The following is a 144,179-nucleotide window of genomic DNA, read 5'->3' on the forward strand; positions in this document are numbered from 1 at the left end:
TCATGGCCCCACAATGTGCTGTGGTCGCCCAAAGACTGCATGCGGACGAGTGGGTATTTTTCAAGCGACTTGCTCTCCACAATTCCCCCCTTTCCGGTGTCATGCTCACACTGCTTGGTGAACCATCTGAATTAGTGAATCAGCACCTTGGTCTACTTTATGCAGCACTGTGGTCTTCTGGGTAATGTAGTTTTCGCTGAAGATTTCTTGTCTCAGCCTGATTATGAGTGCTGGATATGATACACTGTTGTAACATGTGTGGTGGGCTGAAGATGACAAGTAATACAGCTCCATCTACCCTTTAGGGAGCCCTTCAGTTAGTTTCCGGACTGTCCCAGTACCCTGAAGATCCACCCCCTCACACAAAAAGGATGGGGAGTTGCTCCAACTCATGCACAACTCTGTGCTTTCTGTTTGGCTTTTCCTTTTCAGAAGAGCATTATCTGATTATCTGAAATTAAATCTTGTGTTCATTATCTTCTTGTGTTTACACTGTGTGCCAACTCAGGTATGTCTTCACTGTAGCTGAAATGACAATTTTCTAAAATGTCTTTTGTCAAACAAGTTTTCAAAATCCTCATCCGGGATAAATGAGAGAGACCAGTAACCAGTACCACATCCACAGTAACCCAGACATCGTCACTGCCTATATAATGGTAGTTCCTCCCTGGACCTATAGATGTACTCAAGCTTTAGGATAGTTGTCAAAATCCCTACGAACCAGGTGATAGTTACGTTTTGCCTTTTGGATAATTCTTCAGTCTGGATGCTGTTACTCCTAATAGCAGTTTGCCTGCTACCTGTGTCCAGCAGAGCAAGAATCGATTTTGACTGATTAATAACGATGGGTATCTGGAACATAGGAGAAATGGTTTAGTGCTTCATGAGACAGTATTCATCTAAGCCATTCTCCTCAGGTGTTTCCCTCACTCTTGATTAGACCGTGCACTAAAGGGTTGCAACCAGCTAATGTTCTTTTGTACCTCTTTCTGACTTTCTGGGGACTGGCTTTATATGTGTCTGGATTTGCTGCAGAAATTGATGAAACTGGTGGGAAACCACCCCATGGTTTGTGGTGCCAATTCAGAGTTTTTTTTTGGGGGGTGGAAGGATTCATGTTTCTCAAGATTTATATTCCCTTGAGTGGCTCGACTTTAGGTCTGGGATTAACTAGTGGTGTGTCTCATCATATGAACTCTAACGGTTCACTACGGGGCGGATTACCCATGCCATGTTTATGACCTTCTAGGGTGGATAACTTTGAGCATGTGCTCAGCTGATGCCTGATTGCTGTTTGGAAGACTTTCTCTAGGGTTCGAGAATAAAGCTGCCCCATTGGTCATTGGAGATATGGGGACAGGGTAAGGAGTTCACAAATTGCTTTCGGGTCAAATTTAATTGTTTGTTCCAGATTTTAAAGTGTGGTCTTTGATTCAGAAGGCCATTTGCGTAGGTGACTCATTGGGTTTCAATTATACTTCCTGCACATTTTAGTAGTAGCAGTCATTGTTTTTCGTTGCTTTTGTAATCTGGCAATGAGATGCTTTGCCATTGGCGTTTAACACTTGATAGGCCTCCTGCTGGATGTCTATCACTAAATGTCGCAAATCACAAGCCTGTCACTTAGTAGACCATTCAGAAATGTCTGCTACCTTTTCAACATTGGAGAAGAATGCTAAGAGGGTCCTCCTTCTGTCTACATGGTTGTGGTAGATTTCATGATTACTTCAAGATGATGGCATACTATCTTGCAAAAAGTAGTGTTTTGAAGGAGTGCGACACTGCAATATGGGAAGAGTTTGAGAAAGGAAACCGGTTGTGAGGAAAATGTATATTCCATTCTGCGCTCTTGAAGCAGATGAAGTGCGTGAGCACCAACACAGAGCTCTTAAGGCTACTGGAGTTTTAGTAGACATAATACATAGAGCACTTGTACAATATTTTTTAACAGCATCTGTATTTGGCCATATTTGTTAACAGATATTAAGTATGGCAGCATTACAAAAAACATCTTCTTGACTCTAAAAAGGAGTAAAGAGGGAGGACATTGCAAAAAGAAAATTGTTTATTGACCTTAAACACATAAGAAATCAATTTTCATAAGATGGGCATGAACTAGTTAACACTGCAACTAAGGCATTCTTTAATGAGAGTATTAGACAAGTTGTTGGTCAGCTCCAAGCTCCTGGTATTGGATTGTATTATGGGTTCAAAAGACAGAGTAGCTCATTTTGCTCGTGGACAGTATTTGATGGCAGTGAGCCGTTACGTGTAGACATACATGTAGGTGTCTCCCTGCTGCAAAATGTTGGTCATTTGCACGGCAGAGTAAACATGTGCACTGAAAAAGGTGGTGTATACATGTGTACGCTACCTTTTGTCCTGCATATTTGCACTCAACCATGCAAATCAGTAGACACTGCCTACCATGCTTGCATGGCTCGCAGCGTTTACAATTACAATTAAATGCTGCGTGGCAGGCAGTATTTAATTGTAATTATAAATGATGCCTGTCATGCAGGCATGGTAGGCAGCCTTTAATTGTACATAACAGGCAGAATTTAAAATGGACGAAAATGTGGCTTTTACACCTTTCATTCACATTACGCCATGGAGAAAAATGAGCTCCTGAGACTCATTGCTGAAACTAGAACCATGAATCGATGGGATCATATAAAGACGAACAAGTGGCTGGTATTGTTACAGATCACTATTTGTGTGACTTCTGATTGTAAGCAAATCAAAGCTTTTAGATCTACGCGACATTAGGGATCTATGAAATCTCTGCTCTACCACAGTCACAATTTAATGATGATGCAACTATGCTTCTCTGCCAGAAAGAAATCGAACTGATTAAAATCTTGAAGCCGATCCCACCACCAACCCAAAGGGGCAGCACAAACACAACCTAACAACTCCAACAACAGCAATTGACGAAAGGATAATGAAAGGATAATCTGATCCAAATGTTGATGGCATGGCAGGAGAGAGGTACAAGCTTTGGATAAATCAAAGGGCCTTCAAACATGGCATGAAAAGATCTGATTGAAGTGTTCATCAACAAAATTCAAAAGAATTAATGGGAGTATAATGAACCATACTTTGTGTTTTACACAAATAAAGGAAACCATATCAAGAGTATGACAAGGCCAGAGAGGCTCCAGATAATTGTGTCAACCCACTAAAAAATCATGGACAGCATACTCATAGCTAATCTTTTACAAAGGAGCTTCTTTCACCCATTAACACCAAAGATCAAGTAAATGCTTACCTTGCTAAAAATGCTTCAGCATGCAGGAGTGAGCAATGAACATTTTGTAGTGGCATGACACCACTACATGGTGACACCACCAGGATACCGGCAACCTCGTAATTAGACCTTTTGACAGGTTGTCAGGAATAGGTAAAATTGCATACTGAAAAACATTCACTACAATGACTGTAAACACCCTTTTAGCATTTATTCACTATGAACACAAAACACAATTCCTAATCTGATAAACAGTAAATATGAATTTGCCAAGTTTATTGCCCCAGAACTAGTATAAGTAAACTTGCAGAGGCACGCTGAAACAAAGAAGATGGGAAAAGTTACTGCCTATAAGAATTTCTTTCCTACGTGCAATAAAGAAATGTACTATCATGTCATGATCCGGAACCAAGGTAACCAATCACGGCCAACAATTACATCTCGTGGTGGACATGGAATGGAGAAATGACTTCATTGTGCTGTAGACATTCTGCAGTTGATAAGATGTTCATGCGTGAAGATCAGATGCAGTCCACAGTGAAAATGTTTAGCAAACAACATACCGTGTTCAGACATATTTGAGTTTTGAGGAAACAATTAACCATGTGATAACGGTTCTCATACTTCACTGAACATAGCAGACTCACAAAGTGAATATGAATTCAAAGAAATATGATGTTGATGACAGTTTTTAACGCACTAAAGGATTCTATGTAGTCATGTTATCGTAAGGTTAATAATTTCAACAGTTCAGTCCAAGAATGTAATTATATTTACTGAGTTAAAATTAAGCAGCTATTGCCTATCATATCAGTAGGTTTTATTTCCTGTGAAACATCCAATCAAATGTTCAAATGAAGTTTTAGAATTTGAGTATGGATATTTTTAAGACACAATTTACTTCAAATTAGCACCCCGGTCGGAGGAGCCAGCCAATCAGGTGGCTACAAACGTGAGCTTGAACTGTCGGTACAAGCCTGCGTTTAAAGCTGCCTGACGGCCGCTCTCCCCAGCACCATGTTCCTCCCGCCCTCCAGCCCCGTTTAAAAATAAAAAACCTGCCCACTTTTTACCTCATTTTGGCAGCGGCAGCCCTCGCCGCCGCAGCCGCACCTTCCTCTCAGCTTCCCGAGGCCTCCATGGAAAGGGGAGAGGGGCTCCCTATGCAGGAACGCCTTCCCTTTCCATGGCGGCCATGTTAGTAAAGGATTTTCCTTCCTACAACGGGACGCGTGTTGCGTCCAGTTGTAGGAAGGGAAATCCATTTTTTTAGCACCTTGGTTTGCCGCTTTGTTAACCCAGGGTGCTAATGGCCTTATGTAAATGACCTTCTGTACCCGTTCGCTCTGGCCATTAACTGTTGCCACGGGCCTTTATCCTGCGGTATTGCCCGGGGAGTGGGTAAATAATGCCACAGTATAAGTTGTTAAGACTACTTCTTTAGGTCTATAAATATCTTCAAATGGGAGCTTCGAAATTAAAATAACTAGAGAGATTGAAGATTTTATTAACTTCCTTGTCGGTCATCTTGATGATGTCATCAATCCTGCACGCCATGCACTATTGAGTAACACCATGGAAATGATTAATCTATTCGTACTTTCTGAGAACACAAGAGCAGTGCCAGCTTTTCCTCACTAAAACTCCGGGAAATACTCCCCTATTAACACCATATTCTAAATGCATCTATTCCTTGTGGTTGAAAGGAATAAGGGCAATAGGGTTAAGTAAGTCTGTGGTGTTGGGTGTATTGTAAATCTGTTGTATGCTTTAGTATAGTTACTTATGTTTTTCTCACTCTGGGTTTATTTTGCATGGGTGCCCAAGTAGCATAAACTTGCTGCCACAGTTCGATGATCAATTTTCCCGGATAAAACTGGTTGATAAAGGTCCAATGCAAACTTTTAAAAGGTCTCACTTGGTAGGAGGACAATAAAAAAGAATTAAAGAGAAGGAGAAGCCAGATATGGAAAAAAGCGAAGCAGTGAGAAACATTTTGAAATTGTGTCAACAAATGTTTCAACTCTGGGTGGCAGAAAAGGTATTGTTTGTTATCTGCCTTCTGATAAGATCTAAATTATGCAAAATCCTTGCATCAAATAAATGGACTTGGTGCTATAAAAATTCGAGCCAAGTTTGAAAGAAAATTACAATGCATGGATGTCGCCCCCAAGGTGTTTCTTTGTGCACATAATTGCTTCCCCACGATGACTGCGTGGCGTTCGAGCTGCATGTGGTAGAGGGCAGCTCCTTCCCCACCTCCTTTCCAGAGAACGTTCAAACACACAATGGCGTATGCAAACGAAGCCGGAACAGTGGGACGGTTTATCAAAGCCTGCATGATTAAAAAATTAAGTATGCTCCATAATTGCTATAATTCCATTCCACGCGAACGTTAAGATTATTACCATGGAAATTAACTGCTCGTTTTGCTTAAAAGTTCAAGTTCACATTGTTTTCGTTAATATTTCTGCATAGGCATTTAAAATAAGCATGCAAATGCAAATCCTACCACTGTCTCGTATCAAAGCAAACGCAAAATGCAACTGAAAGATTTGGCAGCAGGCGCCAGTATACAATCTGATTTCTTGCATGCAATCCAGTAGGCTAACACGTTATGGAGCTTCCAACATTCGCCAAGGCATGCACGGCACGGAGGCTTCCCATCATGCACCTTCTTTTCCTTATTATTTTACAAAGCAACAAGAAACTTTTTTAGCAAAAGCGACTCCTCAAAGAATGCGCTGTTCTAGTCCTTCCTTAGTGTCCATCACCAATCCGGTGCTACCTTCACTCCTAAATCACTTAAGTATCTGCCCTCTGTTTTGTTAATCCAACAGAAAACAGGTATTTCTTACCTTATTGTCCAATCTTCTTTGTCCCACTCCCAAAGAAGTGAGGGGTGCCAGACAGCAGACAGACAACTGCTAACAAGCGGCTATTTTACATCTCTTGATTTTATAGCTCTGCCCGCTTTGGGGGCGGGTTCAATAAGAATTGTCCTCCCACGCCACCTTCTGTTTTTTTGTCTGTCTCAATAGTCCTTCTTGGTAGTAAGCAGGGCCCTCCCCTTGGAGCAGGAGTTCTGCAGAGCAAACCCAGGAGGGTGGTTAAGATCGCTGCCGGCAAGGCAGATGTGCCATAAGCTAAGGCACATTAATGTTTCCCCTCCTAAATGATAGCGGAACACAGTGTCTGGTAGAAAAGGGCTGTACGGGAAGATTCCTGCATTGTCAGAGGATGACGAATAGAGGGATTGGCTCAAATCTGGGGGGCTGCGGATTCTGGTTATTCTTCCTTACAGGTTCTGTTGGTGGGATTAGCTGTTACAGAACCTTAGGGGATTTGCTGTCATATGGATAATCCTGCACTGTGAGTTAAGGAGAGCAACTCTGAAAGGCAGTACTACGTCCAGTTAGTGTTGCCTTAACGCCATAGACAATTTGGGTCAAGAATGCAAGCGTACAAATTGGTAGCATAGGCCAACTTCAAGATTTATCACTGACAGATGTGCCGGGATTAAGGACTCACACGTACAAGGCAATTAAGCAATAATACAATATGTGAATATGTAAATAGGATTAATGAGTTAAACAGGTGGAATACCTTCTCTTACCTGTATGAAGGATGGATTCTGGGATTGACTTATCCAGGGATATATAACATGTCGGTCAGAGGAACAACCTGTTCTATTTCTATGACTAAGGACAGATAACATGCCACATGTATTAAGCATAGGTTTTAGTGAGTCCCTCAGGGATATAAAACTGGTCAACTGTAGCAAAAGTGGATTCTCTGGGTTCATACATATGGAGACCCTGTTGACCATAGAAAAGATGTGTTCTCTCCAGAGACAGGGTCCTTTGACTGTAGGAAAGATGGGTGTCTGAGGATTTGTTGGGGTGGGGGAATAGAGCTGTTCACATGCAAAAAGGATATTTTCTGGTGATTAAGCCTATGAGATAGCTTGGTGAGTTAAGTGCGTGCTTCAGATATCTGTATTTTTGGTTTAAAGGACACAGGGTAAAAGTCTGGCAAGGCCAACTCATCTCTTCTCCAGTCTGAGGTAAATACATTTAGCACCATTGCAGTGGCTAACAACAGCACCTACAATTACAGGGTTTAGAGGTGGAAGCAAACAAACAGGAAGTGTTACATAAAAGCATTAGATATAATTATGAGTTTGGCGGTAATTTGGTGGTATTTCTACCGAATTACCACCAGAATCCTTTACCATTACTGCCACTTGGTCCAGTCGGGCTACCATGGGATTACAAGTGGTGGTATGGCGGTGTCATTCCAGATTGTTGGAGTCCATAGGACTTCCTGGGGGATTGTGGCAGTATTACAGCGAGTGGTGATTCCGCCACAGTAATTCTGCCAATTTTTGGAGGAAGAGTGAAGGATTTGTCTCAAGCATAATGCTAGAGCCAAGCCTCCACTTTTCCTCATGCTAGATTACCTCTGGCATTTTTCTTCAAACTTGGAACTTGCCAGTGCGGTAAAAACCGTGGTAATTCCATTATCACCCAAAAAAGTGGCAGTAATGCAATTACTACCCTTTTTTTCACCACACTGACAAACTTGTAATGAGTCCCATTATATTTAATCTCGTGGCAAAGACTTTGTCAACCAGTATAGACCACTGGAATTAGAACATGGATACAGAGCTTCTCATCCATCAGGCTGGATGGTTCAGAGTACTGTCATACGGATAAACACCGCCAGGCCTCCACTAAGACAGGATGGGCTCAAGTGGTTATCCCATGGATGCAGAGCCTTTCACCTACAGTGCAGGATGGGCTCAGTGGATCAGAACATGTATGCAAAGGTGCTCACCATCTATATTGGATAGGTACAATAAGTCTGGAAGGGGAAAAAGCGTTATTAAGAAACATAAATGCTTGTATCTCAGATCTATTGGACTCAGAGCTGTTCTCAGGAACACATTGTATTTCATTTTTTTATTTTGTGTTTGATTTAAAATAAACTTTTCACAATCGAACAAAAAAAGAAATGTATACAATAAATAATCAATTATACAATTAATTCTTAAAATAACCTTGTTTAAAATAATAAAATCAATCAAATTACATTCTCTGTTTTCATGTTAAATAGAAGGAAAAAAGTAAATAATCATTTATCATACAAATTAATCATTTGCAATTTCCCTAAAAATCTAATGACCGCAAGCACTTACCAAGTAAAAGCCTGTACCAAGATTGATCAGTCCCAACACGTCCAGCATTATGTACAAATCTTTTAAAGTGCAGTGTACTTTGTCATGCAAGGAAGGGCAAATGATAACCAAATGTTCTACACTCTCTACTTCTTGGGGGGAGTTACGAAGTCGGCACAGAGACAGCACCTTGGGTGGTCTATTTCGAATGCATATGATTTAATGTATAGGTAGATTGAGATCGTCAACGTGTGTTGGGAAATTTTATCAATTAGGGAGCCGCTGTTCCCACAGTTTTATGCTCCGACAATAGATGTGAAAATAATCTATATTTTGTGATCAAGGAACATTTATCAATTCAATCCTTATGTACTAATGCTGTTTTGACACAATTCGGATTATGAACGAGGCTGTCTCTGGGACTTCTATCTCCATGAGCATTGTAAAGCATTTTTTTGAAAAAGAATTTACAATGCTGTCAGAGTTTGCCACTGATCCAGCTCGTATATTTGTAAAAAGGTAATTAGGAGGAGGACCAAGAAATTTACAATAGAAAAACAATTGTTTCCACAAGGCCCTCCCCTTCAATGACTGCAGGCCCAACTCAAAATGCAGGACCACTACTGGAACACAGTTAGGAAGAAGCAAGGTTCTGCCCCACAAAGTCCGCCAATTTGTCCAAAATGTCAAGGTCCTAGCTATCCGAAGTCCGTAAATCAGTTTGGGAACCACTTTTGGGATAACATTTTTCAATGGGCAACAAAGAAAATCTTCAGAATTTCATTATTTTTTTCATTTGCACAGTTAATATCCTCACTTTCTTACCCATGAATTGACTATGAGATATTTGGCCTGTGAAGTAATAGGAAAGGCCAGATATGTACTCATGCCCATTCATTCCTCATATACTCTCTACACAAATCTCATCCAAGGTTGAGGTGTACACCCTATTTCCTCAAATATCTCCTTGTGTCACCATCTGTGGGACACCTCCTTCCCCACTCCACTCACTACAACAATTTCCCATCCCTGCTTTTTGCTACCCCCTTTCCCATGGCACCCTTCCATGATTCACCAGAATCACTTGCTTTAGACTGAACAGAATCAATCTTGCTTAGTGGTTAGGGTCTAATAACTGCAGCACTTTATCTGAACATTCTTGCTTCATGAGCGTACGATGACTGTGAATACTATACAAGCCATGGCTATAGGGAGACCCTGGGAGATACACATGAGAAGTTGAAGCAAATAAAATCATATTTCAGAGAATAACATGTTCCCATGAGCAGCCCTAAAGCATTTCCCCATTGTTTCACTGAATGCTTAACAAGTGGAAGGGGTGTTCAACTCAGGCACTGTTTTTAGAGTTTGGAATTTGGGACCCATTTCTTTCAAATCAATGATGAGTTGATGTTGGCCGAGCTGGGGTGGGACTGCAGATGGATGGGCTCTCTTCTGCCTCAATCTAGTGTCTAACACTGCCTTTCTCTCTGGCATAGTGACCTGACAATGTGGTCATGGGCACATGGGCCAGAAGCTCCAGAAGCTCACACCTGCATGCATGAGCCCACTCAACTTAGAATCATTATTATCAATTTTACCTAGGCTGGGCTGGTTCGAGAGCAATCCCCTGCACATTGTGCTATATGGTGAGGTTTTAAGTTACAGTCAGCTGCAGCAGACTAGGCCCAAGAAAATAAAACATTCACCATGAGTCAAATATCGGCAGCAACCTGTCAAAAGCCAAATGATCAGATTTTGACACTCTCATTATCCTAGCCATGTTATTGCAAGGCCAGAACAGGATTCTAATTAAGATTAAAGTCTGTCAGTGGCAAAATATGAGAGGGACCCCTGTGAGCCCTGCTAAGGGACTCCCCAAGCACCTCAAAGACGTACATGCCACACCACAGACTTCCAGGCCAGCCTGGGCCATCAAGCATGTGCAATGCACATGATGATCATTCTGCCACTGGACACACTCCTTGCTGCACTAGGTGAAGGGTCTGCGAACACCTTTTTTAGTCGAATCTTACATCTTTCACCTAGCTTAGAAACAAGGGAGGATGCTCCTGGCCTCTTGCACCCAAACATTCCAGTTGATGCTGTGCCCTGCTAGTAACATTATTAAGTAACATTATTAAGTACATGCCGGTGGCAGAGAGCTTTTGGTGAGGGCCGTTTGGCTCCTGAGGGGCACTGGTATTGTAAATGAGTCAAGATCACTGTTGGGAGTGAATATTTTTTAGTTGGGGGAGGGGGGCATTAATATCTCCCTTGAATTAGGATAGATAATGAGCCTAGAACTGAGCCTAGCAAATTCACCTAGCATAATACAGCGAGGTTCAGCTGGGGATTTAGGTCTACTTGATCGAAACTATTTGACCTTTTCCAATTTGATCCAATTTTCTTTGGTCATTTTTTTGGTCAAAAATGTGGGGTGAGACCGCCCGCACCCCCCTCCTCTTTCTTCCCCCCACCTTAACCAATTCCCTTACCCCTCCACATACACTTATTTAATTTGACCGAAAAAACAATCAAAACAATTCAGTCAAATTGAAAAGGTGAAATGTTTTTCGATGAAGTATGCTAATACAAAGCTGGGTTCTGTGATGAATCCAGAGATGTCATCTCTCCTTCTCTGGGGAAACTCTCTTCCTACATGGCCAGGGAAGGGCCGCTGCTACCTGATCCCAACCCTGGGGGTGATTGCCGGAGGGAGGGCCATGTGGGGAGAGAGAATTCTTAGAGGAGGGAGTGAGACCCGTTGGAAGGAACATTGTACCCCCCTTTGCACTCAGGGTATGACATCCCCCTTAGTGCACACACTGTGATGGACTATTGTAATGTTGAGCCAGTTCAAGCCCCTCATACTGACAGCAGGAGGAGCAGCGGAGTAATGTAGAGCGCTAAAGTCCTGGAATCAAGCACTATCTAGTGGTTGGAAACATCCAATTAGTGCCGGGACATTTAAAATCCTGGCACTGCAAGAAAGATAGAGTCCTACTTTTCCCGATGCAGGTCAGGAGAAAAAAAGCAGAGCAGCTGCAGTGGGAAGCAGAAGCACTTTTACTGGCGCCGTCTTGAGAGAACCAAAGGGAGAGAGTTTGCTGCATGCAGACCGACAGCAAGGAATGCTGGTGAATGGAGGTCTCGACACATGAACACCGGAGGACAGAGGAGACAGCGACCAAATGAAATACTGCCCCACTGGAGAGAGGGAGCCGTGTGGAGAACGCTGAAGCAGCCAATCAATACCGGTGCACATTTTCTTAGGTTTAGCTTGTAAGGGTCAGGATAGGATTTCAGACACAAGACATCAGAACTCTTTATTTCTTTTGGCATTCTAACACTGACATCCTTTAGTTTCATTGAGGCAGGGAAATACCTCATAATGTTAGGGTGAGATATGTATTTCTCCAATGTTATTTTTACATTAATAAAAGTCTAAAGCAATCATCACAATGCCTCTGTGTCCGAGACTTATGCCTGATTCATTACAGTTCCTTCCCCAGGAAAATGTTTAAAACAATATGTTGAAAGAGTGCATTTTACAGCATTGCTTTAAAATAGGGTTGTACCGAAATTCGGCTTTGAGTAAGTATTCGGCCGAATTCCGGCTGAAAAAGAGGTATTCGTCGTCGTCTGAATACCTAATTAATTTTCACTCGAAGCCGAATAGTTTCCCCTGCAACATACATTAAGTACTGCTTTGACGGCATGCCTGGAATCATTCAGGCATGTCATGTTTATAATTTAAAGGGATCATTAAACAAATGCTGCAGTCACTTTTTGTCATTGAGTACTGGTAGAAAAGCTGTCTGAAAGTGCAAAACCCCTGCCCTTCATGTGCTTGACAGACTTTCATCTGGTGGTTTGCTGGGAGGGGTGAACAATTAAACCTGGAGGTGGCCTTGCTACCCTTCAGAAGAGTATGGTATGGGAGGACATACCCTCCACCAAACACTGAGGATTCCCATATAGTGCCTTGCTCTATCCTCTCCGGTTTATTTGCTTTACAATCTTGCTGGGACTTTCCTATTTAGCATGAAGTAATAGCAATACCAACAATTGGAAAGAATTCAAGCACTGACTAAGCCAATGGTTTTGACTTTTGTATAGAAAGTATGTGGGCATTTTCTTCTAAGCATTCACCATTTGCCAACTATTGCCAATATATTCTCACATGCTACCACCATTTACTCTGCTGCCCACATCACATACCAGAAATGCCAGCATATAAGAGTGTTTTCCATAAACAGCACAGCATTGCCACATCAATAGTCTATGTAATGACAACAGTACCTGGGACCATGCTTTCACTCAATTGCCAGAGATTGACATGAAATACCCAGATACTTACATCATCCCAGTCCCAGTGCCAGTTAACATGAAGGTGGTTTGCATGTGGAAAGCTATACATGTAGCATAGGGCCATCTGGTCACACTACTGACATCTAGCATGTGATAACTAACATGTTGAAAGCTCTTCACATATGCATGCAGTAGTAGCTGTCAGAGCGAGTCCAACCCGTGAGAGAATACAATTTCAACATAAATCACAAACTGTCGATGCCCTGCACGAGTAGCTCCCATGTTTGCCTTCGTATTAGGGGACTTGTGGTCCTGCAGTTATAAAGGGAACTTCAAATCCCACAAGTACAAGAATGCAATAAATAAAACCTGGACTTGAGGAGTCTGCCCACTACTGTAAGAACATTATCACTATGACCTCCAACCATATAGCAAGAAAACCGATTTGAATTTTGACAATGGCATCATAGTAGCTCTTAATGCTGCTGTTGAATTGTTTTTAGATTTTATGTTAGACTTTACCGTCCTGCATTGGGTTACCATGGGAACTCGTTAGGTGTAAGCATTACCTTGCACTAGCTCATAATGGCCCTTTCCAGTAGACCTTCAATGTGAGAATGGCGTAATCCCAGCCCGTCGCCTTCATATAGTGCACACTAGAAGCCACGCCTGGTGGAAAGGCTTATGCATAAACAGCGCTTTTCTTTCATGTCCCTTGTGGCGCACACAGGCATTCTTTGCACCTTGTAATTAAAAGACCTGCTGAGTGCTATGTTTCGGGGTGCTTCCTGTAGGCTGTCATTGCCCAATGGAGCACGAGGCAAAGGGAAGGCAGAGTATGCCAACCCTCGCTTGTAATTAAAAGACCTGCTGAGTGCTATGTTTTGGGGTGCTTCCTGTAGGCTGTCATTGCCCAATGGAACATGAGGCAAAGGGAAGGCAGAGTATGCCACTCCTCACTGCGCCTTTGAGAAATCTTCATGATCAATCTACACTAACCGCTTAGCCATTCCCAAAAGCCTAAGGGTCCGTGCAGGTGGCTCAAGCTTCCCAGTCATCGCAGCCACGAACTGGAACATGCTCCCCCCCCCACACTTAGAAGCATTGAGTCCCACGCAGCCTTCAGAAAAGCAATCAAAACAATGCTGTTTGTGCAAACTCTGTGGTGCCATTCTACCAGCACTTCATCTGCACTGTGTATGTCTAATGTATCACTGTACAGTGCAATAATCCAAGTATCTCCTGTATGTTTTGCATGATTGCACTTCTACCTTGTAAGGCACATTCCACTTGTAACCTATGCATTGCCTCTCATTTCATGTAACTAAGACAACTTCTTGAAACAGCGCCTTGATGCCTCCGGGCTGTTAGGTACTTTACAAATACAAAAATAAAAAATAAAAAATTCTCTTGGTCAGATGTTTAGGGAATATTCCATAAAGGAATTGTGTCTGAAGAGGGAAGCACCTTGTCTCAAGCTTTGGCAGCTGGTAAATGAGGGAAACGTGGCGGCAGTGCATTTTTCTTGCAAGCCCTCGTGAGAGCAAGCCATGTCCCCATTCTGCATGTGTGCGTGCCATTGCACATCAGTAGTACTTCAGCCATCAGTAGGGTGCTAATTGATGTAGTCAATCCTTTTGTGTTTCAGTGCCTTGCTGGAGCCAGAAGGGTAAAGATGGGCAGGCTCAAAAGGAACATTTGAAAGTACAAGTACACCCCAGCCTCCCCTCACAATATTTGCATATATGCATTCTATATCTTTTGGCTAGTTTTAGCTACCTGGGCCCTGCCCAACAAGCAACATCTATGAATGCACAAAAATAGAATCTGTGCTGTTATTGAACAATTTATTTTCTGATACTTTTTTTCCTTTCAAGGTTTACACAAACATCTTCCATAGAAAACAAAGAAAAGAAATACAATAGGGAATGGATATACATATTTTAAAGCATATTTTTAATTTACAAAGTGTTTTTCTTGTCTACATAACTTTATTTATTAAAAAGGCAAATATTCGTCTCTGTATTCGGCTCTGGCCGAATACCTGTCCAACTATTCGGTATTCGGCCGAATACTTAAATCTACTGTTTGGTACACCGCTACTTTAAAAATAATTGGGTGAAAGGCCCTAGTTATCAATTAGTTCTTTAGGATAAGAGTAAAAATCCAGTACATGCAAAAGTAGAGGGCGATGGGGGGGCTCCAACTAAAGGGGATGGTTGAAAGAGTGATGAGCTTTGCCTAAAGGAAGGGGGTGGTGCATGCACCAAACATACATCATGAGACCATGCACACATGTATTTTGGGTCACGCAGCCTGGTCTGAGTTGGTCTTGTTTGCATCCAGTCTCTGTATTGTAAATCATCTCTCTAGGTCAACAATACACACAATATAAAATAAGACTTCCCTTAGTCTGGCCCTACTGCAATCCAGCCTTATCCAAGCTGTGATAATCAGCAATACATTATCAAAACTACCTCCACAAATTGTGAAGTTTTTTGAAGCCATCTGTATCAACAGAAACAGAATGTTTCAGCATACAAGATCACCTTTAGATTTTGAAAGTGAGAAGAGAGAAATCCTTCTTAAGGCAACTAAAGGCTGCCCCTTTTATAAATCATTGAGCGGCAGCTTGCTAGCATGAGAGGCAGTCTGTAATAATCTAGCTGGGATGCCAGACATTATTTTACACACACACTGCACAGAACACCCTGTGGGTAACTGATGGGAATGCATGTACCATCAAACAGCAGTAGAAGGCTTGAAAAATCCCAGGCAAGTGCCTCATTATGATCTTACAACAACACTGCAGAGCACTGTGCCGAGGTTAGTCCTATTTTCTCTCTTGCCATGGTACTGTTCACCTGGAGTTACTGGTGTGCCAGTGGGCATTTCCTCCTCAGCTCCAGATGTGGGAACTTCACTCGAGGCAATGCACACATTGTGTCACAAGTCTCTCCCCTTCGCACCTGTTTCTGTTGTGTACTTGCGACCTTCTGGGATTTCTTCTTCTTTACGGTCCGGGATTTGTATAGTCCCGAACGCCAGTCTTCGGCGTCCAGCGTGAGAGTAGTGGTTCAGTTTCCAGGAGCGTTCTACAAGTCCAGGGTAATTCCAGGAAGTAATCAAGGTACGCTCGGAGGCACGGAAGACCGTGAATCGAGCGTGGAAGGTTTTCCAGGAGATTGGGGAGGAAAGGGAACAGGAGGGAATTCAAGGGACTGGGAACAAGGAATCAAGCGAGAGCCTCGATTAAACTCCGGCTAAGCACGTCCGACTACAGGTAGTGGTAGCGTTGAGACGCGCAGAGCCGTGGGGGTGTGACTCTTTTGTAGGATGAGCCGCGTGGAACGCATAGACTGATCCGGAGTATTCTGTTCCGGGCGGCCATGTTGGAAGGATAACTGCATGCAATCCCCTTCGAGTCAGGGACCAGGAGGTCCAGAAAGGACGTAGACGACGGTTCATGACACATTGGTCCTTGAAGTAACTCATCACCAGTTTTGTATTTAGGGAGTTCACAGGATGCAGGTGATGTGACGTGAGCCAGGCATTACTTCATGCGTTCTGTAAGTCGGTTATGCCTTTCGTTAGCATAATCACGAGGAGACATCCAGAAGCCATCCACACTCATTCCAGCCCATTCCACAACTAAAATGCACATAGAACATTCATTCAAGCAGTCTGCCAACATTCTCTAAGGTGCTCTTGAGCACAGCATTCATTAACATTACTTTAATTCTCCATGGCCAGCAGGGCAATTAAATAGGATACACCTACCACTACTACTACTACCACAACTACTACTACTACTATTAATCCTGCTGCCTTACCCTAACATCCAATTCTCTTCTTAGTCTCTCATACATGTCCCTCATTCTAATCTCTCATCCTAGTCGCTTGACCTGTCCCTTATCCTAGTCTCTTATCCTAGTTCCTCATCCTAACCCTAGTGCCCCATCCCTTGTCATAGTCACTCATCCTAATCCTAGACCCTCAACCTAATCCTAGACCCTCATACAAGACCCTACTACTAATACAATAGCTGATCCTCCTTCTCATCATGCTCCTTTGTCCTAGTCCCTCATCCTAAACCTAGTCCCTAATGCTAGACCAAATACTAATTCCTACTCCAAGACCCTAGTGCTAATAAAATCTGTCATCCTCCTTCAAATGACACTACCTCATCCTAGTCCCTCTTCTAATGCATCTCCCTAGGGCCTCATCCTAGTCCTTTGCCTTTGTTCACACCCATCGGTCTTCATCCTAGTCCCTATTTCTAGTTCCTTTTCTCAGCCATAGCTTCATATTCTATTCTCTCTTCATATTCTTAGTCCCTCTCCGTACTGATGCCTTGCCCATTGTACTAGCCCGACATCCTAAACCGTTGTCGTAGTCCTAATCTCTCATTCGTTCATTCTTATCGTTATTAGCTACAATGGATTTCCGGTTTGCATATTGGTTTGTTATGTAATGTTTTCTTCCTTGCTCTAAGTTACATTTGACACTAATTTGAATATGCATTGGATTGATTTTTTAATGCTGTTTTATTAATGGCGTGTTGTTTTATTTGGTTGTTTGAATGGGTTCATTTGATGTGATGATGGAGTTGTTTTTATTATGATGAACTGTTGTTTTTGAATGTATTTAGTGAGAACCTGTGGGTATCCTTGCTCCATCTCCATTGGATTCTCTTCTCAGGTGGCCAGGGAAAGGCCATCGTTTTTGGATCCTATCCCTGGGGATGGAGAAGCGAGGGAGGATCACCTGGGTAGAGAGGGTCCTTGGGGATTGAGGAGAGGATGGATATCCTGTGGATACAGGCAAGACACAATATCCCTCTTCCTCTTATGAGGACCAACCTAATCAATGAGAACCTGGACATACTTGCCATAACTGAGACCTGGCTTCATGAGGCTGCAGGACCATCCCTTATGGTGGCAGTACCTGATAACTATCAGATACTTAGAACAGACAGGCCCAACGCTAGAGGCGGCGGCTTAGCTATTATTTCTAAAAATAATCTACCTATTAGACCTGCCACCTCACCATCTTGCTCATCATGCGAGATACTCACAGCTAAACTTCCCCTATCTAATAACCGTACGCTAACTATCTACTTGGTGTACAGACCCCCGGGTCCACTGGGAACATTCGAGGCGGACTTAACTAACCTTATAGCCAACAACACAAAAGACTACTCACTTTAATCTTGGTTTCAACGACATCAACAATAAAGATGCCCAATCAATAGCAGCGCTACTTAAAGATCACAGACTCATACAAAAAGTCCTATACCCTACCCACATCAAAGGAAGGGCCCTGAACTGTAATATTGACATTACCGATATTGCCCCGCAATCGTGGACTGACCACCATCTAATCACTTTCTCTGCCACGTTAGCTCTCCTCAGCCCTAAAACTATCGACATGTCACCCCCACTCCCAACTAGAAGAAAAAGGGACATTACAGCGGAAAAACTACTCCCATACCTCCTTCTATCCATTAACAACCTCGATACCAACTCAGACCCTAATCTACTAGTGGAGGTTTTCAATAACACCATGACTAAGGCTCTGGACACTATTGCCCCTATCAAATTGTGCAAAGGCATAAACCATTTTAACGCTTGGTTTATGCCTCAACTCAAAGAATTAAGATTACAGAAAAGAAAGCTTCAATCCATCTGGCTTCACTCCCCTAACAACGATAATAAGGCCAAGCTAACGGACAATTCCAAATTTTGCAAAAAAGAAATAATTAATACAAAAAAGAATATATTCAACGAGAGAATCGCTACAGCTAAATCTAACACTAAGGAACTTTTCACCATTCTTCGTGAAATGAAATCCCCAATCCTGCCGACAGACAATGCCCCTAAGGACAAGCTATGGTGCACTGCCATACAAAATGTGCTGTCCAATAAAATCACATCTCTCCAACTCAAAATAGCTAACAAGAAGGCCTCGGTGCCCTTATCGGAGCAGCAACCTCCCCAAGACACTGGGAACAAAATGACCCTACTGTTTCGCTTCAAAACGATTTCCATTCCCGAGACAGAGAAAATCATACTTTCTTTAAAACCTTCGAACTATAAGGGCGATAGTTGCCCCCCCCAAATCATATAGGATGCAGCTAGACACCTGGCCCCTTTCATCTCTAAGCTTATCAATGCTTCCTTCAAAACCAACACAGTGCCCAATAATCTTAAAGAATCATGGGTCCTCCCCCTGCTTTAAAAACAAACCTTAGACCCTTCCATCCGAACTAACTATAGACCGATTACTACTGTCCCTTTTGTACTTAAAATTATTGATAGAGTAGCCTACATTCAAATTCAGGAATATTTGGAAGCTAATCAGCTACTAGGATTGCGGCAATCTGGCTTCCGCCCTCTTCACGGTATGGAAACAGCCTTGCTAGACCTTAAGACCCAAATTGATGAGCTAAAGGACAAAGTAAAAAACGCTATGCTACTTCTCCTGGACCTATCGGCAGCCTTTGACCTCGTGGATCATGCAGTCTTATGTGACCACCCAAGGTCGGCAGCCCATTTCTCAGGGGAGGCAATAGCCTGGGTCCAATCCTTTCTGGCTAACCGCACAATGAGAGACTTTTCCCCATCAGTCTCCGCCGACCCAATTCAAACATCGTGCGGAGTACCACAGGGATTGTGTGTCTCACCTACCATGTATAACATTTTTACTAAGCCTTTGTTCGTTAAGTTGGATAGACTGGTTGTCACCTACACCAATTATGCAGATGAAACTCAGATACTCATCCCCCTTTCGGGCAACTTCCTTGAGGACACGGCCTTAGTAAATAAGATATACCTCCTCATTCAGGCATGGATGGCATCTCACGGCCTCGGCCTGAATGACGATAAAACTGAGATACTGATCTTAGGTTCTGAAACTAATATCAAAAAACGTAGTCCTAGTTACGCCTCCTTCAACATTGACAACAACCTCATTAAGGTGATGCCTGCTGTTAAGACCTTAGGATTTTACCTTGAATCCTCACTCACATTCCAGAAACAAGTTAATTCACTTGCCTCTACAACAGCCTACAGGTGTAAGCTCATCCGAGCCTGCAGACCATTCCTCTCTACCACGAGTTGCTTCACCCTAGCCAATGCTCTTATAATGTCTAGGCTAGATTATTGCAACGCCTTGTACTCAGGCGCTAATAAATATGTCACGGACAAAATCCAAAGACTGCAGAATAATGCCCTAAGAGCAGCTTTGAACATCCCCTTCAGAGAACATATTTCCAATTCTAGAAGAGAGGTCCACTGGTTAAACATAACTGATAGGATCTTCCTTAAAACAGTCTCACTCACCTCCAAATGTTTGAACAACTTAGCACCCCCATACCTCGCTGAAAGGATAAACAGGAGAACTACCACCCGACCGATGAGAGCTACCAATGCCCACGTTTTAGAGACCCCTAGATTTAAACGGACCACAGCTGGTGGAACTAGTTTCCCAGTTAAAGCAGTACAATCCTGGAACGTCCTTCCACTAGAACTCAGAATGGAACAACCGTACCCTCAATTCAGATGTAATGTACTCAAAAAGCTACAAACTAATGACTCTTAACCTACTCAGTCTGCAGCTTGCTCTATCACCATTTTGTATTTTCCACTGATCTTACCTATTGATTGCAATATGTATTACATAATATGTGAGCCACTCTACTGTAACCGGAAGTGGCAGTAATCTATATATTTCTTGTATGTACGGTATATTCTTGTCATGCTTCTGTAACCAAGCTCTAGGTTATCTTGTCCGTGTCCTATTGCGCCCAGCTACCTAAAGGTTTGGTGCGCACTACCAAATAAACAAACAAACAAACAATCTCACCCTCCGTCGGACTTTATGGGCTGTTGCACAACATCTCTCCTTATTTCCCCACATTCAACCTACTGTAGTACTGAGACAAGGAAGAGGCGACTAAAAGTAGTGAACACTAGTAAGCCATTTCACCACTGAGACGAGGACGAGACCTACCGAGCATTGTGAAGGTCAGGCATGTCTCACTGTATGCCGTCAGGCAATTGCAATTTGGGACTCACGTCTGCAACCTGTCAAGTGGTTGCAGGTGTATAAGAAGGGAGGGGATCGACAGCAAGTAGACCAGCCGAGAACCCTGCATGCAAGGAGGCAGCCAGGTTGGGTCCTGTGGGAGACCCAGGTTGCCTGCAAAAGATCCCAGGAAGCTATAAAGCCAAGGGCTATGCAGGCCATGAGAGGGCCACAGGTGTGGGAGCCTCATCAGTCGGAGATCTGCTGTCGGAGCTGCGGATGCAGAAAACCGAGGCAGAGTGACCGACAGCATCTGCAGAGAGGAAGCAGAGCGCCGACGAGGGATGGAGAGAAACTGGAGTGCGAGCAGGGCTGGTGGTTGAAGAAACACGTGTCAGCTGGAGCCTAAATCGAAAGTGCAGCTGCCCGGAGGAGACGCTAGGGACCAGTGAGTGAAAAAGGAAGATCACTCCAACTAGGGAGCTCCTGGTGGTTTTGGGGAAACCAAAGTGAGTGACCAAACAAATGCAGAATAATGTGCAGATTGAATTAAACCCAAGGCAACGTGTTTGGAGGTACATAAGAATTCTATAGCGTACAAGTGGCAGAGTAACAGGCCACAGATATTGAATACCAAACTGAATGAAAGCTGTTGGGCAAAACTATGAACTGATAACAAGTGTGTGTGTGAAACTTATATATTGCTGATCTGAAAAGTAAACACGAGTCATATGAGATGCAGAAGTAATGCCAGTCTGGAAAATTAAACAAAAGCATGAAAACAAGGTGGTGAAGGACCAAAAACCACCAGGAAGTGAACTATATACAAAATCACATTGTGGCAAGGCCAAAGATTGGCAAATGAAGCAGTACATCATGTTGAAGCCAAGAGGCTGACAAGGAGAAGTCAAGTGAGAGGGAATCATCAGACAGGTACAGAAATAGAAGAAGCTGTGTAGGCTAAAGAGAGCCTAGGGTTCCTGGTTGCCTGACCTGTGATGGGTGGACCGTGTGATCTGACAACTGCGCCTAGACCAAGGGAAACCCAAGTGTCAAATCCAAAGAGTTTGCTAAAGTGAAACAAAGGAAAGCAATTTGATTGAACTGTTGAAGCCAGGAGTATAAAGTTGGTTTGAACTTGGGGGAGGGAACCCAGAGGCTTTGCAGATCTGTTCTGAACTTGGGGAAGGGAACCCCAAGCTTTTGTGGAACTGTCTTGAACTTGAAGAAGGAGAGCTGAAAAGTAAGCCAGGAGCTAGGAAGAAGTTCAGAATTTTATTTGGAACACTATTTCTTTTATTGCTGTCATCCCTACACATTTTATAGCTTTAGTTGTGAGGGCAAGTATAGGTTTTGGACACAGACAGACTTTTAAGTTGAACTTCTGACTCAGACTTTCCTTCGTTTCTTTAGGTAGGGAAGTCCCACCTTAGCATAGGGCAAGTTAGGCCTTCAAACATTCTGACATTTAAATTAATAAAACAATTATATTAGAACTTTGAATTTGTTGTCTCTGTTTTGCTTCGTGATGCCTTCACAATCTACAATAAATATTGTTAAGACAACTAATAGACATAACCAGAACTATGTAACGCTACACAGTAGGCCCAAATGCACTCCTAGGGGGACAATTGTCCCAATGTAGTTCACTCAATCACAAAATTGATTGCCTCACCTGCAGTGAAGGCAATTGTTTGCTTCAATTTCAACACGGATTTAGAATTCAAAAGTTAGATCCGGAACATATTTCAATGACATTTCTATTGGCATTTCATAAAAAGTAATCACAATGGTATTTATTGTTATTCCAAAAAATCCTCAGCGTCGATATCCTTAAGACTACTAATAGTACTGCTATTAATACTACTACTACTAATGCTCCCATTCCCTCATCCTTATCCCTATTCATTGACGTAGTCTCACATCCACACCTGTCGCCCTAGTCCTAGACCCTCACTTTAGTCCCTCTTTTCAGTCGCTTGTCCTAGTCCCTCGAACTAGTACTAATCCAAGTCCCTCATCCTAGCTCCACCTCCTACTCGTAGTCCTTTGTACTAATCCCTTATTTTAGCCCCTTGTCCTAATCCTGTTATCTAGTCCTAGTCATAATACTAGTCTCTCATATATATATATATATATCCCTAGTTAGATGCTATTACCTCATCCTAGTCTGAATCCCACTCCATCATCCTAATCCATCATACTAACCCCTTTTCCAATCTATCACCTTTTCCCCATTTTGATCTTTGGTCCTCATTTTTATGCATCAACCCTCATCCTAGTCCCAGTCCTAAATTTCCCATCCTAGTTGCTCATGCTACTCCTGAGCCTCATCCTAATCACTCATCCTAGTCCTTCATCTTAATTCTAGTCCCTAATCCTAGTCTTAATCCTTGTCCCTCATCCAACCTCCTAGTCCTTCTAAAAACTCCCACCCTCCTTTGAATCTATCTCCCTCTTTCTAGTCCCATATCCTCATCCCTCAACCCAACACCATTCTAACCCATGCCCCTCGTACCTCATCCTACTACCTTGTTATCATTCTTATCCTAGTTGCTTGCCCTAGTGCTAGTCCCTCATCCTAGTCTGTGAAGACATCATAAAGTAAGACTGTCATGCGTTCCCCTTCATGGTGTTTATGGAACATGTGGAAACTAGGACGCCTTTGAATGTTCCACTGTTCTGCTTTCACTTCCTGGTGTGTGGGTCTAGTTTATTTTCCTTACGGCAGCTTTCTCCTTAAAGCCACACCGCCACGCTTCCTTCGGTGCGTTGCAACCCTTCGCTTACCCTGGGTTTCCACGCTGTACTTCGCTTACCTTTCCACTGTCTGTTGCTACCCACTCTGCGGCTCGCTATCCTTTCGGCAGCTTCCGTGTGGGCTGTCCGCTCTCCAGCGACCGCTGACCTCTCTGTTTGATCTTTGGGCTCTGTAGGCTTTTCGGTGCCTTCTTTTTTCCTCCTTCAGTGACTTCCGGTTTTCTGGCTTCCCTACTCCAGCGTTTTCCTCGTCTATTTTCCCGGGTCTCCGCCTGTCTCGTTTAACTGTATTCCTGCTATTTCTTAGCTCCTCTGCCTTTTCCTTACTTCCCTTCTTTTATCTGTTGTTCTTTTGCTTTCTATTCTTTTATTTTTGATCCTTATTATCTCTCTGGGATCACTAGTTTCTGAAGGTTTTTTCATTCCACCATTGCTCTCCGGACGCTTTTGGGAAAGCAGTGTGACCTCTTGGAAATCATTGTACTTCCCTTGTCACACAACCCTGTGACAGACAAACTTTCAGCTTTTTGTTCACTACGCTTGGATACCCATCTACTACTTACCACGCCATTTGACTTCTTCAACCAGCCACAATTCTACAACACCTCTGAGAGGTTCTTTCTGCCTTGGGATTTTTCCTCTCATTTAGCTCTGGAGGAAAGGGATCTCTTGTCGGTCTGTTTTATAGAGACGGCAGGGTGGCGTCTACCCGAGGGAGACCATACCTCTACAAGAAAAAATATCTGGTACGAAGGATGAAGGGGAAACAATACACACCGGAGGGAGGGGGGGAGAACGGAGTGTGTGATAATCCGGAATCTGCAAGACCAGCTGGGAACACATAATACTGGGCAGTGCTGGGGCTTAGGTCCACTCGTGGCTCTCTTTCTCTCTTGTACTCACCGGAGCTGCACTTATCTGTCGGGTGTCCTCGCGCTGGTCTTCTTTCCTCTCTTTCCTCTTGGGTAAGCGTCAGGAGTCACATAGAACAACGCTCGCTCTTGGAGACGCTTCAGGCTGTGTCCCTCAGCAAATCAGAGTTCTCTGTGTTCCCCAGCTCCAGCTGGAAACACATAATACCAGGCAGTGCTGGGCCTTAGGTCCACTCGTGGCTCTCTCAGGTCACGGCGCTGTCTTTTTCCCCTGGGCACACAGAGCTTCCTCTTTGCCGGTCCGGTTCACATCTGCTCCTTGCCACATGCCAGCCACCTTCCCCCCAGGCAGGTTCTGCCTGCAGTGCAGTGCGGCTCTGGTTTGAAACACCTGTGGCCTCTTAATAGGCTGAAGGTGCAGGTAGTTTTCCTGACCCTCAATTTGACAATTAGAAGGACATGCCTGACCCTTCACATACCTCTTCCCTATCGCAGTACTAAACTGGTGAAACTGACTAGAAGTGTATATTGCTCCTAGTCGCTGCTTCCTCATCGCAGTTTTAAAGAGGCACATTTCAAAGTTAGAGTGTGCTTTGCCATAACTTGCATTCAGCGTGGTCTTCTGAACTCAACAACTTGTTTCTCACAATTGCTTTCAGTTAGCTCAAAAATAGTTAATACCAACTTTCACTGCTTGCAACTATTTTCACTTCTTTCAACATAGCACGTTATTCATTTTCTATATTGTTTTTTTTTAATTCGGTATTCAATATTGGTTATTGTAGTTTCTGCAATACTGGGCCTCTTTTCCATGCCTTATTACTTCTTCACAGTTATTGGGTCATTAGCTCCCAACTCTTTTGGCTTCAGCTGGGTTCCGAACCCTCTTGTTACATGCCTCTTGCTTATGCAGTAACATCAACTTTCCTGCATTCACCTCAGAGCACCCCAGTACGAGTACCTTCTCTCTCATACTCACCAGAGCAGCTCTGATCCATCGGGGGTCCTCGTGCTGGTCTTCATTCCTCTCTCTCCTCCCGGGTAGGCGTCAGGAATCACAATGAGCTGCGATCGCTCTCAGAGAACCTTCAGGCTTCGTCCTGCAGCAATCCAGAGATCTCTGTGTTCCGCAGCTCCAGCTGGGAACACATAATACCGGGCAGTGCTGAGCTTAGGTCCTCTCATGGCTCTCTCAGTTCGCAGCACCTTCTTCTTCCCCTGCGCACACACTGTGTCCTCTTTACCGGTCCGGTTCATGTCTGCTCCTCACCGCATGCCAGGGTTGGTCTCTTTTTAGTCTTTCTATAACAAGGGTGGTTCCATTTGTTATCCTGTGGGGGGGGGGGGTACTGGAGTCTGATAACATGACCCTATGAAAGCTTCAGAGATGAAAGGTTCATCATGAAAAGGAAAGGGGGAATGCCATGTCTCACCCATCCTCTCACCACTCCCCTCTGTCCCTCCACCCATGTGATTCTCCCTCACATACCCACCGCAGGATAGGGATCTGAAACAGATGACGCTTCCCTGGCCACCTGAGAGGATGAAGGGGACAGAAAGACGTGAGAATGCCCTCAGGTTTCTCACAAGTCCCTCTTCTTAGTCCTTATCTTAACCATAACCCCTCATCCTAATCTCTTGTCCTATTCCTACACCCTCTTCCTACCCTTTTATTAGTTCCTTGTCCTAGACCCTTGTGATAATCCCACAGTTTAATCCCTTGTTCTAATCGCATCTCTCATTCATCTTGACCAGAACAATTTCTTTGATTATTCAGCCTTAAAACTGTCTAAATCTTTAGAAAACACTGCAGTTCGAGTCACGACAATGGCCTAGCAGTCCAAAATCCAATGTCTTGCAGTTTCTAACACATCAGTTGATATACAAAAACGTCATAGCAGAGAAGACTCATCAGGTGAGAAGGGCGTCCCATTTGTAGTCCTTTATCTTGTATGAATCTGATTTAGTTTAAAATGCAGATACATAAGCGCGACTTGCTACATGAAAATCATTTCAATTACAACATCAATTGATCTTTTTTATGAAGTAACCTAGCATATTCAGAGAAGGTGGAAAAAGACGGGAGAACCTCTAAGGTAGATCTCCAATATTCCCTGACTAGCTTGGTTTTAACCTTGTCGGGACAGGTCTGGAGTTTCTCTTCCGATGAACCAATCCACTCCAACAAAATATGCATCAGATTTTTATATGTTTTAGCAAAATTGACAGATGATACACACAGCATCTGATGTAAATCAGTATAGATAGAATTACTAGTAAACACAAACGTATGATAATTTTACAGCTGCCTCCAATGGTAGCGGGCCTGAAGAGATGTTAAATCCAATTCATGTTGAATAATGGGTTATGTATAGAAAGTGAAAGCCCCAAAACAGTCTTCCATATCTGACCCTGAACGGAGTAAACATATGGCCCCAGCTCTACATAGGACATGTCTAAATTGTACAGTTAGGTTAGCTCAACTTTACCCAAATAGTACATCAAAACGGAGAATAGAAAATCTGCACAATTTCACAAACAATAGCTTCATGTGGGACAGCAAAGATGATAACTTGTCTTTCAATGATGACGTACACGATTCCAGAGAGGTGGAATTCGAAAGATTGTAGCCCAAGTAGCGTTAAGACTCTACCAACTCTACTCTTTTCTCCCCAAGGAACCAAAGTATCTTTTTGATTTTCCTACTATTAGAAAGGATTACCACCTTGGATTCTGTGCCATTAGCCACAGGATTGTTCCTTAAGGCATAAGAATAAAAAATATTCAGCTTCTGTTGGAGAACCCCCCCGAGTTCTATCAAATACTATGATTTCATCCGTGAAGGCTAACCAATGAATCCTTAGGTGGCCTAATTTTACCAGCACCACCTCATTGACCCACCACAACTCCTCAATATCACTAAAATAGATATTGAAGAGTCTAGGGGCCAAGATACACCCTTCTCTTAAGCCAAGATTGTCAGAGATGGATAGAGAGACCGCCCCTTCCTGGTTTAAATGGATTCTTAAAGTCAAATTCTGATGCAGGAGAGCAATCAATTGAACCAATTTGGAGGGTATATTGTAGTTTACTGATTTGGCCCACAGGTACTCTCGGAAGACACAATCAAACACTCAGGACAAATCTACCATAGTGGTTATGTTTAACATTCTACAACAGATGGGTAAAAAGAGTCGCATTTAAGGGGTACCCACATTTTGCGTAAAGCCCACCGGAAAACGTGAAAGAATAGTAGATTGGTTCAGAATGCTATTTAGATCTCTTAGCAGGAGAATCGCAAAAACCTTGCTCTCAGAGTCAGTCAAGTCTATTGGCCTATAGTTACCTGGAGCTGACGGGTCCCCTTCTTTATAGATTGGAATGATGATTGACTGGGACCATAAGCAAGGCGCAATATGTGTTTTTTATAGATGTTATCAAAATAAGATTTAAAAAATAGTACCCATACACACAGATCTTTTTTTTATCAAAAACAGGGAGGGAGTCCGTCAGGACCAGGGGCCTTGCATGGATTCAGTTTGTTAATGGCTCATACACTTTCCTCAGTTTGACAAGGGCAGTGACCAGAAATACTCCGGCCCCTTGTAGAATCAGGAAAATTCTAAAATGATGTGGGCATACTGTATTTCTTAGTAAAAAAAACTAGTCCAAGTAGATTACTGGATAACACCTCCCATTTTATGTGTGGAAGGGGCTGAGATATTATTAATTCAAGCCCAGAATTGTCTGTGGTCAGATTTTATAAGAAGTCCCAACATGCTCCAATTATCTTACAAGTACAAATCGTATTTTAGAAATTTAACAATGTTCTTATGGTTTTGACAAATATGTTTTTTTGCAGATAGATATTCGGATAGAGGAAGACCTCTACCCTACAATACCTTAATGTTTTTGCGCTTTTCACGCTTAGAAGCAGTAATTCTCGAATCAAAATAATGTGGACACATTTTTTTATTAGAAACCTCCACTTCATAAGATACTCTCCTAATACAATTGATTATACATGCGTCCAAAGGTTCAAAACCTGTCACTTGCAAATTACCTCATAAACCCACCGACTCATTTGTATCACAGGGGGCAGAAAAAGATCTTGCACACTTAGAGTCTTAACCAACTTTTTGTAAATACTGTTATCCCATCGGCACCTTAGCCCTCTCCCATCACAGACTACAGTGCCCATTGCAAGATGACATTTATAATCCGATGATCCCGAATACAAGGATCATAAAAGTACAATTTGCCACATTTAGACTTCAAAGTAGATGAAACAGAAAAATGGTCAAGTCAAGAATTGTTAATGCCCCTATGCCAAGTAAAAGTTTGACCTGTGTTTTTTGGCAAAGATACTTCAATTTGTTGCAAATCCCAGTGAGACATGAAAGAGTCTCAAGCAATAGCCCACATAAGATTGTTATGGGGGGCAAAAGGTGTACAGGAAATATTATTGTATCTAAGTCCACCAGCACAGTTGGCATTGAAGTCCCCTCCCATTATTATAGCATGATGGTTACCCTCCATTAGCCACATCGCAAATTGCTGTGTCAAAATAAAATGGTAAAAATGTATAGAATGTTTCATAGGGTTCCAGTATATATTAACCAACAAACAAAGTTTGCAATTAATTTGAGGAAAACTAGAACACACCGACAAAACTCCCTCTGGAACAAACCATATGTCAGTTATAGCATTTAAGTTGATATCAATAGCAATTGCCGGAGCCCCACTAGGAATTGTTCGAGCGGTTGGCAGGGTATCGGTCAACACCCCTTCAAATCAAGGTTGGTGGTCGACAAGTTTTCTGAATAAATAGAGCATTACAATTTCATAAAAACATGGAACCATACCACAATTTGTTAAAATTTGTATAGCCACAAGCATTCCATGACAGAATATTAATACGCTTCAGTTTAGTATTGATTCGGGCACTGGCTTAAGGTTGTAAAGTTTTAAAGGCAGACTCTAACTAAGACCAATTCTTTACTTCTTTAAACATAGAGATGAGAGGAGCATTGTAGAGAGGGGAAGGTGACGATCGAGAAGCAACATTATTAGACATGTCAGTATGATTTGGTTTTGTAATTGAAAACAGCAGAAATGATTTGGCAGCATCCTGTGAACTAACTTCAGATAATTTGTATCCCAAAGGGAGTAAATTACCACTCTGAACCAATTTGCCACAATCTCAGAATGAAAATATGACACTATGCGATCATTATTCTCCAGGACAAGTGAGATCAAATCTATATCCTCTGAGTGCAAAGATCTTAAAGTCGGTATCAATTTGAATATTTCTAGAACCTTGAATCTATTTAATCTTATTGAAATGTGTACCTGAGGATTAACCTCCCAACCTATGATTTTAGAGGGGCATGGATCACTTAGGTCTATGGTTGAAGACTTTGGATCAGTCAATGGATGGGGCACTAAAGAGGTACTAAGACTGGAGGTAGAGCAGTGGAAACACCTTAAGTATTGGTCAAAACACCAGCACTTGCCAAGTTGGAAGAGCCCAAGCCATGACTATGTGCATCTGAAACAGAAGCTGTCAATGACATAGCAGAAGTGCCTTTCCCGCTAGTCAGTTTAAAAAAAGAAGTAGTTTGTGACTGTTGTCCTCTTACAACTACATTGATAGATTTAAGTTACATAGGGGGGACTTCAGGGAGAGAGGACACTTGAATCCTGTTGGAGTTTGGATCCCGAACTTGACCATCAATGGGTAAATGATCCATACCCATATGCCAGCGCCACTGCATCGGGATGGTCGATTATCAACCTCCTCTATAGCAGTATCAGCAGAAATAAATAATTGTGCTACTAGACTTTTGATTCCTATGCCTTATCACCCATTCCTCTGTCTGTTGTGGTTAACTGAACCAGAATCACTCAAAACTATTGGTTGTGAATTCTGGTCAATAATAGTGTCCAATAAAGGCATTTGTCTAAGATGTTTCATAGAGAATTTGCAAGACTTGCGTTTGGGAGCGGGTTGATTTTTTTATTTCTTTCTCTTGTTATTGTTCTTCTTCCTATGATTCTTAGACAGAAAGTTATTAAATGGAGGTTGCAAGGGCTCCTCAGCAACCGCGCTAATCTCCTCATTTCTTACTGGGGCCTGCGGGGAATCAAAAAGCACAGCAGACACACCAAGCCATGTAATACAATGTAGAAGGGGTGTTGGAGTATTGGTAAAAAATGTATTAGAAATCTGGCAACATCTATCTGTTCACAACTGTGTATCTCAAAAGATTGGCCTCTTGTATCTCACTGGTAGATTTAATATTATTTCCGATGGCAGACACATGATTAACAGAAGCAATTTGAAAATAAGCCCCTATGCTAACCCCATGAACAAGAGACTGAACACTTTTCTCCAATAATATGAGTTTAGTGGCATTATCAGTCACAATGTCCTTCACATTGTTATAAAGCCTCAATAGGGACTCTAAAATTAGATGCAGACAAGAGATAGACACTGACCCAAGCGAATCTGCTTGGACCGGAGAAGGCATCTGAATTTTAGAAGGAATATTTTTAGAGGCGTGGCAGTCTACAGTTTGTGGCAACACCTCATACGTATTCGGTCCTTCAAATCTCGGTTAGTCTTCAAAGATGCAATATTGGACTCCTCTGTATGAGAAGTTGTGATGACTCTCCTGACTGTAAAGCCTTCATGTCTTTACACAGTCTAAGGAATGACTCATTCAAAAATGCAGAGTCTTCTAGACAGGGAGCCGAAGAGAAGACAGTATGAGCCGTAGTTTTTGCCTTTTCAACAATTTTGGGGATCAAAGCCTCTAATTGCGCTTCTTTAGCGGATGAATTGATGATGTTAGTACCACCTACATCAGATCTTTCTGAACGAAGCACTTGGGCGTAAGTGTTTATCGTTTCCAAAGGTACACACACAGTTCCAGAAGAAGCGGAGAGGGCCACTGTTGGCTCTGATGATGGATCCTGTTGTATGGTAGTATGATGATTATTGAGCATGGCTTCCTCTGAAGGCAAATGAACTGCAAGGAGGGCAGCAGAGAATGTTGGAGTGATAGAGCTGGCTCCACACGAGCCGACACAAAAGAAGTGTCAGAAATGTCCCAAGTAGTACGTCGAGCTGCCCAGGGCTTGCTGCGCAAAGTCGTTGCCAGAAAGTAAACCAGGGTTTACGACGTACGGGCAGCTCAAAGCAATATGTACACACCTCCACTAGAAACACCACACAGTGCATAGGTAAAACAGTCACTCTGGCCACAAGGAAGATAAAAAAATAATACAGTTATGGGATCAGAAATGTGGTGTGCCTACTCACTGACTCCCAAACCGTTATAACTGTCAAAAGTACTTTTACAATCACGAAAAGTATCTATGGACAGTGAGTTAATGCACATAAGGGCTATGGGTGCAAGGTAGCAGCCACACTCCCAAGTGCACATTTAAAAATGCCTTTATTCCAGTACACAGGAGCCACAATAAAATCTGTTTTTCGTAAAAGTTAGAAATGCTGCACAGTATACAATAAAAGATATGCGTTCTCATCGTATCACCGGCTCTGCCCGAGCCCCAGAATGCTACAAGAGCTAAACACTTAAAACACACAGTAAGCCGATCATGTCAGCATTTGAACGCCTGGACGGAAATGTCAAAACAGCCCTTTAAAGCTATAAGCCTACCAGCCTGTGGTCCCTTGATGCTCACGGCACCCGACCATCCAGTGGTCGAGAGTTACCTCCACCAAGCTGCTGTACCGACAAGAGTGGCAATGGCCATTACTCCAACTAGACCGCTTCGTCGTCCGCTCACAATCCGGGACGTGGAACAGCTTACTCCCAGCAGCGGCAGAGGCAAACCCGACAGCAACCACCAGCCACGGTCTGCGGATTGGAAAAATCTACCTAGGAACGTGAATACACGTGATCGTCAAGCAGGACCAGAGAACATCAAGCGCATCAAGTGCACTGGCCACTTCTAACAATCCATCACCATACGCGTACATACATTTGAGTATGTATTAAAAGGGCTTCATAAAGTTGTTTTGTTAATTTTCTGTTTGTTTTATTTTTTTATATTATTGTGTTCCTTTTGATCTGATGATAGGAATTGCTTTTATTATGAAGACATGTTGTTTTTTGGATGGATCTTCAATAAACACTTACTCCTTCTACTACGACTACTACTTCTACTACTAGTCGCACTGCTACTGCTACTATTAAACCCATGTCCTCACCATTATGCCTAATTCTCATTCTAGTCTTTTGTCCTTGAACTAGTCTCTCATCTTTGACCTAACATGTCTCATCCTAGTCCTTCATTTTAGTCTCTCATCCTTGTCCCTCAACCTAGTCCCAATCCTAGACTCTCGCCCTAGTTCCACCTCCTACTCGTAGTCTCTCCTCCTGATCTCTTGTCCTGGTCCCTAATCCTAATCCTAGTCCCCATTCCTAGTCCTAATCCTGGCATCTCATCTAAATGCCTAGTTGTAATGTGAATCCTTCATCCTAGTATGGCTCCTAATCCACTGTCCTAGTCCCTCATCCTAACTCCTCTTCTAATCTGTCACCCTAGTGCATCATCCTAATGTCGTGTCCTCATTCTCATCCATCAGTCCTCATCCTAGTCCCTTGACGTAGCCCTGCACCTTCATCCCAGTCCATAGCCTTTCGTTCTAATCCCTTGTCCTATCCTTGCCTCATTGTCTTTATCCATTGTGCTATTGCTAACATCTCTTTCTAGTGCCTCAGCCTTCTCCCTCATACTAGTCCCACATCCTAATTGCTTGGCCTCTTCCTAATCACTCAGTCTACTCCCTCATTTCTAATCCTTCATCCTCAAACGATTCGATAACTGAGGTCGAAAGCAGTTCGAGTGTACACGCAATATATTGGGAACCAGATTTCATACCAGTTGGACCCCTCAAATAACTGGGTAGACCCCTCAATCAACTGGGCACTATGTTTCAATCCTTTCCACCAATGTTATGTTAACATCGTATACAGGAATCACTTCTGAGTGTACTGTATTTTGCATGTATTTATAATGTATTATTGTTTTTTTGTATAATTAACAGTTTCATTACCTTACACATTAGAGGTTTGAAATTCAAGGAAAGCATACACGTATGTTTTAAATGGTGACGTAAATGCCTCGACATGTTTTTTAACTAAATGTCTTTATGGTGCACTCATTCCAGTGAATTCGTACACTATGCAGTATATTTAACGCCCGACCACATAATGTTTTGGCAAACATTGTTTTGTATTCATAATGTTCCATTCCGTTTATTGTGTATAGAAAATGTGCATACAGTTTACAAAACATGAACTGTTGAGCTGGGCAAAGCATCAGTAATTGAGGGGATCTTGCTCTGACCTACTGTCACTTGCTGTGAAAGATACAATATAGATTGCTGTAGAGCCTGTTCTAAAAACTGTGCTGATCTATGCAGTGAAAATGCCTTTATAATCCCCTATTCTCAGTGTAATGTACAGGTGAATTCAGGGCACAGCTCCCAAGAATCGGGGACAAAAGTTGAACACCCCTCGACCCCGCGCCCCGCCTCCGCCTTCGAGAGCGTCTTTCTCTGTGAACTCCTTCCCCACGCCCCATTTATCAGCATCACTCATAAAGAGCCAGGCAGACAGAATTGTCATTTCGCCTCCTATCAAATAGCATGTGCTTCACCTGAGACTATCAATGAAAAAAGAAATACATTCCCCGGCGGTTTCTTGGCAAGACCAAGGATCTCTTACTGTGGTAAAGGGTGCATTTTGTGTTGAGCGATGTTACAAATGTCGATTATGAGTAGTGTGCACACAGCAGACGCATTGTGCACATTTCTGAAGAGCATGCTCCTTTAATGTGCATAAGATACGCTACCAGGGAAGAGATCATAGAATAAACAGTGCTGTAATTGTGGGCCCAATGCAAGATGTTTGGGTCAGCTTGGGTGAGCTTTTGATTCACAAGGCATGCCATGTTTGGCATTTTAGAACTGGAGTCTCACCGTGCCTCTTAGAGCTTGCACAGAAGAATTGTTTCTTCTTAAAAGAAGCTCTTCCCACACAGATGGACAACCGCAGCAGCTTCTTAGAATGTCTGCTCATACACAGCGTCCCTCTTCTACCCGCCCATTCACAGACTCAGTGCAATTGATTCAAATAATAGAAATTAAATCATTCTTCACCATGAGCAGCATTGCACCCAGGAAAAAGGGGCTCCAACCCGTGGCCCTCTGATACATAGATGAACTACCTTCATTTAAACAAAGTCACTGCACAGGGAGTGGCAGATCTCCCTGGGTACCAGGCCATGAGGAAAACTGCTGCCCCAAGAGTACATCGGCCTCCACCCCATAATGTTCATCTATGGTTTGTGCATGGGAAAGCAAAAGCAACAAAGGTCGATTAAAAACAAGGCACTGGAGGAGGTGAGAGTGAAACCCAGATCCTTTGGCAGCTCCCCTTTCAGAGGTGAGACAGCATACAGTGCCACCTCACTACCAATGCCATGCTTGTGAAGCCCATACAAGGATAGATAAGCCTGAACGCATGATGGTACATCACCAGTGTGAGGGATTCGACCATACACACGGGGAGTGTGCACTCGCCTGGCCTTTTTTTGATAATTTTTTAGGGAATGGAGTGATGGGAGATCAACCTCCGAAAATGTGTGTGGCTAATCCGCACACATCTTCTAATGCTTGCCGCACAACAAACAAATAGTCCAATGTATTCTGTTACAGTTGGCCTGAGAAATGGGCCCTTTTCTCACTCATGCTTTCCCGCCCTTTTTGATAGACTTTCTCGTTCCCTTATGTATCTTATCTACTCCTAGTCTTTCCCTATAGATCTATTTCAAAGGAGATGAATTTCCCTCTTAGTCTCAGCAATTCAGATTCTTTCTTTCTCAATACAGTTCCTCTCCTCCATCCATCTCCTGGTGGTATGCATTACTTTCCTCCTCTCTACAATCCTCCCCCCTCAATGTCTCAACTCCTACATGTCCCTTCACTGGTCTAATTCTCCTATGTCTCACATTCCTCTCCCTCTTATTGGCATATCTTCTTCTTCTCCCAGGTGGTACCCTTTGCCCACTCTCCAAGGTGGTACCACTCTTGTGTTCCTAAACAAATTCTTCAAGTCACTCTAGGGATTTTAGAGTTTCCTCCAACTTCACCTTCTCTCTCTCTTCCTACATGGTAACGTTGGCTCCACTCCACAAGGTCAAACACCTCTGCTTCACATTGTCCCTACTCTCTCCTCTATGCTCTAGCTCCATTTCTAAAAGAATAAATCCATTCTCTCTCTTCCATGCTTCGCCCGAACACCACACACTAGGGCCTGCTCCTTCCAGCACTCTGCCTTGGTGTTCCACTCTTCATGGGACCCCCTTTGGTCTAGATCTCCCAGAACCTGCTGCTCTCCTTCAGCCAGCTCTCCTTGTCTAATGCCAAATCTCCCCACATGGGCTCCTTCAGGATTTGCCTTCCTCCAAGCTCTTCCCAGGACTGATGAGGGCTGCTCTGGCTGTGTGCCTTTATTAGTGTTTGCTCCTTCTTTGGGCTGGGCTTCAAATGCATAGGATGCACCTATGTAATGGGACTGGTGCTATTCTCTGATTTGGTGATGTGATCCTGGTCACATAGGTTTTCAGGGGGTTGGCCTAAAGATATATAAAGGTCATCTGCCAATTTGGATTTCATATTGGCTCTTGTGCACATGATATTCCCAACCATGTCTCCTGGTATTTCTTCTGAAGCTGCCTCTTACCCTCTGTTTGTATTGCCGAGTCCAGTATGTGGTTTCCTTCTCTGGAAACTGTCCTGCAAGCCTAGGTGAATCCTTACTACATTTGATTCTGTCAGTGAGGGTTGAGGACATGGAAATTGTAGTTATTTTTATCTCCCACAACATTTATCAAAGCAGGAGAAGAATAGTTGAGACATGTTTTCCTTTGGCAGTAGACACGGGAGAAACAGATGCAATGTACTAACCTCGAAAGACTTGGGCATTCATGTTGTTTCTCTTTCATTGAGCTTCTAGGAAAGGCAAAACAAAAGACTGCCAATTGTCTGGGTTTATATCCTGTGTTCCCTTTGGTGATTTAAAGGGACGTGGGGCCTCATGACAAGTTTGCCGGAAAGCTTACCAGCACTGTTGTTTCCAGACCGGCAAACTATGAGTCTGCCTGCCAGAGCAGCTGTGACTGACAGGTCGGACCCTGCTGGACACAACGGCCATGGTAGGCAGACCATCACAGAAGCACCGGCACAGTTAACAACGATGCCGGTGCTTCCGTGGTCCCAATTCCCATGGCGTCCCATGGCATTCCACGGGAATGGGGAAGAACATTTTACCGGCACCTAGCTCCCGGTCCGCCGGGACTTGTAATGTCCCGGTGTTACTGGGAAGCTAGGTGCTGGTAAATAATTACAAGTCTGGCGGCAACCCACCAGTAGCACCGGCAGGGTTACCGCTGGACACGTAATGAGCCCCATCGTCTCTTTGTAATGCCCAGAGATTGGCAGTGTGTTTTCTGGCCCCTTGGACTCTGGGATCCAGATTCTCAAAACGTTTTGTGGTGCAAGGGAGGATATGCACTAGCAGCCCAAATTCACAAAAGGCATCTGAATGAGAGCATCTTAGATGTGCTCATTCAGATACCCTCCTTTCCCCCTCATTTGTGCAAATAAGGAAGCGTGTCTGGGCATTTTAAAGGACATCCCAAAATCACAAACGGGGTGAGCTTTAAAATGGCCAGAAACAAGAGCTATTCCTTGCACCTTTTGAAACAGGCACAGGGAGAAGCACCAATCATGACAGGGTTACTTCTGACCCTGCCATGATTTATTTTTTGAGTATCACAGCCGTGGGTTCAACTCTAGCTGTCACATTAGTATCTCCATCCCCATACAGGGATGGAAATGCTTGTTTTCTATCATTTCAAAGAGAGGGGCCCTTTAATGGCCCATCTCGGTGAAATGCACTCCCAGCAACCATGTGGTTGCTTGGAGCCTGTCTGACATTAGTATCTGACAGTATTCATTGTCCATTCCAGCCCCTGTGGAAATGCTCTTAAGTATGCCAGAGGAACTGGGGGTTTGCAATAACAATGTCCAAGATCAGCAGAGTAATTTAGGCCCATCAAAACTCCCCATTGCAAAAACAGAAGACTCAATCATGGGGCAAAGTTCACTGTCTTTATTTCTCCAATAGACAGGGATCTTACAGGAAAATAAAATGCCCCAACAATCTCAGCTCCCGGACCTGTGTCAAAGGGTTTTATGCCCCAGTGACATTACAAGAATCAAGTCCACCATGTAAACCTACGAGGTATCCCTATTGGTTAGCTCGGGTTTACTACCTGTGGAAATGTCCTATATTAATTGTCTCATTGGTTCACGATGTCAGGTGGCTCCACCTGAGACTACCCCCAAAGGTTGCCTGCTACATTGTTGCAGGGTCACAGGAAGACCAATGGCCCATGCAACAGTATATATCACATTAGAAATGGAGCCTCCCCAACCTGGGACCCTTTTCTCATCACAGAGCTCACAGTACCTTTTCAAGGTAATGGGAATGGCTATGGAGGGCTGTGCGTTCCATATTGTTGCTACTTGTCTGATCACCTAGCCTGGGAGAATGCCTGCAGGTTGCGGTTTTGGTGGGCAACACATGTATCATTTCACTCTGCTTTGCTCGGAACAGCTTCCCTTCTCACCTTGAGTCAATGGACATTGTCTTGCTCTGCTGGGTCCCATGTGAAGAGACCACAAAACTGAGCTATTCTGTCTGGAATTATGAGGATTTTATTCTGAATTCTTGCAGGTGGCTCGCTGCCTCGGGAACCAGGAATCTTCCAACCGCCCTTGTCCTTGGCTGTGAACACCAGATCTGCGCCTCGTGCTGCAGGACCTGTGTCTCCCCTTCCATGGATCTGAGACCTGTGTTTCCAGCCTCAATCACTTTAATCATCCTACAGGTTCCTTATATGTTTCTCCTTTGGGATAGTTGCAATAAAGCATATGCAAGCTTGGTCCACGTATACTTTGCTCTCTTTCGTTTCTGATTTGGCGAAAGAAAGAATATGTTCTTGGCATTATGTAAGTGTATCTGTCCTCTCTCTACAGGAGTTATAAGCATGTTTTTCATGTCTGCGAACAATAAACTAGTGTATATGTGCGTAACTTCATGCATGAGTGCAAATTTACTTCATGACTAGCGCTGCTATGTCATGATGTCTCTAGTGACGTCATTGATGCTTGTTTTTCTGTCCGTTGACCTGGTCCATTGATGAAACCCCTGTCTCCTCAATCACTTCAACTGGATACAGTTTAAATGGCTGTCTGAGAGAATATCTACTTTCATATTGTTGATGCATTGGTGCATTTGGTGGTTGGCCAAACAATGAGTTACACCTTTCATTCTGCATTCTGCGGATGAACAGTCACACATGGGACATGGGGGCCATTCCAGGGACCCTCTCTTCAGCTCAGATTTTCTTTGTGGGTAAGGTGACCTGAGCATTTCTGAAAGCACTGCAAATGAAAGGAGCACAACTCCTGCTCTCTAACCTTGTCTCTAACTTTCCCTCTGTCTTCATCCTCCTTGACCTTTCTTCTGTGTTTAACACAGTGAGCCACAACATTCTGATCACCCATCTCCAAGATACACTGGATATCACGGATCAGGCTCTGGCGTGGCTATACTCTTTCCTCTTGGCCCGACCTTCCCAGGTTAAACTTGGGTCCTTCCTCTCCGCCATCACACTCTCTACATGTGGTGTTCCCCAGGGATCTATCCTCTCGCCCTGGTTTTTCAATGTCTATCTGGCTCCCTTAGCCAAACTGACTGCTACTTTTTCCTCTAACTTTCAGTGTTATGCAGATGACACGCAGCTCTCTTTCAGGCTACCCTCCGCCTCCTCCGGCCTCCTCGCTCAACCCTGACTGTCTTTCTGCTATTCAGGCATGGTGCGCCTCTAATGATCTCCACCTCAATGCCAGTAAGACAGAGATCCTGCTCATCGGGACCCCTGCTCCTACTTTTCCCCTTCAACTCTGGCGGCCTCCCTTGGCCCTGCCCCCTCACCCTCTTGTGAGGCAAAAAAACCTCAGGGTCATCTTCATCTCCGCTCTCTCCTTCTCTCCATACATCACAGACATCTGTAAAAATTCCCATTTTTAACTCCTCAGACGTAGTCTACCATTTCTCACCTTCCCCCAGAAGCTCACTGTCTCCAGAGCCCTGGTTCTCTCAAGGCTTGGCTATCGCAACAACCTCTTTCTCAATCTACCTAACTCTACCCTCTGCCCTCTGCAACTCATCCAAAACAGGACCACAAGACTTATCCTTGGCCTCAAGCCCAGGGACCGCATCGCTCTGGCTCTGAAATCCCTACACTGGCTCCCGGTGGCTGCAAGGATCAAGTTCAAGACCCTCTGCATTGTCCACAACGCCTTCTAGGGCTGGGGTCTGCACAATCTCCAACTCCTTCTTCCTAAGTACCTTCCTTCCAGAGCCCTGTGGTCATCTATGGTCTCTACAGGTGAGTAACTTCTCCAAGCAGAGACTGGGTGCTAGATTTCTTTCCTCTGCAGGTGCCTCCTTCTGGAATGGCCTCCCTGCCACTCTCTGCCTTGAGCCGGACCTCCTTAAGTTTGCCTTGTTCTCCTCTGTTTTCTCCCTCCCTTGCCTGGTTGCGCCTTGAAACACTTGTGTATACTCGCAAAATAAATAATCAATCAATCACATTCACTGTGCTCCTTTCATTTGTGCTGCTTTTTGGGAATCTGGCCCTCACAGTCCGCAGTTGGGACTCGAAAAGGCACCCTTTAACAAGCACCCAACGCCCGAAAGGCTAGCATGTCACAATACCCTCACTTCTGAATCAAAGGGTGTCTTGAAAACTCTACCCCTTGCCTCTTATGATGTGATAAAAACAGAGGCCTGAGCTAGCCTAGGTAAACACAAATAGGATCTGTCCTTTGCAAGCATTCATGAAGATGCCTGTCCCCAGTTGTTCCTCTCTTAGCGAGCGAAGGGTTGTTTACATTTTAAAGGCAATGAAGGTCTTCAGTGATTAGGTTTGTATTTCTTGCACTAAACATTACACAGAATAAAACCTTTGTTTGACCTCTATCATGCATTGGATGTGTAAAACGCCATACAACAAATGTTCTTTGAGAAGATCTACCTTTCGCGTCCTCATTTTCTGACAGACAATAATAGAGGCGTTTTTTAAGTATAATAAAACTGCAGCGGAAGTGCAGCACCACAAGAGATTATCTTCTCCTATCCTTTCATGTCGCTGAAACCATGGAAACATATTTCCTAAGTCATGCAGCCAAAAAATAGCCCGTCACACGCACCCTTCGAAACGAAGGGACATTAGCCTGTAAAGTGATTTTACAAATGGATCTATTGAAAGGGAACACAAGATCACCTCTTTTAAATCCATTCGTATGAATGGTGTCTTACTCCTGGGTTTAGTTGACACGGAAATGTAGTTTGCCTTTTATCAACTAAACGCTAGAGAAGAGGGCAAGGACACAGTGAATGATGACTTCCAACAAAGCGCTTCCCCTCCATTTCAGCATATTTCATGATTTTTTAATTTGGGATTGTAACCACAGGTCAAAATGATCGTCATTGGAGCACTGATAGAATGGGCATGGGATGGGAGGAGTGCAACACAGCCTGCAATTACTGTTTGGCTTTTTACCCATTATCACCAAGGTGAGAGTGATCAATGTTCCAGCCAAGCTGGAATTGCAGTTTAAACAACTTTCCTTCCTTTAGCGATTGTAGTTGTAGGTGGCCAAAACAAAGAACTGGGATTGTACTCCTAAACCAGATGACACTGAATGAATCTTCTCCTATGCTGGGGTCAACAGAAGGGCAGCTTAAAGGGCCCCTGCACAAGTTATGCCCCTTCTGCGTAGTGCCTTCTCAAAGGCCTCAATCCTGGGCATTAAGTGTTCCTGCACCATTGCGTCACAGCTTAAAACGTTTACCTCCCCCAGCCCCCTGGCCCACCCCACGAGATGTCCATATAGTTACGCAGGGAAGCATATCACGTTGCTGCCCCTTTTATGTCTGCCCTTTTATATCTTGACTTGGAAGTAGGGTAAGGTTTGTCGTTGGTCTCTAGGGTTATCCCCTTCAAGGAAATACTGAGGCCACACCATGTTCTGTGCATTCTGTCTGAACAGCCTCTCATATATTTTTCTAAGGATGATACATTTCAAATGTTTGCCCCTTTGAACCATCCATTAAACTAGAGTTACTCAGTCCCAAATATTGATTCTTTAGGTAAACCCAGGTGGAAAGCCATTTCTACTTCATACATCTGACTTTTACTGTGAATTGTAGGCAGCTCTTGGGGTAAACCTCTCTGTCCTAATGAACAGAGGTGAGTGGTTTAGTCAGGACCATTCCGACTGGACCGCAGTCTTGTGACTCCCTGAGTCCAGCAAAACCTTGACCCATTGCCCTTCTATATGGATTGGAAGTTAGTAGCTTTGTCCTTGCTTCCCCTGGTGACGCCTCCTCTGCTTTTTAACGATATTGGTACTGAGAGTCTAACCACCAGGGCTACCCTGCTTCTTCCATCTCCTCCAGGACACAATAGGGTTCTATGGAGGACTGGTCTGACAATAGCGAGTTCCTTCAGGATGGCCATAGGATAGTTCTCCTCGGTTCACAGTCTCTGGTTAAGGGTCTCCAATACCCCTTTTCTCTGGTCTTCTTTGGGCCTCTTCCTTGCTTCGCAGTCGTGCATTTAAGTGCATCCTGCATCCTTCCTACATAGTCTTCCCCAGGCTTCTCAAACCTCTCCTCTCTTTGGTTACAATCCAGGGCTTACGGGGTTCCATTAACCTTTTTGTTCAAGTCATGTCAGGGTTCTCTTCCCCTTTACTCTTCAACTTCTCTACTGAGGGAAGCATCTTTGCTTTACTTGGACTCTCCCAGAGGCAAGCCCTTAAGAGGTACTTCATCATCTCCCCCCTTACTTTGAACTTCTTCACTCCTTCTCTTGTCCCTCTCCTTTTCAATGTCATGCCATGTGCTAATTAATTTCTCCTACCAAAGTGGACTTGGTCCCTTATGAACTGGGTCTTACCTTTACCTGCATTCTGCAAAGCAGGTCCTCTCAAATGTCTTGGTCCAGCTAGCGATGGCATCACTGGCCTACAGCACTTACTCTTGCTGTTCTCCTCCAGCTTGCGATGCCTCCAAACAACTTCCTCCTCGTGTCTCCACCCAACCTCATCCCGATTACTCAAAGATATCTCCTTCTGCCTCATCCCAGTTTCCTCCAGTTTGCTCCAACCAACACTCTTCTGTCTCAACCCAACATCCTCAGATGACCTATCTCCCTCTCAACTCCACCTTCCTCATCCTCTCCACTGTTCATCTTAATTACTTCCTTGCTCTTCAACTTGCTTCACAATCTTTCCTCGCTCTCCATCTCGTGCAATCTCCTGTTACTGGCTTCTACTCTAAGATCAAGCTTTTATTACATTAAAGATATAAGGCCTGACTTTCCCTATACTTATGGTTGGCCCCTACCTATATTACTAACTAAGGTGCCCGTTTGTCAATCGTGAATGTCCAAAGAAATAAGTATGCTGTCCAAAAACGACCCTAACTGACCCTATCACTATAGGTCAGGAGAATTGTGCCCTTCTCCTGAGGTCATAGAGGTATTTACAACCAGGCCAACTAGGCCCCGGTCTAGAGCAACGTGGTCTTTTATTTTCAATTTAGTGGGTGTAATTATTTTAATATAAAGCCAATGTTATTTCTACAAGTCCGGTTGATCAACAACACTGCAAGTAATTTTGAGCAGTTAACAGCCATTCCACTCTGACAGCTAAAGTTCCTGATGGCCAAACTTATATATTTGCTTGATTTCTGCAAAAGTTTTATTGTTAGAGTGATTATATTAATTTAAAAAAAGGGAAGAGTGTACCAAACCCAGCATGCTTTCAGTATTTAGTGATTCAGTCTTACAACTCCCCCAGACATATATGACTGATATAAAGCTCTTTGGTGATTCTTATCTTCCCAAAAGGCTCTTTAATATGCAAAACAGCCAAAACCTCATTGGTTTTATTGGTGCCATGTCACATTATCTATGAAAGTCTTTCTAATCAATACACACATACACTTTTTGAGCAATCACCTTTTTGTTCAAATACACGACATGCATTTTGTAAACGGTTGCAAAATTATGCATTATGGTTATCCCATCAGAAAAGTAAGGGTTAACAATGATGCATCATTTAAAAGTATTAAACGCATGCCTATGCTTAAGTCAAGAACAGAGTTCCCACAGGCGTCACTAAAATTATGTTTAGAAGGAAGCACTAATTACCCTCCCCGGGCCCACATTTCAGTGGTCTTTGGCCACCGAAAAGGTGCAAGCATAAAATAGATCATAGAGAAGTTAAAATGGCAAAGAGTAAATCTGAATTCACAAATACATCAAGAAACCTGTGAAATGATACCCAAGGCCATAGAAGGGTGAGAACAAAAACGGTGTGCCAAATGTACACACTGTTTCACCCCTGTAAAGGTGTCCCATTAAGATATCCATTCAGCCATCTTTACAGAAGCTGCCCACTGTTAAAGGCAAGTGGCATCCCTGCTGGGTTTATCATGTGTCTTTGAGGGCATTCTGTTGCATTAACGGTACTACCAAGAGAACCAATGGCAAAGTATGTCACACAATGCATAACTGTGAGGCTTATAAGTAGTCTTTACATTAATTATATTTTATATACAAGGTAGGAATTTTACTGTTAAACAGTACTTAAAATGACAGCAGGACATCTATATCTATACCCACACATCTCAAAATGTTCCTATGTATTGTACAATACAACCAACTCTATAGAGTTATAAAACATTTCAAATTACCTTAAACGCAAGCAGGCACGCCCCAATCTATTGCTCAATTTTACTCTTGGAGTGTTGGGCGTTTTGAACAATTGCACAAAAAGCAATGATGTAAATATATTATGTTCCGCTTCATTTGTTATAAAAGGTCCCCGCGTTGTGCAGCTATGAGGAATGCTGTTGCTTCCGTGAGGGGCCAGAAATCTGAGGCAGACAACTTTGTGAAGATTCTTTCAAAAGATGCCATTTCATTAACTCAAAAGGTTGGATAAATGCCTCACTATCCTTACTCTGACAAGGATTTCCCTGCCTAAAATAAACTAAAGGAAACACTCTAACAAAAGGTTTCTGTCCCTCACACTTGTACATATAACAACTCGACAAGGTAATATGGCAGTTAGAAACCAACAAATATAACAATTAAGTTTGCATCATAATAACTATCTCTCCTAGAAATGTTCTCGAACCACAAACCTCATGGTTCTCCATACATCGGAAGCTTCCAGTGAGTTTCCCATTTCCTGGTGCGGCTTGACATGTTGGACATTCAGGGTGTGGAGGTCCTTACCTCAAATCCTTTCCTCGATTGGCCCGGGTTGGAGCTGCACTGTCCGCTGTGCTGTGCCGTGCATGCCGTTCGATCCGGACAAGAAGCTGAAACAGTTGAGACATCCATTGGGGTGTGACCGTGTTTCTAAACTGGGGTAGCACTTGGAGTCAGTGGGTGGCAAGTGGTGAGTGACACGGAGAGACTAGGCTCTCCCCCTCCTCTCCTTCCCCCTTCCTTCCCCCTCTCTGACTCTCTAACTCTCTCTCCTCTTGCAGGACTCATTAGCCTCCATTTTCCTCCATTAGCTTGCAAGAAGGTGAGAAGGCGAGAGGAGACACTCCTGGGGTTAGGGGAGAGGTGCATGAGGTTCGCGTGGGCCTGCAGAGTTTGCTTTTTATGACTGGTTGTGTCCCAGCATTAATAGTTCTCCCTCCTCCGCCTAGCAGTCCTTGTCCCCTTGTCTCCCTGTGGCATTGCACTCACGCTGATATAATCGCTTCATGCAACTTTATGCAACTCTATGCAACTTAATGTTACTCGCATTGAGGAGTGGTTAAGTGGGGTTAAATGAAGCTATTGGAAAGTTCCTGACTATACAGCTTTTTGGCATTTTGGTCTATTGGGCTCTATTCAATAAATTGTGACAGAGAGTGACCCCTTTTCAGTCCTGCCCCACATCCCTAACTAGTGGATACACCGTCAAGTCAAGCAAGCTGTTAGGATGGGCAAAGTAAGTGTTGTCACATCCAGGAGAGCTTTAATATCTGACAGAAGCAAAAAGTGTGCATTAGCAATGTTGTAAACAAGAAAAGCAAATGTAATGAATCTCTAAAGCAGTCTACAATTAAGTGGGCTTCACAAAGTAAGTCAACTTCCAGAGTTCCTGGGTGGGCCGAATCTGCCCAGCATTCAAGTATCTCCACTGTCCTTGTTGCCCCCATGTGGTAAAGGAGACTTGCATTGTGCAGGAGAGTGCATGGGGTGCTCCTTGAGTGAGGATGTTCTTCCAAATTATGTTAATGTTTCAATCCCCACAGCGCCGCCTTCTCAACCCTCTCTGCAACCTAACTCTGAGTGTTTGGATAGGGCCACTGTTGAGGCCCTGGAGGCCTCAATCGATCGACATTACGTCCAGGGCCTCAATCGATCGACATTACGATCGACATTATGAGAACTGTGTCCGCAGGCAAACTAATGTCTGCATTATTGATAATGCATCCAGAGTTGTATTAGATCATGAAGATCAGGAGGGACATGGTCTGGCAATGGCCTACAGTTGTGTATCAATACAGACAATATTGCAGCAATTAGAGGCTCATCCTTTTGTGATCCAGATACCGGCACACCCAAAACATTTTTTTCCACCTATCCCTATTATCTCCAGTGTCATCATGGATCATTTACCGGAATTACCAATGGGGTTTCTGATGATGTCGTTGCACCTTCTGCCCCTAAGCGTATGCTACAGCCTCAGATTTTAATGCCAACTGGCCCATCTGGTGATAGTACGCGGGGGGCACCTTTGACACACCTGAACCATCAGGATATGTGTATGGATAATTCTGAAACACAGTTTATGCCAACCGTACAGGAGGCCCAAAACGAGCTGATGGACTCCCCAAGCGATAGTGGCCCAGAAAGAATCTTGTGCAATTCTAACTTTTTGGTTGATTGTGTGAATCTCTTAACAAATGCCTACCATGAGACCAGTCTCGCTTTAAGATCATTGATGGAGCAAAGGTCAAAAGATATGGCTTATATGGACAAATGTCTAGACATAATTGGCTCATTGACCAACATGATGGAGGATTCCAAAAAGTGGCCTGTCGCCAATTATTTGCCTGCGTTAGATGATAGCACAGGGCAGGATATTCTCATGACTAACCCAAGGAAAAATGCATCTGTGAAGGTGCTGCCTTCCCAACATTGTGTCCATATTTTGGTCACATTACTGCCTCTCGGGAAGGTGGGGTTTATGCTTTGCTTGTGCAGCCTAAAGGCAACCTATGGCAAGCTCTTTGTTGATGCTTATAACGTGCTAAATTTGAGTTGTGGCTGCAGAATATAAGTGCTCATACACTGAGGCTGCCCACTTAACTGTAAACGTGCTGACGTAATGAAGAGACACTTTTGATTATCTGCGCATTTCAACTATTGATGCAATTAATGTTCCAAAAATAGTCATGCACTCACTTGTCATCAAATCAACTCACTTGTCATCAAATCATAAGTTGTTTATTTGACTAGTATAAGTTCTTAGTTCATAATTGTTCATCTCTGATTGTTTAATTCACATCAGAGATAGATGATAACTTGAATTTGATGCAAAATAGTTTAAAAGTAAGTACCCCCGACACATGTTTCTCCAATAGCAATCTTATTGGTTCCTCAGGAGGGTGAGTCTAACATTTAGACATTTTGATTCTGTAAATAAAATGAAAATCAAATGCATGTGTAAGCTTATTTCCCTGCTCCTAAAGTAGTACTACTTCTGAATAGATATGCAATTGACAATCGGAAGAGAAAAACAGTTGATGCTAACGTATGAATTCTTTGTTTGGTCATTATTCACCTCTAACATGTATTGCATATCAAGCACAAATGGTATCTTATGATTGAAACATGATAATTTAAAATGGAAAAGCCTTCTTAGTGTTAGTGCGCCAAGTAGATATAATGTTACTTACAGATTGTAGATTCGAGATGTTGTTCTGCTTGTAAAATAATGTCTTAAAGAGTTGGCAATGAATCTCAATTTAAACTTGTTCTGGTATCTGTCATTTAATGGCTGTGCCTTGGGATTCTAAATGCGTTTGGCCTTATGTCCTGTATGTAGGTCAAAACATAATAAGATTGTTGCATTTAGTAAGTCATTATCTAAACGGCACTGATTTTTGATTGCCCGCATTTCGAATTAATCCTTACCTTGATCTTTAAATATAGAATGCTTGATTTAGTTGGTCAAATTCACTTCTGGCATTATAACCGCGGTTGTGAACGCAGTAAAAGCAAGATGGCCGTGATTATATAACAACGTGATGACGCAACACCGGGAATGAAGCTGCATCCAAGAATACTCCCCTTCGTCCCCCTGCTGGCTTTCAGCTGTCGGCAGCTTCTGGGTCTGAAATAGAGCAGAAGTACGCACAATTTGGGACACATCCAGCAATTCCTCAGCATGCATAGAAATCTGGCAGCTTGCATCTAACCACTGATCCATTGATCGGTTGGAGGGAGAATAATCTAATATTGTGTTTCAAGGGTCTAATGCACGGAAACAAGAACTCCTACAAGAGAATGTTGATCAACGCTTTGAGTGAAGTGCTTGGAGTGAATGATCTTTCTTTTAAATTGTTTCCCTGCATACATATTCTTTCCGATTGCATGTACTGTAAGGGCTGTAATGGCCTTTTTTCTTCTGCAAACACTCATCTTCGTTCATGTATTTTAAACTGTTGTGAGGTGCTGGCGGACAAAGGTATTGAGTTTTATGCAATGGCATCACGTTGTCACCTCCATGACTCTTGGTATGTCAGCAATGATTTGACAAAATTGTATGCTGGCTCTATCTTCGTAAGGTCAGACACTTCTGTTCATTCCAGCTATGCGGACGGTCTTATCATAGACGTGACCAGAGAAGAATTGGAGTTAAGACTGACTCAGCCTCCTTTTTCAGTGGCGAATATCTCGAGTCGGCTAAGGAGTCAGTATACAGTTTTGTACCAGGTACCATGCCTACAGGGCCTCTTTAGCAGGGGGCTAACACGCTCATAGACTTAGCAGCCCAGGCATTTACAATTCAACCGAGTCTAGTACTAGTATAAGCAGTTTAGGTTGTTGTAAAGAGTTTTTCACGGTGGAGAGATTTGCCCAATTTTCAATTACTTGATGTTCATCTGTAAAGCTGGAATGTGGAAGGGGTGGCTACTAAATTAGAAGACTGCGACTGGGTACATTGGCTATGAAATGTCAACATATTATGTTCTCAAGAGACATGCCTGGATGATGACTCTCTGTTGGTGAAAAACTTTCCGGACTACTGGATAACAATTTGTCCGGCAACTCGGGTGGGTGCTGGTAGGTTGTGAAAAGGCCTTGCCACGTTGGTAAATTGTACCGGGGAGTGGGGCACCATAAATATTTCCACTCATTCGGACCACATTTTGTTGATATCTATTATATATGGGAACAAGGTGGATTTGAGGCTCCTTATAGGGAGTGGCTACATTCACCCGAAGGAGGATTTGAGAAATAGTCTATCTCCTAACGGATGGCTGGTAGATTTTTTATTATGTGAATGTGAGTGATGCATGGTCATAGTAGGTGACTTTAATGCCAAACTGTCAGAACTGGGGATACCTACTGAGAGGCTGCTTTTGGAAGCTACTACAGGGATCCCCAGGAGGAACACAAATCTGACACCTGGTGATCCACGTGGCATTTTATTGGACTCCTTAAATGCTACTGCTTTGGTTGAACTAAATGAGAGGTCTGTGGGTGATGATCCCCCTAAGTTTACTTTTACTCGAGCTGGCAGCAACTTTCTAATTGACTATTGTCTTGTCGACTTTTACTCTGTTTAGAGGGTGGAGCATTTTGAGGTATGTCCCTGCCCGGAAAGTGACCATAATTCTTGGGTGGAATATGGAATATGCAGTTGTCACTCTCTGTTCTAAAGCCTACCTTGATAGGTGATCATTTGTTCTCAGATCGCCATTCTAGAAAACTGTCTAAAGAAAAGGTGTCAGAGATTCTGGATAATGCACAGCTTGCAAAAGGTACATTTTTGTCACATAGATCTGTAGAGGATCCGAAGGCTAATGTATAAGAAGGTAAGAATTTGGTGAATTTTACCTCCGAAAGGTGCAGGCATTCTGGCAACTCTGTGTTTGCTGATCAATCAAAGAGGTAGGTTGGGTAACGTAATGATGCTCCATGGTTTGACATGGAGTGTCGTAGAGCTAGGTTTGCCCTGTGGTTAGCATCCAGAACAAATAATAGCACAGCTTGGACTAGGTACATGGCTAAGTGTGATTATAAAAAAACATCTAAGGCTAAGGACAAAATAGGTTTATGAATCTCAGTGGGAAAGATTGGAAGTATCTATACGGCACAGAGAGGCAAAGGGTTTTTGGAATGTGGTATCTTGTGGATTCCGGGATGATATTCAGTATATGGTTTGCTCAATATCAGACCGTGAATGGGCCCAGTATTTTGGGGCCATCGTGTTTGAAGATGGTATAATAGCTACTTTTCTGGCAAAAGTGGGTATAGGTCTTATTTTCTCACTTGAAGAAGTGGAGCATGCTATTACTGGGACCAAACCCAGCAAGGCACCAGGTCCGGATGGTATTAGACCAGAAGTATACAAGTAGTTCACAGAATGGTGGTCACTGGTTCTATTAGTACTTTTTTTTTTTTTTTTTTTTATTTTTATTGGTTGGTTGATAATCAACCTTTCAATTTAATATATAACGTAATTGATCACAAATTAAAACAAGATAGAATCAAGCTCAAAATCAGCATTCAACAAAACCCTACAACCTCACTACTTCAACCTTCAATTGTTTCTCATTAACAGCAAAAAAAATAATAAAATCGCAATTCATATATATACATCATCTGAGTTTTCATCTAAAATCAATCCAAATAGATTCAAATTCCACATCATTGGAACCACTAGTAATCCACCAGCAAGGAGGTATTAGTTGCAAAACACATGTCATCTATTTAGGGGCTCATCTCAAGATTTAGGGCTAGCAGGAATAGGACTGTGGCTATACGAACAGCTTGGAGAGGTGAGGAGAATATTCTAGACCACAGTACATCTTTAGTTAGACAGTTATAGTTTTCGTACAGTTTTTTAAAATATTTACAACGTAAATCCTTTAGTAAGGGGCAACCTACTATCAAATGTTTTAAAGTTTCCTCGCTCTCTGGTAATTGACAAAACCGACATTTATTTTCTTGTTTTGTTATTTGACCTCTTCGAGCTAAAATTTCTCTAGTGGGCCACAAATTAAATCTAAATCGAAGATAGTTGTTTCTAAAACGGTGCGAGGGAAATTTAAGTAAATAGGAGGCTGCAACTCTCATTCTTTTCGTACCAAAAGGCAGGTTGCAATAATCTTTGTACTGCGAGCAAAGCTCTAAAGTACAGATCCAGTCATGCTGATGTAGTTTTCTCTGGGCACGATTGGGATTAGTTAGGAGCAGTTCAATGGTTATATCGGCCTCTACTAACAGATTGGTAACAAAATTTCTCCACTTATTGGGAAAAAAGTGTGTGGATTTCAACATATATGTGGCCAATATATAAGACAAATCCGAACAATTAGTGCACAGCAGAAATTTCCTCATTAGCGAACACAGTTTCCATGCATAAAATACAGACATTGAAAGAGCACCCAACTCATATCGTATCAAAGGCCCTGGTGTTGAATTCGGTAACTTAAGCACTGACCGCCAGAATTTTGCCTCCAGTCGATCCCAAAACATACGGTCTCTTGGTAATTTACATTCTGAGCCGTATGTTATTATTGGTAAAACTTTTTGCGTATAATATAACAATATCTGTGAACATGTAAATTTGCCAAATTTTTGCAAAAGGACTTTAGCTTGACTTGTTAATGTTTGCAATTTTTGTTTTATATCCTGCACATAGGGGGTGTCACACTTCAGATTATTAATAATCACTCCTAAGTATTTGTATTGCGGGGTGATAGAGATAAGCTCTTCCTGAAAAGTCCAGACGGACGATTTTAGGGGGCGACATTTTTTTTTATTATTATAACATTGCATGATCTGTGTTTTGCTTAAATTAATAGCCATATGATTTCTTTGAACATACAATGAAAGCCCTTGTAGTAGCCGCTGTAGACCAGCCGGCGTTTTAGAGATTAGAATGAGATCATCCGCATATAATAGCCATGCAATTTGATGAGGCCCAAGTTTTGGGGCATCTGAGTTGATATCAATAAAATTCTTACCCATGTCCAATATAAATAGGTTAAAAATAGTAGCTGCCAGAATACAGCCCTGTTTCAGACCTCTTGCTGTCGCAATTTTAGTAGTTAGATGCCCAGCTAAAGTGGTTCTTATCTGAATTGCGGTATTTGTATGAAGAAGCGCAATCAATTTAACCACTGAACTAGGGCAGCCCATTTTGATCAATTTGTTAATTAGTAGGTGTCTATCGATTGAATCAAAAGCCTCTTTAAAATCTACAAAAGCTAAAAACAAGGGCTGGTTGAGATATTCACATTTAGCTTTAATCGCATTGATTGCTGTAATGTTTATTGCCGTGCCTTTTCCCGCAACAAATCCGGTTTGAAATACATCAGCTTTACCAGCAGTTTCAATCCATGCTCGCAAGTCCCTAAGAATCAACCGGGCGAAGATCTTGCCCGGTGTATCAAGAAGGGCAATCGGTCTATAATTTGACGGATCTTGTCTATTACCCTTCTTGAACACCGGGACAATAATTGAGAGAGACCATGATTTAGGCAATTGTTGAGTGCGTATGATTGTAGTGTAAAGTTGATACAAAATCCTTGCCCATAGGTTCGGATCATGTTTCATCATATAATTAGATATCCCATCTGGACCAGGAGCACGTGAGCTACTAGATTTGGTAATGTAAAATAAGATGTCTGCTACTGAGAATTGCAAGGTAAAAGCTCCTGGATCACACTGACTAAGTAGTGAATTTGTAGTCTCAGGACAGGCATACAAATTTGCATAATGTTCAACCCATTGGGCCTCTGCCACATCATTGATTTGTAATGAAATCTGCGTATTAGGGTTAGTCTTATTAATTAGAGCCCATATTTGCGCAGAGTTTTTTGAACCCATCTTTTGGAGCATGCATTCTCCGTCAATTTGATAAAGAGTAGCTCGATGAGCCTTCATCCAATTTTTATGTTTTGTTTTCAATGATTTAAGGGCTTGCCATTTAATTTGGGAGGGCAAAGCTAAAACTACCCTTTTTTCTCTTCTAAACCAGGACTTTTGTTGCTGTACTTCCTTGTTAAAAGAATGCAAAGGGAAGTACTTTGTCTTCACCTTATTTGTTGTAGCAAATGTATGCAATAAGTCACTATACTCTAGTGACTTGTTGGTTCCTAGTGTCTTTTCATACACAATTGATTGTTCGAAGACTTTGGCAAATTTTGTTAGATTCGATTCAGTCCAGTGAAGTCTATTCATACCTCTATTCACTAGTAGAGGATGGTATGTATTATATATCTCCTCTTTTCCCTGTGGAGCCGTACAGTGCCATTTCGCATTCAATATGTTGTGATCACTGTCCTCAGTAGAGATCACACAAAACAACTTAATATCAAAGAATAGTTCACGATTAACATAAATATAGTCAATAATTGCACCGGAGTGGCCTCTTTTCCACGTATAATGTGGTGGACTATCGGCCGAGCATGAACCATTTAACATAACCAAGTTTTTTGACTCGATAAAGGTGTTCCATAAGACCAGTCTGCTATCTCTGCGATTATGGAGAACATCCAGGCAGTGTAAATTTAAGTCGCCTGCCAGAATAATATGCGGGTATATAGGGAGTTTAATAATCTCTGACCATAACTCTTCCAGATCTTTAAAAAATGTTTTAGTGGATATTGCAACTGGATTCCAATATATATTTACAATCGCATATTTTTGTTCTCTTATTGTGATGATTACCAGTTGAATGTATCGATTTGGCGCAGACTGGTGTTCTAGAACAACTTCGGAGGACTTATTTAGGGCAACAAGGAGACCGGACATGGGCCGACCTTTCATAGAACGTATTGCCGGATTAAAGACTATTTCGAAGTTATCCCACACTGGTCGCTCCGTAAGCCAAGTTTCTTGAAATAAGATAATATCATGCTGCGATAACTCATTAGAACTATTCCTCAGTAAATGCCCATGTCCTCGAGTATTCCAACTTATCATAGACAAAAATGGTGGGAGGTGTTGCAAGGTTAGTTATGACTGCTTTGATATAGATTGTAGCATTGGGTGATAATTTTGATTACTCGACTGAGCACATAAGCCCTGTCTCTGATTAGAAATATAAGGCTGCATTGCTAGATGTTGCACCGCAGGAAAAGGAACTTGGTTTGACACATCGGTGAGAAGCTCAAAACCTAGTTCATATATTTCGTGTTTAGCAAGCCACAATGTGTTTAACACCACTCGTGAGGACACCCAAAACCGTGCAACAGAAAGATCATTATCGCAGATAAATTCCACCAAATCAATATCGGAGGATTGTAGATCATCTAACGCAGGGATTTCAGCTAAAATTGCAAGTATACTAGAGCGATTTAAGTCATACTTCGCATAAGGTAAATCTCGGCACCGAATGATCAATGGATATAGCGGTTGTTTGGCTGATATTTTCAAATTTTTTGATGGTAAAGACGAAAACTTGTCAGAGTACGGCCAGCTTGTACCCAATGAGTGATTTTGTTGTTGAGGATGTATATTAACCTTTGCAACAGGGCCAGCTGGATAACGACTCAGATCTTTTGATTGTGAATGTAAGGTATGCTGGACAACCTCTGACTTCGTAAGTAATGTAGTATTTTTGTTTAGATTGGTCATGTATTCTTGTACTGCGGTTTTAATTACTTGTTGTATTGATATTTCGGATACATCAATTATGGGCTGTTTGGGAGAAGCTGTATCAGCGGAGTTAGTAGTAATTTTGAGGGGAGCAGACATTTTTTTTAAAGAAGGGGACCCAGAGATCAAGGGCATAATAAGTGGTTGTGCCACATGGTTCTTTTCTGTATGATCTGTTATATGGGATCTCTCTCGAATGTTAGGGTCTTTCAGTATCTCTACTTGGACATGCGAGGGTCGTTGTTTGGTCATATAGTGATCAATCTCCTTTCTAATTTCGTTCCGTCTGGCTTCAGCATTCTTATCTATGATCAGCTCAGGAGAACAAGATGATGGAGCTACAAGGATATCACACTCTTTTACTTGTACCGCAGGGCATAAGGGTACTAGGGGAAGTGAAGCTTGTGAGTTTACCACCTTATCATGTTCAGCAGCCTCGACCAATGCGTCTAATGGGCCATAGGCTACTATCTGGGCTGGGCATGCCGTTGGCTGTGTACTATTTTTCTTACCATTAGCCAAGGTGTTATATTTTTTTTGTACTGCTTCCTCAGCCATGATGGTATGTTTCCTAGGCAAGGATAGGGCTTTAATAAAGGCTTTACTTGCTGAGGTGGTCGTTTTAGTTATATCTTTAACATTTTTTGTTTTTTTACTACTCGGGTTCTTTTTTGGTTTAGATGTAATTTCGGATGGTTTAGGTCCGTTGGATGTGAATATATTAAACACTTGTTTGTCTCCGGGCACTATCAAGTCTAAGAGCGGTTTATCTTTTGGTGGTTCAATTTTTTGGAGCAATGAGAAATCGTCGTGAATTACATTAGAAAAGGCAGGTAAGGGCGTGAACTTCCTAGGTAGTGTTTGTGTAATAGGCTCGGTAGGGGATTTATCAAGGATCAGTGATTTCTCAGAATTTAATTTTAGTTTTTTTCGGGTATTCATTTCAATACTGTATTTAAGCGTTGCCTGCCAATGTAATAATTTCTCAATCTGTTTATCGTGTGTCTGCAGTTTTTGATCGAGTGTTTCAAACAACTTAAAAAGAGAGGAAATGGCCAAATTCATGGCATGCAACGTGGACTCAATCAAAATAGACGGGGAAATAGCTGGAGGCAAAATAGGGCCATCAGATGGTAGGACCGGAACATCCGGAATACGTCTAGGAGTGGGAGCAGCAAATGAAGCGACTAAACTATGTGCTGCGTCTGAGTATATGAAAGAAACTTCAGGTAGCTCTAGTGAGTTCCGACAATCATCTCCTTCCAAAAAAGAAGAGTTTGAGCTCAGTTCAATTACTGCAGGTTGAGAATCAGCTAAACCGGCACCGCTTGTAATCAGGGGGAGGGGTGGGGGAGCATGACAATCGTGTGGTAATATACTCACACCTCGGACCCCCCCGGTAGGTCCTAAAGGGTTCAAACGTGGAATTTGAGGTTCTTGATTTCTATTGGGATCGATGTTAGAGCCTGGGGATCCTGGTGCTTCACATATTATAGGCATTGAATGAGGCTCTTTTAAAAGGGGGATGTCGCCCTCTTTAATAAGGGTGTTATCAGAAACTCCCAAAGAATTTTTTGTATTAGAGCCTTGGGCGTTTGTGGTAAACTTAAAGCAAGAATCAATTGATTTCCCAGTGAAGTCACAGGATAGGGGTTTTGTCTCAAAGAAGTAGCGTTTTATATCACCTGAAGATGTATGCCTATTAAGGTTAGAGGCACTAACAGGGTGATGCCTTCGGGGCGTACTACCCATTAATTGTTGTTTCTGTACTATTAGTACTTTTAAACTCAATTGCTGTGTCAATGACTATTCCCCACTCTTCATCTATGAGTCTAATAAAACGTATCTTCAAAAAGGGTTCTAGGCTGGATCTGCACTGCTATCCCTGCATATCATTACTAGAGAGTATTTCAAAAATCTACATTAACTGTCTGTTGGTCAGATTAGAGACTTGGGCTGAGGAAAATAATATACTTCCCATTTATCAGGCCAGATTCAAAAAGGGTATGTCGACATCTGACCATGTTTATGTGCTCTTAACCATACGGGAAGATTAGTAGGGGCGTGGTATATGCAGGTTTTTTTTAATCTAGCTAAAGCATTTGACTCTATTGATCGCTTGCTTCCCTGGAATAAACTCAAGAAATTGGGAGTTCCTGTCTCTTTATTACAATTGATTGTTCTTCTGTACTCTGACACAAGCGCCTCTGTAAGAGATGATCGCAGAGGTGGCCCTACTACTGTATTTTCCACCAATAAAGGTGTGTATTATGGTTGCCCACTGCCTTGCTTTTGTTTATTATCTTTTTATCCGATTTTATGTCAGTCCGATTTTTGCCAGCGGTTTTTCTCCCGCTCTGAATGGGGTATTGTACCCTACTCTTCTCTATGCAGATGACACTTTACTATTAGATCTGACCCCAATGGGACTTGCTAGTAGCCTTAAATATGCATCAGATTATTTTAAAGACAACGGTCTAAAATTAAATCTGAAGAAAACTAAAATCGTTGTTTTTGGGTCGAAAAAGGACAACACCTATAACTGGTGCATTGATAATGTGAAGTTATCCGTGGCCGAGTTGGAAGTCATGTTCTCTAGCAGTTAGTTGTGGTCTGAACACCTAGCATCCGAAGAAAATCATCTAAGGTGAATTCTGGGAGGGATCAGGAAATTCTATCAAAAATTCAGGGTTTTTGATTTGATAAATGTATTCAGGTGCTGGAGGCTAAGATTTATTTTGCTGTATTGCACGGCAGCGAGATCTGGGGAAGTGTGAGTTGCACTTCTTTGGATCACATATTATACATTTGCGTGAGGACACTGCTGGGTGTGTTGACCAGCACCCCGGGATCCCCCCTTGCCTTAGAGTCCGGGGTTCCAAATATTGGTGTTCAGGCTGAATATGTAGGTTTTTGGACTATTTTTGGAAATTCCATCCTGTCCGGGTCGTGAACCCTAATATTGTGAATGTGAGGGAAGAATTAGCAAATGCAATTGCTCATGAAAGCCAGAAGGAGGGGATTTGATGTGGCATTTAACAGTATGGAAAATGTATGTTCATTTGGACACTTGATGAGGGCTTGTCCCGTTTATTGTGAGAATTTTCTCTCTGGTGCGAAAATGTATCATCGCAATGGTGCGTTTGAATGTCTTACCAGTGAGGGCCTGGGTGACGTGAATGTATAATACTAAGCTTTGTACCTGCGGGAGTGGATGAGTATCTGATTTATTTTGTATTTATCTGTCAAACATTTTTAGATCTTAGACGCCTATGTCTGAGGAGATATTTTAGCATCAATGATATTAGGCATGTCACTGATGCTATGAATGTTGTTCTATCCTGTGCGATATTTGCTTCAATAATGATTTATCAAAGTACATTATTGAGGCTTTTAAACGCACGGATAGAAAATGTTAAGTTTAACAAATTTCTTTGTATATTTTAAAATGTCATTTTTGTACTCTGAATTGTGTTATATTTATTTGTGGTCAATGATGACTTTTGTTTTATTTTGAACTGAACTGTATTTTATCTGATGTAAATGGGGAGAACCAAAATCAAGTATTTATCTATCTATCTCTCCTTCTACTCTAGGTGAATTCCCCTTCTCCAGATTCAAGCAGGTTTATGTTCAACAGTTCCAAAAGAATAAGGAAATCCTGTCTTAAAAGAGAGTTCCAATACAGTTCTTTTGATTTCAACTTTACAACAAAAGGTTCCAGTAACTCAAAATTGTTCAACAAGGTTTTTCCTCTTTTCACTTGTCCCACAAATAACTCAAAACAATCTTCTTCTGATGAACCAAGAACACTTCCTTAGTTCATCAGGATCAACAGAAATTATATTTGTCAGGATTATTCTACAACAAAACACTTGCTCTGACAATATTAGATAATTCTGCAGCAGTTTACACAACACTTGCTTCAGCAATGTAAGTTTGTCAGGATGATTCTATAATAATTCACAAAAACATCTCAGTGGTTCTACCACTTCTTCTTTATGACCTTTCACCACCACATCACAGTACTTTATCAACTTACACCTCGTGCACTCACCTGCCAGGCCCACTAATACAAAGTTCTCTGCCCTGGTGTACTCTCCTGCCAGAACAGAATAAAGTGCTACAAAGCAATCTGACCTGGTGCACTCCCCTGCCAGAATAAAATACTAACTACAAGTACTTATATGGTGAAGGTTAGCTTCCAACAAATTAGCATTGTCTCTTGCTTCACAACATCAAGTTTAAGAATTTCTTCAGGGAAAACAAGAATCACACTGGTGCTGTTTGCTACACACTTTTGAGTGCCACACACTATGCAGCTTGTGCTACACTCCTTCCAAATACCTTCTAGAAGAAGGGCAGCCGTCTTGCCACTCTTGTTTCCCACTTCCTCATTAATCAAATGCTGACAATGGTTCTTTCTTATTCTGACACCCCTTTAGCTATGGCAATGTGGGGTTACACCAGTTCCTCTTATGAGGTTCTCAAATATGGGCAATAGATTTTACAAGCATTTGAATTCTCATTGTCCCCCTCTTGGCTTTGGTAATGGTTGTTCTTCTTAACTTGTCTTGTTATAGTTCTTTTCTGGCTTTGGCAATAGTTATTTGTATTGGTTTCTTGATGTGTTGCCCCCTCTTGTTGGTGGCCTTCAATCTGACCCACATAAATATAATCACACCCTCTTGGTCTGGTGATTAAATTCTTATTCTTCCACTTGCTTGTTTTTAAGTCAGCTTGTTTTACAAAATAATGATTTGTCTGCTTTATGTCAGTTCGATATTCAAAAACACATTTTTTTTTTTATTTCTCTCTGCTTGGATTGTCTCTAATGTTAAGACACCCAGACGTGGCAAGCGAGCGGTTACGGAGCGCTCCGGAGTCGCAATCTCATAGTAAACTCACTGGGTCTGCCATGCACACCCATTTACCTCACTGCCTCCAGGACCTCTGCTTTTGCTGATTCTCACAGTCCAGCAACCTGCTTCCTTCAGTCTCCTGCACCTGCCACCGGAAACAGCCTTAATTTGGGGAAAGATTTTAAAGTTTACGCTTCCCGCTGCACAACCTCTGCAATGCCGATTCCCAGAAGGAAAGCTTCCATCTCTGATGCTTTCCGCTGCGCGACCTCTGTAATTAAGGGCTCTGGAGGAAAAGGCCCTCTGAGGACCAGCAACTGCTCGACACTCAACAGTGATCCCGTTGTCTCCTTTCGGCAGATTCTGCTTCTGCTGCAACATGGAGAGTTCATAACTACTCCACCTCCTACTGCTGCTCTTTTCCTTCTCCTTCCCCATGGCCTGCATCTGAGGGGGTCTTTTAAGCCTCCCAGTTTTCCTCAAGTGTGAGTCATTTCCACTAATAAGCTGCATTTTTCAGTTGTGTGCCTCTGCAGCCCTCTTCTTCGTCCTAGTACTTTGGGGATTGTGGGACTTGGAGTCCACAATGTAAACATCAGCCTTTCCCATGGGAATATTAATGTCATGCTAATTTCCTTCCTTAATTATATTCCCCAAAGAAATATCATAAGGATTAAATGAAAGATTTGGCTTTAAAGAGAAATAAACATCTTCAGGGTCTAAACTGGTGTTATCTAAAGACTCATCTTTACTATTCCTCTGGGAGTAATAAGAGCTTTTTTCACCTCTATGAATGTCCATTGTTTTAAAAGGGGTTTCATTTCTTCCAATGCATAAGTGGTTATGAATGTTTTCACCCGCATTAAGATAATCAACTTGGGAAGTTAAAAGCTCTCTCTGACAGCAAGCCTTTACATATTTTGGCATCACTGCTTTTTCTTCCCTAGAAGAAGACAAATACTGTGTCTCACCAAACAGAGTCCTCCTGTTCCCATGCACCCCTTCTGGTGCCAGGTGATCCTCCCAGCTAATTCTACTCCCATGGTCAGGATAAGGAAGCGTCTGCCTTTCCCTGGACACCTGGGAGGAGACGTTGGGCAGGGTCTTTGAGAAGACTCTTCAGGATTCATTGCACTTGCCACACATGACTGTTCAGGGTCACCCTTATCCATTACTCCACCATGAGAGTGCACAGCCAAAGATTCCAAGAACCTTCTCCAACTGTCTTTACTCTACTGAGGTGTTTATGCTCAGGCTGAGTTTACAAATTTCACTTGTGATTTTGCCATATTTTAATGGCGGTCTAGCCCAAGGGATTGAAGGTACATCGGCTCAGCAAATAACTTGCCTTATTTCCATTTTGCCACTGCTAACACCAGAGCTATACCAAGAGAAGGGCACTGAGTTCTTTGTATTCAATATTTTTTCATAAGATATGCCTGTACCACTTGCATATATTTCATATGTAAACTTTACCATTTGACAAGACTGGATGTAGAAATGTTATGTTGCATTAATATTACAGACCAGTCTAGGTGCTTCTCATAGAGCAACAGCAGGCAATTTGTGAGAGAAACCAGGTATTAGCATTGAAACCAAAATTCCTCATTCCAACCTTCTCTCACTTGTGTCCAGTTGGCAGACAGCTTATGTTCTTATCAGTTCCTCTAAAGATTGTTATCGGGCTTAACCAAAAGTGGAAAATTAGGCGTAACAATTCCCTCTAGTGCACTCAACTGTAGAACACACTGTCTTCTCCAAATCCTGGGCAGCAGAGATCTGAAAACACTCTTTCGACTAACATAACATAGAAGATGGCAGATATTAACAGAGAGAAAGCAATAATGTTCTAATTCCTGCAACCTTAAAAACGTCTTTATAATGTTATGGAGCCAAAAGGAGGGACACAATGGGGATGAAGGGCTGTAGTTGAGACAACACAGACAGATTTTGTTGAAGGGTTGTAATCTAGTGAAGGTGCAGTGGTCGCAGAGGTGGAGTAAAGTTGGGAGGGGAGGGTTTTGGCCTAACGCAGCAGAAAGCCTAAATATGTCACTACCTGAGGGTACTTCGAATACCAGTCATTAACATACACTCAATAAATAGCTGTTTGTGTCTTCTTGTATCAGTCTCTTTAGTTCCCCAATTGGTGTCTTGAGTTTTCTCTCTTCACCTTGAATCTCTTTTGGCTGCCTCTTATTAGCTTTATGATTTGGGGGATGCACCTCAGCATGTCATTTTAAGCAGATATTGTTTTTTGGGGGGTTTCACTCTTATGTTATAACAGTTCCACTTATCCTAGATCACTTGCTTTTGTATCTGACTTAAAAAGTTAGGTTCAGGGCCATGTATTTCAACCTCTTTAGTACCATGTTGTTCTTGTACTGGATAGTGAGTTATTTTCCACCTGACCCGAGTAGTTTCCTCCACTTCTTCCCTCTCTCATTGACGAGCTTTTAAACCACGTTTTCTCTTGAGTCCCAATCTTTGCATATACTTGTTTTCAAGATTAACTCTTTTTCATACTTTTTACTGTGATAAGTTAACTGTGTCATATAATGATTCCATTGAATCTTCCTTTACTTCCTGTGCTTTTTCCCGTTTCCCAGGGTACTTTCATCTACTGGTTCTCTTTCTCATTAACCAGCTTTTCACCAACCTTGCCTCTTTAGTCACAATCTTTGCAGCTACTGGATCTCCAGGTTAACACAATTTCACAACTTTTACTGTGATGAGTTAACTGTGCGATATAATGATTCCCTTGAGTCTTCCTGTACTTCCCGTTACCTTTGTTCTTGAAAGAGAACATTTTTGGAAGGCTTCTTTCTCAGGGACTCGCTCTCGGGTCGTGTACCACAGATGCCATCTCCTCTCAGCATCTGTCTCTTCGCTTTGTCTCGTTCTCTACCGGTGTCCCGATGCTCGACTGCACGCCTGGTCACAGTGTGCTCTTCTGTTGCCTGGGGGGGTATCAGTGAAGTTCTGCGGATTGGCTGTCCACCACAGATTCGCCTTTGTGGTCTTACCACCACCTTCTCTTGGGCTCCTGTCCTGCCACTGTCTCGATATTTTTGGGTTCCCTTTACTTCTGGCATCCTGTGTAGCAATTGCGAACGAGTTGGAAACCCACAAGTTTCCTGGTTCTTGAACTTCCTAGGTGTTATGCAGCTTGGAGCCTCTCCTGGCTTGCGTAAGTGATCCTCTCTCTCTCCGGTTTCTCCTTCGTCTCTCTCTCTCTCTCTCTCTCTCTCTCTCTCTGCTGCATCTCGTTCATCTCTCTATGAATGCACGCTCTTTAACATACCCATCCCAGTAGTTTGGGTATTCTGATTTAAAAGGACATAGGGCCTCATTACGAGGTCGACGGTTACCGGCTAGAGCGATCGGCGGGTTGCTGCTGACCCCGAAAAACTGAATCCACCTTACAAGACCCGGTGGAGCAGGAAGTCAGGCGGCAGATCCGCTAACTCCCCATTCCTGTGGAGTCCCATAGGACTCCATGGGAGTGGGTAGACGGAAGCACTGGCACCATTGCTAACGGTGCCAGTGTTTCTGTGACAACTCTGCCTACTGGGGCCGATGAGACCTGTCGGGCGCTATCGCCCCTGCAGGCAGACTCACAGTGTGGCAGTCGAAAACAAGAGTGCTGGTAAGCTTACCGGCACACTTGTTTCGAGACCGGTACACTCAGAATGAGGCCCATAGTCTTTTCTCATGAGATAACGGTATCCATTAAGAGTTTCTTCATCCCAGTCTTGACACTTCAGGGTTTCTGGTATTTTAAAACATCCCATATAGGCCACAGTATGGCCAGCTTGAGGGAGTTTCTCATGGGGATGGGGGTGCTTGTCCCCAAACGGGGAGTCTCTCCCGGTGAGTTCCCACTTGCCTCTACCCCCAGGGAGGATATTGCAGTGGGGACTCAAATCACTAGCCTCAAAGTAAGGGGTTCCCCCTTGGGAATAAGGGACGACTTCCTTTGATTTGTCACAGCACTGACCCTATATGAGTGGGCATCTGAGTCCCTATAGTTGTGTGACCCCTCTTCCGGAATTGTGGGATTGGGTTTACTGTGAATGTCTGCAACTGTGGATGTGAACGAGTGACGTGCTGTGCGTGACTATGCCTACTTGATTCATCTGTGTGTTTTGGGGAATTCAGGAGTGGACCAAACCTCTAAAAAGAAGCTTGATTTTTGCTTGCTCCCTCTGTGCAGACCCAGGCTCCACATGTTGTTTTTTTTGTGTAACAAGTTTTAGGAGTGAATGCTTGTGCTCTGTGGGTGTTCCCCATGAAGGTGAGCAAAATTAAAGTTTTTTCAAATGTTGTGGCATTCCCTGCTCGCGCTTTTTGACTTGAAACTGCTTGTTAACAGACACAGATTCAATGTGTAAGGAGGACTTGCTGCAAGTAGACGATAGGAAAATCCGATATGCCTGTGATCTCTATGTGGGTGTGCTGCGCAAGTGCCGTGGAAAAGTCTGGTGGGCCTCAAATGTTCATGCAGGCTTACTCTGCAAGCACCATAAGACAATCTAATGTGCCTCATGGGCCCCTGATGTTTGAGCAAATCTGTGGAACAAGTACAACAGGAAAATGTAACGTGCCTTTGATGTCTGAGTACCCACCCGTTCGACACCCAGGAACTCAATTCCTTTGCTTTATGAATTCCTTAGTGATTTTATGGCCCTTGGAACATGCATCTGTCACTGGATGGGATTACAGCAGAATAATCTCAGTCCAAATATCCGGACAAACACAAGAAGATTGCAAGTTACTGTTTTATTAACAATGATCTAAAACAGGGAGGTTACAACGAACATCCACGGACGTACGCTCAGTCTCTCAATGATTTCCACAAAAAATACAATTTACATACTTCATTATGCATTCGAGTGACGTCATACTACATGGCAAGAATGAAAAACCTATCAAGGGTCGGGATTGGTTAAGGCAGACATCTAGATATACAATCATATAGGAGCTAGGATTGTTATTGGCTGTCCAATATCAGGTGGACAAAGTATGCCTACTTATTCATACGTGTCATTTAAGAAAAACTAGTTACGCTGTGTTTCATTGGTGTCTCAAGGTATAAAGTCCTTCATTACATGGACTAATACAATTGCTTGGCATGCTTGTGCCATGTCTGGAACATTTGGTTCAATTCCCAGCACGTAAAACAAGGTCCAGGTGCAGGGGGATAGGACATGAAGCTACCTCACCAACCAATTAGCCCAGCATCTCTCATCACCCAGGATTTCTGCCATGAAATTGTCTTTGTACTTGGCCTTGCAGAGTATTCTCGCCCTGAGAATGGACAGGAGTGAGGGCACTCGCTATTGTATCTGGAACTCCAAGTTCAAACTCTATTTTCATCCTTGACTTACGCGACAAGGGACCACGATTTGGTTCATTCTGCAGTTCTTAAATGTTTTAAATGAATTAAAACTGGGCATCCTTTGTGTTCTTTCTCGCACCTTAACGTGAGAGGATTCATCCTCTACACACTCGTTCTTATTCAGATTAGATAGCTGACCTCGATTTCTAGGATCTTGACTTCAGACCAGACAGCCTTGCCATGCAGCTTCAGCAGCCTGTTATTCGACTGCGACACAGCTTTTCATTCCTTTTTCATGGGTTTTGGTTTATTTATTTCATGATACCAATATCCAGTTTCTATACTATGGCAGCTTCGTCTGCATTCTATTAACTAATTATAGCTAGCCTATATGATGACTTGATCTATCTTGTGTTTCAGCGTCTGTACATTCTTCATGCTTTTGATTTCTGCAGAGCTTTTTATCGTGTAAACTTCTTTTATACCTTGAGGTTCATGTGATTCTTTACTTCGTCTTTTCTCTTCTAGAATCCATGCATCATCTTCATTCAGTAACTCGGGACGTCATGCAGACTTTCTTGTGACATCATCAGTCTGCCTTCTTCATTCATTCTCTTATTTATTCAGTGATTTCTTCCTGCTTGCCGTCATCACCTCGTGGGTACATTCAATACGGTTATCTCAATGGATATATCCTGCCAAATGCTCCCTGCGGTATAGGTACGATAACTGGTGTCAGACAAGGCACAGTCTCATGTCTCCAACACAAAGGAGGTAGGGGGCAGGATCTCCTGCGGATGTATACATCTGCTCCTGTACATTAGCATGCATGGTTCAGTTCTCTTAAATGGACAGCATTGTTTGCCCAGGAATACATAAAATATGTGTCTATGGAAATGGGGAGAGCTTTCCATTACTGAAGTAACACTGTTTCACGTTCATTGGGCTAGGAGCTTTCTCCCTTAAAGGGACAGGATCCATACATTTGCTCATGTAACAGTCCTCTGTCTCACGGCGGGGACTAAGTGTGGATGGCCAATGCACCCTCCCCCAACCCCGTTAGCACATCATCCAGTAGCTCACAGTGGCCCACTTGATGTCCCCAGAGTTAGGACTTTGTCACACCATCCATTGGCCACAAATTGTCACGCTAAACCCTATAGTCACGACGATAGCTCAGGGGCAAGGTATTTGTCTTGGAAGCAAGACAACGCAGAGCAATACAGCTTAAAATTCTGGTCTCTGTTAGTAAGCGCATTATAAATGATTAATTAATTTACTTATATTCATTCCCACCAACTATACACACATCTCCTCCCAAAACACATGCCTTGGCATCTCCTTGAGCTACCTCTGTCATACAGTAACATCAAACTATGGGCTGTCATTTCTAATTTCAAGCAGTCTTCTGAAAGGTAATGGCTTAATTCTAGCTGTAAATGAGCCCCTGAAGGAAGAAAAATATTCTTAAGCAAGTATGCTGACATATAGCCGAGTTGAAAACACATAATCTTTGGGTTACAATAGTCTTTATTTCATCAAGAAATAGAGTGCATGATCAGTAGTTTCTTCTTTTCGACCAATATTCACACCTGTGGCATAGCTCAGTCCTTCAGGTCCCTTCTATCCATTTGAGCTTCTTGTGGAAGGCTTTCCACAGGTTGTACGTACCCTGCTTTGCTGTGCTTTTTGTCATATTCTGTTCTTCTACCATTGCTCTTGTATAATGACGTAAGATGTCTTTAATTCTCTTCCATCAGCTGTGGTTCTCAGTTACGCTTAGGATCTACCTCATGTAAGGGCCCTCTCTTGAATTCCCAGAAGTATACAACAAGTCTTTGTACCTTCCATCAATCATGGTGTAGACCTCAGTCTTCGGTTTTAGCTGTCCAGAGCTGCCTTCTTTACACCCTTCTGCAGCTTATATGCTCCTCTGAGTTCCACGTCCTCCCTCCCATTCACACTCCTAGTCCCTTCACTTTCCTCTTACCTGTGGGCTTCTAATTCAATCCTTTGAACCCCAGTCTTCAATCTTCAAGATTAAACCTTTCAAAGTCTTCTGCATTTTTTTTGCTCTAAGGGCACTTTCTTCCCTCCTCTGGGAATAACCATTCCTTAAATAGTTCTCTTGCCAGCTCTTCCTGTCACTTCCCTTTTACCTCCTCCAGCTGATTTCTATTGCCTCCTACTCGTTACTTTTCACTTCCATATCGTCCACCCAAGGTTCTCTTGCCACCACCTTCTGACACTTCACTTCCAACTCTGCCCCAGATGCTCTCTTGCCACCTCCTTTTCCACCTATCACCACCAAACTCCTCTTTTCGCTAGCCTACATCCTCCTCCAAGCTTCTTCCGCACCAACTCATTACTCCTCCAGCTCATTCCAGTCACCTACCACAGCCTGCTACAAACACCCGCACTGCTAGACTGAGGCTTTTGGGCTTTTAAAGGGATGTGAACTGGCTCCCTGACATGGGCTCCCTGTAAGGGCCCGAATCTGTGCCCTAGAACTAGTGGGGCATTCAGGTTGATTAGCTATAATGAGTTCAGTTGGAAGTACCGAATAGTAAGGAGATTGAGTCAACGTTATAAAAGTGTTTGCCGCCATATTGGTATTTACAAGCTGTCCGTGAGCATATCTATTATCACCCCCACCTATGCCCTTGATGTTTTTGTGTCTTTGACTGTGTATTCTTTCATGTGAGAAGCTTGTATTATGGGTACGCGTGACAGGATAATTTGCACACCTGTTGTAGCTTCCCTGCTGGTGTTCGGCCTGGATGTTTGCACATGCAGCATGTTCTGATCTGCCAGACTTTAAACTGGCTTGCCGTCACACTGATTTGTATCTTACTTTTTACAAATGTCCTATCCGAGCTCTCTGTAGAAGTTGCATGCAGAAATTCAATAACTGCGAATTTCTTTCTGTATGGACACTCTGCAGAGCTCACACAGACAACCTCAGAAAGTCTGCAATGTATTGGGCAGTCTCAACAAACCAGGTGGGAGACATTACTGCCATCTGTGAGAGCAAGCTTGTTTCCTTAAAGGGGCCACTCAGCTTATAAGGAGCTGAGATCCAGTTACCCGAATCCTTCACTCATTCATCATTGGATAAGAGCTGTGTAAATCTACCTTTAATATGGTGATTACATGTGGGGTTGCTAAATGTAATCAGAGTGCATGGTTACAAAGGAAAGTATTGATTGATGGAAACTGATGTTCATGTATTGCTAGTTTCCTAGTCTTCCTGTTTATATTTTTAACTCAGCAAGGTATTTATTTTATTTAATTTAATTGTGTTTTTATATCGCTCCTAATATCGGACCTGAGTTTGTTTTCTAAGTGGTATCCGGGATTCGAACCGCTGTTGCTCTGAGTGTTCTTGCTTCCAAAACTAGTGTGCTGCCCCTGTGCTATCCTCCGTTCACATTTACCTACAAAAATCTGTCATTTCACGAGTTGATGTGACATATGTGTACGCATTAAGAACAGATGTATTTGTTATGTATTATATATGTGTTTTGCCTTTATGACTCATGTCGAATAAAGCTGATTGATGATCATGATGATGTTAAAAGGTAATACTGGAAACAGTGTTATTCACCAGATGGAATGGAATGCTCAATGGAGGTCTGCAAGGATCAATATAGTCACTGATAGGAAGGTTCTGTCCCCTCAAAACCAGGGTCTTTACTTTTTAAATGGCAGTGTCATGCTTGTCCCACAGATGTTTATTTTTGCAACTGTCCCATGCCTCATAGAGAGGGTTAAATGAGGATGGCCTTAAGATCTCCCATACACCTCTTCCGGACACATCATCTTCTGGCTTGTAAAGGTATCTGTCCCCTTTAGTAACAACATTAGAAGTCCCTGAAACAAGGCAGGGTGCTTTGTCACTTATCTACTCCTTGCCTGCAAGGTCCTCCTGTGGATCTTCCACAGGATACAAGCTGAGGTAATCCACATGTCATTATAAACTCCCTTTTGGTTGTGTAACTGAGAAGGAGTAGGGATGGAGGCCATGACCCATCATGTGATTATAGGGTTGGTTTCCTTGTTCCTGGCAAGCCAGGTAAAAGGTACACAATTGGTGGATAAGTTGACTTAGTTGTCCAGCACATAATATTGTAATACCTCAATAGCTCAATTATTAACTAAACATTCAAAATCTTTTGTGGCATAGTTCGTCTCACAAGGTTTTAGCTTTCTGCTTATAAACAAGATAGGTTGTTCTACCAGATTCCTTACTTGAGGTTGTTCTACCAGATTCCTTACTTGAGACAATACCACCCCAATTTTAGTGGTGATGCATCCATTTGGAAAATGAAAGGGTAATTGAAAGTGGGAACGATGAAAAGCGGGATATGACAGAGTGCTTTGATAGTCTGAAGGTTTCCTCATTATTGTCAGTCCTTTGGATGTGATTGAACTTTGAGCCTACTCTGTGAGTGAACTGGCAATGATGGAAAAATTAAGGCTAAAATGTTAGCAAAATCCCACCAATCTAAAGAAGTCTTACAGTTCACTCTTCATCTTAGAGGTCAGAGTATTTTTAATAGTCGTGTCCTTAGCTTCATGACGCTTCATCATTCCCCTCCCATCTTTGAAACCCAAATATCTGAAATCTAGAAGGGCTACGTGGAAGGCTTGGCTTCCTGAAACATTTGGCTACCCATAAAGGTGCCTTACGTGATCGGCCCAGCTTCAACTACAGACAGCTATGGACAACAGTGTCATTTATGTCGGCCCCACAAATGGTTGGTGTAGCTGCAGTATTGTATCCTTTGCCCTTTGAAAGGTGGCCAGTGCTCCATGCAAGGCAAATGGGAGGTCTGTAAACTGGAATTATCCCAGTGTTGTTACAAATGTCGTCCTCTGCTGATCTCTGGAACCAATCAGATATGCCAGTATCCTTTTATTAAGTTCAGTGTAGATATGTTTCTTAATCCTCTCATAAATCCATGGCATTGTATGAGTGTTGAAATGGGAGAATGTATTTGTATTCACGAAGATTATACAGAATCTCCAGGTCCCATCAGGCATGGGAATCAGGGAAATTGAGGATGACCAGTAACTCCGGGAATGTTTCATCAGTCCGAGGACTAGCATTTTTTGTTTTCCTCTTCCTCAAAGTTTTTCGATGATACTAGAGTAGTCTATATGCATGCAACCAGACTCAATTCCTAGGTGCAGTTTCAATGTAACGCACAAACCATGCATTTGGTCGACAAAGACATCGAAAATATTGCTACAAATAGGATTGTATGCTTTGAACTTGTATTTTGCGTGTATTTTGTATTTGGGTTTATATAGCACAAACCTAGCTAGGAAGAAACAGAGCACTGTACAAGTAATGTGGGGTTAACCGATGGTACATGAAGTTGAAATTACAGGTTATAGTAGCTTGGAGATCCCATACATGAGGAGAAGTTTATACTGAGGAGTAGCTAACTAGTAGAAAAACTTGGTCTGGTTTTAAACGTTTCAGTATCAAATCTTCCAGGGTATGACATGTGCTCTCACTTCCTTGTTTGTTTATTTATTAGAATTCTAATACAGTCTGCCACACGCCCTCAGACTTCAGGGCGCACACAAACAACACAAAACAAAACAGGAAGAGACAACATTGCTATCAAGTCAGAAGGGGTCAGAATGAAGGGGGAATGGCAGGGGGCAACTAATCAGGAGACTGATTGAACAACATTGTCTTAAGTCCATTTTTAAAATCCAGAGTCGAAGAAATGGATTGAAGAGTCAGCGGAAGAGAATCCCAGGCAGTTGGGCCGCGCACTTGAAAGCTCAGTCCACCTGCAGACACCAGTCTGAACCGAGGCTGTACAAGTTTGAGCTGATTTTCGGATCTTAGGAAGCGTGCTGGAATATAATGCTTGAGTCGGACTCAAACATATGGGTGCTATCTCCATAAAACAATTGTGTGTCAAAGTGACAGCACCATTTTGACGGATTTGGAGAGAAGAAAAGACAGACTGGGAGCAACCACTCAAAAGGCTGTTGCAGTAATCCAGTCGTGAATTTATGAGGGCCGTAGCCAGAATGGCGACATTCTTGGTTGACACAAAAGGTCAGATATTGCTGAGCAACCTATTGACAAGTCAAGGGTTTCTCCTGGTTATCTTGTGATTAGCTTGATAATTCAAAAAAGTGGTTTTGCCACACACTTTCTTTTGAAAGTCCATTTTAAGTGCAATTTTTATTTAATTATCAATTGTTTCATGTGGACTCACAGCCCCAATTGTGATCAGTCAACACGTGTTTCGACCGTGTGAGTCTTTATCACCACCCTACCCCAATAGGGGCACATTTCATCTTTTTTCATACCACAAGCCTTGATAAAGACCCACGCAGTCGAAACACGTGTCGGTTGACCACAATTGGAGCTATGAATACAAATTGCACTTAAAAATGACTTTCAAAAGAAAGTGTGTGGCAAATCCACTTTGACCGTACAACGAAGGAGGTGTGGGCTTCACCTCAACCCTATCCTGCGACCTGTGGAAAAACTAATTAGGACACCTCATTAATCATCGGAGCTTAGCAAGAACAGTTCTACACCTAGGGGCCAACTACGAATAACCTATTGACAAGGCCACAGGAGCTACGTATCTGAGCCACATGATGCTTCATGGTCATTTCAGAATCGAAGGTGATACCCAGAGTCTTCACTTTCTTAATCACCAGAATAACAGCATTAAGAATGGTAAAGCTAAAACACTCCGAGGCAAAGGTTTTCAGTTTGGGTGCCAAGGCCACAATGAGAAACTCAGTTTTGGTGGCATTAAGAGCCAACGAGTTCGCGGCCATCCACTCATGGATGGTGTCATAGATCTTATTAAGATTAGCTGAATCTGTGGCATATTGTCCAGAGAGTTTCATGACAACCTGAGTGTCATCAGCATAATTAGTATACTGGACACCCAGGTTGTCCAGCATTGCCAGAAATGGAAAATATAAACATTAAAAATAGATGGGGAAATACAAGAACCCGGAGGCACCCCACAGGTGATAGGAGAAGGCACGGAGTGGGCATCCCCACTAACAACTATGGCCTGTTGTGGCCCCAGGAAAGATGAGATCCACGAGGTTGCTGAACTAGAGCAGCCAACTACAGATTGAAGTCATTCAACTAGAAGGGCATGGTCCACAAGATCAAAAGCCGAAGAAAGATCTAAAAGCATCAGAATGGCAGTGTGGCCTTGATCCACGATATTAAGGCGGTTGGCTTTAAGATCCAGTAGAGCCGTCTCCGTACAGTGGCGGGCTCTGAAGCCGGACTGATGGGTCCTCTTATTTTGCTCGAGAAAGCACTGAAGTTGTGTGTATGCCGCCTTATCCAAAATCTTTAAGATAAATGGAACATTAGTGATAGGGCGGTAGCTATCTGTCCCAAAAGAGTCACGATTGTTTTAAATGGACCTTGAAGATTGTTCCTCCAGGTTTCTTCCAGGCCTTAAACCAATGTACGCGATAGACCTGAGTTGTCCTCCAACGACCATACTGTTGGATCTGTTAGTTAAGATCTTTGGGTCCTTGGATAATTTTGCATGGCCTATGCCTCTTGAGAGTCATACAATTCTCAGAAATGGATAGCAGCACTAAAAACAAGTTGCCCACATGAACCTCTGCAGTCTTGCCTCTTTTCCCAGGTTGTTCTGTAGATATGGATGGGTCAGGTTGTGAATCAGGTATGGCCATTCTTTGGTGTTTCGCACAAACTAATGCTTCATCCTCACCTCCCTCGCCTCCTTTCAGGATATCCAATGCATTTTGGGACTCTCGTAAGTAGACCAGGATTTAATACAAGAAAGTGCAAACTTAAATGAAAGTGGCTTCTCCCAAATCAAATAAACAGCCAGGATGGTTCGTCCCAAAATGGAATTGGTCCCTTTCTCCAAAGAGATCCTCTGCATGCTACCTCTTCTGTCACTTTCAGGTTCCTGGGCATTTTTGGTCTCTTGTTTAATTTTCCCAATTTCTATCATTCTAAAGGCATTATGTCACCTCTTCCTGACATTGTGGACTTTAAGGGGATTCAAACCCTTCCCCTGTCTTTGAACTAGATGCAGACTTTCTGGGGTCCCATACTTGAAGACTAACTCAAATTGCAAAGTCTTGCAAGTCGACAGGTCAATGGATGGACCTGGCAGGGAGAGCTAGGGTGCGAGCCCAGGGTATGTGCCTTGCCTGGGCTTCCACCTAGTACGTCGCCTCTCATCTCTCTGGTCTCACAATAATATCTGACCCCATTTCATTCCTCCTCCCACTGACTGGTTCTGCCTAGGGCTGACTGGTTCTGCCAGGACCTTCCTGCTCTAGATGGGTATGAGATTTCCCTTTTCCCTCACCTTAGTCCTAAAAAACTTGTGTTAAGGATCTGATAACGCAATGTGATCATGTTGTTGCATAAAAGGTTTTGATATACAGTGATAATAACGAATTTGGAATAACTAACAACTTTTTAAATGACCCTAAAATAATAAAAAATACTATTTTTTGATTTAAAATATATATATGGGTGGGATAAGGGAATAAAATGGGTTGGGGGATTGGGGTGGGATTATGGACCCAGGGAAACAGGAGGATTGGGGTTTGGGTAGACCCGCCCCAAATAAAAAAAATAATAAAACTGTCTTTTTTGTTATTTTCAGGTTGTGACATTTTTTTTAATTATTCCAGTTTTCATTGTAATCACATGGAACCAAGGTTTTAAACATATTCTTGTAAGGAACACCCTTTTCTAACAACCCAAGTCCAAAGGTCATGTTCAGGCTAATCCTAAACTACAAGAGATCTCCACATTCAGTCAAAAAAGGTGTTTATAAACATAGGCGTTTAATGTCAATCCCTACTCTAGAAAGCAAAGATATAACATATGCTTTCCTAGACATCCCCCTCCTGTGGTTATTCATGGTCCTGCCTTCTGCAGAATATCTGGACAGCACGCATTCTTTGGACCTTCCCATAAGCTCTATTTCCTTCAACACATTAAACCTTTTAGGTCCCTAAATGACCTCTGCTTCTCTCAAGCCTCTCTAAGGTCTCTACATGACCTATTTTCTCTCACGCTTCTCTAAGGTTCCTTGATGAACTTGGATTCTCTCACATACTACTCGGGTTTTGCCACGACCTGGGATCCACTCAATTGTCTCTCAGATCTCACCATAACCTTGGCTTCTATCTGGTTTCCCTCATGCTACTCCACAACCTAGAATTCCCCCAGGCCTCTCTCAGTAATGGGTATTGCTGCCCCCATCATTCGGGGTCCCTTCAGGCAGAAAATATTCTCACAGGTTCTTCTTCTCATCGTGTTCTTGGAAATGCCCCACCTTCAAGCCTCTCTGCTCTCCAGTTGGCAAGCAGGACTTGTCCCTGTGTCCCCTCTTCAATACAGCATCAGCTCTTCGAGTAGATCCTTTGAGCGACCCTTGACAGAGCAACTGTGATACAGATGTTAGTAAATGCACCATATCCTCAGAGGCAGTGGCATCCCAGTGAACACGGAGTGGATGAAATTATATCTGCTTCCTCCCAGTCTTCACCCTTCACTAAATGATATCACCTTCTTTTATAGGGCTGTGCCAACAGTTGATTGCAAAAGCCGGCACAGGATTGTTTCTCTCATGGAGTGACATTTTTTAGAGATTCTGGTTGGTTTGTTCCATCATGATGCTTAATTTGAATTTTGGAATTACTATTACTTCTAATATGGCATTGGTTGTGTAATACCTAGTAACCAAATTGTATACCAGTTGGTGCTAAGCCTTTAAGGCAGGGTCAGGCTTTGGGTATTAGTTTGATTGAGTAATTGGGTGTCTACGCACTATTATGGTGTTCTGCAGTGTTCAGCACTCTTGTTGTGAGCAGAGCCCACTACTTCAGCTGACTGTGAGTGTTCCTACTCTTGCTCAGAAGGTACAGTACTTGTTTTGATTCCTCACAGTATTGTTTCTGTCTACGTTGTGAGGGGTCAGCAATGGGAGGCAGACTCAAAGCTGCAACTTTCTCAACAGCAGCCATGTTTATTAGTAGTAGATGTGTGTGGAAAAAGGCCTATCTTGCCTAACCAAAAGGAAATGTCCCTACCTATAAGACTAAAATTAAATAAATGTGACCATACCTTTGACGCTCAAATGAACATACAAAATCAGAAAGTACAATATAATTCCTGTTGTCATCTCAACCAACGTGTGCAAAATCATAGATATATACGATTTCAGCATAACAATACTTGTCTCCAGGGTTTAACTTCCCTTCCCCTGAACTGTTTCAGGGAAAGACATATGAAATACTCTGTATCTGTATCACCAAAGTTCAATTTAAAGATGACAAGGCTAATGTTCTCTCTACAATACAGGTTGAAATAGATTAGAGGACAGTTTTATAGTCTTTAGGAAGGCAAATAAAAATGTTAAATTTCAACAAAGGCTTGATATTATTAACGTTCCTTCAAAACTGGCTGGAATTTAGCAGGAAATAGGGCCTCATTACACGGAATGCAGTAAGGGTTTACCGGTACCGGTAAGGGCACCGGTACCGGTAAACCCATACCGCCTTACTACGAGGTCCCTTTGCGGGACCCGACCAGCCGTTGAGGAACGGGCCCGCAAAGGGACCTTGGTGCTAATTACGGTACCGCAAATTGCGGTACCATAATTAGCTCCTTCCCCATTCCCATTGAGCCCTATGGGGGCAAAAATGGGAATGGGGAAGTGCCTTGGTGAATGGGGAATTACCACCCCCGCTCACCTTGGAGTAGGGCGGTAATTCCGCCATCCACCAAGGCGGACACGGCAAAATACCGGCGGCAACCATGGCGCTAATAGCGCCATGGTTACCGCATACCGTGTAATGAGGCCCATAGTCTTTTTCATAATTTGGCAGGATGAAAAAGCAAAATGTTCACTTTCAACAGAAGACTTGATATAAGAAAGTGTCTTTTCAATAGAGCATTGGATTTCCTGGTGTACTCCCCTGCAAGAAACTCCTTTACTGAAATATTCAACTTCAACCAAAAAAAACATGATAGAACAAAAACTCTTTTCAACACAACGCTGAATTTCTTGGTATACTCCCTTGCCAGGAATAACCTCCTTTTGGCTCACACATATCCACTGGTGTACTCTCCTGCCAGGTATATTTTCACAGAAAAGGTTCAAGTGAAAAACTCTGTATATCCTGGTTTACTCTTGTGGGGTGCATTTAAAAGGGCCCAAACCAAAGTCCCTTTCACATGAATAGCAAGATTTTAAACACTGAAACAAAAACAGCCTGGCTTTTGCTTTTTGTTTTTCAAGTAAAGTTAAAGAGCCATGTGTCATTACCAATGGACACGCAGCATTTTAATTGAAAACATCACTGTCATATGGAAAACAGGATGTTTTTAAACATTGAAAACAAAAACGGCCTGCAAATGTGTGTGTAAATAAAAACGGTTTGAAAAAAATAAAAAAATAAAAATATTACTACTCACAGAAAATTGTCAGGAAAACAAAACATGATGTGTGGGTTGACAAAGAGCAATGTGTATTATGTTTCACCCACATAACTCCAGTGACATTTGAAGAGCCACTTTGTCTCCATGAAAAAATGTCAGCCCAAGGCAAATGCTTTTTGCAGGCTGAGGTCAAAACATCACTAAGAAAACTCCCACTTCCAGCCTGGATGTCACATCTCGCATCTAATGACTCCCACAATAAAATGTGCTGCTGAAGGTGTCGAAATCCCAGTGTTCTCCAGACTTGCTCGCTCTGAAAGCAGGGACTTCAAGGGAAGTGATCCTTGGCTGGAGCATGACTAAAAGTTGTGAAGAATGGGGGCTTCAACTTCAAAGAGCAAACTCCCAACTTCAGAGAGACTCATAAAAAAAAACCTCTAGTCACAGGCTGGTCCAGGGAGACAAATGGCCAGAAGGCAGAAACTGCCATTTGTCCCACATGAACATTCACAATTAATTTAAAAGGACTATTATCATTTAGGCCTTTTTCTCAGAAACCATGTGTATTGATTTCATTTTTTAATAATTTTTTATGTAAGTTCCAGGTGATTTTGGGCATATAAAATGCATCTACCTGCAACTCTGGGAACTATAATGGCCAGTTAGACTAGGTTTCTGGCTGATCTGAACATGTTCCAAATGTGAGAGTGGGTGAGTGGGTGGAAAATGAAATTACTGATATGCTTAATAACTTACATATTCATAACTGTTGTACTTTTTATGGAAACAGCAGAAATGTGCCACATGACCATGCAACATCGTACGGATTTGGTGGTCAATTTATCTAATTCTCCATGATCAGCTAAAGCAGAAAATATGTTTAGTATGGCAGTTGCTAGTAAAATTATGAAGTTGTAATAAATAACTGTTTTTTCCAAAAAGTTGAAAGGAGAACAAAAGGGTGATTACAAATGGGAATTATCATATGGTGGTCCAGACCTCTAAACCAATCCTGACTTGGAGGCGGGGTTGTGAGGAGAGAGAGGGTGACTGCCCAATCCTAGTGGCAGGAATTATTCCAGGGTACCTCCCCAAGATTGTAAAATTGGTGATGTAATTGCTGCTATATAAGGGGAACTGCACTAGGGCAGAGGACACACAAAAATACCGGGGAGACAAAAAAAGAGAAAGACAGGAAGGCTGCTGAAACTTACCATCTGACAGCTGTAAGGAGACTTCAAAAACACCAAGGGCAAGGGTATAATCCTAGTTCACTTCTATTGCATTCCTCCTGTTAAGGCCAACATATTCTAACACAAAAGAACGGGCAATGGAGTATATACCTATGGTAATGGAGTATATACCTATGGTAGTGGATAACTACACATTACTGTCAAAAACACATAAAGACTGTCCCTTTTCGGAAGCACACCCTAATCCAGTCAGGGCAAGCTCTCCCTAGGTGGCTGGTGGTGCGCCGCTTTTCTAATAGGGATAGCAAGAGATCTTTCCCTCATCAACAAATCCACAATAACATTGATCACATTCAGTTAAAAAACCAGAGCAGGTATTAGTTGAGACATAAAGCACCACAAAAGATCAGGGTACCTCTAGAGGCAGGGCGCCTACCTAGGGAAAGTTGTTACCCTGACGTGTTCGATTTTGCTACTAGGAACATCATCATGGTCATGAGAAAACTCATGAACCTAAGGTCGACCAGTTTCAATGACCATTCCAGTTGGGGTCATCTTCTTCAGGACCAGGTTGTTTTTATCAGGGGCATCACTCTGTAAATGATCCCCTGGAGAGAGACAAAAGAAAATAGTGGGAGACTGGGAATTATTCCCAGCTGCTACATACTCTCACTGTGATAGAGTTTTTAATGAGAACTCATGTGCTTGTTTAATCTATGCCTCAATGGCAGTGTCTACTGCGTAGGACCTGATTAATGTCCCAAAGTAGAAGAGACGGGAGAGGGAGTGAGGTAAAGGGGGAGTGTGGAGTGAAGGGCATTCCCAAGAATCCAGAATGCCTTAATAAATGGGCCACCTCATTAGTGTCTGATGGTGAGACACGGATGTATCTATCAGTTGAAATGCCACCTATCAGTGCTATAATGTTGCTTGCGGCTCTGGGAGGTGGCCTTTATGCACAGTGCGATTCGAGCAAGCTACTCTGCTCGATTTGTGTCCCTGCTGCTGCGCAGGAAAAAAGGAATCTAGTTCAGTGTACTGAATTGCTATAGCAAAATCTTATTGTGCAGAGGCTGAGAACATATGCTCCTCTTACCTATGATCTTTTGTGGTGCTTTATGTTTTGACTTTCCAGAAGGTCTTATGGTTGGTAGGTCTCTATTTAGCTGGTGAATAAATATATATAGAAATTCCTGAAAGAAGTAACCTCCCATACTACACAGAAGAGACATGATCTAATGCTAACAGTCTCAACTAATACCTGCTCTGGTTTTTTAAATGAATGTGATCAATGTTATTGTGGTTTTGTTGATGAGGGAAAGATCTCTTGCTATCTATATTAGATATGCAGTACACCACCGGCCACCTAGGGAGAGCTTGTCCTAACAGGGGTGCTTCCGAATAGGGACAGTCTGTATGTGTTTTTGACAGTAATGTGTAGTTATCCACTACCATTGATATATACTTCATGCCCAAAGCTCTCAGGAGACACTAGAGGAGGTTGCTGAGAGTGCATCTGGCCGGAGCTGTCTATCTCTAGGAAGGCCTCAAAGCTGACTGGGTCCTGTGGTGGAGAGCGGGAGGCGATCTTTGAGAGTGGAGTGACCAGACCGCTGCCCTATCTTTCCAGAGTGTCCTGAGATGCAGCTGGCTTTCCTGAACCTTAAACAGAGGCTTGCTATGTTAGTAGAGGAAAACCAAAAGGTGGGGGGAGTCTGCTTGCCTTGAATCCTTTCCCTTGATAGTGGGTGGGTGTGGGGGAGCAAAACTATGTAGATCCTTATACTATGTAACCAGAAATATTAATTTGATTAATTCCCCTTTTGGCAGAACACTACAGGGTGAATTTTGTTAAAATTGGAAATTAATAAAGCTCACTTCCCAGTGTGCACTGAAAACTATAGCCTATAATTTAATTAGGTAATCCTTGTTGTACAGCTGACCCTGACTTCTTTATGAAAGAGATGTGTCTTTGTTCTTAAATCATTCCAACCTTTTATCCAGCTTCCCCAATACAGGCCTTTCAGTAAGGGGGGGTCTGAAATCCAAAATTCCCCAAAGCATTCAAACTTTTCTGTCTGACTTCCCACCATAGACCAAAGCAAGGGAGGAGGGTCTGAAAAACAAAGCGATAAATCACCCTGTGTTTATTTTAAACCAAAGGTTTGTGCGAAATTATATTATTGATCAGTGTAATTATTTAATGGAGTGAAATTGGCAGAAAGTGTACAATTGTTAATGTGTTCTTTTTAACTCACGTTTGTGATTTATTTATGCTCAGAGAAGTTCATTGTGTTTTGCCATGGATAAAGTGTATTTTTAAACATTTTCACACTAATTTCTATTACTTTTAATGTAAATAAATACCAATGGATTTCCCGTACACCAGCCTGGTTCTTGGCTCATTTTTAGCTCAGGGGCGAGGGATCCAAGGTGCATGATATGTGCCTGAGATAGGGCTAAAAATAGAATCTGTTAAACATCTTGTTGAATAACCACTTGAGTGGGGAGGGAAGGGACTCCCTGTGTTGAGGGTGGCTTCTCAATAAACCGTTACACTCTCCTGCCACGAATAGACCCCTTTTGATTCACAGAGATCTCCTGGTGTACTCTCCTGCCATTTATCTCTTTCAAAAAGGTTTCACTCCCTGATGCTCTTTTCAGGGCTTTCTGCAACATTCACCTTTCTCTCAAATGTTCTCACAATTGTACCTCTTCGGTGGCAACACCTTGTTGACTTCAGTTAACACTTGCACCAATTTCCCCATCCCCTATATGAGGGTTTGTTCAAGCTCCTTCTGTCAACCTCTTTTATAAATGTCTCTTGGTTTATGGCAATGCTGGTTCAAGGTTTCCCCCAACTGACATCTCATGTCAGGAGAATTGTACCATGTTTGCCCTCTTGTTCGCTCTGCAAATCCATTTGGTCGGTATTCAAAACTTTTATTTAATTGTCCATGTGCCTTTAGGAACGCTAATGGGGTCCCTTTACCAAAGGGCCAACTCACCAGGATCTCCTGGCATCTCTGACTCGTGGTTTGCTGTGGTGGTAGAGCCCTCCCTCGGGTGCAACATCCACAGCTTGTATAAACCGCTTTCAGGGCCTCTGTTGGCTTCATGGTCCCTCGATGGTACGGTTGCTGCCTGTGGATTTGGCAGCATTGTGGAAAACCGGTTTGTGGTTGCTGGTTCCTTTGTTGCACTATCCGGAAGTTCTCTCGTCTCGGTTGGGTCTCCCACCACCGCATTACGCCAGGTGGACCAGTGGCAGTATGGGATGACCTCTGCTCTTTAGCTGGGCTTGCTCCTGCACATCTGCCTCTCTCTGCAGCTCCGCTTCCTGCTCCCCATACTCTGCAGCCCGTTCTGACTTCTCCTTCACCTTCCTTCAGCTGCAGGTGATTTCCAGATTCAAATGTCCCACGAAATGGATTGAAAGCATACAACTAGACTGCACGTTACTCTTACTATTGATGTTGATCCGCTTTGACTCCTTACTCCTCTTCCTCGTCCCAGTTGTAAAATCTTTCAGGGAATTGGGAGTCCAAAGCATTTTCATAAGGATGTAAGTTCCTTTGTTGAACACTTTTATCTACATTACAATCCTCATGAACATTAGATGTCAAATGAGTTTTTGAGAAGTTATGCACATATGAAGAATGAATAAAGTTCTGTTAACAGAAATAGGTTTCAAGTCTTTACAATTAAAGGGTTCTGAATAATTACAGGAGGCCATTAGAAACTGTGGGATTAGAGTTTCTTCTTCAGTCAAGGGAAGAATACTGTGTCTCTTCTGTCAGAGTGATCACCTCCCCCCAACAGTTCTTTCTCCCCACATGATACTCCTTGCTGACAACCCCCCGCCCCCAGAGTCAGGGCAAGGTAGCGGCTGCCCTTCCCTGGCCATGTGAGAAGAGACCGCCACCGGGGAATTAGAGATGACTCCACAGGATTCATCACCACGTTCAGTGTTGCACGAACTCCTGCACTTTGTACTGTCTTCATTATACATGTTTGTTAAAGTACTACAGTCACATTTCACTTCATGACACTCACTCTGTAAATTCTGGGTTTTACTTGGTGGTTTAACATTAACTTTGAGAAACATTTCCAATTGCCATACTACTTGGAGTTAGAGTGTGACTCATCTAAGGCATGAGTAGTCCCAGGTCAACTTTTCAGATAAAGATGAATCCTTTTGAATGTAGGTAAGAACATGTCTAGAGGGGAGGGCAAACCTATGGAATCCCACTACATCCACACTGTTGGAGGCACACTATGTAGCAGCCTGTGCCAACTATGTCCCCTGTGGCTCAGCACCCTGATACCAAACGATGGGGACTCCCCCCATATCACCACTATTCCCTTCAAGCTTTTCAATCCTTTGCTCCTCTGGGCTTCTGCTTTCCTCCTTTGAGTCCAACCCCCGTTTGTGTCTTCACTCTTATATCATTCAATGTCTTCCCCACCTCTGTGCATCTTGGGGCATCTCTTTGCTCTTCTGAGCCATCCTCTTCATTAAGACGTACACTTGCGGCCACCTCCTGACACTTCCCTCTCAACTCCTCCATCTGATGATTTCTTGGCAACTCCCCTTGACACTCCACTTCCAGCTCTTTTACCTTTTGTTCTCTTGCTTCCTCTTTTCCATCCACTCATCTCCAGAATCCTCCTCTCACTCTCTTACAACCTCTTCCAAACACCTTACGCAGTACTCTCCAACTTGTTGCAACTACCAGCCACAACCTAATCGAATTTTGGGATATAGGACCTCATTATAAGTTTGCCGGTCTGGTAGTAATGGCGCCAGTAAGCTACAAGTGCTGTTACTACCGGACCAGCAAACTACGAGTTGTGCTCGCGGGTGCCTTTCTGCCGCCAGGTCTGATCTGGTGGGCAGAGCGGCACCTGCGAGAACAACTCGTCGGATGCGCCGGCACCATCAGGGCTCAATGGGAATGGGGAGTAATGAATGCCGGCAATGGTGACGTACCGGATCCGCCGGGCTCGGAATGCCCCTGTACGTCCCCATTGCCAGGTGCTGGTAATTTCATGAGTTTGGCGGTTTCACCGGCACAGCTGCCGCCAAACTCGTAATGAGGCCCATAAACTGTCTCTCATTACTGGCTCCCTATGAGGGTCTGCACCTTTGTCCCAGAATAACTGGGGCCTTGGGATTGGTTAGCTGTAACAAGTTCACTTGGAAAACGGAATGGTAGGGAGTCTGGCCAAAACTTTAAAAGGGCTTTTTACCATCTTGGGTTTTATAAGTGGTCTTTGTAGGTAGCTGGTCTCCCCGTCTGAATTTGCTGTGTTAGTGTCTTGGAATGGGTATGGCTTCTTTTGGGAAAATGTGAGAAGAGCGTTGTTTCACCTGCCATAGCTTCCCCGGTGGCGTGCGACCTGGCTGCTTGGCAAAGAAGCAAATGTAGCATTCTTTGAAGTGCTTTCCTCCCAGCTGCCATGATTATTGCCTTAATTGGATCTCCTGGAGCTGGTTATGTTGCAAATTCTATTTTGGATGGTCATCCGATGCAGGCTTCCCCGGCCAATTGCATTTGTGTAAATGTACGTTAGCTCTCTGGAGTCGTTGAATGGCAAAATTCAATTTCTGTCTGTCCAGACACTTTCCAGAGCTGGTGTAGAAATCCCTAGAAAGTCTAACATGTGTGGAAGGGCCTGCGAAATCCCTGTGCAAAAGACTGAATACGAAATGTGCGACAGAGCTTTGGTACGTTACAGGGACAATAACTGCAAGTGTTATTCACTTGATGAAATGGAACCTTATTGGTGCCGTCTGTGACGAACAGTATGTTCTTACTGATAGGGCATTTCACCCCCTCAATCCCTAAGCAGTGCTCTTTAAAGGGGCAGTGTCCCTCTTGCTCCATAGCTGTTTATTTCTGTGAGTGTCCCCTGCTTCATGGATGGTCTAAGTCAGGGTGACCTAGGGATCCCCCATATACCTCCTCTGGCACATCATCCTCTGGCTTGCGGAAGTATCTGACCTCATTAGTAGTTATAAATCCCTCAAATTAGACCGGATACTTTGTTACAAGGCATTCAACACTTAATTGTAGGCACTGTTTTCCTACAACTAGTAGAAAATGTTGGGTTCTCAGATTAGATGCCAGCTGCGCCAGCTGCGCCTACTTGTCTGCATGAAGAAAATTGCTTCTACATAGGAATCCCAATAGCATACAACCCAGTGCCATGAAACCATATAATATTAGCAATTGTTTGCCTTCGAGCACTTTTTTCTAAATTAAATAAAGATTTACAATTAATCTACTTCAGTAAAAAATGTGTTAATCAACGTCACTCATATATACGGGGTGTGTTGCCATGCTTTGCTACAAACTGGCTTGTATGCCGCATTCAAAAGAATACGGCATACTTGCCAGTTCTAAGCAATGCACGTTGATGAGCGCATGTTTTAACTGACGTAGACTCATGGAAATGGCATATCATTGCGAACAAACTATGGGTACTGATTACTTGAAATGAACAGTGATTCGGTTGAAAACAACATTTGTCGCCTAACTTTAGAGTAGTGAGCGAAAGAGCAAGCCTTGAAAAAGCCCAGTTGGGCGAAACCCATGGCCATGTGTTGGCATTAGCTCATAAGTAAACTATAAGAATGTATTGTGTCTGCTATTCGATTGGGAAATATTGATGTCTATAAGAAAAGTTGGTACTTGTATTTTGCAACGGTCAATATTGATGTCTATAAGAAAAGTTGGTACTTGTATTTTGCAACGGTCACGATACCAAAACACACACATGATCTAAGTTAGATTTCTGACGTATTCATTGCAAATAAAATAAAAATCTTTTGGTTACGTATAACAAGAAAATGTGTATTTAATTTAGAAAATAGCGCTCGAAGTGAAAAAATTGTTAATATTTTCCTACAACTAGTTTAAACTTCAAAGGCCTTCAACGTTCATTAATTGAGGCAACCATCTTGCTCATGTTTAAAGATGCAGTACTGAGATGTGTCAACCATGCCGATGGTATCTACCAGCATATAGCCGTTCTATCTACACTAGACCAGTGCCATTTATTGACCATATATCCCTGCATGACTTTCTGCTTTGCATCTCTAGCAACATGTTAATATTCCTATAGAATGTCCCTGTTTCCTCATTCAATGAGACTTCAATGTTTAATTTTATTTTTCAAAATCTATAATTCAAACAAGGGCACAAGCAGCAGGTCAAGAATATCAGTTTTAACTGCTTATAAAAAGTGCATTTGGTAGTGTCTGTAGCTCTTGTCTAAGTGTGTGATTGTTGTATGCATATAGACATCCTGTTTATGGGTTAGTGCTTAATTACCATGATTCCTCTCTCCTCCCTTCCTTCCTGCTTCTTGTGGATTTTCACAACTTTTTAATATTTGTTTTCCACTTATGTAGACACATTGTACCTTCGCTCTTGTATTGACTACTCTTGCAACACCGCCCTACCTGACCCGCGCAGTTTATTGGTCTGATTGCTTCAATGTCTATGAAATACCAACTCTCTGCACCCTGTTCCTTTGTCCTGGAGGTGCTCCAAAGCCGCTGCTTCAGCAGATGATGCCATACAAAAAACAATAAATAAATACATAAATTGAACCATGACACACGTATAGATTTAACTGTTTTTTTTCTTCGTTTTTTATAAAGTTCACAATTTGTTGGTAATCTTATTTTGCCTCAAAGCCAAACCAATTGGTTTTGTGGAGAAGCAACAATTGGCAACTGACAATAAAAACTGCAATTTGGCTCCCCCTTTAGACATTCCTTGATTTTCAATCAACACCCATTTGCATTCGGGGACTTGTAGTTCAGTTGTCCCCATATTAAGTAAACGCTTACCCCCAGCATGTAAAATACTGACAGACAATCCAGGACGGGTTCAAGTCTCATATGACATGGGTCCACTTGCCAGTCGTCTGGAATACGAAAAGATTCTGTGTTTGTATTGATATTAAGTACTGGGCATGCCTTTATTTCAGCCAAATACAGTACTGTGAATGGTTATTTGAGGTTGTTCTGTTGTCTTGTTTTTCACATAGCATAAATATTTTACCTTGTGTACTAGAGAACACTTCTGTGTGTTTGTACCTATTAATCTGGCCTGTTTCTTTTGTACTGTGCGGCCAAGTAAATCACTTTTCAAGAGAAATAGGATTCTGCTCCTGTAGAATTCTTCTAGTGTCCTTCCTGTTGGCGTACCAATAAATGTATGTTTTCTAAAAACCTCTGCCGCCTTATTTTCTGTATAATACAAGTGTTGGACCTCCTCCAATTCCTGCCTATTTTCACCTGTTGCCTTCTGACATTCTCCCTCTTGTCTCCTCCCTTCCCTTTCCAGCGTCCACCACTCCATTCGTTTTTGCCATTCTGGGCTCTTATTATAGGAAAAAACATTTCTTTAGGTGGCAAACCATGTATAATTCTTGATATATGTACTTCCTTTAAGTTTCAATATTATGGCCATGCTTTTGCAATAAGAGAACCTGGCATGTTAATTGATGCCAGATATTTCAATGTTTAATTATACAATTTACCAATGCTTTCAATGTTTACAGTTTTCTTTTTTGCAGAGCCAAAGATGGGCTTGGCGTTATGTGCCAATCACTGGCAGAAAGGATCTTTCAACTAATCCTGTGCAATAGAATTTCTCCCTTTGTCTTCCACAGAGACTTTTGTGTTCCATTTCATAACAAATATGTAGACAGAGTTCACTCACGGACACTAGCAGAAGCTTAGGCACATCTGTGTTAACTGCTCATGAAACTTTCATCATCCACACTGTCAAGTCAAAGATGGCTGCCAGGTAAATAATACTCTATGTCTGCTCTCAAGACAAACTAAGAAACTCACGGCTATCTATGTTGAAATGTAACCTTCCTGTTTTTACGTACACATTTCCCTAATGGAAACTCTAAGAGGATCTTATTTTGTTTCACGCTGTTTTTAAGGTCTTCTTATCAGTGCAGGAAAATGGCCGGAACGGTACTGCAGCAAAAAATCTGTCCTCCAGACACATGGAGTCGCAGTCACGACTCTCTACAGATCCTGTGCACTGCTTTCAGAAGACTCTGAGTTACAGCACAGGCGGCTTCCACTGCACAAGCCATTCTTCAACAAGCGCTCACAACACGCAGTGCTGGAATCTACCTACAGTAACTGTTAGTTGTTCAAACGGGTATATATGTCCTGAATTTTACAGACATCTCTTCATTAGGGTGAATATTTTGACCAATCAAACAGAAGAGTCCATTATTTTCTTTAAAGGTTTGCTTAATGAATCACTATAAGAAGAAATGTTTAACATTTAAAATGGTGAACATTATGTTGTTCATATAATGCTCTTTGCTTTTATGCAAATCACCAGGATTGGGTTCTATATAGAGACACAGGCCCTCATTCCGAGTATGGAGGTAGTCATGGCGCTATTTGCGCCATGACTACCTCCCATACCGGTACCGACTCTGACTTGGTTCAATGGGGACTTACCGGTGTAGTCCGACCTTTGTGGGACCGGTAAGTCCCCATTGAAAAAAACATTCCCCATTCCCATTTGAGACCCCATAGGGCTCAATGGGAAGGGGGAAGTAGGTAATAACGGTACCGTAATTTGCGGTACCGTTATTGGCTCTGATTTCCCTTAACGGGTCCCGTCCATAACGCCTGGTGAAACCAGGCGTTATGGACGGGAGCCGCTAAGGAAACTCGTAGTATGGCGGTAAGGGATTACCGGCACCGGTCTCCTTACCGGTGCCCGGTATCCCTTACCACCCCACTCGGAATGAGGCCCACAGTGTTGTGCAACCTGGTCAGTGGCCATGCCCCTTGACCCTGCCCTCCTAAGAAGTGACGGTTCTCCCAATAATTGTGTTCCATTTCCAGCACTGCTTCTTATATTTTGAACTTAGGTAATTTGACAGCACAATGGTGCATTATTGGGCCGGGTTTCTTAGCTCGTAATTACAACACTTAATACAAACAGGTTTTACAAAAGAGGTTTCTAAGCACGGACCGGGATTCAAAATTGTGTTGTTCTGCATCGTCTTGCTTGCTCTCAAGGTTTCTCATACTGTTATGCAAATGCAGTGCAGGCTGATTTGTTATTCTCTCCACTCACTCAGTGCTGAAGGTGCCATCTGCGCTTTGTATATGTTGAACCATTCCTGGGAAAAAATGCAGTTTCTTCTGGGTGCCCTGTGCACTAGAGAGTTTGCTTAAAAGCCTGCTTTCCCTCACCCACTACCCGTTCTCCAATATTATGTTCATTGCACATCCTACATTTACATTTTATCGCTTATATACCACTTTTGGAATTCTAAACTAGTAGCTACTGGGTTGGGGCGATTGCCAGCTGGATCTTGGGATCGATACAGGGGAGCAGCGATGGGAAAAGGGGGCATACATCTAATGCATCTGGGTTTCCCTTGTCTTCTAACCCCTCTTTTTCCTCTCTGCCTGATATGGGTTGTGTCAATCCTGTGTTTGTTGGTAGTTGAAAACTGACCTGTTTTTGGGTGATGTTCCTATTTCCCCTCTTATATCTTCTGACTTGGTTCATGAATGCTAGGCAACTTCATTCTTTATCTTTATCTTTGTTGGAACTTTCATGTTGTGCCTTCTACTTCTGATTCTATGTTAGAGCTACCTGACGATGTATTAGGGGTACTACCTCTTGATGTTGATTTCGGGTACTGGTTGTATTTTTCCTGAAATGTGTAAACTCTGTCATCCCGATAATCCCTCTCATCCCTGTAGAATTTTCATAATTTTCTTAGCTTGATTTTCTCCTGGTACTCCTTCAGGATATCATACATCTTCACATAGTTTTTTTCTTTTGTACCTTCCAACAATTTCATTTCTGATATCTCTTTTTTGATTATCTCATTCATCTCTACAGCTCTTTTGTAGAGGAAGGAGTGGGGGTAGAAGGCGAGGGAAACCCGGATGCATTCGAAACATTCAACAGAAGATTCACAAGTGCAAGTGCAAAAGAGGTGTCCAAGAGAAACAAATGAACGATCTAGTACTGAACGTATCAAATAGACAAATAACGAAAGAAGAAAGAATGGTTCTCAATAGAGGACTTTCCTTTACTCCAGCATCGAGGTATGGCAATGTGGAAGTACAAATTGAACTTTTTTAATTTGTTCGAAAATATTAAAACTCAAGAAATGATTTGCTAAACAAGCCCCAGGCGCAATCACTAGAGCAGTGGAAGTCAACAGAAGTCTTTCGTCAATCCAGGACATAGAAGATACCGATGCAATTAGATCATTAGGCGAACCAGAAACTTATGATATCAAGAATGTATTGCAAGAACTATGTAACTATGAACTATGTGTTGAACCGGACATCATGAAGATGAAAAGTCTTAGACCCAAATCAAAATGTGTTCCTCAATTACCGTCAGATAATATAATAGATACCTTTTATAAGACTGTCACAGAAGACCTAAATAGAACAGCGGAAAAGCGACCTGAGAAAAAACATTATTGGGACATGTCCAACTTGATGTAAAACGAAGCAAAAACACTCAAAGATCTAGCATGTGACACATCAGTAGTAATAAAAGAGGCCGACAAGGGAGGAAACATTGTTGTAATGAACAGTCAAGACTATATGGAGATGGCAAATAATCATCTACAAACACCAGAATGTTACAAGATCCTATCAGGGAATCCCAAAAATGAAATCATTTGCAAGCTAAAGGCAGTGGTCGAAGTGGGCGGTAGCGGTCGGGAGCGTGCTCCCCTACTTCTTTTAATTCAGTTTTACCGTTCCTATACTTTTATTTTAAAAAGAAACTGTTCCAGAATGGTTTCGTTTTAAAATAAAAGTGTAGGAAGAAGTTGAAACTTGCACTTTCAGTGCACTGCACAGGACATTTCCTTAAAGAGCAGGCACATGTGTTTGTTTGTTTTTTATTGCGCATGGGAGGGGGCGCAGCGATGGGCTCTGTGGGGAGCGGTGGAGGCCTGTGGGGAACATAGTTCCACTACTTCTTTTCATACACTTCGACCACTTGCTAAAGGAATACATTTTGGGATGGTACAGAAAGGGGTTCATATCTGATGACGAAAAGACCTGCATGATGGTCAAGGAACCAACCATACATGTGATGTATTTCCTCGCTAAAATCCATAAACACTTTGAAAGGACTCCAGAAGGTCGTCCCATTCTCAGTGGCATAGGATGGGCAACAGAACGAATCTCAGAATACCTAGACAACATCCTACTGCCGAGAGCAAGCAAGTTGAAATCCTATTTATAAGACACAAACAATGTAATCAAGAAACTAAGAACAGTGGAATGCAAAAATGATTATCTCATGGCCACCTTGGACGTCAAGGCTCTATACACATCAATCAAACACGACCTGGCAATTAATACCATTGAATACTCATTTAGAGAAGAATCAGCAGCATATTTTCATCAAATTGAAATGGTCAAGAAGATGCTGCAAGTAACATTGGACTATGATATATTCATGTTTGACAACATGTTTTTTCAACAGACAAACGGTGTGGCTATGGGCACTAAGTATGCCCCAGCCCTAGCCAACCTATTTATGAGACTTTTTGAAGACAAGGTCATATACACATATGAAGAGTTTTCTAACATAATGTTACTATGGACATGTTACATTGATGATGTCTTTCTAATATGGAAAGGAACAGTGGAAGAATTTGAGGATTTTACAAAGAGAATTAATACCAATACTTTTGGAATACAATTTACAGGAACGTGTGACAAGAACAACATCAATTTCTTAGACCTGATGATACATGCACCTGGGGATCAACTAGAAACCTCGACATTTAGGAAAGAAACAGAGGTCAATTCAACATTGTATGCATCCAGCTGCCACTATGATACAATGATACGAAATATACCAACAGGCGAATGTATAAGACCCTGCCGCATTTGTCATAACCAACATAAATTTGAACAGGAATGAAAGCTATTGTATGAACGATTCCAAGAAAGGGGATACACGGACAAGTGTATTAAGAAGGCACACAAAAAAGCATGTGTACTTTCACAGGAACAGACATTAAAAGAGAAAAACAAATGACAAGATATCAAATATACTAATGTGGAATTTGTAACTAGATGCTGCAGTGACTATTATGTAATTAACAACATTTTGAAGAAACACCAGTATTTACTGAGACTAGATGAACATATACGTGACTATGTGGAGGAGAAGCCACAGATTATATGGAAGAGCGAATACCCTTAAGAACAAGCTGAGACATCATTATTGCCTACGGAGAATTGTACAACAGCCAGGACATGGCTGCAGCCTGACAACAATAGATTTAGAAAGTGTGGAACGTGCACCATGTGCAAATATGCACATAACAAAGCAAGCAGCTTCTTGGACATAAATGGAACCGAAATTAAAATCAGATATGCAATAAACTGTCGGACCAAGTATGTTTTGGATGGCATTATTTGTAAATGCAAGAAACTATACATCGTGAGTACAATTGGAGAAATGAAAGCGAGGATAAGGGAACACTTAGCGAAAATAGGCAGTTAAGACCCAAAATTTCCAATAGGCCAACACTGGCAGAAAGACCAACAAATGGATAGGAAAACTGACATAAACTACATTGGCCTACAGAAGATAAAACTCGGCAGGAGAGGCAGGCGGAAGCGAGACTCATATGTAAATTCAATACTGTAACCGGTCTAAACACAGACAATGAGATGTTTCCTTTTTGTAATAAAATCAACATCAAGCAGGAAACCTTTGTGTGAACAAAAACTATGATGAGACAAGTTGTCATTATCTGAGAGTAAAATGTAACCACAAGAATGAGTTGTATTATATTGCATTTTATTGTTAATTCAGAAAAATGTTTGCCTTTGCTAAAATGTTTGCTACTGTGCATATGCACGTATTAGGTTAGCAACCAAGAACAAAATGCGCTAATTAATCAGTGAGGTGATAGACAGAGGTCCATCTTGACATATTTTCTTGCAACTATTCAGAGAGCAGAGGCGGATGACAAAGACTGCGGATAACGCTGGTAGCGCATCATAAACTTCTAATCGAGCGAGAGACCTGAATGTAGAGATTAACTATATATGAACTAAAGGGGACTATCATTTAGATGTGTTAAGCCGACTATGCGAACGCGAGGAAATCATTGAGAAATAGGTACGCGTGTAAAGTGGATGTACACATAGTTTCAGAGAGAAAGGAAAAGGAGGGGGGGAAATGTCTTTATAGACATTATTTTGCTTGTAAACTAATCCCAGATATATTTACCTTTGAAATGAGAAACTAGAGTGGCTACATTATAAGTAATACTATAAATGATAGACAGGATGTATTTTGCTAGATAAGAGGATCACAATGTGAGTGAAAATTTTAGACTCAATCAAAAGGACATGGGCAAAAAGCTGTACATAATTTAAAAACAACTCAAATTAAATAGCGACCGGTAATAAAAATCACAGATATACAATGAAATCACAAAAACAAACATACAATGGGGTATCCGTGTGGTGTATAAGTACAAATATTTATGGAGAATCAAATAGATTTCAGGAATAAGTAACCATTTAGTCGACATATTGTATTAGAGGCATTTAACCCATTAACATGGGAGAGCCAGTAAGACAACTCAGGACCAATGGTAAGGAGCTTTTCATATTATTAATGCGATAATGAGGAACGTGTGAGAGGTACAATGTGATAACAAGTTGTCCGAACCTGCCAAGACTATCGAATTTGGTACCATGGAACAAAATATGGAGAACGCATTGAATTATAAACATTTAGGTAGTAATTATGGTACAATACACATGTTTTACTGTCACTGTGTCATAACACTTTAAAGGAATATGGATACTTATTTTGTTTTCCAACAACTGTTTGGCTCTCTGTTTTATTTATTTTTTGTTTTTCTAAAATTTCGTCAACTCCTTCCGTGATCCCAACCCAACTTGTCTGCCACATTTGTTATTTTCACTACTAATGCATTTAATGTATGCTTTTGGTTGGATTACATGTTTGCCATGTATTCTAATTTCTAGTTACTGTATTTAACCAATGTCTATGTTTAAATGGGTTAAACATAAAAATAAAGAAATGAACATGCCCTGATTTGAAAAAGGTGCATTGCCGAAACACGTATCATCTAAATGGCACAAATAACAGATTAATAAATAGTGGTCATGTCAATTTATCTTGGCGCCTGTCTTTATTGAGTATTAATGAAATTGGAAGGAGCGGCATTTGGCTTTTCGCTGTTATGCTCATATGTGACGCGACAAGAACAAATATTAATGAATTATCAGTGGCATCACCAAGCAGATCAGTTTAAAGAAAAAAGACCCCAGATGCATTAACTATTTAATTTATTCATTTCCAACGCAGGGGACAGTCTTGAAAAGGCCGCTTTTGCATCCCCTAATTTGAATAACCAACGGCTGACCTGGGTGTCCTACGCGAATGACTTCCTTTTGTTCCACCTTACCCCGCGTGGCTGGCAAAAACTGATTAACCATTTTCCTAATTAAACCAAGGCAAATGATTTATCAATCAATTGCGCCAAGACTAAGATTCTTACATTCTCTAAGAAAAGGAAGCACTGTGACCAACAATGGTGGGTGGAGGGTCATAAATTAGAAGTAGTGAATTCTGTGGGTTTCAGGTTCGAATCTAAACCCACCAAGCAAATGCTTGTAGAAAACTTTGCAAATAAGACCCTTGCCCTTGTCTCCCAATTGAAAAATATTATATTGACGGGAAGTATGGAACATTCTCTGTGCTTCCGGGCACTCAAATTCTATCATGCGAAAATAGTACTTAAACTTCTCTATGGTATCGAAATACAGGATATTGCCATGTTGGATGTTCTCCATAAACTTGAGGCATCCTTATGGAGGAAATTGTTACAAACATCTAACTCTCTACCAGGGGTTACATTCAGATATGTCCTGGGAATCCAGTCACTCAGATCAAAGGGAATATGAAGTTTTATACATCTGTATTATAAGATTCTTACTACAGATGTTTCCACACTCTATGGAGATGTTCGGGCATCCTTGTCTCGGCGCCCAGTCATCTGCCCATTCTTGTTTCAGAAAGAATGTGAAGAATATCTCTCATTGATGGGCTCCTCTCACGAAGAATTAATGAATAAACTCCACCATACCAAACACCGGTTGAAACTTTTGGATTGGGCGCAAACGGTTGATTTATTACGCTCTCTTCCACCTCTTACCCACTTGAGCGCTGATCACAAGAGACCTGGGGTTGTGGCACCCTTTTTATCTGTTTATCCATCAATGTCTGCAAGGAATTAATTCTGCAGATTTCGGTGGAATCTTTTGAATACAGGGGAGACACTGCTGAGATATAAAATGATGAAAATAGGGGATTCAAAATGTAGGTTCTGTGAAGGCATTTCGAATGAAACATCAAGACATTTATTAATGGAATGCCCTCCTGTGAACGCAGTTTGACACAAGTACTTCAGCAGACAATTGATCAACGGTGCTATCTCTGATGAATTGGAGGGGTGGAATAGATATTTGAGCCCATTGACTTGGATTAAGTTTGTAACATTGGTTGTTTTTAGAATTTGTGTCAATTTTATTTTTGTATTCTTCTTTTTCCCAAGAACATTGAATGGTTTTTAATTTTGGGAATTTTATTAACTGTTAGTTTTACTATACATGTACCTCTTTTTGAGTGTGGTCTGTATTTTTATTCTTCTTGAATGTGCCTTTTTTGTTAAAAGTTGCTAGTCAGCTAAATAACAATAAAAAAATAGGTTCTGGGGTCTTACCTTTGTGAAATCATGGTCTGCTTTTGCACACTTGTGAAATCATGGTCTGCTTTTGCACGTTTCAGGACCCACGCACACCCAATACACCAGTTCTACTGCGTAAATCTCCCCACCTTTAAACCAATTTGTGTCCCATAGACTAATCCGGAGATTCCTGGCAAGGCTATTAAAGCAAAACAAAAGGAGTGCTGACTGGAAGGTTTTAAATTATTGTTAGCTCTGGCATTGCTCTAGGCAACCATTTAGAGGAGCCTGAGAAACTTGGAAAGAAAAACCGCAGCGTTTTCCAACACAATAACGTTGTATTTATGTTTGCGGTCGCTTCAAAAGCGACTGCAAACATAAATACAACGTTTTTCAAGCTGCGGTTTTATTTCTAAGTTTTCCGGGCTCCTCCAGCCCGGAAAACTTAGAAAAAAAAACACAGCTAGTGCTTTTTTTTTTAAAAAATAAATAGCACTTACCGAGATTCAGCTGCAGCTTTCCTGTCTCCGGTCCCCGTCCTCCGCGTACAGCACTAATGAAGGGAAAGCCACTCAGCGGTAGCTTTTGTTTACTACAGCTTGCTGGCTTTTCCTTCATTAGTGCCGCAAAAGCAAAAGCCAGCACAGGAGGGCATCCATTTCACAAAATGGATGCAGCCATGTGCTTGCTTTTGCGAATTTTGAGCTTGAATAGCTCAAAATTTTACATAGGAAGTTTTAAAAAAGAGAATGCTAGTATTTTTTTTTATGTTGCCTATTTTTTAAATAAAATGTTTTACTAGACCATGCCTTTAACCTGCCAAGCCATAACAGTAATGGAGATGCTTATATGGGCATATGTCAATCAGGCTTGGTCCCACCCCAAAAGGGGCAGTCTGGCCCAAACAGCTTGGTCAGATCCCTTCTGCACAAGACCACAAGCAACCTCAGATGTGTTTTGCCTCATTGGGCATCAATGAGGAGTAGCTTGGGTCTCTAGGACCAGCATGTTCGCGACCCACATCTGAGCATGCATTTCCTACTAGCGGTGACTAAAGCAAAAAAACATGAGTGATTGCTGAAAGGTTTTAAATGTATCTTAACCTCTGGCATTGCTCTGGTCAACCATTCAGACCATCCTTCTTCAGCGTGCCAAGCCATTACAGTAGGGGGAAAGACAATTTGCAACATTCCACCAACACAATTCTTTGGTTTTGTCTCCACAAGTGAGGAAGGTATGCCCAGATGTGTTTCCCTTGCTTGCTGTGCCACAGCGAACTGAGCTGCACCTCACGGACGGGGCCCAACAAGGCTGTGACATGTCTAGGGTTGCTTTTGTTTCTATGCAGAGGGGAGTCGTCTGGCAGGTCGGGCATAGCTGCTCCCATTGGTGAGTAATTTGCTTGTGGCTGGTCTGTTTCTGTTGTGGCAGGGATGGGCTAAAAATTATAGTACTGAAAGCTGCCCAAAGCAATGCCAGTGGTTTGGACCAATTCACCACCTTCCACCCTTCACATTTGGGATTCTGTTTAATCCCTAGTGGGGTTACAAGGCGGCAACAATCGGACAAGTTTAGGCACTCAGAGACCACCAGATTGGTGAATGAACGCACTATAAAAGCTATTTAACATAACATTACTTAACAACAGTGCCTATTTAGTACTTTCTGTATGGACGTAGGCTTAATAGTACAAGTGGACTTCTAAACTGAACATGAAATATGCATAGTTTGTCCTTGTTTCTTTTCCTAATTTTGTAACTTCTAAGTATGTAGGTATGATTATTTTGTCACAGCGCCACGTCACCTTATTGTGTAGAGGAAATGCTTAGTAATTGAACAGCATAGCTGTAAAATTACCAATCATGAGAAAGTCCGGGCTTTTTTAGCCAGGACCTTTTTTTGAATTTTGGGAGATGTAGTATTTGGATGTCCTCATAAGTAATATGCTTGGTAATTGAACAGCAAAGCTGCAAAATTACTAACCATGAGCAAGTCCAGCCTTTTTTAGCCAGGAGCTTTTTGCATTCTGGGAGATGTAGCGTTTGCAGGTTCTCATAAGTAGTTTGCTTGGTAACTGAACAGCAAAGCTGCAAAATGACCAACCATGAGCAAGTCTGGGCTTTTTTAGCCAAGAGCTTTTTGCATTCTGGGATATGTAGTGTTTGAATGTCCTCGTAAGTAGTATGCACCTACAGTGGATTAATGCACCTATTATAGACATCTGTGTGCACCCCAAGATCATACTGTCTCCCATGCACTTTTCCCCTCACTGCACTGCCCTTGCGGGCCCTCGCTTGGCAGCTCTGCATCCCACCTTGGGAGTCCCCTGCACTTGCAATTAGCCTGAGATTCTCATCCTTGGCTCCCCTTAGCACTTCCCTCCCAAGCCCTCCATCAGCCCCTGCCCTCCCCTCTGCCCCCTCCCTATCTCTTGCACTCCTCCTCACCGTATGTGCACGCCCGAATGCCACAAGGCCTAATAGGACCACAACTGTATTTTACTATTTTGCCATTGTTATTTTACCTTGCTCCCCTCCCGTTTAGCCTTGTGGCACTTTGAAACACTAGCCAGTTCTACAAGCGCCTAACAAATGTGCATGCAATAGATGGATGCATTAAAGTTGAATCGGTTTGAATGATAATGCAGACGGATCTTTTTTCGCAGTTAAAAGGGAAATAGAAATTTGGTGTAAAAAAGGGGGTAGTATTGTTTGTTAAATGTAATGTACCCTTTCAAATGCAAACCTCTCTTCCTTTCCTGTGTTCAGCTGTAATCAGCCTGCTCCTCCCTACTTACGTATTTTACACATCATTCGATTTCTCTTGAAGGTAATTGTTTCTGCACTGCAGATGTATTTGCCTCCCTGTGTAAATGTATGCTGAACCTGCAGCTTTCTCACACTCGTGGAAAATGAAATTGAGATGAATGGGTATAAAATAAATCAATCATTTATTTTACCAGATTCGCTCTTTTACACACCATAACACGCACGCATGTTTCTCCTTTTCCTGTGTTTATCTGTACTCAAATTATTTTTCCCTATATGATATAATAGGGTATTTATAATGCTTAATACCCAGAGGTTTCTAAGCGCGGACCCAGGGTTTGAACTTGTGTTGTTCTGTCTTGTTCCCAAGGCGAGCACGTTGCCGCTGAGCTAGCTATCCTCCTGAAGCATCTGTTTCCCAAATGATGGTTCTGTTAGAGTTGTACCATTACAGCCTAAGGAAGAGACTGCTGTAATCTTGAAAGCTAGCAGGCACATATATGAATTTATTCTAATATAGTTATCATCTCTGCAAAAGCCTGTGTTTTTTTGTTGTTTTTACTTTTTTAAAAAAAAATGCAACAGCCTTCGTTGTTTGTTTCCCGAACATAATATTCTTACCTAACTTAGAATAATGACACATGACAGGGCTACATAAAACCCTAATTTGCGAGAGAAACTTTGTGTACAGCTAACGTAATATTGGGCTTTATTGTGCTACTTTTTGGGTGCTACAATATGTGCCTCTTCACACCTGTTCCTTGCAATGAATTCCTGTTAAAAACAAAACATTGGAAAACCTTCCGTTTACGCTGTCTTATAGCCATAATATAGGCATTTTACAGGCACTGACATCATATGCCCAGGTGCTCACACCACTTTCCAGCTGTTGCCATATTATAGCCAGGTGCTGCCATTCAAGCATTGCCTGGCAAATGCCCATCTCATGCTTAGCAAAAGCCAAAACGGTTGTCTTTACCACTGCTATAATGAAAGCCTTCTATATCGCTGGTTACTCTAAAACTATTCGAGATGCGCCGCTTTTAGATGTACCCTGCAGTGTGATCGTTCTTAATCGTATTCAAATGCCTAAACTGAAATTACTGATTTGTTAAAGGATCTAGTAGAGAGAACCCTGAGGCAGACAGACCTAATTACCTTTGCCGTTTTAATGAGGGTGGGATATACAGTGCATTAGTCCCTAGCAATGCTCCCCGGTATAAATCATAGCTCAGCAGCCCCTACTTTCCATTAGGGAGGATGCTAATACGCAGGCCCACACCACTTAACGACCAATTAGCAGATGTTGCAGTTGCTGTGACAGCGCGAGAAATTCAAGGTGACCCTCTCCAGTGATTCCCTGCGTGGGCTCCCTCGCCCGCACTTCTTCCATGCCCTCTCGGCCTTTCCCTCTCAACTCCCCTTTCTCCTCCATGGTTGTACACAGCTTTGGGGGCTCTGCAAGCAGAGTCATTATTGAAATTGTTATCATGCGCGCCTCGAGGTGGCTAATTAAGCAATAAATCACGACTCACACCGAGCAAGCACACACAGGTGGGCTACAGCGTTTCCAAACAGAAACTACGGTTGAAAGCTGAAGTTCCTGCAAAGGGGAGTCCACCACCGCGCGCGTGGCCTCAGCGAATCGCAATTGATCATGGGCAGTCCAATCAGTCCTCTTTTAACTGCCATGGCTGTAGCTCTGGGTGAGGCTCGCGCACTTCCCGCGCTGATTAACCTCGCCTCCCAGCAGGAGTTTTGCTTCTCGCAGCTGGAGAAGCTCATCCATCTCTGAAGGAAATTAAATCCATAGCCATTTTAAAACTGTCATCAAAACTAATTAATAGCGTGCCAGGGCACCACCTCCTTGTGGCCATCAACCAGAAAATATGGAATAGAGAATGCGCTCACAATGTGTGCTTTTTGTAACAAATAAGCTTAACAGTAATTATGCTGTTTTTTTTGCCCATTTCTTATACGTGTTGTGGGTAAGAAAAACAATCTTTGAGACTCATCAGATCTCATCTTCACCTCAGTGAATGAACTGCAACTATGTAATTTTTTCACGGATCACCCCAAAAAACGATACTCTGCCCTTAATGTCATATTCATCGCCAACCAGGAATATGGCAATGCCTCAACATACCAAAACTGGCCGACATTTTTCCCGTCCAGAAACAAGCCGTTTTACATATCACACTGCATCTATTTTCCTGTACAGTGGTCTCAAGTCTGTTCCCTATTGTGCCCCTGGGAATTTCCTTCAGTGCTCTCTGATAATCCCCACGACCTTGCTCTGCCTAGACCCTCTTTATTTTGTAAAGCGTGTTGTTGGAAAAAGGGGTTAGTTGTTGCAATGTATTTGTTTAATACCTAATCCCCCGCACTAGCGTGAGTGGGGTTTTAGATTCTATTAAAGCAAGGAGGCGAGTATTATGCCAACAATCTTTACTACTGACATAAAATAGCAGCAAGAAATATTTTTTTGCTAACATTAACTTTTTTCATTATAACAGTAAAAACACAAAGTTCAAAGAACACATTTGAAACTCCCAACCCAAGATGGGGCTAGCCCATAGTCCAACATCCAATCAGGATGAACCCACACACATAAATGTCCTTTCCTCTAACAGCAACTCCTCTTCTGAAGCTGCAATGACGCTTGAACAGCAAAACATAACACCACCAGGAACCAAAGAAACAGTCCAGGAAACATCCAGGCGTGGTCTCCAAAGAACCGCAGCCGAAGAAGGCACCCAAGGTAATCAACCCAAAGCTGAAAAAAGGAGATAGATGTAAAAACTGGGTGGGAGGGCGGGATAATACTCGCCTCCTTGTCTTTAATAGAATCTAAACCCCCACTCACGCTAGTGCGAGGGATTAGGTATTCTATGGCACGACAAGGAGGCCCATATTATGCAAGTTTAAAGCCCTTGCATCACATTAAAAACTACATGATCAATCCGTTTATGATAAAAAGTTTTAAAAGTAGATTCCCTGGACCAGTCAGCTGCTTTGAGAATTTGCTCCAACCCTCCCCCAAGGAGAGCGGCCTTAGAGGGCATGGCGCCCCTAACTGAATGAGCCCCAAAACAGGAAATGTCAATACCAGATTCCTGCATTATCCACCTAACCCATCTAGCCAGGGAAGCAGAGGACACTGCCTTGTAAGGCTTACGATATGAAATGAGCAGCTGAGAGGTACCAGGGAAACGCAAATCCACAGTTTTATCTTCAAAACATTTTAAACAATGAACTACACATTGTTTAACATTTTCCGGAAATGCTGGATATGAAACAGAAGAAATCATATTTTTTGTTCTCCTAGTAATAAAAAAGGTTACTCCCTGTGGCGAGAAAATCTTATTGTCCACTTCCAGTGCTCTAATATCCGACACTCTCTTAATAGAGACCAGGCATATGAGCATTGTTAACTTTGAAAAAAGCTATTGTAGGGATAAATCTTGATTATGAGGCCATGATATAAACAAATCCAGGACCTTACTAACATCCCACAAAACTGAATACCTAGGTTTAGGGGGAACCTTAACCCTAATGGACTTAAGAGTCTTCCTGTCCAGGAAATGTTTACCCACTGGTTCTCCCTTAACCAAAACATGCCCAGCGGAAATCGCAGACCTAAACCCATTAATAGTCCGATAGGCCTTACCTTCCTTAAACAATTCTACCAGAAAGTTTACTACTTTTACTGGAGGAGCAAAAACGGGATTGAGGTGCCTAACCAAACACCAGCTAACCCAGCGACCCCATGCTGATGAATAACCTGCCTTGGTGGATGCTGCCCATGAATCCCTGATGACCCAAATAGAGTCCTGCGAAAGACCTCTGAAGCACCAGGACGTGCTGAAATGTTCCAAACCATAAGGGAAAGATGTCCCTGCAGGTTGTGAGGGAGACCCGCAGGGTCCGTCAGGAGGAGGGTATAAGATGTCAAGAGGCGAGGGAAGTTCACTTCCAGCTCTAGGAGAGCGGGAAACCAAACCTAAGAAGGCCAGAACGGGGTCACCATTACCAAGGAAGCTCGCTGTCTGCGTATTTGCACCAGAGCCCTGGCTATCATGGCGAAAGGAGGGAAGGCATATGAAAGATGAACCGACCAGTCTTGAAGAAATGCATCGGTGGCCAGGGCCCGAGGGTCTGGTCTCCAACTGTAAAAACTGGGAACCTGACAGTTGAGACGGGATGCAAAGAGGTCCATGTGAATGGGGCCCCAAAGAGATTGAATCAATGCAAACACCTGTCTGTCCAGCATCCAGTCGCTGCTGTCTTGAAGGTAACGGGAATTCCAATCCGCTACAGCATTGCTCGACCCCGGCAGGTACTCTGCCTGGAGTAGAATGTTTCTGTCTAGGCAATCGTGCCAGAACTCCCTTGCAAGATCCGCTAGAGCCTTCGAGCGGATCCCCCCCAGATGGTTGATATATTGAACCGCTGACACACTGTCCATCCGAAGGAGGACACAGCAATTCCCCTGATCCTTTAGAAGGCTCTTGACTGCAAAGGAACCCGCCAGTAATTCCAGGCAATTTATATGAAGTAGAGATTCCTGATTGGACCATTTCCCCCCCGTGGAAATGTAACCTACTCTGGCCCCCCAACCGGATCTGCTGGCGTCTGACTCGAGAACCACATCTGGAGAAGGCCCAAAAATCACCCTGCCATTCCAGGCGTTCATATGATTGAGCCACCACATTAGTTCCAATCTGGCTTCCGGATCCAGTTTTACCCTCTGAGCATAAGACAGGCTTTTGCGCAGGTGTCTTCCCTTGAGGCGCTGAAGCGCCCTGTAATGCAGAGGGGCTGGGAAAATCGCCTGAATGGATGCTGATAACATCCCTACCACCCTTGCTAACTGACAAAGGGAAACCACCCCCAGCCTGAGAATGAGGCGGATTTCTTTCCGAATCTTCAAAAGCCTGGAGTCCGGGAGAAGAAGGATGCACTCTTTGGAATCGATATCGAAGCCCAGAAATTGGATGCATTGAGTAGGAGAAACAATGGACTTCTTTGAATTTAGAACAAACCCTAGATCTTGCAACAGGGAGATTGTGAGATCTAACTGGTCCTGAAGGGCTTGGAGATCCTGAGCTAAGAGGGGAATATTGTCCAGATAAATGATGCTCCTGACCCCTTTCGACCTGAGAAAAGCTTCATTAGTTTGGTGAAACACCACGGGGCTGATGACAGGCCGAACGGGAGAGAGGCGAATTGCCAGAGGCAACCCCCCAGTGAAACTGAAGGAACTCCTGATGAGGGGGAAACACAGGGACTACCAGATACGCGTCCTTGAGATCCAGTTTTACCATCCAATCCCCAGGAAGCAGAGTATCTCTCAGGAGATGAATACCCTCCATTTTGAAATGATGGTAAACCACAAATGCGTTGAGAGTCTTGAGGTTTATCACCGGACGAAAACCCTTGTCGGGCTTTTCGACCAGAAAAATTGTACTGATGAACTGTGAAGCTCTGAATGTGGCTGGGACCACCGCACCCTTGAAAATCAGATCCTGAATCTCCGCATCGACCAGTTTCTGCTTTTCCTGATTGGCCACCAGAGGTTGAGGGGGAAAGAGCTGACACAGAGGGGAGTAGAACTCTATCTGAAACCCCCGCACTGTCTGTAAGACCCAAGGATCTGCTGTAAGGTTTTTCCAATGCTGAAAAAATCGCCCCAACCTGCCCCCCAAACCTCTGTGGGAAGAAACTCTTATGAGACGATGCAATACCTGGAGCAGATCTCGCTCTACCGGAACCTCTGCCATTCCGACCTCTCCATTGATTTCCTCTTTGGGGGTAGAAGGTCTGTGCACCTCTAGCAGAGGAGGAATGATGGGCCCCTCTGGAGGCATATTGCTGAGGTCTGGCAGAGCCCCTGAAGGAGGAACGGCCAGAAGAGCGGGCTCTTCCTCTTCCGGCCCTGTCAAAAATTCGGGGTGCAAAAACCTTTCTAATATTCGTCTGGGCCTTGTCCAAGGCTGTAAAAGTATGGACGTAAACTGACAAGTCCTTTATAAACTTGTCTCCAAAGAGGTTCCCTTGGGCTTTGGGACCAGCCTCCCCCTCCGCCATATCCTGGAGTTTGGGGTCAATGCGCCTTAGTAGTGCCTTGCGCCTCTCCTTAGAAATACATGAATTAGCATTGCCGAGCAGGCAAATTGAATGCTGAACCCAGACTCTGAGTGCTTCAATGTCAATTTGTGACTCATGAACAGCCGCTTCCTCTGCCAGTTCGAAAATTTGGGTCAAGGGCCCCAATACATCCAGAAGTTTATCCTGACAGGTCTTAAGAGCCCCATCCACCCCCTTTTTAGGATCCTTACCCCTTTGGGAAAGAAAGGCCAACATGGACTGATCAATACTGGGGCTTATCGCCACCTTATTCGGGATGACGGGACGGGGACATTCTGAGCGCAGCTTACTCCTATCCTCATTGGGGAGAGCCCTCCTAACCCAATGATGAAGGAAAGAGGATACAGCCTCTGATGGATGCCACTCCACCGAGGGTGGATGTTGTATTAGAAGGGGTCAAAGAACGGCACACCACTGCCATCTAACAACTGTTCCCTAACAGGTTGTGACACATCTGGAGCGGTTACCTTTCTTTTTCTCCTCTTAGGAGGGGAATCAGAATCCTCCGAGGACTCAGGAGATGACAACGGGGAAGAAACCACTCTAATAGGGGCAGAAGCCTGGGACACCCCCTCACCAAACTTACGTTTGAGGGTCCTAACCGGGAAACCCGGGGAAGAGGAACTTAAAACCGGGCTGGATTGCCCTTGCAAATGCTTGGTTTTTGAAGTGCACTTCCTGGGGGCTATTGAGGGTCCCTGCACAGGGCCCGGATAGAAATCCGAAATTTTATTTATTAGCCTGTCAAAGGCTGAGGCAAGGGTAGAATTTAAATTCCCAGGAGCCAAATCCATAGAATCCCTTATTGCTCTAGAGACCGAAGGAGGAGGAGCTACTGAAGGGTCCCCGAACCCCCTCATAACCCCTTCTTCACTGGGCTTGTCTGTTTTCTTCGAAGCAACCCTGACCTGAGCACACGCATCCCCATAAGGCATCCCTTCAGATCCCTTTGTAGACTGCATTATTGAAAAGGGAAAATGAAAGAAAATATATATGTGAAAAACAACTCAATCACACCCCCAGTGCACTGTGACAAAAAGAAGGACCTAGCAGGTCTGACAGAAAACTTCCACTTAATTAACGTGGAACTCTGTAAAGTGTACACACATATGCCAACTACCAACTGGTGCTGGAAAACCCTGTGTAAACAGGCACAATTCCAAACTGGAGGCAAAGCCACACAAACACGCGTGTGCAACGCAGTACAAAATGTCAATAATAAAGCTAAGCAACGCCGAGCAGGCGAACGCTTCCAGCAGAGCTTCTGAGACCAGAAGCGGGACTACGCCACTCGTTGTAGAACGCTCAGAAACGAGCGGGGAGGAAGCACGGGATTAAATAATTGTACACGCGCCGAGCAGGCGCGAACAATGCCCTGCTTAAAGGAGGCGCGAGCAGCGCTTGGAGGCACACCCCTCGCCGAGCAGGCAAGGCGGAAAGGAATGTCGCGGAAGGAGGGGCGGGAGGCGGGCAGGCCGAGCGAAGGGGCCAGCTCAAGGCATGACAGAGGCGGACTAAAGCCTCACGCCGAGCGGCTCCAGAATACAAAGAACGCTCGAACGAGCGAGCGGGAAAAGTACAAAGCACTGCACACTCGGAACAAGTAACAATGTAACATATTAACACAAACTCTCATTAAAGAAAGGAGGGACGAGAGCGTTACGAGGACTTATCTTGTTGCGTCAGCAGCAAAGAAAGAAGAGTTGCCGTTAGAGGAAAGGACATTTATGGGTGTGGGTTCATCCTGATTGGATGTTGGACTATGGGCTAGCCCCATCTTGGGTTGGGAGTTTCAAATGTGTTCTTTGAACTTTGTGTTTTTACTGTTATAATGAAAAAAGTTAATGTTAACAAAAAAACATTTCTTGCTGCTATATGTCAGTAGTAAAGATTGTTGGCATAATATGAGCCTCCTTGTCTTGCCATAGAATTCTATGTCATCTTTTTCAGGTAAACATCATGCAATATAACTGAAACGCATTTGTTGAAGATAGTAAGCGAAAAACAATACTAATGAATTTATACAAGTAAGTGAGGCTGGCTAAAAGGTGGGGATACACGAGGCAAGAATGGAACAGACCAGATAAGATCATAAAATATCACAAACAGTAGAATGGGCTTTTTCATTTAAGAAGCCACACAATTCACAGTGACACCTAGTAGTCACCCCTGCACGTTTACTTCAAGTTCAGAGCCCAAGAGCAAAGAACTGTGGGTATGCAGATATTATTAAAATACATTCTGAAATCATTTTCTGCATATCAGATTAATGCTATTTTTTAATGAGTCTGGCCACCTGATGCCTGCCCAGGGCTCCAGCTACGTCCTCCTCACAGGGGCGTAGAACCAGTGGTGGCACACATCCCTCTGCAGTGGTCATGGTCTCCCTGCGGTGTTGAGACGTGAGGTACCTCATCCGTCCCCTCTGGTTGTTTCACCGTTTGTGGAGATCACCTGACACCCGGGGATGGGGAGTCAGCCACTACCATAATGGCTATCATCTGCCACATCTGCTATTTCTTGGATGCAGTTGTTTTAAAGCTGAAAACACCAAAAGGGTGGCAACAACTCTGATTTGTTTGGCCATTACCACCATATCCCTCTTCCTCGTACAGTACTTACTTGTGAGGCACCAGCCTCCATGACAGGAACCCCTCTTCTATTTTTCCCATTTCTTCTTCCCATGCCCCTCCCCTTTTCCCCCGTTTTAGCAGGAATCCCATTCGATAGATGGGCTGCTTACCTTTGGATCCTCCCTTGGCAGGGCACTGGGGGGTAACTTTCAGGACTCCCCCTGGGTGGCCAGCTGCTAGACTGCTGGGTTTGGCATAGGGGTCGAGTGGCTCCCGGTGCTCCTGCTGGGCAAGAAGCACCAGTGGAGCGTTTCGTGGGGGCATGTTCTGAGGCCTGCTGGGTGGCTCTGCAGTCACATGTGCTCCTGCTGGGCAGGGGTGCTTCATGGGAGCTGTGCCCAGACGTCTGGTTCAGGCATCAGAATCCCTGCACCTAGGCCATTCAGGTAAGGCGTGGGGGGCACACTCCGCGGCCATGTTCTCTCTTGTGGCCCGGTGCGCGGCCCTGTTTCCTGGATACACCAGATTGTGTGCTGCTAACCAGCACCATGTGGAGGGGTCCTCCGCCTCCAGTTCTTACCCTGAACATCGTCATAAGAGGCATCAGGCTGCCCTTGATAGTTCTGATAGCCGGCTGGTGCGGCTGTTTCGCAAGGCCTTGCAGTGGGAATCTAAGGGGAAGAATAGAGCTCTCCTTGTTCCTTCTTCCCCAATACCCTCCAGTTCTTCGGATTCCAAGCCTGAGTCAGATCACATGGGGAAGTACCTGGACAGGGAATCAGTAGCCCTGGTTATGGTTCAGGTAGCTGACATCATGGGTTTTCTGGCACAAGAGCCAGTGGTGGCTTGTGACAGGTAGAAGAAACCCACTCCTCCCCAATTTTGGCACACCCTGAAGACAGGTCTCCCGCTCTTGACTGAAGTAAAGGACCAAATCTTTCGGGAGGGGAGAACTCCAGAGTAGGTCTATGTCTCCTTGTTCATGTCAAAACGTTATCTGTTCCATGGTGAGAAGACATTACCGGAGACCGTGGCGGTGGACAATCAATCCCAGTCTGGTTGGGAAATTGTCCACCTCTCCTGAAGAAGTTGTCCGTGATGAGGTGGATCATAAGGTGGATTCCTGTTTCAAGAAGTGCTATTCTGGCTCTCACCTGGGCTTACGGGCCACTACATATGCCTCATTTACAGCTGAGACTGCCTTGGGGTCTGTGTGGTCCTTCGAGCGCACCCTGGAAGACAGCGCTGATTATGCTTCTTTGCTGCAGAACTTGAAGGGGCAAATCAAATTTCTGTCCGACCTGGCCTATGATGGGGTGAATGCAGTTTCCATCTCCATGGGGGCTGCTATCGCTGGTCAATGGCACGTGCATGTTCATGACTGGCATCCAGAGTCACATTAGAAGTCTACGGCCACCACAATGTCCTTTGAGGGGAAGACATTATTCAGGGATAACAGGGTCCAGAGGGATAACAGGGTCCACAAGATGTTCAAGGCCGATAAACATGCTGTCAAACTGCAATGAAAGCCTGAGGTCAAATCGTGCCCATCCGGAGAGGTGCAGCATTTGGGCAAGAGTGAGCAGTCCCAACAGCGCTTCCAGCAAAGCTGGGGTAACTGAATGCTGCAGACATCCAGGAGATCTGGGGTGGCCTCTTCACCTGCTGCGTCCACAGAACAACTGATGGCAGGTCTGTGGGGGCCAGGCTCTGGTTCTTCTTGGGGGTGTGAGTGGCCCTGTCTGTGGACCCTTGGGTCTTCCCGGTGGTATGGATAGGGTACCAGATGGAATTTGTGTGTCCCCCTCACCTCCGCAACCAGCACGGTCCTCAAACCCCGGCCATGGAGCATGGTCAAACATCAGCCATGTGCAGCAACATTCATGACCTGATGGGCAAGGACATGATCCAGAGGGTGCAGTGGCTCTACAGTGCAGATTGTATCTGATCATTTTCCTGGTGCCAAAGCCCTCTGGGAAAAGTTGTCTCATCCTGGAACTGAAGCGGTTGCACCTGTTTGATGCCAATCAGAAGTACAAAATGGAAAGTCTTTAGAAAGTCTTTCCGTTGTTACAGGAGGAGGACTTTCTTGCCTCCTTGGATCTTGCAGGACACCTATTATTATGTCCCCATTTGGCCGGCCCGGCGGAAATTCCTGTGGTTTGCTGTGTGCAGACGTCATTATCAGTTATGGGCTCTTCCCTTCAGGTTGAAGCTCGCCTCTCAGGTCTTCACGAAGGTCCTGGGGCCAGTGGTGGCGGTTTTTCATGCTCAGGGGATAGAGACCTTCCACTATCTGGACAACTGGCTGGTGAGGGTCTCTTCCTGGAAGACTCTTCGGCATCAGATGGCTGTCATCTGCTGGACGTTGGAGTTTGTAGGATTCGTCCTGAACAGGGCAAAGTCACACTCACAGCCATCGCAGGGGTCAGTTTACTGGAGCTAGGTTCTGGACTGCCAGGGGCCTGTTTTTTCTGCCAGAGCACATTGTGGTCCGGATTCAATCCCTTGTTCAGGTCTTGATGGGTCGTCAGCAGGCCTTGTTGCCGTTTTATGTTTTTTGTGGATCCGGGGGCATGTAGCATCTTGTGTGTTCTTGGTCCCATGGACCAGGCTGCACATGAGGTCTCTCCTGTCTCACCTTCAGAGACGCTGGTGGGCGGACTCTCAGGACTTCGAGGACATGAATCTGGTTCCAGCTGCTTTGTAGGAGCAGCTTCAGTGGTGGTTGCAGCCGCTGAATCTCCTGCGGGTGTTCCTGCTGCCTCAGCCATTTCTGATCACGATTACTGCCGATACCAGCAAACTGGGGTGGGTGCTACTGTGCCAGTATGTATATATACAGTCATCCTGTTGCTGACACCATGCCTACCAAACAAAAGGCTTGCCAGGTTTCTTTCGGTTCTTCTAAAGCAGACGTGCCAGCAGCAAGTAGCCAGGAAAAAAGAGCAAAGAGAACGAAATAATCAGGCAATAATCAAAAATAGTTTAAATGAAGAAAGATTGTTCATGTCTTGTTCCTTGTCTAATGAGTTGTGTTTTCACTTTGTATTTAAATGTTTGAGTCACAAATGTGTCAATCCTGTTTAGCATCACCCTATTGTTTAGAGACAGTGCACATTTCGAAACTGCATGAGCTAATGAATTTGTGAGATGACTATATGTACGCTTGACTCCAGGCAACAGTTTTTGGATTAATTATGTGTATACATAAAAATCTATTCTTATAAGGACAATTCACACACGTTCTAGAAAGAATCAATAATAGAAATAGTAGCAGCTGTCTATCCAGAGTGATCCTGATTCTTTGACAAGACAGGAGGCTCATATTATGCATTACAATCTTTACTCTGGAACCACAGCAGAAAAGAAAACACTTTTACAAACAAAAAAGTTGTAAAGAACAGAACTAAATAGAGTTCAATGTCAATGTAAGGGAGCTCCCCAATCCATCATGGTGGACAGGTCATGCCCTGCAATAGACCAATGAGCAGGGACCCTTCCTTATATAAGTCCATTACTCTAAACCCAACTCCTCTTTCTTTGCTGCCGACACCACAGCTAAGTCACTCCTTTTCTTTGTGTCTTGCATGTTAGTCAGTAGTGGGCCTTGTTAGTACATTAGGCCTTAGAAATGTGTAAATATAATGTATTTCTTAATTTGTATTGGGTTCCTCTATCAGGTGAGGAATATTTATGGTGTTGTCATTGTATCTGGAAAGGCCGTATGCGGCCGTTACTTTTGCTAATGTGTTTTCTATTCACAATGTAGCACTCGGGCTGGTATGCCTCTGGCTATTAAGCCTGTTTGCTAATGTTTCCTTTCTAGTGTTTATTTAGCCCGCACGTGCTGGACTAATGGAAGCTTATTTCTTCTCTCCAGGCACATGAAGGCCTCTTTGATTAATTACTGTCCTGGGAATTCCAGGTGCTGAAGGCTGGGCCTCTGGTGCGCACTGGTCTCATAGGAAGCTACTGCTCAGACACGGTGCTCACAGGCCTTTGTTGTTGTTTCGGGAAGCCTCCTTGTGTTAGGGGATACTGGGGAATGCTAGGTCTGGTCCATGAGAAGCTTATGCTTCAGTCCCAGTGCGTGGCCCCATTTAATTTTATTAGTTTTCATTTTTTGGACTGTATTGTGTCTGTGGCACAGCCAGAAAGCTTTGTGACTTGTACCTGAAAGGTTGGGGGTTCGAGCCAATCCTCCTATATCAAAATTCTGAAAGTGTTATGAAATAAAATTATAATTTTAAAAGAGGTCCACGGCCCTCTTTTTGTTGGTAAAGGTCTTTCAGTGAGCATATCTACAGCATGCAGTTGTAACCTCCTTTTAGGTTGAAAAGCCTCTATCTTGTTTCTTTATTTATATATATAAATGGGTATATTGTTTCTGCTTTAACGTGGCCCTTATTTGTGGGGAAGTATAAGGAAGGCTTCTGTTTCTGCACATAAGTGAGATGGCTCCATAAGGAGGCTGCAGGTTTACCATGCAGAAGAACCTGGGTTTGCTTCCCGCCATTGGCAGTAAACACATGTGGATGTGTATGTATTTATATATATATTTAAAAACTTGACTTTTTATTTTTCAGCCATATTGACACTAGTTCGCCTAATGAAGAGCCTCATACGCTGCCAATCTGCTGTTTTGTTTATTTATTTATTTATTTAAGGGCTACACAGGGCATAGGTGATTTGCCTTCACTGTAGGTGCCATAACCTGTTCGGTTTCAGGTTCTGCCTGAGTTCTAATGCGAGGTTAACCCCTTGTGTACTGCTGATTACCACACCCTGCTGGGGTGAGCAGTTTGAGGTACAGTTGCTCAGTGTATTTCTCGCTTAAAGTCGGCAACTTTATTTGTGTGCTGCATATTGCATTGGTGATTACCTTAACTGTTTGTGTGCCATAACCTGCTCGGTTTCAGGTTTTGCCTGAGTTCTAATGCGAGGTTACCCTGACGTGTACTGCTGGTTGTCACACCCTGCTCGGGCGAGCAGTTGGAGGTACACTTGCTCAGTGTATTCCTCCTTTAAAGTCGGCAGCTTTGTTTTGTTTAGGTGCTGCATGTGGAAGTTGTCATTATCTTCCCTGTAGGTGTGCTGTCACCTGCTCGGTGGCAGTCTTTGTCTGTGTTCTTCTGCGAGGTGAACCCCTCGTATAGTGCTGGTTCCACACCCTGCTAGGGTGAGCGGTTGAAGTGATCTTGCTCAGTGTACTCTTTTGCTAAACAATATGTTTAAGTGATGCCTGGAACACATTTGTGTTTTCAGAATTGTCAGTAGCCCGGATAGCTCAGTGGGTATCAGCTTCTATAAGGGCCGGGGTTTGGAGCCTGTGAGGGCATAACCCCTCTTCTTTGGATATTTTATATTTTATATTATTTTATATTATTTTATTTATTTATTAAGTACTTTAAAGAAAAGAGTGTGTGGAGGTAGTTGTAAACAGACCCATGTGGGGGGTTGTACCTTCTTCTCTAGCCATCAATCTGGTGTTAACCTTCGTCTTTTAGTTAAAATTCTGTCACCTTTTACCTTAGTTAGTTTCAGGACAACTCAGTCCTTTCCTTAGGTTTTGCTTTCCCCAATAACAATTGCTCCACCCAATACCCGTGCTGATTAAGCTGCAGAATTTTCTCTCGACATGAGGAAGAAAAAAATTAGGTGCTATGCCCCTATTGAGGTCTGCAGGGCTTGATGCTTTCTTTAGTGGGTGGCGTGTTTCCCTTACTATTTGTCCCATTATGACACTCATTATACTATTTGGACTATTGGTGGAGACAAGGTCAGCTCGGGGGTATCTGTTCAGTTTTGTTGCAAGGCAAGTTGGGCAACCATGTTCTAATTGGATGGAGTGTTTGGAAACACTTGTTGGTATCAGAGGGACGAGTTGCCAAATAATAACTTTCTGGTGCCTGCCCCATGGTTTTCCTCCCAAGGCTTGGCCTGTTTTCAGCTATCCGTCTAGCAGTATGTTCCAATTTCTCCTCTGCTCGAGGAGTACAAGCAGGCGTCTGTACCTTCAAGAGAGTTGTTTAGCCTCCTTCTTTATATATATATTTTTTTCTACAGTGCAGCAAATAGAGTGCTGGCTTTCAGATCTGTGCTGAGCCTACTGATGCAGGTTCCTAATTTGGGAGGGACTAAATTAGTCTTTCATCCTGCTGACATCGATAAGTGAACACCTCACACCACACACCGTTGGTAGTAGTGATGAGCAACACTAGTATACCTGAGAGTTCGTAGCACTATATAAGTGCTATTTTGTTATGGGTAATGTGCTTAATTTTTTCCTTCCCCTGATCCCCATAGTGGCCAGTCAGCCTCACATGCATACAGAGACTCAGACCTCAGTGTTTGAAGGGACAGTGGTCCCAGTATTCTTTCACAACCTTTCATTTACGGGGCATGATAATTATCCCAAAGTCCTTTTCCCCCTCATTCCCCTTCCCGCCATCCTTGAGGGAGATGGCATCATAATATTACACCTCTTGGAGTAACACCTGATGGTTTCAGTTTTTCCTTTTACAGGAGTTCTGGCTCATGACCAGTGCAGACTCGCACTGAGCATTTCCCTCCCGTCAGTTTACTTTCCTTTGCGCTACTTCCTGGTATTTCACTAAGTTAAGCGGAGCCCCCTTCCACTGACAGGGGGTTGGTTAGAAGTGTAAGAGTGTATTTATTTTAAGGGTGTAAAGTGGGGCTTTAGTGTGGTCCTCAGGGTAGCCTTCTTTTGGGTTGCAAGGTTTTTCCTTAGATAAGTGGGGGAGGTTTTCACCTCCTTTGGGAAGGCACAATATCCCTTGGTGGGATAGAGGGGTCTGGGAGTGCTACTCATCTTCCATCCAAGTTATTACAGCCCTCTATCACAATGCGTTCCAATGTCTCTACGTTATCTATCTCAGAAGGTGTCTGTCAGTGCGATCTCCAGAGGGCTGGGATATATATTTAGTTATTGACTTGTTTCTCCTGGTCATCTGCATGGCAGGTAGAACTTTTGTGTTTTCACAGGAGATTTTTTTGCAATAAGGTGCCAGCACAGGGTGCTGGGGGCTTCAAGGTTCTTCAGATTGGCTATGGTAGAGGTTAGTCTTCTTCTGGTGAGCAACTTCATTTTAACTGATTAGTGATCATTTCTTTGCAGTTTAGAGTCTTTGCTAAAACTATGGAATTTAGTGGTCCTCCTTCGGTTAGTTTATGATCCTCTAGGGGATTTATCAACCATGGAGGAGGGAACAAGGTCCAAGCACCTGGCACATCTATAAAGGGGTTCAGATATCACTATAATGGGAGCGATTGGATGTAAGATACATTTTTTCTCCTTACCAAGTTTGGTCTCTTAAGGGTCCGGGTTTTGTAAATATCTTCCTTTTGTCAGGGTAGCAGAGTCCTTCTTCAAGAGCTCGGGAGATCTATTGGTCTCCGTCTTGGCGGTTTGACAGGTTTAACTTTTCAGGTGGGGCCCCTCTCTTCCATTCTGCTTCTGGCTCCAGAAGACATACCTTTCTTAGTATACACATATGTCTGGGGACAATTGTGTGTTAAGTCTATTGCTTCAGCTCTGCTCAGGATAGATCGTTCTATTACAGATTAATAAAATTACCTTTTACTCCCATTTTACCTTTTATGAAGATTTGTCTTTCCCACTTGGTTACCCAGTGTAGTTATGTGACATGTTCTGTTTCTAATACAATATCTTCTTTTAAAGCATGGGATGGAACCTACAAAGCTTTCACCCCCTAAGGGGTATTTTTCTTTATCTACAGGAGAGCTAAGTGTTTATCTTCTTTGGTTTGCTGTCTAGGTTCCCAAAGATGGTATGAAATTAAGTGTTTTAAATGTTTGATTGGACAACAGGGGAGTTTATTACTCTGATGGGTTTTTTTCCTAACCTATTAGTATAGGAAAACTTTGTTCACTGTTTTTCCCCTCTCTTTTTAACCAGTTGGTTTTGGTGGCCTGCAAGGAATGCTGGGATTGGCACATCTTCCAGTTGTTGTTCTTGCAGTGTATTTGGCTATGCCTTATAAGACCGTTATTCAGCCAGCCTAGCTTTGGGCAATACTCTTGCGGTCAGCTGATTGATCAAATGAAAACATGTTAAAACATTTCTTCTTCTATTATTTTTATTATATTGTCACTATTGTACTGATCATGTTGTACTAATGGGATGCAAGGGCTTCAAACTTGCATAATATGAGCCTCCTGTCTTGTCATAGAATGGCTAATCGCCAACACTAACGTGAGATGGGGGTTTAGATTCTATTAAAGACAAGGAGGTGAGTATTATCCCACCCACCTACCCTTGATATGATATGATATGGCAGTTATGACACGCATTTACACAGGTTTTTCAAGAGAGAACATTCGTTGGTTTGTTGTTCTTCCCATCCACCCACCCTTCTTGCTTGTAGTTCTTACAGCTATGAGTTGAGGTTCTGATCAGGAGTGTGGATCACAGTTACAAGATGTGGAGTGCGTGGTACGAGAGCTTCACTGGATTTGTTGTCATCGTTTATCATCTGATCTGTGCAGTGGACGTCTGGTTCAAGACAGCTACAGAAAGAGGAGTTGGGTTTAGAGTAATGGGGCCTCATTACAACCCAGGCGGTAAGTTCCCTACTTTACCACCATGGTGTAAACTCTGTTTACACCAGGGTGGATGGCGGATTTACCGCCCCATTCCAAGGTGAGTGGGGCGGTAAATCCCCATTCCCCATTTACCCTTCCCCATTCCCATTTTTGCCCCATAGGGCATAATGGGAGTGGGGAAGGCGCTAATTACGGCACCGTAAATTACGGTGCCGTAATTAGCACCAAGGCGGGTTAGCGCCTTGCATTTTAATGCCTGCTAAAAGCAGGCGATAAAATGGTAATCAGGCGTTAAGGGTTAACGGCGCCGACAGCGCCGTTAAACCCTTAACGCCTGGGTTGTAACGAGGCCCGTGGACTTATATAAGGAAGGGTCCCTGCTCATTGGTCTCCTGCAGGGCATGACCTGTCCTCCATGATGGATTGGGGAGCTCCCTTACATTGACATTGAACTCTATTTAGTTCTGTTCTTTACATCTTTTTTGTTTGTAAAAGTTTTTTCTTTGCTACTGTGGTTTCAGAGTAAAGATTGTAATGCATGGTACTCGCCTTCTTGTCTTTAATAGAATCTAAACCCCCATCTCACGTTAGTGTGGGGGATAAGCCATTATTACTCCAGACAAACACATGCACAGACCTCCTGATGCTCGACCTTAAGGATTTCTCGAGTCCTTCTTTTCAAACATGCGCTAGACTCTAGGTGCCAGGCTTCTTGAAAAGCTACAGTGTCACATTTCCTAACCCATGATATCCAATCATCACCCTCAAGTTTGCCCTTGAGGCAGCTGGGTTCCAAGATAGACAAAATGTCTCACTTTTTGGAGGTCTTGAAATCAAGGGTATGCTGGATCACTATGGATTACAATGGCAACCCCACAGCAGGGGCTCTCATGTCACCTGACTGTGAATTATAGAGAGTAAAACCCATGTGAGTATGACAGCCGGTTCGATGTTCATTCATCACCCATTTTATTTCTGCAGCACTTTTTGCCGAAAATGTTTTGCCAAAAAAAACCATCCATAAATATGGGTGGGGCATATAAGGGGTAGGGTGGGGTGGTGTATAGGGAATAAATAATAGGGGAGAGACGAATTGGCAAAAAAAACAACAAAAAAAAACAACAAAAAAGAAACTGGGGTTGAATTAACATAGAACTATGACGGCCCACAGGTTTTATCGCCTTTAATTCTACTGATCAATAGAGCTTGAGTTTCGTTTTTCCAACGGCATTAACAGCACAAAATGATTATCAAACTCCATGGAAGGAGTAGGAAGGAGTAATACAGAGATTGCCACGTGGGCAGTTTAATTTTGACCGATATAATAGGCCAGGTGGTTTACAATCTTTCTGTAGATTTTACAGCCCCGCCCAATATTCCAAGGGTTTAACCTAGATGTACTAATCAAATAATTGAGTGATTTAATCTCAATACTTGAATTACAGATGGCATTGTGTAATACATCATTTGTTAAGTTGCCATGGGCAAAAGACCCAGTCCACCCTTTTCGCCATTCTGATTTTGACACATGGTTTCCCTTCAGGCACTCAACTAAACTTTTCTTCTGGGGAGATTCAGCATGTTCATTTGCACTTTTATGGAGATGAGGTTCTGACTAACACCAAAGAATAGAGGAACTGCAGCCAGAGGAAGGCTTAGGTTTAGACTGGGAGTGTTGGATACATGTCCATTGTCTCCGAAGTCCTGAGTAGTTGGTTTTGATTTGACAATGCAATGAAGCATACTAGGAGATTCAAGAGAGGATTTCTGATCAATATAAACAAGTCAAAGTTGTTGGATTTGTTAATGCATGTTGTAACACAACTTCAGTAAAAGGAACACATGCGAGGACACACACACATTGCTTACAAATGAAGTGGTTGAAAGGCATAATTGTTTAGGCATTTGCAGTTGCAATTAATCCATTAAAACTCATAAGAATGCTTAGAAATGACACTGACCCTATTCAGCACACATTTGATGTTTCTTCTTGATAGATCAACGCAATCCCAGGAGGTGGTGTTCTGGGCAGGGAGGGACAGATAGTGGGTAGGAAAGGCCGTAGGGTTTTCCAAGGCCATGGAAAGTCAGTGGGTAAGAATGAGTGCCCATGCCAAACACCACCTACAAGTTTTGTGTTACTCCTCATATCCCTTACCCATTTAATCTGTTTTCTAAAGAAATTGTTTCAGCTTTTAGGCACCTTATAGCCAAAACTAAAAAGGTATCATAAATTGTAGTGAACAGTTCAATCAGGTATTATAATAAAGGAGCTTGGTTTTAAAACCGATCCAGACCTCTGTTATGTGATACACAGAGGAATTATTTCTAACCATCCTGGGCATTTCGATACATGGAGATACTCTTCTACCTAGCTTGTTAGTTCACAGAACGTCTCAGCCAACCGTGTCATGATGGTAAGTGCTGGTTCAAGCATACATAAGAATGACTGAGGGACTGTAAGATTTTACTGCGAGTATTCGTATTGTTGTGATGCTGGAAATACATCGGAGGGACAGGGCTTCCGTATCCTTGTCCTTTACTGCTTTTTATCGTGTGTTCTGTCGTGTTTTCCGTGCAGGAGTCCATGTGGGACTCCTGGCGGTGCAGCTCTCTCTCTTTTGGTTTGGTGAACGGACCCATGGGATACCCTTATGGCACCCATGGGTGGGGGTGCAACCCTGTGCCCCTAGTGTATGTGTTTGGGCACCTGTGGGTGGCCCGCAGAGCAGGGTATGGGCTGGTGGCAGCTCCATGCTGAATTTCACAGGTGCGCAGAGTATACTCCATTTTGGGATACCCCGGCCCTGCCATTGGGATCAGTTGATTCCTGATAGAAAACGAGATGGCCCCTGTGGCCTCTTGCTTTCTATTACCCATTACCTTGTTTTCCCAAAGTCCTGGGAAGCCCTGACTCTGTCTCTTCCCCCTGACTGGCTGTTGGATGGAAGTGCCATATATGGTGTTGTTGTGAAGGCCCGGCCAAACTAGCTGGAGCCTTCCCAGTGATGTATGTTGTGGGTACCTCCTGTGGATGGGACCTGGGTGAATAGAGTGTGTGACGAATATGCATTCTGTGTTGTGGATATCTAGTATCTGGTGGTTGACACAATGACTGAGAAAGCCCTGCCCGAAACCGGTATGAATGCAGCTTGGAGTGTTGAATGGCTCGGTACTTGTCCCAATACACATAACTTGTTGTGAGTGTCTGGAGAGAAGTGAATGGCCTGAATACCTCGTGTGCCTGATTGGCTGCCTGCCTGCATGAATGCCCTTAGTCGTGATTGGATGCTTGAGTGTGACCCAGCGGAATGAATGGGAGATCAACAGTATATCTGGGGACCTCTCACTGCTAGGAATCGTGTTCAGAAGCTGAAGTCCACTACGACGAGTAACTGGAGTAACTGAGGCTTCACCTTGAAGCCCTGCTGGACGAGAAGAATTGCTGTTGCTCTCCTTCACAATCTGAAAGCTGCTGTGCCTCCAAGGACTGACCCAGAGAGAACCTGGTAAGGTGCCCTCTTCCCGAGCTACGAGGGACCATCGTGCACCAGCTGATCTTTGCCAAAGCTCCCTGGTAGACAGACCTTCGACAGGCTGCCGACCCGAGACGGGGACTGCCGTGGAATCTCAAAGAGAAGCACTCGGACTGTTGTCCGCCACGGTCGATGACCGCTGTCGCCGACCGGAGCCGAAGTGCTCCCGTTTGCCTAAGAACTTGAATTGATCATCGGACGCTCTCGTCTGCATCGTCGCCCGCTTTATCCCGCTGGAGAAGGCCCGACCGTCGATGCGCCAAGGAGCATCTGCCGGTGGGTTTCCCGCCACCTAAAGACCATAGAGACGACAAAGACTCGACGCCCTTGCTGGGCCACAGTTCTTCATCATCTCTTTGCGGTCCAGAACTATCATCACCGAGGTGCTCCGCTCACCTCTTCCTTGCAGGACACCAACGCTCTGTCATCGACGAGCACCGCTAAGAACGAAGCTGCCACTTCACCGCCGTAGTTCAACCTGTTCTCCGTCGGACGTTCGACGACCCGTGACTCCTGCCTTAAAGGGAGGGCACTCAAGAAGGGCCGTCGATTCCCCGACACCAAACGCCGAGTTCCTCGACGCCTCTTGACGATCCGTGGCTCCTGCTTTAAAGGGAGTCACTCAAGGAGGATCGGTCGACGCATCTTCGGAGAACTCTACTCCACCAGGTACATTGGGGGGTAAAACCTTAATAGGAGGAAATAAGACTACCGTTTCAACCATCTTACGTTCCTGCCTATCTCTATTGCTGGTTTCCTCGTTATTGATCTGTGTGACATTTTAACCGTACAGTTGATGCACTTTAATGAGATTCGATAACATTGGTGGTACCACTTTAGAATTGTATATATTTACCATTGTTGACTTCCGAGTACAAAGTGCGTTATTGTGATCCTGTACATACCTTTGAATATTAATTATATACAGACTGTGTTTTCAGTAATACAGTGTGTGGACATTCCTTTGTGGGGGTTCGGGGACTACACTGTACTTAAGAACCAGCCGGCATCACCTCCTGAGAAGCTAGGCCTTGATTGCTCGACTACGTTACCAATAATAGAGAATCTTGGCTGGGGTCCTCTGTGCCTCTCCTCTACCATATAGAGAGCGGAAGTACAGACACCCCCTACCAGTCTTTACAATTGTACCAAAATAAACTTTATGATATGCCAATTTCGAAGGCATTGGCAGGTGTGAGAGTCAAATGCAGCCCCACTGGCGTCTTGGCAATGTAGGCCAATGCTCTCACTGTGTCACTCCCAATGTTGTAGAGATGAAGCCCAGAGAGGCGAAGAAGAGCATTCACCAATCCTCATAAGTCACAATGCTACAAAGAGACAATCAAATTGCACCATACCACAGTATGCAAGGCTCATTGCTGATCCAAGCATGTCTTCTTCTCCTACCAGTTAGAAAATGTAAAAAAAGAAGCCTTGACACTGCTAGTTTGGGCTTTTGTGTGGGGCTCTGCAACTTACGACTCTCCTGATGTTTTCCACCACATCTCCTGTGATCCTGCGCCGTCAGTAATTTCTGGATAAGGGTTTATGGGAGTTGGAGGCAAACTACATAGCAAACTAAAGGTTGCAGATCCATGGTTTAGCTGCATCACTTAAAAAGGTAAAAGAAAGGCCTGAAGACTAGGCTGTGTTGAGATGTTTTGAGATAATTCCAGCAGGGTTGGCACTAGTCTTGGACGTGGGGGGAGATAGTTCAGGCACACTAGTTCAGGCCCCTACAAGCAAATAAATGCAGGAATCACTGGCACCAGTACTATTCTGGTGATTTAGGCAATTCCACTTCATGGAATGGGAATTTACCCCCATCTCAGCCACCCATAATATCCCGGTAATACCGGGATATCAGGCGATGGAGACGGTAAGGGCAGTTTCCCAGTATCCCACCAGAATTACTAGTTGGATACTGGGAAACTGGTAATGAGCCCATAGTCTCATTAGAATGTTGCCGCACAGCCAAAGTTCTAACAATAGAGATCCGTAAATCTAATGCATGTAATAAATTATATTTAATGATGCCAAATATATTAACTAGGTAGTGTGGCATGTTTCTCTGATTTCTGAGCTTGCAGTATTCTTTTAAGTCATTGGGCCTCATTATAAGCATGGCGGTCCGGGAACTACAGTACCGGTAAGCATGCCAGTACCATAGTTTCCGGACTGCCATACTACGAGCTGTGCTTGTGGGCAAAGTCCCCATTCCCATTGAGCCCTATGGGGCTCAAATGGGAATGGGGACTGACAGGCACCGGCACCCGGCAATGCAGGAATTACCGGGTCCGGCAATGTTGGAATTACCTGGTAATTCCTCATTGACGGGTGCCAGAAAAAATGCAACTCCCGTGGCAGACGTGCCTGTTTTACAGACACGGCTACCGCCAGGGTTATAATAAGGCCCAGTGTCCCTGTTAGGGAGGAGAGGTCTTTTCGGACCCCCCTGACATTCCAGCGTAAAATGGATGTTGTGTTTACCCAAATAGCAGGAGATGTCCCCATGTTTGTTTGTCTGTTCCAATGATTTGGCAATAACGTAACCCCAAAAAAGACAGTAAACAAAGCCATCTCGTGAGACGTACAGACTCCATTTTACGCCACCATAAAATGCCATATTTTCCTAGGCCACACCATGACTTCTAAAAAGCCATCCCTCCCTCTGTCCAGCGCTGCGCACAGAAAGCCCTGCCTCCCCCTCCACCTCCTGGCAGCTCTGCACTAACCCATTTCTCACGGAAGCGCTTGGCCATGTATTGTTGCAAATATTCAATTGCCCTGCGTGTGACCGTAGCAAACCCTGGACCGCATGCTCATCCGTCTCCACAAACTTGCCAGTACCACCTTGACCCCCACCTTTAGAAGTTACAGCTTACAGAGCCATTGCCCCTCCACTCTCTTTGAATTGAATTGCCTGAAAGACCCTTCCCTCGGACCACGCTAAGGTGTCCATCATATACCTAATCCAGTGTGACCTGATATCCTTCTCTAAAATAACACCCATCCCTCCTTCATTTTAATCGTGAGGCATCAGGGAGAATAAATCATAGATCAAAACCCACAGATAAGGCACCTGGCAGAGGGGCCACAAAAGGCCTGGGTTAGAATGTGCACATATCTGTCTACATTTTATAAACAACTCCCCCACCCCCGTCTAAGTAATTGTTTTATGCCTAACATTATTCTTTGCATACCAATGACCATTGTGTAGTTTAGATTAGTTAGGATTGTAACATTTTATGAACTAAGACTGACCTCAAACCTGCGAAGATGAGCTCAGCTGACCCACGTGCCAACTGACCGCCCCAGCCACAGCAACCATTTTGAGTCTGACATCACCTATACAGTATGCTCTGCCATGTGGGCCAACTAATTGAAACTGTTATTTTGTACTATATGTCATTACATTATTCGTGATGCTTTTTGGGTTAATAATGTGCTGCCTGTGTATTGTTTGGGAGAGTACTCTCAGGGCAGCAGAGTTCTCTGCATGCACATCTCTATCTATATAAAACTATGTTCAATTTGCAATCCATCACCTGGTCTCATTCCCTAGAGGGGTGTGTCCTTTTATTTGGCTTGTTTTGTATCGTGTTGGGACCATGCGCCTTCATCCCTATTAACACGCAGTCCTCAGACCCTTCTTTTGTCATTCCTGGCAATTAAGGCTGGCTATGCGAAAAGGTGAAAAAGTGTACCATTGGTAGAGAATGGCAAATGTGCAGTAGCTATGTATTCTCCAACACCCAAAACTTTACACCTAAACACACTACATTGAGCAACGTTTAACAAGTTTCTTGTGGTTGATTTCGTTTTATTTATTTTCGAAATTTTGATCCTTTGAATTGTCTGGTTATTTGTTTTAAGCAGAAAGGGAAGGCGAACATGAAAAAAAAGCCCCCATCCCTAACTACATTTAAATATATTAGCTGGGACCCTTGAAGCCAGTGCCACCACAACAACAAAGTCACCATTTTCAAATGTGGTTGGGGTTGTGCTTCATAAAATGCTGACGCCCACCAGACAATCTTGCCTCCACCAGAAATTCCCCCATCTAGCAATCTGCCCACACACTAGGCAGCATGTTCTGATTTGCCGGGCAATGTTTTCCCTGCTCTTTGCGGAACGGCCTCTGGAAGCAACACACCCTTGGATCCTGTCTGGAATGGGCCTGAATCTTTTGTATGTGGAAAACACACCAGTGCTGCAGGAACAAGACTCACTGGGAGGACAGGCTTCCATCAATGGCAGTGATGCCACTTACTGACATCCTGTGAGCGGTCAGAAACCACACTTGCTTCAGATTGTGAAGGTGGACTGTGGCATACACTTCCCTGTGCCTGCACCGCAGGTGGTTTAGAAGATACTGTGTACCCAGTAAATGGCTGCTCAAGATCAGATCCCCCCTGACAGACAACTGGCACAGGGTGTACTCAACAGTTACATCCTCTGTGTGTAAACCCCCTTCAGGAACCTTAAACTAATCCCAGGACCAAATGCACGATGGAAAAGCCGTTGGGGGCATTATTCCTGCCCTCTATGTACCTCCAGAGAGACTCATGAGTCACCTTGCAGACCATTTTTGGGCTTAATGCCTTATTCTGGTGCTCTCTGTGCTACTGGCTGTGCCACCCTCTCCTCAACCACCCTCTCACCTGCATGATCCTATACCCTTTTCTCTTCCACCACCACTCCTGAATGCTTCTCCCCTCTCTGTCCCTCCACCACTCCTGCATGCTCCTACAACACCCTCTCACCTGCATGCTTCTCTTCCTCCCTTCCCTCCTCCTCCTGCCCCTCATCATCATGATCACAATAATTCCCAACATCACTCGTTCCAACCCTGTCATCATCACCATTGCCACCACCATCATCAGTAACAGCAGCATTTGCTGGAGGACAAGGTAGATTGGCCATTTTACTAACTGTGCCACCCCCTCTTCAGACATGTGATTCAAAGGACATAAGTTCTATGTCCACCTGCCACCCAGCATAAAGATGGCCATATTCACTGATGGAAAGCACAGCATCCAAAACACCCAGTTTCCCTAGAAATATAAAACAAAACTGGCTGCTTAAAAAAAATGGTGTCTCAAATCTAATTGACTGCACAAAACGAAATGTCTTTACTAACTAAGAAAAAAAAGGTTTCTGGGGCTCTGGATCACAAAAGGGGTGACTCCAAGTGTAAAGGTAAGGCACTTAGAGTACAGGCTGTCAGCCTGACCTTCCCTTACCCCATGTCTGAGGTGGAGGCCACTGTCCTCCCCTCCTCTACAAGGATCACATTTGGTGCTCCCGTAGAGATTTCCTTAGTGTCCCTTGGGGCCTGGGACCAGTACGCGGAAGTACTGGCGACTATCCCACAGAACACCCATAGGTTTTTGAGAAGTGTCCTCTTGGATGGCCAGCCTTCTACTGGTTTGAGAGACACTGGGGCAAGCATGACAGTGGTGGACAGGACCCTGCTCAAGCCAGAGGACTATGTAGGTGCTCCTCTGAGAACCACCAGGTTAGCTGGTGGGCCTCCCAAATTATCGCCTGTAGCCTTAGTCACACTCGTAATTGGAGACAAGACATCAAAGCTTCCTGTCCTGGTTCAGGACTATGTCCCTGATAACATTCTGTTAGGTAATGATCTAGTCGAGTTGGGATTGATCTTGGATGATCTTCCCATGACTGCTGCTGCGGTCACTAGGTCACAGGTGACACTGGGTCTGGTTGTGAGTCAGGAACCCGAGCCGAAGGCGTGGCCTAAGGCAAGACGAAGGAAGAGCAAGAAGGCCACCTCTGTGGAGCGAGCTCCTTCTCCTCCTGCTGTTCCTACAGCACCCATTGGGATCCATGCTCCGGACGGGCTCGGTCTAGTGGTAAACCCCGTCTCAACTCCTGTGGGAGAAGAGCCAGAAGACTCTCCTGTGGGAGAGGTTCTCAACCCGGAGGATCATCCCGATCTTCAATGCTTGTTAGCTGAAGGGGGACCCTCCCGGGCAGACTTCTGTAAAGGACAGAGAGAGTGTCACTCTCTCGAGGGTCTGAGGAAACAGGCCCTGTCCCAGGCACAAGGAGAAGTGCCTAGGACATTCCGGATTTATTGGGAGGATGAGCTCCTTGTTAGTGAGCCCACTAAACCTGAACCTGGTGCCCTCAAGAGGTTGGTGGTACCCCAGGTTTACCGGCCCTTCCTACTGCAGTTGGCGCATGAGGTGCCCTTGGCTGGTCATCTTGGTAACAAGAAGACGAAGCAGAGGCTCTCTGCCCATTTCTACTGGCCTCGGATGGGAGTAGAAGTGGAGTCCCACTGCAGGACCTGCCCAACCTGTCAGTTGTCTGGCAAGACTGGAGGCAGTGTCATTGCCCCACTGCAGCCATTGCCAGTGGTTGGCACACCATTTGAGAGGGTGGGCATCGACATTGTCGGTCCCCTTGACCCTCCCACGTCAGGTGGACATCGGTTTATCCTGGTTTTGGTAGATCATGCCACCAGGTACCCTGAGGCTATACCCCTTTGGACGGTTACTGCCAAGTTGGTTGCCAGGGCTCTCTTGGGCATTTTCACCCGTGTTGGATTCCCCAAGGAGGTTGTCTCTGACAGAGAATCCAACTTCATGTCTAGGTACATGAAAACCATGTGGAAAGAATGCGGGGTAACCTACAAGTTCTCCACCTCTTACCACTCCCAGACCAATGGTCTGGTTGAGAGATTTAATAAAACTCTCAAGGGCATGCTAGGTGCTTTGGAAGAGCCTCTAAGGAGGAAATGGGATCTCCTCCTGCCATTCCTGGTGTTTGCTTACAGAGAGGTACCTCAGGAGGGTGTTGGTTTCAGCCCCTTTGAGTTACTCTTTGGACATCCCGTGAGGGGGCCCCTTGCCTTGATCAGAGAAGGTTTGGAAGCCACCCCTCCCGGTCCCGCCAAGCAAGTGGGGGACTATGTGTTAGGCCTCAGACGGAGGATGACACAGATGATGGGTCAGGCAACAGCGAATCTCAAGGCCAGCCAGGAATTGAACAAATACTGGCATAACCTTAAAGCCTCGCAAGTGGATTGGACTCTGGGACAGGAGGTCCTCGTGATGGAGCCTACCAAGCCTCAGGCATTGGCAGATAAGTGGACTGGACCCTTCAGGATAATCTCCAAGATGGGCGAGGTCAATTATCTGGTTGACATGGGAATCCCAGGGGTAGCCCCTCAGGTATTCCATGTTAATAGGCTTGAGCCTTTCCACAGGCGAGCCAAAGTCTCATGGCTCTTGCTGGCTTCAGAGCAATAAGAGGATGAGAGTGAGCCCCTTCCTGATTTGCTGCATAGCAACCCTCAGGATGGTTCAGTGGAGGGAGTGCATCTTTCTCCAGATTTGACAACCGAGCAGCAGAGGGCCTGCAGGACTTTGCTCCATCAGTATGCCTCTCTGTTTTCGCTGACGCCAGGCCTTACACCGTGGTGTAAGCATGAGATTGACACTGGTGACATCGTGCCTGTCAAAAGCAGGAGCTACCGAATGTCAGATACGGTTAAGAACCACATCCAGGCTGAGGTTGCCAAGATGTTGGATCTGGGTGTTATTGAACCCTCAACCAGTCCCTAGTGCAGTCCCGTGGTCCTTGTCCCCAAGGCAAGTTCCCAGGCCGGTACCAAGGATTGGAGGTTCTGTGTGGACTACCGAGGAGTCAATGCCGTCACCAAAACTGACACGCACCCATTGCCCAGGGCTGATGAGCTCGTGGACACCATAGGTGCTGCCAAATTTGTGAGCACCTTTGACCTTACCTCAGGCTATTGGCAAATAGCTCTGACGGACCATGCCAAGGAAAAGACGGCATTCTCAACACCAGAGGGACTACCAGTTTAGGGTCATGCCTTTTGGGTTGAAGAATGCCCCTGCCACCTTCCAGAGATTGGTCAATCATGCTCTCAGTGGGCTGGAAGCCTTTTGTGTGGCTTATTTAGATGACATTGCCGTCTACAGTTCCACTTGGGAAGAGCACTTGACACATCTGGGTACAGTGTTGCAGGCCTTGCAAAGGGCTAATCTCATTATCAAGGCCACCAAGTGCCAGATAGCTCAGGGGAAAGTCACGTATCTTGGTCATGAGGTAGGAGGGGGTCAACTCCAACCTCTCCCCAGTAAGGTACAGGATGTACATGACTGGGAGACTCCCACTAGTCAAACCCAGGTGAAAGCCTTTTTGGACCTCACCGGGTATTATCGCAATTTCATGGCGGACTATGGAACCATAGCTGCACCACTGGCAGCTCTGACTTCACCCAAACAGCCTAGGAAGGTTAATTGGACTGAAGACTGTCAGAGGGCCTTTGATGGCTTGAAAGAAAGTCTGTGTAAGGGATCCGTGTTGTGTGCGCCTGACTATAGCCGACCCTTTATCGTCCAGACGGATGCCTGCGACACCGGAATTGGAGCTGTCTTGTCCCAGTTAGATGACAAAGGGAGAGAACATCCTATCATATTCATCAGTAGACAACTCAAGGGTAGAGAACTTAGGTGGGCTACTGTTGAAAAGGAATGATTTAGTATAGTTTGGAACCTTATGCGTTTTAGGCCCTACCTTACGGGGTCTACCTTCAAGGTCCAAACAGATCATAAGCCCCTGAAGTGGCTTATGCAGATGAAGGGTGAGAACACGAAACTGCTCAGGTGGTCCATTAGCCTGCAAGGGCTAGACTTCACCATAGAGCACAGACCATGGAAGAGTCACGATAATGCAGATGGCCTTTCCAGAAGGTATGTTGACCGTCTGGATGAGGGTGTCTATCCCGTGGGAGATTAGGCACATTGCACCTCAGTCTGGGGGGGGGGCACTGTGATGCTGGAAATACATTGGAGGCCTCCGTATCCTTGTCCTTTACTGCTTTTTATCGTGTGTTCTGTCGTGTTTTCCGTGCAGGAGTCCATGTGGGACTCCTGGCGGTGCAGCTCTCTCTCTTTTGGTTTGGTGAACGGACCTGTGGGATACCCTTATGGCACCTATGGGTGGGGGTGCAACCCTGTGCCCCTAGTGTATGTTGTTGGGCACCTGTGGGTGGCCCGCAGAGCAGGGTATGGGCTGGTGGCAGCTCCATGCTGAATTTGACAGGTGCGCGGAGTATCCTCCATTTTGGGATACCCCGGCCCTGCCATTTGGATTAGTTGATTCCTGATGGAAAACGAGATGGCCCCTGTGGCCTCTTGCTTTCTATTACCCATTACCTTGTTTTCCCAAAGTCCTGGGAAGCCCTGACTCTGTCCCTTCCCCCTGACTGGCTGTTGGATGGAAGTGCCATATATGGTGTTGTTGTGAAGGCCCGGCCAGACTAGCTGGAGCCTTCCCGGTGATGGATGTTGTGGGTACCTCCTGTGGGTGGGACCTGGGTGAATAGAGTGTGTGACGAATATGCATTCTGTGTTGTGGATGTCTAGTATCTGGTGGTTGACACAATGACTGAGACAGCACTGCCCGAAACCGGTATGAATGCAGCTTGGAGTGTTGAATGGCTCGGTACTTGTCCCAATACACATAACTTGTTGTGAGTGTCTGGAGAGAAGTGAATGGCCTGAATACCTCGTGTGCCTGATTGGCTGCCTGCCTGCATGAATGCCCTTAGTCGTGTTTGGATGCTTGAGTGTGACCCAGCGGAATGAATGGGAGATCAACAGTATATCTGGGGACCTCTCACTGCTAGGAATCGTGTTCAGAAGCTGAAGTCCACTACGATGAGTAACTGGAGTAACTGAAGCTTGACCTTGAAGCCCTGCTGGACGAGAAGAATTGCTGTTGCTCTCCTTCACAATCTGAAAGCTGCTGTGCCTCCAAGGACTGACCCAGAGAGGACCTGGTAAGGCGCCCTCTTGCCGAGCTACGAGGGACCATCGTGCACCAGCTGATCTTTGCCAAAGCTCCCTGGTAGACAGACCTTCGACAGGCTGCCGACCCGAGACGGGGACTGCCGCGGAATCTCAAAGAGAAGCACTCGGACTGTTCTCCGCCACGGTTGACGATCGCTGTCGCTGACCGGAGCCGCCGTGCTCCCGTTTGCCTAAGAACTTCAGTGATCATCGGACGCTCTCGTCTGCATCGTCGCCCGCTTTATCCCACTGGAGAAGGCCCGACCGTCAATGCGCCGAGGAGCATCCGCCGGTGGGTTTCCCGCCACCTAAAGACCACAGAGACGCCGACGACTCGACGCCCTTGCTGGGCCGCAGTTCTTCATCATCTCTTTGCGGTCCAGAACTATCGTCACCGAGGTGCCCCGCACGCCTCTTCCTTGCAGGACGCCAACGCTCTGTCGTCGACGAGCACCGCTAAGAACGAAGCTGCCACTTCACCGCCGTAGTTCAACCTGTTCTCCGTCGGACGTTCGACAACCCGTGACTCCTGCCTTAAAGGGAGGGCACTCAAGAAGGGCCGTCGATTCCCCGACACTGAACGCTGAGTTCCTCGACGCCTCTCGACGATCCGTGGCTCCTGCTTTAAAGAGAGTCACTCAAGGAGGATCGGTCGACGCATCTTCGGAGAACTCTACTCCACCAGGTACATTGGGGGGGGTAAAACCTTAATAGGAGGAAATAAGACTAACGTTTCAACCATCTTACGTTCCTGCCTATCTCTATTGCTGGTTTCCTCGTTATTGATCTGTGTGACATTTTAACGGTACAGTTGATGCACTTTAATGAGATTCGATAACATTGGTGGTACCACTTTAGAATTGTATATATTTACCATTGTTGACTTCCGAGTACAAAGTGCGTTATTGTGATCGTGTACATACCTTTGAATATTAATTATATAAAGACTGTGTTTTCAGTAATACAGTGTGTGGACATTGCTTTGTGGGGGCTCGGGGACTACACTTTACTTAAGAACCAGCCGGCATCACCTCCTGAGAAGCTAGGCCTTGATTGCTCGACTACGTTACCAATAATAGAGAATCTTGGCTGGGGTCCTCTGTGCCTCTCCTCTGCTGATCCAAGCATGTCTTCTTCTCCTACCAGTTAGAAAATGTAAAAAAAAGAAGCCTTGACACTGTTAGTTTGGGCTTTTGTGTGGGGCTCTGCAACTTACGACTCTCCTGATGTTTTCCACCACATCTCCTGTGATCCTGCGCCGTCAGTAATTTCTGGATAAGGGTTTATGGGAGTTGTAGGCAAACTATATAGCAAACCAAAGGTTGCAGACCAATGGGTAAGCTGCATCACTTAAAAACGTAAAAGAAAGGCCTGAAGACTAGGCTGTGTTGAGATGTTTTGAGATAATTCCAGCAGGGTTGGCACTAGTCATGGACGTGGGGAGCTAGTTCAGGCACACTAGTTCAGGCCCCTACAAGCAAATAAATGCAGGAATCACTGGCACCGGTACTATTCTGGTGATTCCGGAAATTCCACTTCATGGAATGGGAATTTACCGCCATCTCAGCTACCCGTAATATCCTGGTAATACCGGGATATCAGGCGACGGAGACGGTAGGGGCAGTTTCCCAGTATCCACCGGAATTACTAGTTGGATACTGGGAAACTCGTAATGAGCCCATAGTCTCATTAGAATGTTGCCGCACAGCCAAAGTTCTACCAATAGAGATCCTTAAATCTAATGCATCTAATCAATTATATTTAATGATGCCAAATATATTACCTAGGTAGTGTGGCATGTTTCTCTGATTTCTGAGCTTGCAGTATTCTTTTAAGTCATTGGGCCTCATTATAAGCATGGCGGTCCGGGAACTACGGTACCGGTAAGCATGCCAGTACCATAGTTTCCAGACTGCCATACTACGAGCTGTGCTTGTGGGCGACGTCCCCATTCCCATTGAGCCCTATGGGGCTCAATGGGAATGGTGACTGACAGGCACCGGCACCCGGCAATGCAGGAATTACCCGGTCCGGCAATGTTGGAATTACCTGGTAATTCCTCATTGACGGGTGCCAGAAAAAATGCAACTCCCGTGGCAGACGTGCCTGTTTTACAGACATGGCTACCGCCAGGGTTGTAATGAGGCCCAGTGTCCCTGTTAGGGAGAAGAGGTCTTTTCAGACCCCCCTGACATTCCAGCGTAAAATGGATCTTGTGTTTACCCAAATGGCAGGAGACGTCCCCATGTTTGTTTGTCTGTTCCAATGATTTGGCCTTAACGTAACCCCAAAAAAGACAGTAAACAAAGCCATCTCGTGAGACGTACATACTCCATTTTATGCCACCCTAAAATGCCATATTTTCCTAGGCCACACCATGACTTCTAAAAAGCCATCCCTCCCTCTGTCCAGCGCTGCGCACAGAAAGCCCCGCCTCCCCCTCCACCTCCTGGCAGCTCTGCACTAACCCATTTCTCACGGAAGCGCTTGGCCATGTATTGTTGCAAATATTCAATTGCCCTGCGTGTGACCGTAGCAAACCCTGGACCGCATGCTCATCCGTCTCCACAAACCTGCCAGTACCACCTTGACCCCCACCTTTAGAAGTTACAGCTTACAGAGCCTTTGCCCCTCCACTCTCTTTGAATTGAATTGCCTGTAAAACCCTTCCCTCGGACCACGCTAAGGTGCCCATCATATACCTAATCCAGTGTGACCTGATATCCATCTCTAAACTAACACCCATCCCTCCTTCATTGTAATCGTGAGGCATCAGGGAGAATAAATCATAGATCAAAACCCACAGATAAGGCACCTGGCAGAGGGGCCAATGAACCCGTGCCCCCACAAAAGGCATGGGTTAGAATGTGCACATATCTGTCTAAATTTTATAAACAACCGCCCCCGTCTAAGTAATTGTTTAATGCCTAACATTATTCTTTGCATACCAATGACCATTGTGTAGTTTAGATTAGTTAGGATTGTAACATTTTATGAACTAAGACTGACCTCCACCCTGCGAAGATGAGCCCAGCTGACCCACGTGCCAACTGACCGCCCTAGCCACAGCAACCATTTTGAGTCTGACATCACCTATACAGTTTGCTCTGCCATGCGTGCCAACTAATTGAAACTGTTATTTTGTACTATATGTCATTACATTATTTGTGATGCTTTTGGGGTTCATAATGTGCTGCCTGTGTATTTTTTGGGAGAGTACTCTCAGGGCAGCAGAGTTCTCTGCATGCACATCTCTATCTATATAAAACTTTGTTCAACTTGCAATCCATCTCCTGGTCTCATTCCCTAGAGGGGTGCGTCCTTTTATTTGGCTTGTTTTGTATCGTGTTGGGACCAGGCGCCTTCATCCTTATTAACACACAGGGCCTCATTACACGGAAGGCGGTAATGGTTAACGGCCACCGTTAATGGTAACGGTGGCCGTTAACCATTACCGCCTTACAACGAGGTCCCTTAGCGGGTTGGTGTTTTAACGCCTGCTTTTTGCAGGCGTTAAAAACCAACCCGCTAAGGGACCTCGGAGCTAATTTTGCGGTGCCGTAATTAGCGCCTTCCCCATTCCCATAGAGCCCTATGGGGCAGAAATGGGAATGGGGAAGGGCAATGGCGGAAGGGGGATTTACCGCCCCACCAACCTTGGAATGGGGCGGTAAATCCCCTTTCCGCCAAGGCGGTGCCGGTAATTTACCGGCATGGTCAAGGGTGCTAATAGCACCCTGGACCACCGCCTTCCGTGTAATGAGGCCCACAGTCCTCAGATACTTCTTTTGTCATTCCTGGCAATTAAGGCTGGCTATGCGAAAAAGTGAAAAAAGTGTACCATTGGTAGAGAACGGCAAATGTGCTGTAGCTATGTATTCTCCAACACCCAACACTTTACACCTAAAGACACTACAATGAGCAACGTTTAACAAGTTTCTTGTGGTTGATTTCGTTTTATTTATTTTCGAAATTTTGATCTTTTGAATTGTCTGGTTATTTGTTTTAAGCAGAAAGGGAAGGTGAACATGAAAAAACCAGCCCCCATCCCCAACTACATTTAAATATATTAGCAGGGACCCTTGAAGCCAGTGCCACCACAGCAACAAAGTCAGCATTTTCAAATGTGGTTGGGGTAGTGCTTCATAAAATGCTGTCTGGAATGGGCCTGCATCTTTTGTATGTGGAAAACACACCAGTGCTGCAGGAACAGGACTCACTGGGAGGACAGGCTTTGACCAATGGCACTGATGCCGCTTACTGACATCCTGTGAGCGGTCAGAAACCACCCTTGCTTCAGATTGCGAAGGTGCACCGGGGCATACACTTCCCTGTGCCCGCACCGCAGGCGGTTTAGCAGATACTGTGTACCCAGTAAATGGCTGCTCAAGATCAGATCCCCTCTGACAGACAACTGGCACAGGGTGTACTCAACAGTTACATCCTCTGTGTGTAAACCCCCTTCAGGAACCTTAAACTGATCCCAGGACCAAATGCACGATGGAAAAGCCGGTTGGGGGCATTCTTCCTGCCCTCTAGAGAGACTCATGAGTCACCTTGCAGACCATTTTTGGGCTTAATGCCTTATTCTGGTGCTCTCTGTGCTACTGGCTTTGCCACCCTCTCCTCAACCACCCTCTCACCTGCATGATCCTATACCCTTTTCTCTTCCACCACCACTCCTGAATGATTCTCCCCTCTCTGCCCCTCAACCACTCCTGCATGCTCCGACAACACCCTCTCACCTGCATACTTCTCTTCCTCCCTTCCCTCCTCCTCCTGCCCCTCATCATCATGATCACCATAATTTCCAACATCACTCGTTCCAACCCTGTCATCATCACCATTGCCACCACGAGTAGCACCATCATCAGTAACAGCAGCATTTGCTGGAGGACAAGGTAGATTGGCCATTTTACTAAGTGTGCCACCCCCTCTTCAGACTCGTGATTCAAAGGACATAAGTTCTATGTCCACCTGCCACCCAGCATAAAGATGGCCATATTCACTGATGGAAAGCACAGCATTCAAAACACCCAGTTTCCCTAGAAATATAAAACAAAACTGGCTGCTTAAAAAAAATGGTGTCTCAAATCTAATTGACTGCACAAAACGAAATGTCTTCACTAACTAAGAAAAAAAGGTTTCCGTACAGAAATAACAAAGGTTCAACAAACACACATAACACACATTCTTGTTACCAGGCAAGGAAACAAATTGGTGCCTAATCTCGCTCCAAATACTGCAGCTTTTGTGGACCATGCATGCCTGCCTTTCCCGCAGCCAAACAATACACTAAGCATACATGAAGTTGAATGTTTCCTTTTTGGCATTACGACTTGTTTTCCACATTAGGAGTTATCCAATCATCACATGTGGACCTGAAGCAAACTTGTACTTCATCATCTAGCCTGAATCCTTGCACACAACGATTTGAATCAATTCACATGCACCAATTCTCTGTGGGTTCTCATGCATGCACGTGCCAATTCATCTGTGGGTGCTCACGCATGCACCCAAATTCAACAGTTGAACTCGCAGGCATTTGGGAATGGGTTCTGGTGAGTTCTGTGAGCCAGGATTGTTGCAGACTGGAACCCCCTCGGGGAACTGCGTGCCAGGGGAAAAAGGTGGGGGCCGGAAAAGGGAGAGGCAAGGTAAGTTCAATAAAAGATATGTTCCAAGCAGGTCATGCCTCCATGTGTCCTCCTTTCCTTGACCAGGTTGGAGGGCTAACAACTGGCAATGAGGAAGGATCACCTGATGCAGCTCGCTGTTACCACAGCGTCCTGATTAGCCACAGGCGTGGTGTCCCTTTGATGGTGTCATTACGTCGCACCCGGCCGACGAGCTTTGCTGGCAAGATCCAGCATCCAGTATCCTCCACCAGCGTCCTGTACACTTGCGTCCATGTGAAGCTTTCCGCCTGCGGGCTGTGAATCCAGAGGCAGTCCGCTGCATTCACCCGATGGGTGCACTTATAATGCTGGTCCACAGCATCCTGCTGCCTTGAGGCTTCCGACAACCAGCCCACCCCACGCTGAGTATGAGCTGCTGTGGGCCAACACCTGCCCTGGAGAGGAATAATAAATCAATATTAACTGACAGTTTATAAAAATGTTTTTAAAAAAATCATACAATCACTACAGCCAATGAAAGCATCTCCCACATAACAAGAATAACCATGGGACAGGAAGCCACCAGGAAAGCATTTCCCGACCTATTCAAAGGGCTGGAAAAGCTGAAAGTCACAGTGGTGCAACTACATATTGACATGAGAATATGGCCTGTACCGCAACACCCCAGGAGGTTAGACTTTCACCTGCAGCAGGCAGTGTCCAAAGAACTGCAACATCTGATTGACAATGACATAATATAGAAGGGCGTGGGGCTGACCCTATGGATATAACCCGTGGTAGTCATACCAAAGGAGGGTGATTAAATTAGACTATGTATCAACATGAGGGTGGCCAACATGGCGATAGAGAAAGAAAGACACCGAGGCCGCAAGATTGAAGACATGATCGTCCAACTGAATCATGCCATCAAGGTCGCCAAGCTGGACCTCAACCAGGGGTACCACCAGCTGGAGTTGGACACGGAGTCGAGGACGATCCCTACGTTCCACACGCATAAAGGCCTGTTTCATTGCAAATGCTTCAATTTTGGGATCTCGTCAACCACCAAGATTTTTCAAGAGGCTATCCATCAACTACTTCTACCTGTCAAGTCGGTGTTTAACTACTCTGATGACATCCTGGTCTACGGGACCACCCAGGAAGAACATGATCAGGCCCTCTCGGCTGTACGCAACATTTTGCACAAGGCAGGCCTCACTTTGAACTACTAGAAGTGCAATATTAGCAAGCGCAAACTATATTTTTATGGACACATCTTCTCAAGCCAAGGCATGCAACCCGACCCTGAGAAGGTACAGACCATCTGCGAGCTGCCAGCACCAACCCAGCTAGCAGACGTTTGGTCATTCCTGGGTATGGCAGGGTACTGTGCCAGATACCTCCTGCGCTATGCCATCACCACTGAACCGCTGAGCAAACTATTGCGAAAGGACGAGTGGTGTCATGAATGCCAGACCGCTTTTGACACAATCAAGGCGGAGCTCTCCAGTGCCACCCACCTGGCCTATTTGAACCCAGAATGGCGCACAGAGATTGTCGCGGATGCCAACCCCATGGGGATGGGAGCCATATTTGGCCAACATGAAAACACTGATGCCTCGGCAAGCTACATCGTGGCTTACGCCAGCTGAGCACTGTATCAGGCGTAACACGCCTAGCCCATAGGCCAAGAAGGAGAGCCTGGCCATGGTCTGGGTATGTGAATACTACCACCATTCTATCATCAGCAAGAGGTTCACACTTGTGATGGACCACCAGGCCCTCCTATCATTATTTGGCAACCCACGGATGAAGATGCTGCAGAGAATTGAAATGTGTGGTATTCGCCTCCAAGAATACAACTACCATATTGTTCACAAACCAGGACATGACAACAATCCAGCCAACTATATCACGACTATATCACAACACCCTGAGCTGTGATAGCAGCTGCTGCGGGAAGGAGATGCGGAATACCTTTGTTACGTCACTGCCAATCCTTTGCCCCCAGTGTTGATGTTAGAGGAGCTAGCGCAGTCATCACTAGAAGACCCGTCCCTCATCCCGGTGATTGAATAACGAGAGCCAACAAGTGGAAGCACTACAGGCAGTGGCTACATCTGCACCAAGGTACCGACAGGAAAGAGATAGAACGGCTAGCCAAGTACACACAGAGCTGGCCGTGTCACATAAGGGATACTACTGGGCGGGTGGCCCCTGGTCATACCTTTGGTACTCAGGTGGAACCTGGTGCTGACAGCACATGAAGGTCACCAGGGGGTGGAGGCTACCAAGAAGCTGCTCAGACAAACAGTATGGTTTCCATTCCTTGACAGCATGGTGGAGGAGGCAGTCAAGAAGTGCTTCCCATGCCAGTGCACATCCAAAGCAACCCGCCTCTCAGGCTACAAAAGACTGAGTTCCCAGAGAGTGTGTGGCATAGAGTAGCAATGGACCTATATGGAGCCCTTGAAACGGGAGACTACTGGCTGGTCAAAAAAAGACTGTCTCCACTGCATTCACCCAGGTGGCGGGGATAATTGATGAGGTTTTCAGTGAGTGGGGCATTCCTCACACAGTGAAGTCAGACAGTGGACCTCCATTCAATGGCCACGAGTTTCATGCTTTTCCCAAAAATCTAGAGTGGGTACACCAAAGTGTCACGCTGATGTGGCCCCAGGCCAATCGGAGGGCTGGGCGGTTCATGGCGTCGATAAAAAGCATGATCCAGAAGGCCATGATTGAAGGGATGCCAAAACAGCAAGTACTGTGGAGGATGTAATGACAGTTTAGAAAGATGCCACACACCACCACAGGAGTCCCACCTGGGGACCTGATGATAGCTTACCGGATGAAGACAAGATTACCCCAAGCCACAGCAAGTTAGACAGAGGGAAGTGAAATGGAAATGACAAGCAGAAATACGAGAAAGAGACGCCCGAGGAAAGAATTTAACAAAAAAATGGTCCGACTGGAAAAGAGGAGTGAAGATGAAGGTGTTCAAGGAAGGGGATGAAGTACTAGTAAAGCGGAAGACCGACTCCAGATACAAGACCACACCCTTGAAGGTGACAGAGATAAAAGGGACAATAGTCACAGCCCAGAGAGAAAGGAAAGAGGATATTTGGAATGCGTCCTTCTTCAAGCACCTTTTGTGGACGAAATACTACAATAGGAGCCTCCACAGACCCAGAGTGGTGACAGGGCCACGTAGCGTGAAGAAAGGGCTGAGCGACTTGAAGAGTGAGGACCACCGGAACAGGGAAGTGACCGAAGCGACCAGCCACAATGAACCGTCAAGAAACCAAGTAGACTCATCGAAGAGATATGACATTGACGTAAGGTGATATGTGTTGGTGAGGTGTTGTGAGCCTGGAGTGTTGCGGGCCGGAACCGCCTCAGGGGAGCACTGCACCGGGGAAAAAGGTGGGGGCCAGAAAAGGGAGAGGAAAAGTAAGTACAATACAAGATAAGTTCCAAGCAGGATGCGCCTCCATGTGTCCACCTTTCCAGAGTGCTAACAGCGAGATATGCACAGGTCTACAGGAAATTCTTTATTACTGTCCGGGTAGATTTAAATACTATCAACAGGTCCCTGCATAACCATATTAATAAGGCAATATGACCCTCAGAGCCAGGCTGACCCTACCAGCAACATGGACGGTGGTGACCTTACCAGCACGGTCTGCTGACCGATGAAGGTCCATGGTCATATTGGAATTAGCATCCGTAACACTACAGGGTCAGTATTAAAGGCTTCAATATTTTTAAAGAAAAATGAATTCTCACTTAACTTCTGCCTAGCGACATCACATCTCTGACAGGCAGTCTGTTTTCAATGTTCATTACGCTGATGTAATCAATATTGGAAATGGACTCCCTCTCAAAGAAGTGGCAATGGATAGAAGGTGAGTTCCACATTTTTCTTTTAAATTATTGTAGCTTGGAGCACCCATGTGTGTTTTTACCGGGTGCAAAAGGCGCTGTGCAAGGGGGATAAGTGAGGCACAGGGTGAGGGGTGCATTAGGGAAGCTTAGAATGTGGACTTATACCAGTGAGAGCATCCGATGACCCGAGCTCCCTTATTGGTTAGCGCCCCCCACCCAGGGTGCTAATGGAAATACTAAAAGCAGAATGGGCATTACAACAGGGAGTAGAGAATGCTAACAGGCCAATTATAAAAGCATTTGAAGGCATTACTTGAATCCATCATTTATGCCCTTTTGACTCTTTTTTTCTTTCTCATGAAAAAGTGTGGAAGATTATACAGGCTTTACAGACTCCCACCTTTGGCCAGTTCTGGGTTTTATGGGCATGTAAACCTCAGTATATTCTCTAGTGGGCTCGCGCATTTGACTCAGTGTTCAAGAGTCAAAGCAGACAGTATGACAGTCAGATCGGGTCTCTAAAGCTTTATTAGTACCCAGGGCGGGGCAGCCAGCCAATCAGGTTGCTCGGATTGCGGGCTGAATCCTGTGATCTAAACCCACTTTTAGAGAAACTGAAGGCTTCCCTCCAGCCAGCGCTCCCTTCCCTCCCCACACTCCCAACCCACTTACTTTCTTCCTTTGGCAGCCATCTTGGATATGTAAGTGGGGCTACGCATGGAGCCCCGCCTTCCAGCTCCACGCTGGCCATTTTAAGTAAGTATTATGTTTGAACGAACGGGACATGGCAAGTGCGCCCCGTTCATTCAAATAAAATACATTGCTGTCAGCACTCCAGGTTTTTAGATTGAAAAACCCAGGGTGCTAATAGGAACAAAACCCAACACGGGTGGGCCGTATCGGGTGGTAACATCACCAGGCCTATAACTTGGACCCTGGGACCTTAATAGATGAGGTTATAGTGCTATATTATACTATAGGAATTGTGATAGTTCCATTGCAGACAATGCAGTTGCAAAGGAGAATAATGGGGTAATAATGGGATAATATAACCCAAGGCGGGGGCTCCTTAACGCAGGCGGTGGTGCCATTTCCGGCAGTGTTGGCCGCCGTCAAGGGTTATGTTGCCATTAGAACCTGTGTAGTTCCCTATGCGGGTGCTAATGCTGTGTATTTTTCCAAAACTACATGGGTGCTAAGAGGCAAAGGGGGCGTGGAAGGGCAGGAGGAGCGGGGATGGGATGGGTGCACTGGCTAGCAGCACGCAGAGTGCTTGGAACGCAGGCTTGTACCAGACAATACAGCATGTGTTCCGAGTATCCTGATTGGCCAGCGCCCCCTTCCAGCGTGCTAATGTCCGTTATAAGGCTTCTCTCCCAGCATTCCACTCTTTCACCAATGTCACCCCTTGTTTTAAATAGAGCAGTCTGTGCTCAGTTGGTAGAATATTCTAATATCATTGTAGTTCTTTCTTCTTCGGCTTTACTGGCATTTAATGCCCTCCCCTTCATTTTAAGCCCGAACCACAGGACATTAGCAAACAGTTTACTCATCTTCTGCAGACTATAGTTAAAGAAGACATATAGATCTTCTTTTGGAGAAGTGTGTTTATTAGCCAGGCAGCTATTAAAGGTAACGGGTGCATGAACTAAAATACCTAATTGTACTCAAAAACTGGAGTATGCTCTGCAAGTGTCATGTGTCAAGTGTCATGTGGCAGGTTACCCATCATATGGTTAAGGTTCTAACATTCCACTAACCTATTGTAGCTTGTGGCCCCACGGGGCCCAGATACTGTGGCTACATGCTTACCGGATGCGGGGACACCTAGAAAGAAAGACACAGACACCAGGGAATTAAAGGATTTATTAAATGTGAAGTGCGCATTTTAATTATGTGGCTGATGTGTTTGTGCTTGGAAGAAACCACCCAGCCCACCATGCGCCTGGATGGAATGTTGAAAAACAAAGAAAAGAACAATACGAAATAATACACCTGCCCAATAATGGGCGGGGCAGGGGAGAGAGAGAAGAGAATCAGAGGGATTTCAAAAAAGGAACTGTTGAAAAGGACAGTTTAAGAAAAGAGACAGAAAGATTGACTTACCTCTTAGGGTTGCTGCATTGAGTGCCCCCCTCACCTCCGGGGCCATAATCCATCCAGTAGCACCAGGTGAGCATGGGGGAGCCTCCCCAGGGACGGTTTGCAAGGGGGCTGAGCTGTTATGCCAGGGGCATCTCAGCCGCCCCTGTGACATTGCACTTGTCAGCCTACTCGTGGGCCAGACCAGGTGGGCCCAGAGACATTTGTGGCTCAGGCAGCATGGCAGTGGCTGTCTGAACCCAATTAAGAACAGCCCGGCCAGGATCGTGTGTGGGGGTGGCTCCAATTGGACGGCCCGTCTGTGCCCCAAGACCCGCTTCCGGTGAGGCGGACTTGTCAGCATTAAGGTACTTCCGGGTTGCATATGCAGGGTGCAGCCTGGGAGCTGAAGGAAGTGAATGCAGTAATGCCTAGTGAACCAAAAGTCCTGTGTTGACCTCAGTGGCCAACATGGGTGAAGAGGAGGAGATCAAAGTCCTGGGCCACTCTGTTGATTGGCCTGTGTGAAGAAAGGCCCGGGCTGCACAGTGGAGCAGACCGTGTGTAGACGCAGCCCGCCCCCTGCATTCAACAATGCATTGCTAAGGGGGCAGGCCATGTGGAGGCTGTGCATGTGGCAGTGAGTGTGGCAGCATCCCCATAACAATAGGGCTGCCGCCCAAATCCAAAATGGTGCTTGGGTCGTGGCAGTGACTTCAGGTGGGCCCCTGAGCCAACAGGGCCCACCTAAAATATAAAAAGATTCTGCACAGTGCAGAAGTGACATTGGGTGGGCCCACCAACCAATTGTGCCCACCCTGAATACTATGTATACCACGGGTGTGGCGGTGATGTGTGGCCGGCACCCCACTCGTCAAGATGCCATTAAGAAGCATGGGCTGCATGGTGAGTGTGGTGGCCCCATGTGGTGGATGGGGCCCCCTGAAGCAAGATGATGGGCCATGACCTAGGCATCAACTGTGGAGTCAGGCCCCAGTCTCAGCAAGTCCTCATTTCATCCACCAGCGGGGAGCCAGCAGCCATCATCACAAGCCAGCAGCCAGTATCCTGCACGAAGCCTGCACCCAATGGACAGACAGCAAGGTTGACTGCACCAGTCACCCCATTGTGGCATAGGGTCTTTTGTGTTCATGTAGTATGTGAATATATATATTTACGTTATGTGTATAGTTATTTATCGTTAAGTAGGTTATTTGTTAAGTAGCGGGAGTTAGGGTGTTCAGGTAATTATTAGGGGTATGTTAAATTGGGTAAATGTTAAGTAGGCATAGAAAGTTATATAGAAGGCAATTAGTTTAAGAAGGGGGTAGAGGGAAGACACTCTGGTGTGAGGTAGCGAGATAGGGTGGTGGCCTGCCGGAGGCTGCGTAGCAAGATGGGATCACCCACAGAGGCCATCATCTGGCCTCACACTTCATGTGGGTGGTACCTGACGTTAGGAAGGGGATCAGTTGCAGCAGACTCTTTCTAAAGGTTCCTGAGACCCCTGCAAGGAAGGGTGAGGTTACGTAGCCAGTCCTCATTTAGATGGATGAGCATACAAAAAATGCAATGTGTCTAGAGCACAAGAGGTGATTCAGAAATCATTCCACATACTCAATCTTGCACGCAAAGAGTGGCAAGAAGGATAGTCTATATTCCCATTGGCACATTACAATAAAGTCTATTGATTCCCGTAGACTGATAGAATAAGTTATGACTCTACTGTGGGGCCACTGTCTTAGCTGAATGAGGAGGAGACACATATTTTGACAATAACCTACAGCAGCTGGCTGACTTAAGTAGCTCCATTAGGTTGATGATTTGCAGTTGAGTAGCAATTCATTTTGTCTGCAAGATGAGTATTTTGGGTAGGAAAAACATCGTGGGTGCTACTGTACTTTAAATTATACTTTATAGTCATCTGTGTAACAGTGGAATCCAGCACGGCTCAGGATAGCTTTAAATGTTAAGTAGCACTACAGAGGGGTGGGTCCCTGGTAAATGCTTCAACTTGCTAGTGTGGAGGGGGTGACTACCTTCACAGTATCCACTTTGGTCAGTCTGGCACCTGAAGATGAAGCAGAGCAAGGCAATAATTACAAACAAGAGCATTCCCATACACCAGCAGGAACTGGGCGGAATATTAATTTACAAGAATAATTGTTCCAATGGGGTGGTACAACTTTTGACTACTACAAACATATTTTGTAGGTGATATTATATACGATAATTTATTTGTATTACGCTCATACACAAGTGTTTCAGAGCACGACGAGGCAAGGGAGGGGAACAGGGCAGTAAAAACAATGATCTTACTAGACCCAGTGACATTGAGAATGTGCAAGTGCAGGGGAAAGGAAGGTGGAAAGTGCAAAGGACAGGGGAGAGGTGGAAAGTTCTGAACAGGGGATAAATGGCAACAATTGGCATTCTAGCAGGGTGGCAAGTGCAAGGTTTAAGGCACAGACACAGGGTGTCTGATAAGTGCAGGTAAGGGGACTGTAGGGTTACAGATACAGACCCAAGCGCAAGGGTTGCCAGGAGGCAGTGCGGGTGTGTGGCTGGTTGGGCAGGGACCTGGGCCAGAAACCAGAAAGTAGCCAGGTGCACGGAGCCGAAGCAAATAGATCAGCAGGGAAGAGGGAGAGCGAAGGCAGAGGAAAAGAGGAAGGTCTTGAGGTGCTTACGGAACCGGAGATGGTCCTCAAGTTTCAGAGTGGCAGGGAGGCTGTTCCAGAGGGAGGCCCCAGCTGAGGAAAGAGATCTACTCCCAACTCATTGCTTGGAGAAGCGACTGACCCTGAGGGAGTTGGAGGTGGAGGAGCAAAGAGCTCGAGTGGGAAGGTATTTAAGGAGGGAGAGTTGAAGTTATTTGGGGCCCCGGCCCGAGAAAGCTTTGTGGACAATGCAAAGGGTCTTGCAGCCATTGGATGCCAATGAGGACATTTCAGGGCTGGAGAGATACGATCCCAGGGCTTGAGGCCAAGGACAAGTCTTGCAGTCCTGTTCTGGATGAGTTGCAGAGAGCGGAGAATAGTAGCAGGCAGATTTAGAAAGAGGCAGTTGCAGTAGTCCAGCCTAGAGGGAACTAGAGCTCTAGAGACAGTAAGCTTCTGGGGGAAAGGAAGAATACCTCTGAGGAGATGCAGTTGATAGTTTGACTTCTTAGAGACGTCAGAGATGTGAGGCGAAAAGGAGAGTGTGGAGTCGAAGATGACACAGAGGTTCTTAGACTCATAGGTGGGAGCAGGGAGAGGGCCAAGAGGGGCACTCTCCCTGCTCATATGTTATTCAGTAGCTTTGCTTCTCAAGAAAAACATGACAGATGTGATTGTATACCTTTTTTACGGACCACAATAAGTGTTCAGGAAAGTATTATATATTTATGTTTACTCTTTTTTATGGAGATATGTAACAGGAAACAAAAGGCAACCACATTTGACACATACACCTGCCACATAATATCTAACCCTAATTTGGCTGTGCTAAAATATTCTGTAAAGTGAAGAATTATATATTTAAAATACAACGTATGCAAATAAACAAATAAGTGAATTAACATATACAAAACATAAATGCCAAACTAAAATAGTATACAATAGGTTGCACAAAATAAATTGTTGTAGGTCCTTTTTTTATTATAGTTAATCTCTCAGATGACCAACATGTTTTGACTTGCACAGGGTTCTGTAATGTCTCACCCTAGCCTTCCTCAGGGTTCAAAAAGAGAGGGTCAGGGCCTCTGTTTCACTTGTCAAAATGCTGTGCTCTTCAAATGTATTAAGAAAAAACGAAACTATTTTTATTGAAATACAATATATTCGTGGTAAAAACCACTGAGGATCAAGACCATATGATGTATCTGTCAGTGCCTAGCTCTCTTGGGTGTCCTCCAGATTAGATCAGACTGGTCACGGCCAGGTGGATGATGATGCAAGGCAGAAGAAGGGTGACACCCCGTGGTCTCCATTCTATGGGAGTGCCCAGGGTTCCACCCCTTCCACAGGCCACAGCAGAGGAGGAAGATGTGAGGTTCGGGAGATGAATCGTCTTTTTCTCTCTCATTATAAAATAGAAGAAAAAGATTTAGTATGGTGTAAAGTACAGGCAACAATGTAGGATTAATCAACCCCCAGTATATTTACTGGGTTGTAAACCTAAGTTAAAGGCAGGATTTCTTGGTTTTGAACAGCATAATATAATGAGAAAGGGTGATTGGGATGTATAGAGATTAAAAACAACTGTACACATAAGCCCAAGGAGAGGGACTCTGTACGAGACCTGGGTCTCCTGCTGTCCCTAACTAAGTAATACTCACTGTGTGGTGCAGGCGTGAACATGGGCAAGGGCTTTCCCCACAGTAAAACGGAAGGGACCTAAAGCATTGAGTCAGGAATAGTATCAGTTGCTCAGATGCCAAGTTGATCGGGTGTTCGTTCTTGTCCGTGTAAACCGGAAGTAACCATCGGAAGTAACTATGGTTACTTCCGGTTCTGTGTCTGCAAACCCCTTGCCTGGCCCTGTCCTGTTAAGCGCCATCTTGGGTACAGGTACCAGACAATGGAATGTTCAGGACGTCCTGGATGAACCTGGGACTTGGAGTTTTGCAATTCCTCTCTGAAGAAGAGTACCAACAGCAACCCCATACACGTGTTTCAGCCTTGTTGGGCCTCATCAGCGAGGTGAAGCTGTGCCCCTCTGAGCACAGTGAGCAGGGAGTCCACGTCTGGTTTCCCCCAGGTAACTCAGGGTGACCAACCCCAAGTTCCTTGCAAATATTTCAAAAAAGGTAGCAGGCGCTCCTCTCCAGAAAGAACATGGCATGATAACTTGGGGTTGGTCACCCTGAGTTACCTGGGGGCAACCAGACGTGGACTCCCTGCTCACTGAGAGGCAGCTTCACCTCACTGATGAGGCCCAATAAGGCTGAAACACGTGTATGGGGTTGCTGTTGGTACTCTTGTTCAGAGA

Source organism: Ambystoma mexicanum, chromosome 6q (genome assembly GCF_040938575.1).
Source record: "Ambystoma mexicanum isolate Mex_15411 chromosome 6q, UKY_AmexF1_1, whole genome shotgun sequence".
Lineage (NCBI taxonomy): Eukaryota > Metazoa > Chordata > Amphibia > Caudata > Ambystomatidae > Ambystoma > Ambystoma mexicanum.